Source organism: Papaver somniferum, unplaced genomic scaffold (genome assembly GCF_003573695.1).
Source record: "Papaver somniferum cultivar HN1 unplaced genomic scaffold, ASM357369v1 unplaced-scaffold_118, whole genome shotgun sequence".
NCBI classification, from domain to species: domain Eukaryota; kingdom Viridiplantae; phylum Streptophyta; class Magnoliopsida; order Ranunculales; family Papaveraceae; genus Papaver; species Papaver somniferum.
The window spans coordinates 7,886,471-8,030,649 of NW_020620825.1; the positions used below are offsets into that span (position 1 = coordinate 7,886,471).

A 144,179-nucleotide genomic window follows, 5' to 3' on the forward strand; every position below is an offset into this window, starting at 1 on the left:
TCATAGTTCATTAATATTAAAGAACTAATAGATGTCACCTGGACAACTAGAAATTTCTTAAAACATCTAATAATAAACTAAAACTGGTTAATTTAAGAAGATGGTTCAAAAGAATACACAAAAGTATAAGTAGTTGCTTAATTTTGTAGTAGGCTAATTATCAATAACTCATAGTTCTTTAAGATTAAAGAATTAATTGATGTCACTTGGACCGCCAGAAACTGTTTAAAACATCTAATAATATAAAAAAACTGGTAAATTTTAGAGGATGGTTCAAAAGAATACACAAAAGTATAGGTAGCTGCTTAATTTCGTAGTAGGCTTATTATCAATAACTCATAGTTCGTTAAGATTAAAGAATTAACAGATGTCACCTGGACTGCTAGAAACTGTTTAAAACATCTAATAATAAACTAAAACTGGTAAATTTAATAGGATGGTTCAAAAGAATACACAAACGTATAGGTAATTGTTTAGTTTCGTGGTAGGCTTATTATCAATAACTCATAGTTCTTTAAGATTAAAGAATTAATTGATGTCACCTGGACCGCCAGAAACTGTTTAAAACATCTAATAATATACAAAAACTGGTAAATTTTATAGGATGGTTAAAAAGAATACACAAAAGTATAGGTAGCTGCTTAATTTCGTAGTAGGCTTATTATCAATAACTCATAGTTCGTTAAGATTAAAGAATTAACAGATGTCACCTGGACTGCTAGAAACTGTTTAAAACATCTAATAATAAACTAAAACTGGTAAATTTAAGAGGATGGTTCAAAAGAATACACAAACGTATAGGTAATTGTTTAGTTTCGTGGTAGGCTTATTATCAATAACTCATAGTTCTTCAAGATTAAAGATTTAATAGATGTCAACTGGACCGCTAGAAACTGTTTAAAACATCTAATAAAATATTATAACTGGTAAATTTAAGAGGATGGTTCAAAAGAATACAAAAAATTGTAGGTGGCGGCTTAGTTTCGTAGTAGGCTTATTATCAGTAACTCATAGTTCATTAATATTAAAGAACTAATAGATGTCACCTGGACAATTATAATTTCTTAAAACATCTAATAATAAACTAAAACTGGTTAATTTAAGAGGATGGTTCAAAAGAATACACAAAAGTATAAGTAGTTGCTTAATTTTGTAGTAGGCTAATTATCAATAACTCATAGTTCTTTAAGATTAAAGAATTAATTGATATCACCTAGACCGCCAGAAACTGTTTAAAACATCTAATAATATACAAAAACTGGTAAATTTTAGAGGATGGTTCAAAAGAATACACAAAAGTATAGGTAGCTGCTTAATTTCGTAGTAGGCTTATTATCAATAACTCATAGTTCGTTAAGATTAAAGAATTAACAGATGTCACTTGGACTGCTAGAAACTGTTTAAAACATCTAATAATAAACTAAAACTGGTAAATTTAAGAGGATGGTTCAAAAGAATACACAAACGTATAGGTAATTGTTTAGTTCCGTGGTAGGCTTATTATCAATAACTCATAGTTCTTCAAGAGGTAGCTGCTTAATTTCGTAGTAGGCTTATTATCAATAACTCATAGTTCGTCAAGATTAAAGAATTAACAGATGTCACCTGGACTGCTAGAAACTGTTTAAAACATCTAATAATAAACTAAAACTGGTAAATTTAAGAGTATGGTTCAAAACAATACACAGACGTATAGGTAATTGTTTAGTTTCGTGGTAGGCTTATTATCAATAACTCATAGTTCTTTAAGATTAAAGAATTAATTGATATCACCTAGACCGCCAGAAACTGTTTAAAACATCTAATAATATACAAAAACTGGTAAATTTTAGAGGATGGTTCAAAAGAATACCCAAAAGTATAGGTAGCTGCTTAATTTCGTAGTAGGCTTATTATCAATAACTCATAGTTCGTTAAGATTAAAGAATTAACAGATGTCACTTGGACTGCTAGAAACTGTTTAAAACATCTAATAATAAACTAAAACTGGTAAATTTAAGAGGATGGTTCAAAAGAATACACAAACGTATAGGTAATTGTTTAGTTTCGTGGTAGGCTTATTATCAATAACTCATAGTTCTTCAAGATTAAAGATTTAATAGATGTCAACTGGACCGCTAGAAACTGTTTAAAACTTCTAATAAAATATTATAACTGGTAAATTTAAGAGGATGGTTCAAAAGAATACAAAAAATTGTAGGTGGCGGCTTAGTTTCGTAGTAGGCTTATTATCAATAACTCATAGTTCATTAATATTAAGTAACTAATAGATGTCACCTGGACAACTAGAAATTGCTTAAAACATCTAATAATAAACTAAAACTGGTTAATTTAAGAGGATGGTTGAAAAGAATACACAAAAGTATAAGTAGTTGCTTAATTTTGTAGTAGGCTAATTATCAATAACTCATAGTTCTTTAAAATTAAAGAATTAATTGATGTCACCTGGACCGCCAGAAACTGTTTAAAACATCTAATAATATACAAAAACTGGTAAATTTTAGAGGATGGTTCAAAAGAATACACAAAAGTATAGGTAGCTGCTTAATTTCGTAGTAGGCTTATTATCAATAACACATAGTTCTTTAAGATTAAAGAATTAATAGATGTCACTTGGACAGCTAGAAACTGTTTAAAACATCTAATAATAAACTAAAACTGGTAAATTTAAGACGATGTTTCAAAAGAATACACAAACGTATAGGTAATTGCTTAGTTTCGTGGTAGGCATATTTATCAATAACTCATAGTTCTTTAAGATTAAAGAATTAATACATGTCAACTGGACCGTTAGAAACTGTTTAAAACATCTAATAAATTATTAAAACTGGTAAATTTAGGAGGACGGTTCAAAAGAATACACAAAAGTGTAGGTAACGGCTTAGTTTCGTAGTAGGCTTATTATCAATAACTCATAGTTCATTAAGATTAAAGAACTAATAGATGTCACCTGGACAACTAGAAACTGCTTAAAACATATAATAATAAACTAAAACTGGTAAATTTAAAAGGATGGTTCAAAAAAATATACAAAATTATAGGTGGCTGCTTAATTTCGTAATAGGATTATTATCAATAACTCATAGTTCTTTAAGATTAAAGAATTAATAGATGTCACATGGACCGCTAGAAACTGTTTAAAACATCTAATAATATACAAAAACTGGTAAACTTTAAAGGATAGTTCAAAAGAATACACAAAAGTATAGGTAGCGGCTTAATTTCGTAGTAGGCTTATTATCAATAACTCACAGTTCTTTAAGATTAAAGAATTAATATATATCACTTGGACAACTAGAAACTGTTTAAAACATCTAATAATAAACTAAAACTGATAAATTTAAGAGGATGGTTCAAAAGAATACACAAACGTATAGGTAATTGCTTAGTTTCGTGGTAGGCATATTACCAATAACTCATAGTTCTTTAAGATTAAAGAATTAATACATGTCAACTGGACCGCTAGAAACTGTTTAAAGCATCTAATAAATTACTAAAACTGGTAAATTTAAGAGGATGGTTCAAAAGAATACACAAAAGTGTAGGTAACGGCTTAGTTTTGTAGTAGGCTTATTATCAATAACTCATAGTTCATTAAGATAAAAGAACTAATAGATGTCAACTGGACGCTAGAAACTGTTTAAAACATCTAATAATAAACTAAAACTGGTAAATTTAAAAGGATGGTTCAAAAGAATACACAAAATTATAGGTGGCTGCTTAATTTCGTAATCGGCTTATTATCAATAACTCATAGTTCTTTAAGATTAAAGAATTAATCGATGTCACCTGCACCGCTAGAAACTGTTTAAAACATCTAATAATATACAAAAACTGGTATATTTTAGAGGATGGTTCAAAAGAATACACAAAAGTATAGGTAGCTGCTTAATTTCGTAGTAGGCTTATTATCAATAACTCATAGTTCGTTAAGATTAAAGAATTAACAGATGTCACCTGGACTGCTAGAAACTGTTTAAAACATCTAATAATAAACTAAAACTGGTAAATTTAAGAGGATGGTTCAAAAGAATACACAAACGTATAGGTAATTGTTTAGTTTCGTGGTAGGCTTATTATCAATAACTCATAGTTCTTAAAGATTAAAGATTTAATAGATGTCAACTGGACCGCTAGAAACTGTTTAAAACATCTAATAAAATATTATAACTGGTAAATTTAAGAGGATGGTTCAAAAGAATACAAAAAATTGTAGGTGGCGGCTTAGTTTCGTAGTAGGCTTATTATCAATAACTCATAGTTCATTAATATTAAGTAACTAATAGATGTCACCTGGACAACTAGAAATTGCTTAAAACATCTAATGATAAACTAAAACTGGTTAATTTAAGAGGATGGTTCAAAAGAATACACAAAAGTATAAGTAGTTGCTTAATTTTGTAGTAGGCTAATTATCAATAACTCATAGTTCTTTAAGATTAAAGAATTAATTGATGTCACTTGGACCGCCAGAAACTGTTTAAAACATCTAATAATATACAAAAACTGGTAAATTTTAGAGGATGGTTCAAAAGAATACACAAAAGTATAGGTAGCTGCTTAATTTCGTAGTAGGCTTATTATCAATAACACATAGTTCTTTAAGATTAAAGAATTAATAGATGTCACTTGGACAGCTAGAAACTGTTTAAAACATCTAATAATAAACTAAAACTGGTAAATTTAAGACGATGTTTCAAAAGAATACACAAACGTATAGGTAATTGCTTAGTTTCGTGGTAGGCATATTATCAATAACTCATAGTTCTTTAAGATTAAAGAATTAATACATGTCAACTGGACCGTTAGAAACTGTTTAAAACATCTAACAAATTATTAAAACTGGTAAATTTAAGAGGACGGTTCAAAAGAATACACAAAAGTGTAGGTAACGGCTTAGTTTCGTAGTAGGCTTATTATCAATAACTCATAGTTCATTAAGATTAAAGAACTAATAGATGTCACCTGGACAACTAGAAACTGCTTAAAACATATAATAATAAACTAAAACTGGTAAATTTAAAAGGATGGTTCAAAAAAATATACAAAATTATAGGTGGCTGCTTAATTTCGTAGTAGGATTATTATGAATAACTCATAGTTCTTTAAGATTAAAGAATTAATAGATGTCACATGGACCGCTAGAAACTGTTTAAAACATCTAATAATATACAAAAACTGGTAAACTTTAAAGGATAGTTCAAAAGAATACACAAAAGTATAGGTAGCGGCTTAATTTCGTAGTAGGCTTATTATCAATAACTCACAGTTCTTTAAGATTAAAGAATTAATATATATCACTTGGACAACTAGAAACTGTTTAAAACATCTAATGATAAACTAAAACTGATAAATTTAAGAGGATGGTTCAAAAGAATACACAAACGTATAGGTAATTGCTTAGTTTCGTGGTAGGCATATTACCAATAACTCATAGTTCTTTAAGATTAAAGAAATAATACATGTCAACTGGACCGCTAGAAACTGTTTAAAGCATCTAATAAATTACTAAAACTGGTAAATTTAAGAGGATGGTTCAAAAGAATACACAAAAGTGTAGGTAACGGCTTAGTTTTGTAGTAGGCTTATTATCAATAACTCATAGTTCATTAAGATAAAAGAACTAATAGATGTCAACTGGACGCTAGAAACTGTTTAAAACATCTAATAATAAACTAAAACTGGTAAATTTAAAAGGATGGTTCAAAAGAATACACAAAATTATAGGTGGCTGCTTAATTTCGTAATAGGCTTATTATCAATAACTCATAGTTCTTTAAGATTAAAGAATTAATCGATGTCACCTGCACCGCTAGAAACTGTTTAAAACATCTAATAAAATATTATAACTGGTAAATTTAAGAGGATGGTTCAAAAGAATACAAAAAATTGTAGGTGGCGGCTTAGTTTCGTAGTAGGCTTATTATCAATAACTCATAGTTCATTAATATTAAAGAACTAATAGATGTCACCTGGACAACTAGAAATTGCTTAAAACATCTAATAATAAACTAAAACTGATTAATTTAAGAGGATGGTTCAAAAGAATACACAAAAGTATAAGTAGTTGCTTAATTTTGTAGTAGGCTAATTATCAATAACTCATAGTTCTTTAAGATTAAAGAATTAATTGATGTCACCTGGACCGCCAGAAACTGTTTAAAACATCTAATAATATACAAAAACTGGTAAATTTTATAGGATGGTTCAAAAGAATACACAAAAGTATAGGTAACTGCTTAATTTCGTAGTAGGCTTATTATCAATAACTCATAGTTCTTTAAGATTAAAGAATTAATAGATGTCACTTGGACAGCTAGAAACTGTTTAAAACATCTAATAATAAACTAAAACTGGTAAATTTAAGACGATGTTTCAAAAGAATACACAAACGTATAGGTAATTGCTTAGTTTCGTGGTAGGCATATTATCAATAACTCATAGTTCTTTAAGATTAAAGAATTAATACATGTCAACTGGACCGCTAGAAACTTTTTAAAACATCTAATAAATTACTAAAACTAGTAAATTTAAGAGGACGGGTCAAAAGAATACACAAAAGTGTAGGTAACGGCTTAGTTTCGTAATAGGCTTATTATCAATAACTCATAGTTCATTAAGATTAAAGAACTAATAGATGTCACCTGGACACTAGAAACTGTTTAAAATATCTAATAATAAACTAAAACTGGTAAATTTAAAAGGATGGTTCAAAAAAATATACAAAATTATAGGTGGTTGCTTAATTTCGTTGTAGGCTTATTATCAATAACTCATAGTTTTTTAAGATTAAAGAATTAATCGATGTCACCTGGACCGCTAGAAACAGTTTAAAACATTTAATAATAAACCAAAACTGGTAAATTTAAGAGGATGGTCAAAAAAAAGGATAGTTCAAAAGAATACACAAAAGTGTAGGTAACAGCTTAGTATCGTAGTAGGCTTATTATCAACAACTCATAGTTCATTAAGATTAAAAAATTAATAGATGTCACCTGGACAACTAAAAACTGCTTAAAACATCTAATAATAAACTAAAAATGGTTAATTTAAGAGGATGGTTCAAAAGAATACACAAAAGTATAGGTAGTTGCTTAATTTCGTAGTAGGCTTATTATCAATAACTCATAGTTCTTTAAGATTAAAGAATTAATAGATGTCACCTGGACCGCTAGAAACTGTTTAAAACATATAATAATATAAAAAACTGGTAAACTTTATAGGATAGTTCAAAATAATACACAAATGTATGGGTAGCTGCTTAATTTCGTAGTAGGCTTATTATCAATAACTCATAGTTCTTTAAGATTAAAGAATTAATATATATAACTTGGACAACTAGAAACTGTTTAAAACATCTAATAATAAACTAAAACTGATAAATTTAAGAGGATGGTTCAAAAGAATACACAAACGTATAGGTAATTGCTTAGTTTCGTGGTAGGCTTATTATCAATAACTCATAGTTCTTTAAGATTAAAGAATTAATTGATGTCACCTGGACCGCCAGAAACTGTTTAAAACATCTAATAATATACAAAAACTGGTAAATTTTAGAGGATGGTTCAAAAGAATACACAAAAGTATAGGTAGCTGCTTAATTTCGTACTAGGCTTATTATCAATAACTCATAGTTCGTTAAGATTAAAGAATTAACAGATGTCACCTAGACCGCCATAAACTGTTTAAAACATCTAATAATATACAAAAACTGGTAAATTTTAGAGGATGGTTCAAAAGAATACACAAAAGTATAGGTAGCTGCTTAATTTCGTAGTAGGCTTATTATCAATAACTCATAGTTCGTTAAGATTAAAGAATTAACAGATGTCACTTGGACAGCTAGAAACTGTTTAAAACATATAATAATATAAAAAACTGGTAAACTTTATAGGATAGTTCAAAATAATACACAAAAGTATGGGTAGCTGCTTAATTTCGTAGTAGGCTTATTATCAATAACTCATAGTTCTTTAAGATTAAAGAATTAATATATATAACTTGGACAACTAGAAACTGTTTAAAACATCTAATAATAAACTAAAACTGATAAATTTAAGAGGATGGTTCAAAAGAATACACAAACGTATAGGTAATTGCTTAGTTTCGTGGTAGGCATATTACCAATAACTCATAGTTCTTTAAGATTAAAGAATTAATACATGTCAACTGGACCGCTAGAAACTGTTTAAAGCATCTAATAAATTACTAAAACTGGTAAATTTAAGAGGATGGTTCAAAAGAATACACAAAAGTGTAGGTAACGGCTTAGTTTTGTAGTAGGATTATTATCAATAACTCATAGTTCATTAAGATAAAAGAACTAATAGATGTCAACTGGACGCTAGAAACTGTTTAAAACATCTAATAATAAACTAAAACTGGTAAATTTAAAAGGATGGTTCAAAAGAATACACAAAATTATAGGTGGCTGCTTAATTTCGTAATAGGCTTATTATCAATAACTCATAGTTCTTTAAGATTAAAGAATTAATCGATGTCACCTGCACAGCTAGAAACTTTTTAAAACATATAATAAAGTATTATAACTGGTAAATTTAAGAGGATGGTTCAAAAGAATACAAAAAATTGTAGGTGGAGGCTTAGTTTCGTAGTAGGCTTATTATCAATAACTCATAGTTCATTAATATTAAAGAACTAATAGATGTCACCTGGACAACTAGAAATTTCTTAAAACATCTAATAATAAACTAAAACTGGTTAATTTAAGAAGATGGTTCAAAAGAATACACAAAAGTATAAGTAGTTGCTTAATTTTGTAGTAGGCTAATTATCAATAACTCATAGTTCTTTAAGATTAAAGAATTAATTGATGTCACTTGGACCGCCAGAAACTGTTTAAAACATCTAATAATATACAAAAACTGGTAAATTTTAGAGGATGGTTCAAAAGAATACACAAAAGTATAGGTAGCTGCTTAATTTCGTAGTAGGCTTATTATCAATAACTCATAGTTCGTTAAGATTAAAGAATTAACAGATGTCACCTGGACTGCTAGAAACTGTTTAAAACATCTAATAATAAACTAAAACTGGTAAATTTAAGAGTATGGTTCAAAACAATACACAAACGTATAGGTAATTGTTTAGTTTCGTGGTAGGCTTATTATCAATAACTCATAGTTCTTTAAGATTAAAGAATTAATTGATGTCACCTGGACCGCCAGAAACTGTTTAAAACATCTAATAATATACAAAAACTGGTAAATTTTAGAGGATGGTTCAAAAGAATACACAAAAGTATAGGTAGCTGCTTAATTTCGTAGTAGGCTTATTATCAATAACTCATAGTTCGTTAAGATTAAAGAATTAACAGATGTCACCTGGACAGCTAGAAACTGTTTAAAATATCTAATAACAAACTAAAACTGGTAAATTTAAGAGGATGGTTCAAAAGAATACACAAACGTATAGGTAATTGTTTAGTTTCGTGGTAGGCTTATTATCAATAACTCATAGTTCTTCAAGATTAAAGATTTAATAGATATGAACTGGACCGCTAGCAACTGTTTAAAACATCTAATAAAATATTATAACTGGTAAATTTAAGAGGATGGTTCAAAAGAATACAAAAAATTGTAGGTGGAGGCTTAGTTTCGTAGTAGGCTTATTATCAATAACTCATAGTTCATTAATATTAAAGAACTAATAGATGTCACCTGGACAACTAGAAATTTCTTAAAACATCTAATAATAAACTAAAACTGGTTAATTTAAGAAGATGGTTCAAAAGAATACACAAAAGTATAAGTAGTTGCTTAATTTTGTAGTAGGCTAATTATCAATAACTCATAGTTCTTTAAGATTAAAGAATTAATTGATGTCACTTGGACCGCCAGAAACTGTTTAAAACATCTAATAATATAAAAAAACTGGTAAATTTTAGAGGATGGTTCAAAAGAATACACAAAAGTATAGGTAGCTGCTTAATTTCGTAGTAGGCTTATTATCAATAACTCATAGTTCGTTAAGATTAAAGAATTAACAGATGTCACCTGGACTGCTAGAAACTGTTTAAAACATCTAATAATAAACTAAAACTGGTAAATTTAATAGGATGGTTCAAAAGAATACACAAACGTATAGGTAATTGTTTAGTTTCGTGGTAGGCTTATTATCAATAACTCATAGTTCTTTAAGATTAAAGAATTAATTGATGTCACCTGGACCGCCAGAAACTGTTTAAAACATCTAATAATATACAAAAACTGGTAAATTTTATAGGATGGTTAAAAAGAATACACAAAAGTATAGGTAGCTGCTTAATTTCGTAGTAGGCTTATTATCAATAACTCATAGTTCGTTAAGATTAAAGAATTAACAGATGTCACCTGGACTGCTAGAAACTGTTTAAAACATCTAATAATAAACTAAAACTGGTAAATTTAAGAGGATGGTTCAAAAGAATACACAAACGTATAGGTAATTGTTTAGTTTCGTGGTAGGCTTATTATCAATAACTCATAGTTCTTTAAGATTAAAGAATTAATTGATGTCACCTGGACCGCCAGAAACTGTTTAAAACATCTAATAATATACAAAAACTGGTAAATTTTATAGGATGGTTCAAAAGAATACACAAAAGTATAGGTAGCTGCTTAATTTCGTAGTAGGCTTATTATCAATAACGCATAGTTCGTTAAGATTAAAGAATTAACAGATGTCACCTGGACTGCTAGAAACTGTTTAAAACATCTAATAATAAACTAAAACTGGTAAATTTAAGAGGATGGTTCAAAAGAATACACAAACGTATAGGTAATTGTTTAGTTTCGTGGTAGGCTTATTATCAATAACTCATAGTTCTTTAAGATTAAAGAATTAATTGATGTCACCTGGACCGCCAGAAACTGTTTAAAACATCTAATAATATACAAAAACTGGTAAATTTTAGAGGATGGTTCAAAAGAATACACAAAAGTATAGGTAGCTGCTTAATTTCGTAGTAGGCTTATTATCAATAACTCATAGTTCGTTAAGATTAAAGAATTAACAGATGTCACCTGGACAGCTAGAAACTGTTTAAAATATCTAATAACAAACTAAAACTGGTAAATTTAAGAGGATGGTTCAAAAGAATACACAAACGTATAGGTAATTGTTTAGTTTCGTGGTAGGCTTATTATCAATAACTCATAGTTCTTCAAGATTAAAGATTTAATAGATGTGAACTGGACCGCTAGCAACTGTTTAAAACATCTAATAAAATATTATAACTGGTAAATTTAAGAGGATGGTTCAAAAGAATACAAAAAATTGTAGGTGGAGGCTTAGTTTCGTAGTAGGCTTATTATCAATAACTCATAGTTCATTAATATTAAAGAACTAATAGATGTCACCTGGACAACTAGAAATTGCTTAAAACATCTAATAATAAACTAAAACTGGTTATTTTAAGAGGATGGTTCAAAAGAATACACAAAAGTATAAGTAGTTGCTTAATTTTGTAGTAGGCTAATTATCAATAACTCATAGTTCTTTAAGATTAATGAATTAATTGATATCACCTGGACCGCCAGAAACTGTTTAAAACATCTAATAATATACAAAAACTGGTAAATTTTAGAGGATGGTTCAAAAGAATACACAAACGTATAGGTAATTGCTTAGTTTCGTGATAGGCATATTACCAATAACTCATAGTTCTTTAAGATTAAAGAATTAATACATGTCAACTGGACCGCTAGAAACTGTTTAAAGCATCTAATAAATTACTAAAACTGGTAAATTTAAGAGGATGGTTCAGAAGAATACACAAAAGTGTAGGTAACGGCTTAGTTTTGTAGTAGGCTTATTATCAATAACTCATAGTTCATTAAGATAAAAGAACTAATAGATGTCAACTGGACGCTAGAAACTGTTTAAAACATCTAATAATAAACTAAAACTGGTAAATTTAAAAGGATGGTTCAAAAGAATACACAAAATTATAGGTGGCTGCTTAATTTCGTAATAGGCTTATTATCAATAACTCATAGTTCTTTAAGATTAAAGAATTAATCGATGTCACCTGCACAGCTAGAAACTTTTTAAAACATATAATAAAGTATTATAACTGGTAAATTTAAGAGGATGGTTCAAAAGAATACAAAAAATTGTAGGTGGAGGCTTAGTTTCGTAGTAGGCTTATTATCAATAACTCATAGTTCATTAATATTAAAGAACTAATAGATGTCACCTGGACAACTAGAAATTTCTTAAAACATCTAATAATAAACTAAAACTGGTTAATTTAAGAAGATGGTTCAAAAGAATACACAAAAGTATAAGTAGTTGCTTAATTTTGTAGTAGGCTAATTATCAATAACTCATAGTTCTTTAAGATTAAAGAATTAATTGATGTCACTTGGACCGCCAGAAACTGTTTAAAACATCTAATAATATACAAAAACTGGTAAATTTTAGAGGATGGTTCAAAAGAATACACAAAAGTTTAGGTAGCTGCTTAATTTCGTAGTAGGCTTATTATCAATAACTCATAGTTCGTTAAGATTAAAGAATTAACAGATGTCACCTGGACTGCTAGAAACTGTTTAAAACATCTAATAATAAACTAAAACTGGTAAATTTAATAGGATGGTTCAAAAGAATACACAAACGTATAGGTAATTGTTTAGTTTCGTGGTAGGCTTATTATCAATAACTCATAGTTCTTTAAGATTAAAGAATTAATTGATGTCACCTGGACCGCCAGAAACTGTTTAAAACATCTAATAATATACAAAAACTGGTAAATTTTATAGGATGGTTCAAAAGAATACACAAAAGTATAGGTAGCTGCTTAATTTCGTAGTAGGCTTATTATCAATAACTCATAGTTCGTTAAGATTAAAGAATTAACAGATGTCACCTGGACTGCTAGAAACTGTTTAAAACATCTAATAATAAACTAAAACTGGTAAATTTAAGAGGATGGTTCAAAAGAATACACAAACGTATAGGTAATTGTTTAGTTTCGTGGTAGGCTTATTATCAATAACTCATAGTTCTTTAAGATTAAAGAATTAATTGATGTCACCTGGACCGCCAGAAACTGTTTAAAACATCTAATAATATACAAAAACTGGTAAATTTTAGAGGATGGTTCAAAAGAATACACAAAAGTATAGGTAGCTGCTTAATTTCGTAGTAGGCTTATTATCAATAACTCATAGTTCGTTAAGATTAAAGAATTAACAGATGTCACCTGGACAGCTAGAAACTGTTTAAAATATCTAATAACAAACTAAAACTGGTAAATTTAAGAGGATGGTTCAAAAGAATACACAAACGTATAGGTAATTGTTTAGTTTCGTGGTAGGCTTATTATCAATAACTCATAGTTCTTCAAGATTAAAGATTTAATAGATGTGAACTGGACCGCTAGCAACTGTTTAAAACATCTAATAAAATATTATAACTGGTAAATTTAAGAGGATGGTTCAAAAGAATACAAAAAATTGTAGGTGGAGGCTTAGTTTCGTAGTAGGCTTATTATCAATAACTCATAGTTCATTAATATTAAAGAACTAATAGATGTCACCTGGACAACTAGAAATTGCTTAAAACATCTAATAATAAACTAAAACTGGTTATTTTAAGAGGATGGTTCAAAAGAATACACAAAAGTATAAGTAGTTGCTTAATTTTGTAGTAGGCTAATTATCAATAACTCATAGTTATTTAAGATTAATGAATTAATTGATATCACATGGACCGCCAGAAACTGTTTAAAACATCTAATAATATACAAAAACTGGTAAATTTTAGAGGATGGTTCAAAAGAATACACAAACGTATAGGTAATTGCTTAGTTTCGTGGTACGCATATTACCAATAACTCATAGTTCTTTAAGATTAAAGAATTAATACATGTCAACTGGACCGCTAGAAACTGTTTAAAGCATCTAATAAATTACTAAAACTTGTAAATTTAAGAGGATGGTTCAGAAGAATACACAAAAGTGTAGGTAACGACTTAGTTTTGTAGTAGGCTTATTATCAATAACTCATAGTTCATTAAGATAAAAGAACTAATAGATGTCAACTGGACGCTAGAAACTGTTTAAAACATCTAATAATAAACTAAAACTGGTAAATTTAAAAGGATGGTTCAAAAGAATACACAAAATTATAGGTGGCTGCTTAATTTCGTAATAGGCTTATTATCAATAACTCATAGTTCTTTAAGATTAAAGAATTAATCGATGTCACCTGGACCGCTAGAAACTGTTTAAAACATCTAATAAAATATTATAACTGGTAAATTTAAGAGGATGGTTCAAAAGAATACAAAAAATTTTAGGTGGCGGCTTAGTTTCGTAGTAGGCTTATTATCAATAACTCATAGTTCATTAAGATTAAAGAACTAATAGATATCAACTGGACGCTAGAAACTGTTTAAAACATCTAATAATAAACTAAAACTGGTAAATTTAAAAGGATGGTTCAAAAGAATACACAAAATTATAGGTGGCTGCTTAATTTCGTAATAGGCTTATTATCAATAACTCATAGTTCTTTAAGATTAAATAATTAATCGATGTCACCTGCACAGCTAGAAACTTTTTAAAACATATAATAAAATATTATAATTGGTAAATTTAAGAGGATGGTTCAAAAGAATACAAAAAATTGTAGGTGGAGGCTTAGTTTCGTAGTAGGCTTATTATCAATAACTCATAGTTCATTAATATTAAAGAACTAATAGATGTCACCTGGACAACTAGAAATTTCTTAAAACATCTAATAATAAACTAAAACTGGTTAATTTAAGAAGATGGTTCAAAAGAATACACAAAAGTATAAGTAGTTGCTTAATTTTGTAGTAGGCTAATTATCAATAACTCATAGTTCTTTAAGATTAAAGAATTAATTGATGTCACTTGGACCGCCAGAAACTGTTTAAAACATCTAATAATATAAAAAAACTGGTAAATTTTAGAGGATGGTTCAAAAGAATACACAAAAGTATAGGTAGCTGCTTAATTTCGTAGTAGGCTTATTATCAATAACTCATAGTTCGTTAAGATTAAAGAATTAACAGATGTCACCTGGACTGCTAGAAACTGTTTAAAACATCTAATAATAAACTAAAACTGGTAAATTTAATAGGATGGTTCAAAAGAATACACAAACGTATAGGTAATTGTTTAGTTTCGTGGTAGGCTTATTATCAATAACTCATAGTTCTTTAAGATTAAAGAATTAATTGATGTCACCTGGACCGCCAGAAACTGTTTAAAACATCTAATAATATACAAAAACTGGTAAATTTTATAGGATGGTTAAAAAGAATACACAAAAGTATAGGTAGCTGCTTAATTTCGTAGTAGGCTTATTATCAATAACTCATAGTTCGTTAAGATTAAAGAATTAACAGATGTCACCTGGACTGCTAGAAACTGTTTAAAACATCTAATAATAAACTAAAACTGGTAAATTTAAGAGGATGGTTCAAAAGAATACACAAACGTATAGGTAATTGTTTAGTTTCGTGGTAGGCTTATTATCAATAACTCATAGTTCTTTAAGATTAAAGAATTAATTGATGTCACCTGGACCGCCAGAAACTGTTTAAAACATCTAATAATATACAAAAACTGGTAAATTTTATAGGATGGTTCAAAAGAATACACAAAAGTATAGGTAGCTGCTTAATTTCGTAGTAGGCTTATTATCAATAACGCATAGTTCGTTAAGATTAAAGAATTAACAGATGTCACCTGGACTGCTAGAAACTGTTTAAAACATCTAATAATAAACTAAAACTGGTAAATTTAAGAGGATGGTTCAAAAGAATACACAAACGTATAGGTAATTGTTTAGTTTCGTGGTAGGCTTATTATCAATAACTCATAGTTCTTTAAGATTAAAGAATTAATTGATGTCACCTGGACCGCCAGAAACTGTTTAAAACATCTAATAATATACAAAAACTGGTAAATTTTAGAGGATGGTTCAAAAGAATACACAAAAGTATAGGTAGCTGCTTAATTTCGTAGTAGGCTTATTATCAATAACTCATAGTTCGTTAAGATTAAAGAATTAACAGATGTCACCTGGACTGCTAGAAACTGTTTAAAACATCTAATAATAAACTAAAACTAGTAAATTTAAGAGGATGGTTCAAAAGAATACACAAACGTATAGGTAATTGTTTAGTTTCGTGGTAGGCTTATTATCAATAACTCATAGTTCTTCAAGATTAAAGATTTAATAGATGTGAACTCGACCGCTAGCAACTGTTCAAAACATCTAATAAAATATTATAACTGGTAAATTTAAGAGGATGGTTCAAAAGAATACAAAAAATTGTAGGTGGAGGCTTAGTTTCGTAGTAGGCTTATTATCAATAACTCATAGTTCATTAATATTAAAGAACTAATAGAAGTCACCTGGACAACTAGAAATTGCTTAAAACATCTAATAATAAACTAAAACTGGTTATTTTAAGAGGATGGTTCAAAAGAATACACAAAAGTATAAGTAGTTGCTTAATTTTGTAGTAGGCTAATTATCAATAACTCATAGTTCTTTAAGATTAATGAATTAATTGATATCACCTGGACCGCCAGAAACTGTTTAAAACATCTAATAATATACAAAAACTGGTAAATTTTAGAGGATGGTTCAAAAGAATACACAAACGTATAGGTAATTGCTTAGTTTCGTGATAGGCATATTACCAATAACTCATAGTTCTTTAAGATTAAAGAATTAATACATGTCAACTGGACCGCTAGAAACTGTTTAAAGCATCTAATAAATTACTAAAACTGGTAAATTTAAGAGGATGGTTCAGAAGAATACACAAAAGTGTAGGTAACGGCTTAGTTTTGTAGTAGGCTTATTATCAATAACTCATAGTTCATTAAGATAAAAGAACTAATAGATGTCAACTGGACGCTAGAAACTGTTTAAAACATCTAATAATAAACTAAAACTGGTAAATTTAAAAGGATGGTTCAAAAGAATACACAAAATTATAGGTGGCTGCTTAATTTCGTAATAGGCTTATTCTCAATAACTCATAGTTCTTTAAGATTAAAGAATTAATCGATGTCACCTGGACCGCTAGAAACTGTTTAAAACATCTAATAAAATATTATAACTGGTAAATTTAAGAGGATGGTTCAAAATAATACAAAAAATTTTAGGTGGCGGCTTAGTTTCGTAGTAGGCTTATTATCAATAACTCATAGTTCATTAAGATTAAAGAACTAATAGATATCAACTGGACGCTAGAAACTGTTTAAAACATCTAATAATAAACTAAAACTGGTAAATTTAAAAGGATGGTTCAAAAGAATACACAAAATTATAGGTGGCTGCTTAATTTCGTAATAGGCTTATTATCAATAACTCATAGTTCTTTAAGATTAAAGAATTAATCGATGTCACCTGCACATCTAGAAACTTTTTAAAACATATAATAAAATATTATAATTGGTAAATTTAAGAGGATGGTTCAAAAGAATACAAAAAATTGTAGGTGGAGGCTTAGTTTCGTAGTAGGCTTATTATCAATAACTCATAGTTCATTAATATTAAAGAACTAATAGATGTCACCTGGACAACTAGAAATTTCTTAAAACATCTAATAATAAACTAAAACTGGTTAATTTAAGAAGATGGTTCAAAAGAATACACAAAAGTATAAGTAGTTGCTTAATTTTGTAGTAGGCTAATTATCAATAACTCATAGTTCTTTAAGATTAAAGAATTAATTGATGTCACTTGGACCGCCAGAAACTGTTTAAAACATCTAATAATATACAAAAACTGGTAAATTTTAGAGGATGGTTCAAAAGAATACACAAAAGTATAGGTAGCTGCTTAATTTCGTAGTAGGCTTATTATCAATAACTCATAGTTCGTTAAGATTAAAGAATTAACAGATGTCACCTGGACTGCTAGAAACTGTTTAAAACATCTAATAATAAACTAAAACTGGTAAATTTAATAGGATGGTTCAAAAGAATACACAAACGTATAGGTAATTGTTTAGTTTCGTGGTAGGCTTATTATCAATAACTCATAGTTCTTTAAGATTAAAGAATTAATTGATGTCACCTGGACCGCCAGAAACTGTTTAAAACATCTAATAATATACAAAAACTGGTAAATTTTATAGGATGGTTAAAAAGAATACACAAAAGTATAGGTAGCTGCTTAATTTCGTAGTAGGCTTATTATCAATAACTCATAGTTCGTTAAGATTAAAGAATTAACAGATGTCACCTGGACTGCTAGAAACTGTTTAAAACATCTAATAATAAACTAAAACTGGTAAATTTAAGAGGATGGTTCAAAAGAATACACAAACGTATAGGTAATTGTTTAGTTTCGTGGTAGGCTTATTATCAATAACTCATAGTTCTTTAAGATTAAAGAATTAATTGATGTCACCTGGACCGCCAGAAACTGTTTAAAACATCTAATAATATACAAAAACTGGTAAATTTTAGAGGATGGTTCAAAAGAATACACAAAAGTATAGGTAGCTGCTTAATTTCGTAGTAGGCTTATTATCAATAACTCATAGTTCGTTAAGATTAAAGAATTAACAGATGTCACCTGGACTGCTAGAAACTGTTTAAAATATCTAATAATAATCTAAAACTGGTAAATTTAAGAGGATGGTTCAAAAGAATACACAAACGTATAGGTAATTGTTTAGTTTCGTGGTAGGCTTATTATCAATAACTCATAGTTCTTCAAGATTAAAGATTTAATAGATGTGAACTGGACCGCTAGCAACTGTTTAAAACATCTAATAAAATATTATAACTGGTAAATTTAAGAGGATGGTTCAAAAGAATACAAAAAATTGTAGGTGGAGGCTTAGTTTCGTAGTAGGCTTATTATCAATAACTCATAGTTCATTAATATTAAAGAACTAATAGATGTCACCTGGACAACTAGAAATTGCTTAAAACATCTAATAATAAACTAAAACTGGTTATTTTAAGAGGATGGTTCAAAAGAATACACAAAAGTATAAGTAGTTGCTTAATTTTGTAGTAGGCTAATTATCAATAACTCATAGTTCTTTAAGATTAAAGAATTAATTGATATCACCTGGACCGCCAGAAACTGTTTAAAACATCTAATAATATACAAAAACTGGTAAATTTTAGAGGATGGTTCAAAAGAATACACAAAAGGATAGGTAGTTGCTTAATTTCGTAGTAGGCTTATTATCAATAACTCATAGTTCGTTAAGATTAAATAATTAACAGATGTCACTTGGACTGCTAGAAACTGTTTAAAACATCTATTAATAAACTAAAACTGGTAAATTTAAGAGGATGGTTCAAAAGAATACACAAACGTATAGGTAATTGTTTAGTTTCGTAGTAGGCTTTTTATCAACAACTCATAGTTCATTAAGATTAAAAAATTAATAGATGTCACCTGGACAACTAGAAACTGCTTAAAACATCTAATAATAAACAAAAAATGGTTAATTTAAGAGGATGGTTCAAAAGAATACACAAAAGTATAGGTAGTTGCTTAATTTCGTAGTAGGCTTATTATCAATAACTCATAGTTCTTTAAGATTAAAGAATTAATAGATGTCACCTGAACCGCTAGAAACTGTTTAAAACATCTAATAATATACAAAAACTGGTAAACTTTATAGGATAGTTCAAAATAATACACAAAAGTATAGGTAGCTGCTTAATTTCGTAGTAGGCTTATTATCAATAACTCATAGTTCTTTAAGATTAAAGAATTAATATATATCACTTGGACAACTAGAAACTGTTTAAAACATCTAATAATAAACTAAAACTGATAAATTTAAGAGGATGGTTCAAAAGAATACACAAACGTATAGGTAATTGCTTAGTTTCGTGGTAGGCATATTACCAATAACTCATAGTTCTTTAAGATTAAAGAATTAATACATGTCAACTGGACCGCTAGAAACTTTTTACAACATCTAATAAATTACTAAAACTGGTAAATTTAAGAGGATGGTTCAAAAGAATACACAAAAGTGTAGGTAACGGCTTAGTTTTGTAGTAGGCTTATTATCAATAACTCATAGTTCATTAAGATTAAAGAATTAATCGATGTCACCTGGACCGCTAGAAACTGTTTAAAACATCTAATAATATACTAAAACTAGTAAATTTAAGAGGTTGGTTCAAAAGAATACACAAAAGTGTAGGCAACTTTTAAATTTCGTAGTAGGCGTGATATCAATAACTTATAGTTCTTTAACATTAAAGAATTAATAGATGTCAACTAGACCGCTAGAAACTGTTTAAAACATCTAATAATAAACTAAAACTGGTAAATTTAAGAGGATGGTTCAAAAGAATACACAAATGTATAGGTAATTGCTTATTTTCGTGGTAGGCTTATTATCAATAACTCATAGTTCTTCAAGATTAAAGATTTAATAGATGTCAACTAGACCGTTAGAAACTGTTTAAAACATCTAACAAAATACTAAAACTGGTAAATTTAAGAGGATGGTTATAAAGAATTCACAAAATTATAGGTAACTGCTTAATTTCGTAGTAGGCTTATTATCAATAACTCATAGTTCTTTAAGATTAAAGAATTAATTCATGTCAACTGGACCACTAGAAACTGTTTAAAACATCTAAAAAATTACTAAAACTGGTAAATCTAAGAGGATGGTTCAAAATAATACACAAAAATGTAGGTAACGGCTTAGTTTCGTAGTAGGCTTATTATCAATAACTCATAGTTTTTTAAGATTAAAGAACTAATAGATGTCACCTAGACCGCTATAAACTGTTTAAAACATCTAATAATATACTAAAATTAGAAAATTTAAGAGGATGGTTCAAAAGAATACACAAAAGTATAGGTAACGGCTTAGTTTGGTTTTAGGCTTATTATCAATAACTCATAGTTCCTTAAAATTAAAGAATTAACAGATGTGACCTGAACTGTTAGAAACTGTTTTAAACATCTAATAATATACTAAAACTGGTAAATTTAAGAGGATGGTTCAAACGAATACACAAAAATATAGGTAATTGCTTAGTTTCGTAGTATGCGTATTATCAATAACTCATAGTTCATTAAGATTAAAGAAGTAATAGATGTCATCTAGACCGCTAGAAACTGTTTAAAACATCTAGTAATAAACTAAAACTGGTAAATTTAAGAGGATGGTTCAAAAGAATACACAAAAGTATAGGTAGCTGCTTAATTTCATAATAGGCTTATTATCAATAACTCATAGTTCGTTAAGATTAAAGAATTAACATATGTCACCTGGACTGCTAGAAACTGTTTAAAACATCTAATAATAAACTAAAACTGGTAAATTTAAGACGATGTTTCAAAAGAATACACAAATGTATAGGTAATTGCTTAGTTTCGTGGTAGGCTTATTATCAATAACTCATAGTTTTTCAAGATTAAAGATTTAATAGATGTCAACTGGACCGCTAGAAACTGTTTAAAATATCTAACAATACACTAAAACTGGTAAATTTAAGAGGATGGTTATAAAGAATACACAAAATTATAGGTAACTGCTTAATTTTGTAGTAGGCTTATTATCAATAACTCATAGTTCTTTAAGATTAAAGAATTAATACATGTCAACTGGACCACTAGAAACTGTTTAAAACATATAAAAAATTACTAAAACTGTTAAATCTAAGAGGATGGTTCAAAATAATGCACAAAAATGTAGGTAACGGCTTAGTTTCGTAGTAGGCTTATTATCAATAACTCATAGTTTTTTAAGATTAAAGAACTAATAGATGTCACCTAGACTGCTATAAACTGTTTAAAACATCTAATAATATACTAAAATTAGAAAATTTAAGAGGATGGTTCAAAAGAATACACAAAAGCATAGGTAACGGCTTAGTTTGGTTTTAGGCTTATTATCAATAACTCATAGTTCCTTAAAATTAAAGAATTAACAGATGTGACCTGAACTGCTAGAAACTGTTTTAAACATCTAATAATATACTAAAACTGGTAAATTGAAGAGGATGGTTCAAACGAATACACAAAAATATAGGTAATTGCTTAGTTTCGTAGTAGGCGTATTATCAATAACTCGTAGTTCATTAAGATTAAAGAAGTAATAGATGTCACCTAGACCGCTAGAAACTGTTTAAAACATCTAGTAATAAACTAAAACTGGTAAATTTAAGAGGATGGTTCAAAAGAATACACAAACGTATAGGTAATTTCTTAGTTTCGTACTAGGCTTATTATCAATAACTCATAGTTCTTTAAGATTAAAGAATTAATTCATGTCAACTGGACCACTAGAAACTGTTTAAAACATCTAAAAAATTACTAAAACTGGTAAATCTAAGAGGATGGTTCAAAATAATACACAAAAATGTAGGTAACGGCTTAGTTTCGTAGTAGGCTTATTATCAATAACTCATAGTTTTTTAAGATTAAAGAACTAATAGATGTCACCTAGACCGCTATAAACTGTTTAATACATCTAATAATATACTAAAATTAGAAAATTTAAGAGGATGGTTCAAAAGAATACACAAAAGTATAGGTAACGGCTTAGTTTGGTTTTAGGCTTATTATCAATAACTCATAGTTCCTTAAAATTAAAGAATTAACAGATGTGACCTGAACTGTTAGAAACTGTTTTAAACATCTAATAATATACTAAAACTGGTAAATTTAAGAGGATGGTTCAAACGAATACACAAAAATATAGGTAATTGCTTAGTTTCGTAGTATGCGTATTATCAATAACTCATAGTTCATTAAGATTAAAGAAGTAATAGATGTCACCTAGACCGCTAGAAACTGTTTAAAACATCTAGTAATAAACTAAAACTGGTAAATTTAAGAGGATGGTTCAAAAGAATACACAAACGTATAGGTAATTTCTTAGTTTCGTACTAGGCTTATTATCAATAACTCATATTTCTTTAAGATTAAATAATTAATAGATGTCAACTGGACCGCTAGAAACTGTTTAAAACATCTAATAAAATACTAAAACTGGTAAATTTAAGAGGTTGGTTCAAAAGAATACACAAAAATGTAGGTAACGGCTTAGTTTCGTAGTAGGCTTATTATCAATAACTCATAGTTCATTAAGATTAAAGAACTAATAGATGTTACCTAGACCGCTAGAAACTGTTTAAAACATCTAATAATAAACTAACTCTTGTAAATTTAAGAGGATGGTTCAAAAGAATACACAAACGTATAGGTAATTGCTTAGTTTCGTGGTAGGCTTATTATCAATAACTCATAGTTCTTTAAGATTAAAGAATTAATAGATATCAACTGGACCGCTAGAAACTGTTTAAAACATCTAATAAAATACAAAAACTAGTAAATTTTAAATGATGGATCAAAAGAATACACAAAAGTGTAGGTAGGGGCTTAGTTCCGTAGTAGGCTTATTATCAATAACTTATAGTTCATTAAGATTAAAGAACTAATAGATGTCACCTGGACCGCTAGAAACAGTTTAAAACATCTAATATTTAACTAAAACTGGTAAATTTAAGAGGATGGTTCAAAAGAATACACAAAAGTATAGGTAGCTGCTTAATTTCATAATAGGCTTATTATCAATAACTCATAGTTCATTAAGATTAAAGAATTAACATATGTCACCTGGACTGCTAGAAACTGTTTAAAACATCTAATAATAAACTAAAACTGGTAAATTTAAGACGATGTTTCAAAAGAATACACAAATGTATAGGTAATTGCTTAGTTTCGTGGTAGGCTTATTATCAATAACTCATAGTTTCTCAAGATTAAAGATTTAATAGATGTCAACTGGACCGCTAGAAACTGTTTAAAATATCTAACAATACACTAAAACTGGTAAATTTAAGAGGATGGTTATAAAGAATACACAAAATTATAGGTAACTGCTTAATTTTGTAGTAGGCTTATTATCAATAACTCATAGTTCTTTAAGATTAAAGAATTAATACATGTCAACTGGACCACTAGAAACTGTTTAAAACATCTAATAAATTACTAAAACTGGTAATTTTATGAGGATGGTTCAAAAGAATACACAAAATTATAGGTAACTGCTTAATTTTGTAGTAGGCTTATTATCAATAACTCATAGTTCTTTAAGATTAAAGAATTAATACATGTCAACTGGACCACTAGAAACTGTTTAAAACATATAAAAAATTACTAAAACTGGTAAATATAAGAGGATGGTTCAAAATAATGCACAAAAATGTAGGTAACGGCTTAGTTTCGTAGTAGGCTTATTATCAATAACTCATAGTTTTTTAAGATTAAAGAACTAATAGATGTCACCTAGACTGCTATAAACTGTTTAAAACATCTAATAATATACTAAAATTAGAAAATTTAAGAGGATGGTTCAAAAGAATACACAAAAGCATAGGTAACGGCTTAGTTTGGTTTTAGGCTTATTATCAATAACTCATAGTTCCTTAAAATTAAAGAATTAACAGATGTGACCTGAACTGCTAGAAACTGTTTTAAACATCTAATAATATACTAAAACTGGTAAATTTAAGAGGATGGTTCAAACGAATACACAAAAATATAGGTAATTGCTTAGTTTCGTAGTAGGCGTATTATCAATAACTCATAGTTCATTAAGATTAAAGAAGTAATAGATGTCACCTAGACCGCTAGAAACTGTTTAAAACATCTAGTAATAAACTAAAACTGGTAAATTTAAGAGGATGGTTCAAAAGAATACACAAACGTATAGGTAATTTCTTAGTTTCGTACTAGGCTTATTATCAATAACTCATATTTCTTTAAGATTAAATAATTAATAGATGTCAACTGGACCGCTAGAAACTGTTTAAAACATCTAATAAAATACTAAAACTGGTAAATTTAAGAGGTTGGTTCAAAAGAATACACAAAAATGTAGGTAACGGCTTAGTTTCGTAGTAGGCTTATTATCAATAACTCATAGTTCATTAAGATTAAAGAACTAATAGATGTAACCTGGACCGCTAGAAACTGTTTAAAACATCTAATAATAAACTAACTCTTGTAAATTTAATAGGATGGTTCAAAAGAATACACAAACGTATAGGTAATTGCTTAGTTTCGTGGTAGGCTTATTATCAATAACTCATAGTTCTTTAAGATTAAAGAATTAATAGATATCAACTGGACCGCTAGAAACTGTTTAAAACATCTAATAAAATACAAAAACTAGTAAATTTTAAATGATGGATCAAAAGAATACACAAAAGTGTAGGTAGGGGCTTAGTTCCGTAGTAGGCTTATTATCAATAACTTATAGTTCATCAAGATTAAAGAACTAATAGATGTCACCTAGACCGCTAGAAACAGTTTAAAACATCTAATAATTAACTAAAACTGGTAAATTTAAGAGGATGGTTCAAAAGAATACACAAAAGTATAGGTAGCTGCTTAATTTCATAGTAGGCTTATTATCAATAACTCATAGTTCGTTAAGATTAAAGAATTAACATATGTCACCTGGACTGCTAGAAACTGTTTAAAACATCTAATAATAAACTAAAACTGGTAAATTTAAGACGATGTTTCAAAAGAATACACAAATGTATAGGTAATTGCTTAGTTTCGTGGTAGGCTTATTATCAATAACTCATAGTTTTTCAAGATTAAAGATTTAATAGATGTCAACTGGACCGCTAGAAACTGTTTAAAACATCTAACAATATACTAAAAATGGTAAATTTAAGAGGATGGTTATAAAGAATACACAAAATCATAGGTAACTGCTTAATTTCGTAGTAGGCTTATTATCAATAACTCATAGTTCTTTAAGATTAAAGAATTAATACATGTCAACTGGACCACTAGAAACTTTTTAAAACATCTAATAAATTACTAAAACTGGTAATTTTATGAGGATGGTTCAAAAGAATACACAAAAATGTAGGTAACGGCTTAGTTTCGTAGTAGGATTATTATCAATAACTCATAGTTCATTAAGATTAAAGAACTAATAGATGTCACCTGGACCGCTGTAAACTGTTTAAAACATCTAATAATATACTAAAATTAGAAAATTTAAGAGGATGGTTCAAAAGAATACACAAAAGTATAGGTAACGGCTTAGTTTGGTTGTAGGCTTATTATCAATAACTCATAGTTCATTAAGATTAAAGAACTAATAGATGTCACCTAGACCGCTATAAACTGTTTAAAACATCTAATAATATACTAAAATTAGAAAATTTAAGAGGATGGTTCAAAAGAATACACAAAAGTATAGGTAACGGCTTAGTTTGGTTTTAGGCTTATTATCAATAACTCATAGTTCCTTATAATTAAAGAATTAACAGATGTGACCTGAACTGCTAGAAATTGTTTTAAACATTTAATAATATACTAAAACTGGTAAATTTAAGAGGATGGTTCAAACGAATACACAAAAATATAGGTAATTGCTTAGTTTCGTAGTAGGCTTATTATCAATAACTCATAGTTCATTAAGATTAAAGAAGTAATAGATGTCACCTAGACCGCTAGAAACTGTCTAAGACATCTAGAAATAAACTAAAACTGGTAAATTTAAGAGGATGGTTCAAAAGAATACACAAACGTACAGGTAATTGCTTAGTTTCGTACTAGGCTTATTATCAATAACTCATATTTCTTTAAGATTAAATAATTAATAGATGTCAACTGGACCGCTAGAAACAATTTAAAACATCTAATAAAATACTAAAACTGGTAAATTTAAGAGGTTGGTTCAAAAGAATACACAAAAATATAGGTAACGGCTTAGTTTCGTAGTAGGCTTATTATCAATAACTCATAGTTCATTAAGATTAAAGAACTAATATATGTCACCTGGACCGCTAGAAACTGTTTAAAACATCTAATAATAAACTAACTCTTGTAAATTTAAGAGGATGGTTCAAAAGAATACACAAACGTATAGGTAATTGCTTAGTTTCGTGGTAGGCTTATTATCAATAACTCATAGTTCTTTAAGATTAAAGAATTAATAGATATCAACTGGACCGCTAGAAACTGTTTAAAACATCTAATAAAATACAAAAAATGGTAAATTTTAAATGATGGTTCAAAAGAATACACAAAAGTGTAGGTAGCGGCTTAGTTCCGTAGTAGGTTTATTATCAACAACTCATAGTTCATTAACATTAAAGAACTAATAGATGTCACCTGGACCGCTAGAAACCGTTTAAAACATCTAATAATTAACTAAAACTGGTAAATTTAAGAGGATGGTTCAAAAGAATACACAAAAGTATAGGTAGCTGCTTAATTTCATAGTAGGCTTATTATCAATAACTCATAGTTCGTTAAGATGAAAGAATTAACATATGTCACCTGGACTGCTAGAAATTGTTTAAAACATCTAATAATAAACTAAAACTGGTAAATTTAAGACGATGTTTCAAAAGAATACACAAATGTATAGGTAATTGCTTAGTTTCGTGGTAGGCTTATTATCAATAACTCATAGTTTTTCAAGATTAAAGATTTAATAGATGTCAACTGGACCGCTAGAAACTGTTTAAAACATCTAACAATATACTAAAACTGGTAAATTTAAGAGGATGGTTATAAAGAATACACAAAATCATAGGTAACTGCTTAATTTCGTAGTAGGCTTATTATCAATAACTCATAGTTCTTTAAGATTAAAGAACTAATACATGTCAACTGGACCACTAGAAACTGTTTAAAACATCTAATAAATTACTAAAACTGGTAATTTTATGAGGATGGTTCAAAAGAATACACAAAAATGTAGGTAACGGCTTAGTTTCGTAGTAGGATTATTATCAATAACTCATAGTTCATTAAGATTAAAGAACTAATAGATGTCACCTGGACCGCTGTAAACTGTTTAAAACATCTAATAATATACTAAAATTAGAAAATTTAAGAGGATGGTTCAAAAGAATACACAAAAGTATAGGTAACGGCTTAGTTTGGTTGTAGGCTTATTATCAATAACTCATAGTTCATTAAGATTAAAGAACTAATAGATGTCACCTAGACCGCTATAAACTGTTTAAAACATCTAATAATATACAAAAATTAGAAAATTTAAGAGGATGGTTCAAAAAAATACACAAAAGTATAGGTAACGGCTTAGTTTGGTTTTAGGCTTATTATCAATAACTCATAGTTCCTTAAAATTAAAGAATTAACAGATGTGGCCTGAACTGCTAAAAATTGTTTTAAACATCTAATAATATACTAAAACTGGTAAATTTAAGAGGATGGTTCAAACGAATACACAAAAATATAGGTAATTGCTTAGTTTCGTAGTAGGCTTATTATCAATAACTCATAGTTCATTAAGATTAAAGAACTAATAGATGTCACCTGGACCGCTAGAAACTGTCTAAAAAATCTGATAATAAACTAACTCTTGTAAATTTAAGAGGATGGTTCAAAAGAATACACAAACGTAGGTAATTGCTTAGTTTCGTGGTAGGCTTATTATCAATAACTCAAAGTTCTTTAAGATTAAAGAATTAATAGATATCAACTGGACAGCTAGAAACTGTTTAAAACATCTAATAAAATACAAAAACTGGTAAATTTTAAATGATGGTTCAAAAGAATACACAAAAGTGTAGGTAGCGGCTTAGTTCCGTAGTAGGCTTATTATCAACAACTCATAGTTCGTTGACATTAAAGAACTAATAGATGTCACCTGGACCGCTATAAACAGTTTAATACATCTAATAATTAACTAAAACTGGTAAATTTAAGAGGATGGTTGAAAAGAATACACAAAAGTATAGGTAGCTGCTTAATTTCATAGTAGGCTTATTATCAATAACTCATAGTTCGTTAAGATTAAAGAATTAACATATGTCACCTGGACTGCTAGAAACTGTTTAAAACATCTAATAATAAACTAAAACTGGTAAATTTAAGACGATGTTTCAAAAGAATACAAACATGTATAGGTAATTGCTTAGTTTCGTGGTAGGCTTATTATCAATAACTCATAGTTTTTCAAGATTAAAGATTTAATAGATGTCAACTGGACCGCTAGAAACTGTTTAAAACATCTAAAAAAATACTAAAACTGGTAAATTTAAGAGGATGGTTATAAAGAATACACAAATTTATAGGTAACTGCTAAATTTCGTAGTAGGCTTATTATCAATAAATCATAGTTCTTTTAGATTAAAGAATTAATACATGTCAACTGGACCACTAGAAACTGTTTAAAACATCTAATAAATTACTAAAACTGGTAAATTTAATAGGATGGTTCAAAAGAATACACAAAAATGTAGGTAACGGCTTAGTTTCGTAGTAGGCTTATTATCAATAACTCATAGTTCATTAAGATTAAAGAACTAATAGATGTCACCTGGACCGCTATAAACTGTTTAAAACATCTAATAATATACTAAAATTAGAAAATTTAAGAGGATGGTTCAAAAGAATACACAAAAGTATAGGTAACGGCTTAGTTTGGTTTTAGGCTTATTATCAATAACTCATAGTTCCTTAAAATTAAAGAATTAACAGATGTGACCTGAACTGCTAGAAACTGTTTTAAACATCTAATAATATACTAAAACTGGTAAATTTAAGAGGATGGTTCAAACGAATACACAAAAATATAGGTAATTGCTTAGTTTCGTAGTAGGCTTATTATCAATAACTCATAGTTCATTAAGATTAAAGAAGTAATAGATGTCACCTAGACCGCTATAAACTGTTTAAAACATCTAGTAATAAACTAAAACTGGTAAATTTAAGAGGATGGTTCAAAAGAATACACAAACGTACAGGTAATTGCTTAGTTTCGTACTAGGCTTATTATCAATAACTCATATTTCTTTAAGATTAAATAATTAATAGATGTCAACTGGACCGCTAGAAACTGTTTAAAACATCTAATAAAATACTAAAACTGGTAAACTTAAGAGGTTGGTTCAAAAGAATACACAAAAATGTAGGTAACGGCTTAGTTTCGTAGTAGGCTTATTATCAATAACTCATAGTTCATTAAGATTAAAGAACTAATAAATGTCACCTAGACCACTAGAAACTGTTTAAAACATCTAATAAATTACTAAAACTGGTAAATTTAATAGGATGGTTCAAAAGAATACACAAAAATGTAGGTAACGGCTTAGTTTCGTAGTAGGCTTATTATCAATAACTCATAGTTCTCTGAGATTAAAGAATTAATAGATGTCACCTGGACCGCTATAAACTGTTTAAAACATCTAATAATATACTAAAATTAGAAAATTTAAGAGGATGGTTCAAAAGAATACACAAAAGTATAGGTAACGGCTTAGTTTGGTTTTAGGCTTATTATCAATAACTCATAGTTCCTTAAAATTAAAGAATTAACAGATGTGACCTGAACTGCTAGAAACTGTTTTAAACATCTAATAATATACTAAAACTGGTAAATTTAAGAGGATGGTTCAAACGAATACACAAAAATATAGGTAATTGCTTAGTTTCGTAGTAGGCTTATTATCAATAACTCATAGTTCATTAAGATTAAAGAAGTAATAGATGTCACCTAGACCGCTATAAACTGTTTAAAACATCTAGTAATAATCTAAAACTGGTAAATTTAAGAGGATGGTTCAAAAGAATACACAAACGTACAGGTAATTGCTTAGTTTCGTACTAGGCTTATTATCAATAACTCATATTTCTTTAAGATTAAATAATTAATAGATGTCAACTGGACCGCTAGAAACTGTTTAAAACATCTAATAAAATAATAAAACTGGTAAATTTAAGAGGTTGGTTCAAAAGAATACACAAAAATGTAGGTAACGGCTTAGTTTCGTAGTAGGCTTATTATCAATAACTCATAGTTCATTAAGATTAAAGAACTAATAGATGTCACCTGGACCGCTAGAAACTGTTTAAAACATCTAATAATAAACTAACTCTTGTAAATTTAAGAGTATGGTTCAAAAGAATACACAAACGTATAGGTAATTGCTTAGTTTCGTGGTAGGCTTATTATCAATAACTCATAGTTCGTTAAGATTAAAGAATTAATAGATATCACCTGGACCGCTATAAACTGTTTAAAACATCTAATAATATACTAAAATTAGAAAATTTAAGAGGATGGTTCAAAAGAATACACAAAAGTATAGGTAACGGCTTAGTTTGGTTTTAGGCTTATTATCAATAACTCATAGTTCCTTAAAATTAAAGAATTAACAGATGTGACCTGAACTGCTAGAAACTGTTTTAAACATCTAATAATATACTAAAACTGGTAAAGTTAAGAGGATGGTTCAAACGATTACACAAAAATATAGGTAATTGCTTAGTTTCGTAGTAGGCTTATTATCAATAACTCATAGTTCATTAAGATTAAAGAAGTAATAGATGTCACCTAGACCGCTATAAACTGTTTAAAACATCTAGTAATAAACTAAAACTGGTAAATTTAAGAGGACGGTTCAAAAGAATACACAAACGTACAGGTAATTGCTTAGTTTTGTACTAGGCTTATTATCAATAACTCATATTTCTTTAAGATTAAATAATTAATAGATGTCAACTGGACCGCTAGAAACTGTTTAAAACATCTAATAAAATACTAAAACTGGTAAATTTTAAATGATGGTTCAAAAGAATACACAAAAGTGTAGGTAGCGGCTTAGTTCCGTAGTAGGCTTATTATCAATAACTCATAGTTCATTAACATTAAAGAACTAATAGATGTCACCTGGACCGCTAGAAACAGTTTAACACATCTAATAATTAACTAAAACTGGTAAATTTAAGAGGATGGTTCAAAAGAATACACAAAAGTATAGGTAGCTGCTTAATTTCATAGTAGGCTTATTATCAATAACTCATAGTCGTTAAGATTAAAGAATTAACATACGTCACCTGACTGCTAGAAACTGTTTAAAACATCTAATAATAAACTAAAATCTGGTAAATTTAAGACGACGTTTCAAAAGAATACACAAATGTATAGGTAATTGCTTAGTTTCGTGGTAGGCTTATTGTCAAGATAAAAGATTTAATAGATGTCAATTGGACCGCTAGAAACAATTTAAAACATCTAACAAAATACTAAAACTGGTAAATTTAAGAGGATGGTTATAAAGAATACACAAAATTATAGGTAACTGATTAATTTCGTAGTAGGCTTATTATCAATAACTTATAGTTCTTTAAGATTAAAGAATTAATACATGTCCACTGGACCACTAGAAACTGTTTAAAACATTTAATAAATTACTAAAACTGGTAAATTTAAGAGGACGGTTCAAAAGAATACACAAAAGTGTAGGTAACGGCTTAGTTCGTAGTAGGCTTATTATCAATAACTCATAGTTCATTAAGATTAAAGAACTAATAGATGTCACCTGGACACTAGAAATTGTTTAAAATATCTAATAATAAACTAAAACTGGTAAATTTAAAAGGATGGTTCAAAAAAATATACAAAATTATAGGTGGCTGCTTAATTTCGTAATAGGCTTATTATCAATAACTCATAGTTCTTTAAGATTAAATAATTAATCGATGTCGCCTGGACCGCTAGAAACTGTTTAAAACATCTAATAAAAAATTATAACTGGTAAATTTAAGAGGATGGTTCAAAAGAATACACAAAAATGTAGGTAACGGCTTAGTTTCGTAGTAGGCTTATTATCAATAACTCATAGTTCATTAAGATTAAAGAACTAATAGATGTCACCTAGACCGCTAGAAACTGTTTAAAACATCTAATAATAAACTAACTCTTGTAAATTTAAGAGGATGGTTCAAAAGAATACACAAACGTATAGGTAATTGCTTAGTTTCGTGGTAGGCTTATTATCAATAACTCATAGTTCTTTAAGATTAAAGAATTAATATATATCAACTGGACCGCTAGAAACTGTTTAAAACATCTAATAAAATACAAAAACCGGTAAATTTTAAATGATGGTTCCAAAGAATACACAAAAATGTAGGTAACGACTTAGTTTCGTAGTAGGCTTATTATCAATAACTCATAGTTCATTAAGATTAAAGAAATAATAGATGTCACCTGGACCGCTATAAACTGTTTAAAATATCTAATAATATACTAAAATTAGAAAATTTAAGAGGATGGGTCAAAAGAATACACAAAAGTATAGGTAACGGCTTAGTTTGGTTGTAGGCTTATTATAAATAACTCACAGTTCATTAAGATTAAAGACCTAATAGATGTCACGTAGACCGCTATAAACTGTTTACAACATCTAATAATATACTAAAATTAGAAAATATAAGAGGATGGATCAAAAGAATACACAAAAGTATAGGTAACGGCTTAGTTTGGTTTTAGGCTTATTATCAATAACTCATAGTTCCTTAAATTTGAAGAATTAACAGATGTGACCTAAACTGCTAGAAACTGTTTTAAACATCAAATAATATACTAAAACTTGTAAATTTAAGAGGATGGTTCAAACGAATACACAAAAATATAGGTAATTGCTTAGTTTCGTAGTAGGCTTATTATCAATAACTCATAGTTCATTAAGATTAAAGAAGTAATAGATGTCACCTAGACCGCTATAAACTGTTTAAAACATCTAGTAATAAACTAAAACTGGTAAATTTAAGAGGATGGTTCAAAAGAATACACAAACGTACAGGTAATTGCTTAGTTTCGTACTAGGCTTATTATCAATAACTCATATTTCTTTAAGATTAAATAATTAATAGATGTCAACTGGACCGCTAGAAACTGTTTAAAACATCTAATAAAATACTAAAACTGGTAAATTTAAGAGGTTGGTTCAAAAGAATACACAAAAATGTAGGTAACGTCTTAGTTTCGTAGTAGGCTTATTATAAATAACTCATAGTTCATTAAGATTAAAGAACTAATAGATGTCACCTGGACCGCTAGAAACTGTTTAAAACATCTAATAATAAACTAACTCGTGTAAATTTAAGAGGATGGTTCAAAAGAATACACAAACGTATAGGTAATTGCTTAGTTTCGTGGTAGGCTTATTATCAATAACTCATAGTTCTTTAAGATTAAAGAATTAATAGATATCAACTTGGCCGCTAGAAACTGTTTAAAACATCTAATAAAATACTAAAACTAGTAAATTTTAAATGATGGTTCAAAATAATACACAAAAGTGTAGGTAGCGGCTTAGTTCCGTAGTAGGCTTATTATCAATAACTCATAGTTCATTAACATTAAAGAACTAATTGATGTCACCTGGACCGCTAGAAACAGTTTAAAACATCTAATAATTAACTAAAACTGGTAAATTTAAGAGGATGGTTCAAAAGAATACACAAAAGTATAGGTAGCTGCTTATTTCATAGTAGGCTTATTATCAATAACTCATAGTTCGTTAAGATTAAAGAATTAACATACGTCACCTGGACTGCTAGATACTGTTTAAAACATCTAATAATAAACTAAAAACTGGTAAATTTAAGACGATGTTTCAAAAGAATACACAAATGTATAGGTAATTGCTTAGTTTCGTGGTAGGCTTATTATCAATAACTCATAGTTTTTCAAGATTAATATTTAATAGATGTCAATTGGACCGCTAGAAACAGTTTAAAACATCTAACAAAATACTAAAACTGGTAAATTTAAGAGGATGGTTATAAAGAATACACAAAATTATAGGTAACTGCTTAATTTCGTAGTAGGCTTATTATCAATAACTCATAGTTCTTTAAGATTAACGAATTAATACATGTCCACTGGACCACTAGAAACTGTTTTAAACATCTAATAATAGACTAGAACTGGTAAATTTAAGACGATGTTCCAAAAGAATACACAAACGTATAGGTAATTGCTTAGTTTCGTGGTAGGCATATTATCAATAACTCATAGTTCTTTAAGATTAAAGAATTAATACATGTCAACTGGACCGCTAGAAACTGTTTAAAACATCTAATAAATTACTAAAACTGGTAAATTTAAGAGGACGGTTCAAAAGAATACACAAAAGTGTAGGTAACGGCTTAGTTTCGTAGTAGGCTTATTATCAATAACTCATAGTTCATTAAGATTAAAGAACTAATAGATGTCACCTGGACACTAGAAATTGTTTAAAATATCTAATAATAAACTAAAACTGGTAAATTTAAAAGGATGGTTCAAAAAAATATACAAAATTATAGGTGGCTGCTTAATTTCGTAATAGGCTTATTATCAATAACTCATAGTTCTTTAAGATTAAAGAATTAATCGAAGTCACCTGGACCGCTAGAAACTGTTTAAAACATCTAATAAAATATTATAACTGGTAAATTTAAGACGATGTTCCAAAAGAATACACAAACGTATAGGTAATTGCTTAGTTTCGTGGTAGGCATATTATCAATAACTCATAGTTCATTAAGATTAAAGAACTAATAGATGTCACCTGGACCGCTAGAAACTGTTTAAAACATCTAATAATAAACTAACTCTTGTAAATTTAAGAGGATGGTTCAAAAGAATACACAAACGTATAGGTAATTGCTTAGTTTCGTGGTAGGCTTATTATCTATAACTCATAGTTCTTTAAGATTAAAGAATTAATGGATATCAACTGGACCGCTAGAAACTGTTTAAAACATCTAATAAAATACAAAAACTGGTAAATTTTAAATGATGGTTCAAAAGAATACACAAAAATGTAGGTAACGGCTTAGTTTCGTAGTAGGCTTATTATCAATAACTCATAGTTCATTAAGATTAAAGAACTAATAGATGTCACCTGGACCGCTATAAACTGTTTAAAACATCTAATAATATACTAAAATTAGAAAATTTAGGAGGATGGTTCAAAAGAATACACAGAAGTATAGGTAACGGCTTAGTTTGGTTGTAGGCTTATTATCAATAACTCATAGTTCATTAAGATTAAAGAACTAATAGATGTCACCTAGACCGCTATAAAATGTTTAAAACATCTAATAATATACTAAAAGTAGAAAATATAAGAGGATGGATCAAAAGAATACACAAAAGTATAGGTGACGGCTTAGTTTGGTTTTAGGCTTATTATCAATAACTCATAGTTCCTTAAAATTAAAGAATTAACAGATGTGACCTGAACTGCTAGAAACTGTTTTAAACATCTAATAATATACTAAAACTGGTAAATTTAAGAGGATGGTTCAAACGAATACAAAAAAATATAGGTAATTGCTTAGTTTCGTAGTAGGCTTATTATCAATAACTCATAGTTCATTAAGATTAAAGAAGTAATAGATGTCACCTAGACCGCTATAAACTGTTTAAAACATTTAGTAATAAACTAAAACTGTTAAATTTAATAGGATGGTTCAAAAGAATACACAAACGTACAGGTAATTGCTTAGTTTTGTACTAGGCTTATTATCAATAACTCATATTTCTTTAAGATTAAATAATTAATAGATGTCAACTGGACTGCTAGAAACTGTTTAAAACATCTAATAAAATACTAACACTGGTAAATTTAAGAGGTTGGTTCAAAAGAATACACAAAAATGTAGGTAATGGCTTAGTTTCGTAGTAGGCTTACTATCAATAACTCATAGTTCATTAAGATCAAAGAACTAATATATGTCACCTGGACCGCTAGAAACTGTTTAAATCATCTAATAATAAACTAACTCGTGTAAATTTAAGAGGATGGTTCAAAAGAATACACAAAAGTATAGGTAATTGCTTAGTTTCGTGGTAGGCTTATTATCAATAACTCATAGTTCTTTAATATTAAAGAATTAATAGATATCAACTGGACCGCTAGAAACTGTTTAAAACATCAAATAAAATACTAAAACTGGTAAAATTTTAAATGATGGTTCAAAAGAATACACAAAACTGTAGGTAACGGCTTAGTTCGGTAGTAGGCTTATTATCAATAACTCATAGTTCATTAACATTAAAGAACTAATAGATGTCACCTGGACCGCTAGAAACAGTTTAAAACATCTAATAATTAACTAAAACTAGTAAATTTAAGAGGATGGTTCAAAAGAATACACAAAAGTATAGGTAGCTGCTTAATTTCATAGTAGGCTTATTATCAATAACTCATAGTTCGTTAAGATTAAAAAATTAACATATGTCACCTGGACTGCTAGAAACTGTTTAAAACATCTAATAACAAACTAAAACTGGTAAATTTAAGACGATGTTTCAAAAGAATACACAAATGTATAGGTAATTGCTTAGTTTCGTGGTAGGCTTATTATCAATAACTCATAGTTCTTTAAGATTAAAGATTTAATAGATGTCAATTGGACCGCTAGAAATAGTTTAAAACATCCAACCAAATACTAAAACTGGTAAATTTAAGAGGATGGTTATAAAGAATACACAAAATTATAGGTAACTGCTTAATTTCGTAGTAGGCTTATTATCAATAACTCATAGTTCTTTAAGATTAAAGAATTAATACATGTCCACTGGACCACTAGAAACTGTTTAAAACATCTAATAAATTACTAAAACTGGTAAATTTAAGAGGATGGTTCAAAAGAATACACAAAAAATGTAGGTAACGGCTTAGTTTCGTAGTAGGCTTATTATCAATAACTCATAGTTCATTAAGATTAAAGAACTAATCGATGTCACCTGGACCGCTATAAACTGTTTAAAACATCTAATAATATACTAAAATTAGAAAATTTAAGAGTATGGTTCAAAAGAATACACAAAAGTATAGGTAACGGCTTAGTTTGGTTGTAGGCTTATTATCAATAACTCATAGTTCCTTAAGATTAAAGAATTAACAGATGTGACCTGAACTGCTAGAAACTGTTTTAAACATCTAATAATAGACTAAAACTGGTAAATTTAAGACGATGTTCCAAAAGAATACACAAACGTATAGGTAATTGCTTAGTTTCGTGGTAGGCATATTATCAATAACTCATAGTTTTTTAAGATTAAAGAATTAATACATGTCAACTGGACCGCTAGAAACTGTTTAAAACATCTAATAAATTACTAAAACTGGTAAATTTAAGAGGACGGTTCAAAAGAATACACAAAAGTGTAGGTAACGGCTTAGTTTCGTAGTAGGCTTATTATCAATAACTCATAGTTCATTAAGATTAAGGAACTAATAGATGTAACCTGGACACTAGAAATTGTTTAAAATATCTAATAATAAACTAAAACTGGTAAATTTAAAAATATGGTTCAAAAAAATATACAAAATTATAGGTGGTTGCTTAATTTCGTAATAGGCTTATTATCAATAACTCATAGTTCTTTAAGATTAAAGAATTAATCGATGTCACCTGGACCGCTAGAAACTGTTTAAAACATCTAATAAAATATTATAACTGGTAAATTTAATAGGATGGTTCAAAAGAATACACAAAAATGTAGGTAACGGCTTAGTTTCGTAGTAGGCTTATTATCAATAACTCATAGTTCATTAAGATTAAAGAACTAATAGATGTCACCTAAACCGCTAGAAACTGTTTAAAACATCTAATAATAAACTAACTCTTGTAAATTTAAGAGGATGGTTCAAAAGAATACACAAACGTATAGGTAATTGCTTAGTTTCGTGGTAGGCTTATTATCAATAACTCATAGTTTTTCAAGATTAAAGATTTAATAGATGTCAATTGGACCGCTAGAAATAGTTTAAAACATCTAACAAAATACTAAAACTGGTAAATTTAAGAGGATGGTTATAAAGAATACACAAAATTATAGGTAACTGCTTAATTTCGTAGTAGGCTTATTATCAATAACTCATAGTTCTTTAAGATTAAAGAATTAATACATGTCCACTAGACCACTAGAAATTGTTTAAAACATCTAATAAATTACTAAAACTGGTAAATTTAAGAGGATGGTTCAAAAGAATACACAAAAATGTAGGTAACGGCTTAGTTTCGTAGTAGGCTTATTATCAATAACTCATAGTTCATTAAGATTAAAGAACTAATATATGTCACCTGGACCGCTATAAACTGTTTAAAACATCTAATAATATACTAAAATTAGAAAATTTAAGAGGATTGTTCAAAAGAATACACAAAAGTATAGGTAACGGCTTAGTTTGGTTGTAGGCTTATTATCAATAACTCATAGTTCCTTAAGATTAAAGAATTAACAGATGTGACCTGAACTGCTAGAAACTGTTTTAATCATCTAATAATAGACTAAAACTGGTAAATTTAAGACGATGTTCCAAAAGAATACACAAACGTATAGGTAATTGCTTAGTTTCATGGTAGGCATATTATCAATAACTCATAGTTCTTTAAGATTAAAGAATTAATACATGTCAACTGGACCGCTAGAAACTGTTTTAAACATCTAATAAATTACTAAAACTGGTAAATTTAAGAGAACGGTTCAAAAGAATACACAAAAGTGTAGGTAACGGCTTAGTTTCGTAGTAGGCTTATTATCAATAACTCATAGTTCATTAAGATTAAAGAACTAATAGATGTCACCTGGACACTAGAAATTGTTTAAAATATATAATAATAAACTAAAACTGGTAAATTTAAAAGGATGGTTCAAAAAAATATACAAAATTATTGGTGGCTTCTTAATTTCGTAATAGGCTTATTATCAATAACTCATAGTTCTTTAAGATTAAAGAATTAATCGATGTCACCTAGACCGCTAGAAACTGTTTAAAACATCTAATAAAATATTATAACTGGTAAATTTAAGAGGATGGTTCAAAAGAATACACAAAAATGTAGGTAACAGCTTAGTTTCGTGGTAGGCTTATTATCAATAACTCATAGTTCATTAAGATTAAAGAACTAATAGATGTCACCTGGATCGTTAGAAACTGTTTAAAACATCTAATAATAAACTAAGTCTTGTAACTTTAAGAGTATGGTTCAAAAGAATACACAAACGTATAGGTAATTGCTTAGTTTCGTGGTAGGCTTATTATCAATAACTCATAGTTTTTCAAGATTAAAGATTTAATAGATGTCAATTGGACCGCTAGAAATAGTTTAAAACATCTAACAAAATACTAAAACTGGTAAATTTAAGAGGATGGTTATAAAGAATACACAAAATTATAGGTAACTGCTTAATTTCGTAGTAGGATTATTATCAATAACTCATAGTTCTTTAAGATTACAGAATTAATACATGTCCACTGGACCACTAGAAACTTTTTAAAACATCTAATAAATTACTGAAACTGGTAAATTTAAGAGGATGGTTCAAAAGAATACACAAAAATGTAGGTAACGGCTTAGTTTCGTAGTAGGCTTATTATCAATAACTCATAGTTCATTAAGATTAAACAACTAATAGATGTCACTTGGACCGCTATAAACTGTTTAAAACATCTAATAATATACTAAAATTAGAAAATTTAAGAGGATTGTTCAAAAGAATACATAAAAGTATAGGTAACGGCTTAGTTTGGTTGTAGGCTTATTATCAATAACTCATAGTTCCTTAAGATTAAAGAATTAACAGATGTGACCTGAACTGCTAGAAACTGTTTTAAACATATAACAATAGACTAAAACTAGTAAATTTAAGACGATGTTCTAAAATAATACACAAACGTATAGGTAATTGCTTAGTTTCGTGGTAGGCATATTATCAATAACTCATAGTTCTTTAAGATTAAAGAATTAATACATGTCAACTGGACCGCTAGAAACTGTTTAAAACATCTAATAAATTACTAAAACTGGTAAATTTAAGAGAACGGTTCAAAAGAATACACAAAAGTGTAGGTAACGGCTTAGTTTCATAGTAGGCTTATTATCAATAACTCATAGTTCATTAAGATTAAAGAACTAATAGATGTCACCTGGACACTAGAAATTGTTTAAAATATCTAATAATAAACTAAAACTGGTAAATTTAAAAGGATGGTTCAAAAAATATACAAAATTATTGGTGGCTGCTTAATTTCGTAATAGGCTTATTAACAATAACTCATAGTTCTTTAAGATTAAAGAATTAATCGATGTCACCTAGTCCGCTAGAAACTGTTTAAAACATCTAATAAAATATTATAACTGGTAAATTTAAGAGGATGGTTCAAAAGAATACACAAAAATGTAGGTAACGGCTTAGTTTCGTGGTAGGCTTATTATCAATAACTCATAGTTCATTAAGATTAAAGAACTATAAAACATCTAATAATAAACTAACTCTTGTAAATTTAAGAGGATGGTTCAAAAGAATACACAAACGTATAGGTAATTTCTTAGTTTCGTGGTAGGCTTATTATCAATAACTAATAGTTCTTTAAGATTAAAGAATTAATAGATATCAACTGGACCGCTAGAAACTGTTTAAACCATCTAATAAAATACAAAAACTGGTAGATTTTAAATGATGGTTCAAAAGAATACACAAAAGTGTAGGTAGCGGCTTAGTTCCGTAGTAGGCTTATTATCAATAACTCATAGTTCATTAACATTAAAGAACTAATAGATGTCACTTGGACCGCTAGAAACAGTTTAAAACATCTAATAATAAACTAAAACTGGTAAATTTAAGACGATGTTTCAAAAGGATATACAAATGTATAGGTAATTGCTTAGTTTCGTGGTAGGCTTATTATCAATAACTCATAGTTTTTCAAGATTAAAGATTTAATAGATGTCAATTAGACCGCTAGAAACTGTTTAAAACATCTAATAAATTACTAAAACTGATAAATTTAAGAGGATGGTTCAAAAGAATACACAAAAATGTAGGTAACGGCTTAGTTTCGTAGTAGGCTTATTATCAATAACTCATAGTTCATTAAGATTAAAGAACTAATAGATGTCACCTGGACCGCTATAAACTGTTTAAAACATCTAATAATATACTAAAATTAGAAAATTTAAGAGGATGGTTCAAAAGAATATACAAAAGTATAGGTAACGGCTTTGTTTGGTTGTAGGCTTATTATCGATAACTCATAGTTCCTTAAGATTAAAGAATTAACAGATGTGACTTGAACTGCTAGAAACTGTTTTAAACATCTAATAATAGACTAAAACTGGTAAATTTAAGACGATGTTCAAAAAGAATACACAAACGTATAGGTAATTGCTTAGTTTCTTGGTAGGCATATTATCAATAACTCATAGTTCTTTAAGATTAAAGAATTAATAGATGTCACCTGGACCGCTAGAAATTGTTTAAAACATCTAATAATATACAAAAACTGGTAAACTTTAGAGGATAGTTCAAAAGAGTACACAAAAGTATAGGTAGCTGCTTAATTTCGTAGTAGGCTTATTATGAATAACTCTTAGTTCTTTAAGATTAAAGAATTAATATATGTCAATTGGACAACTAGAAACTGTTTAAAGCATCTAATAATAAACTAAAACTGATAAATTTAAGAGGATGGTTCAAAAGAATACACAAACGTATAGGTAATTGCTTAGTTTCGTGGTAGGCATATTACCAATAACTCATAGTTCTTTAAGATTGAAGAATTAATACATGTCAACAGGACCGCTAGAAACTGTTTAAGGCATCTAATAAATTACTAAAACTGGTAAATTTAAGAGGATGGTTCAAAATAATAAACAAAAGTGTAGGTAACGGCTTAGTTTTGTAGTAGGCTTATTATCAATAACTCATAGTTCTTTAAGATTAAAGAACTAATAGATGTCAACTGGACGCTAGAAACTGTTTAAAACATCTAATAATAAACAAAAACTGGTAAATTTAAAGGGATGGTTCAAAAGAATACACAAAATTATAGGTGGCTGCTTAATTTCGTAATAGGCTTATTATCAATAACTCATAGTTCTTTAAGATTAAAGAATTAATCGATGTCACCCGGGCCGCTAGAAAATGTTTAAAACATCTAATAATATACTAAAACTGGTAAATTTAAGAGGTTGGTTCAAAATAATACACAAAAGTCTAGGTAACTGCTAAGTTTCGTAGTAGGCGTGATATTAATAACTTATAGTTCTTTAAGATTAAAGAATTAATAGATGTCAACTAGACCGCTAGAAACTGTTTAAAACATCTAATAATAAACTAAAACTGGTAAATTTAAGATGATGGTTCAAAAGAATACACAAATGTATAGGTAATTGCTTAGTTTCGTGGTAGGCTTATTATCAATAACTCATAGTTCTTCAAGATTAAAGATTTAATAGATGTCAACTGGACCGCTAGAAACTGTTTAAAACATCTAACAAAATACTAAAACTGGTAAATTTAAGAGGATGGTTATAAAGAATACACAAAATTATAGGTAACTGCTTAATTTCGTAGTAGGCTAATTATCAATAACTCATAGTTCTTTAAGATTAAAGAATTAATACATGTCCACTGGACCGCTAGAAACTGTTTAAAACATCTAGTTAAATACTAAAACTGGTAAATTTAAGAGGTTGGTTCAAAAGAACACACAAAAATGTAGGTAACGGCTTAGTTTCGTAGTAGGCTTATTATCAATAACTTATAGTTCTTCAAGATTAAAGATTTAATAGATGTCAACTGGACCGCTAGAAACTGTTTAAAACATTTAATAGAATACTAAAACTGGTAAATTTAAGTGTATGGTTTAAAAAAAGAGGATGGTTCAAAAGAATACACAAAAGTATAGGTAGCTGCTTAATTTCGTAGTAGGCTTATTATCAATAAATCATAGTTCGTTAAGATTAAAGAATTAACAGATGTCACCTGGACTGCTAGAAACTGTTTAAAACATCTAATAATAAACTAAAACTGGTAAATTTAAGAGGATGGTTCACAAGAATACACAAACGTATAGGTAATTGCTTAGTTTCGTGGTAGGCTTATTATCAATAACTCATAGTTCTTCAAGATTAAAGAATTAATAGATGTCAACTAGACCGCTAGAAACTGTTTAAAACATCTAATAAAATACTAAAACTGGTAAATTTAAGAGGATGGTTCAAAAGAATATACAAACGTACAGGTAATTGCTTAGTTTTGTACTAGGCTTATTATCAATAACTCATATTTCTTTAAGATTAAATAATTAATAGATGTCAACTGGACCGCTAGAAACTATTTAAAACATCTAATAAAATACTAACACTGGTAAATTTAAGAGGTTGGTTCAAAAGAATACACAAAAATGTAGGTAATGGCTTAGTTTCGTAGTAGGCTTACTATCAATAACTCATAGTTCATTAAGATCAAAGAACTAATAGATGTCACCTGGACCGCTAGAAACTGTTGAAAACATCTAATAATAAACTAACTCGTGTAAATTTAAGAGGATGGTTCAAAAGAATATACAAAAGTGTAGGTAACGACTTAGCTTCGTAGTGGGCTTATTATCAATAACTCCTAGTTCATTAAGATTTAAGAAATAATAGATGTCACCTGGACCGCTAGAAACAGTTTAATCTAATAATAAACTAAAACCGGTAAATTTAAGTAGATGGTTCAAAAGAATACACAAAAGTATAGGTAGCTGCTTAATTTCGTAGTAGGCTTATTATCAATAACTCATAGTTCGTTAAGATTAAAGAATTAATATATGTCACTGGATCGCTAGAAACTGTTTAAAACATCTAATAATATAAAAAAACAGGTAAAATTTAAAGGACGGTTCAAATGAATACACAAAAGTATAGGTAGCTGCTTAATTTTGTAGTAGGCTTATTATCAATAACACATAGTTCTTTCAGATTAAAGAATTAAAAATTGTCAACTGGACCGCTAGAAACTGTTTAAAACATCTAATAATATACTAAAACTGGTAAATTTAAGACGATGGTTCAAAAGAATACACAAAAGTATAGGTAACGGCTTAGTTTGGTTTTAGGCTTATTATCAATAACTCATAGTTCCTTAAAATTAAAGAATTAACAGATGTGACCTGAACTGCTAGAAACTGTTTTAAACATCTAATAATATACTAAAACTGGTAAATTTAATAGGATGGTTCAAACGAATACACAAAAATATAGGTAATTGCTTAGTTTCGTAATAGGCTTATTATCAATAACTCATAGTTCTTTAAGATTAAAGAAGTAATAGATGTCACCTAGACCGCTAGAAACTGTTTAAAACATTTAGTAATAAACTAAAACTGGTAAATTGAAGAGGATAGTTCAAAAGAATACACAAACGTATAGGTAATTGTTTAGTTTCGTACTAGGCTTATTATCAATTACTCATATTTCTTTAAGATTAAATAATTAATAGATGTCAACTGGACCCCTAGAAACTGTTTAAAACATCTAATAAAATACTAAAACTGGTAAATTTAAGAGGTTGGTTCAAAAGAATACACAAAAATGTAGGTAACGGCTTAGTTTCGTAGTAGGCTTATTATCAATAACTCATAGTTCATTAAGATTAAAGAACTAATATATGTCACCTGGACCGCTAGAAACTGTTTAAAACATCTAACAAAATACAAAAACTGGTAAATTTTAAAGGATGGTTCAAAAGAATACACAAAAGTGTAGGTAGCGGCTTAGTTCCGTAGTAGGCTTATTATCAATTACTCATAGTTCATTAAGATTAAAGAACTAATAGATGTCACATGGACCGCTAGAAACAGTTTAAAACATTTAATAATTAACTAAAACTGGTAATTTTAAGAGGATGGTTCAAAAGAATACACAAAAATATAGGTAATTGCTTAGTTTCGTAGTAGGCTTATTATCAATAACTCATAGTTCATTAAGATTAAAGAAGTAATAGATGTCACCTAGACCGCTAGAAACTGTTTAAAACATTTAGTAATAAACTAAAACTGGTAAATTTAAGAGGATAGTTCAAAAGAATACACAAACGTATAGGTAATTGCTTAGTTTCGTACTAGGCTTATTATCAATAACTCATATTTCTCTAAGATTAAATAATTAATAGATGTCAACTGGACCGTTAGAAACTGTTTAAAACATCTAATAAAATACTAAAACTGGTAAATTTAAGAGGTTGGTTCAAAAGAATACACAAAAATGTAGGTAACGACTTAGTTTGGTAGTAGGCTTATTATCAAAAACTCATACTTCGTTAAGATTAAAGTATTAACAGATGTCACATGAACTTCCAGAAATTGTTTTAAACATCTAATAATATACTAAAACTGGTAAATTTACGAGGGTGGTTCAAAAGAATACACAAAAATATATGTAATTGCTTAGTTTCGCATTAGGCTTATTATCAATAACTCATAGTTCATTAAGATTAAAGAACTAATAGATGTCACCTGGACCGCTATAAACTGTTTAAAACATATAATAATATTCTAAAACTGGTAAATTTAAGAGAATGGTTCAAAAGAATACACAAAAGTCTAGGGAACGGCTTAGTTTCGTAGTAGGCTTATTATCAGTAACTCATAGTTCATTAAGATTACAAAACTAATAGATGTCACCTGGACAGCTAGAAACAGATGAAAACATCTAATAATAAACTAAAAGTGGTTAATTTAAGAGGATGGTCCAAAAGAATACACAAAAGTATAGGTGGCTGCTTAATTTCGTAGTAGGCTTATTATCAATAACTCATAGTTCGTTAAGATTAAAGAATTAAGAGATGTCACCTGGACTGCTAGAAACTATTTAAAACATCTAATAATAAACTTAAACTGGTAAATTTAAGAGGATGGTTCAAAAGAATACACAAACGTATAGGTAATTGCTTAGATTCGTGGTAGGCTTATTATCAATAACTCAAAGTTCTTTAAGATTAAAGATTTAATAGATGTCAACTGGACCGCTAGAAACTGTTTAAAACATCTAATAAAATACTAAAACTGGTAAATTTAAGAGGATGGTTCAAAAGAATACATAAAAGTGTAGGTAACGGCTTAGTTTCGTAGTAGGCTTATTATCAATAACTCATAGTTCATTAAGATTAAAGAACTAATAGATGTCACCTGGACCGCTATAAACTGTTTAAAACATCTAATAATATACTAAAATTAGAAAATTTAAGAGGATGGTTCAAAAGAATATACAAAAGTATAGGTAACGGCTTTGTTTGGTTGTAGGCTTATTATCGATAACTCATAGTTCCTTAAGATTAAAGAATTAACAGATGTGACTTGAACTGCTAGAAACTGTTTTAAACATCTAATAATAGACTAAAACTGGTAAATTTAAGACGATGTTCCAAAAGAATACACAAACGTATAGGTAATTGCTTAGTTTCTTGGTAGGCATATTATCAATAACTCATAGTTCTTTAAGATTAAAGAATTAATAGATGTCACTTGGACCGCTAGAAATTGTTTAAAACATCTAATAATATACAAAAACTGGTAAACTTTAGAGGATAGTTCAAAAGAGTACACAAAAGTATAGGTAGCTGCTTAATTTCGTAGTAGGCTTATTATGAATAACTCTTAGTTCTTTAAGATTAAAGAATTAATATATGTCAATTGGACAACTAGAAACTGTTTAAAGCATCTAATAATAAACTAAAACTGATAAATTTAAGAGGATGGTTCAAAAGAATACACAAACGTATAGGTAATTGCTTGGTTTCGTGGTAGGCATATTACCAATAACTCATAGTTCTTTAAGATTGAAGAATTAATACATGTCAACAGGACCGCTAGAAACTGTTTAAAGCATCTAATAAATTACTAAAACTGGTAAATTTAAGAGGATGGTTCAAAATAATAAACAAAAGTGTAGGTAACGGCTTAGTTTTGTAGTAGGCTTATTATCAATAACTCATAGTTCTTTAAGATTAAAGAACTAATAGATGTCAACTGGACGCTAGAAAATGTTTAAAACATCTAATAATAAACAAAAACTGGTAAATTTAAAAGGATGGTTCAAAAGAATACACAAAATTATAGGTGGCTGCTTAATTTCGTAATAGGCTTATTATCAATAACTCATAGTTCTTTAAGATTAAAGAATTAATCGATGTCACCCGGACCGCTAGAAAATGTTTAAAGCATCTAATAATATACTAAAACTGGTAAATTTAAGAGGTTGGTTCAAAATAATACACAAAAGTCTAGGTAACTGCTAAGTTTCGTAGTAGGCGTGATATTAATAACTTATAGTTCTTTAAGATTAAAGAATTAATAGATGTCAACTAGACCGCTAGAAACTGTTTCAAACATCTAATAATAAACTAAAACTGGTAAATTTAAGATGATGGTTCAAAAGAATACACAAATGTATAGGTAATTGCTTAGTTTCGTGGTAGGCTTATTATCAATAACTCATAGTTCTTCAAGATTAAAGATTTAATAGATGTCAACTGGACCGCTAGAAACTGTTTAAAACATCTAACAAAATACTAAAACTGGTAAATTTAAGAGGATGGTTATAAAGAATACACAAAATTATAGGTAACTGCTTAATTTCGTAGTAGGCTAATTATCAATAACTCATAGTTCTTTAAGATTAAAGAATTAATACATGTCCACTGGACCGCTAGAAACTGTTTAAAACATCTAGTTAAATACTAAAACTGGTAAATTTAAGAGGTTGGTTCAAAAGAACACACAAAAATGTAGGTAACGGCTTAGTTTCGTAGTAGGCTTATTATCAATAACTTATAGTTCTTCAAGATTAAAGATTTAATAGATGTCAACTGGACCGCTAGAAACTGTTTAAAACATTTAATAGAATACTAAAACTGGTAAATTTAAGTGTATGGTTTAAAAAAAGAGGATGGTTCAAAAGAATACACAAAAGTATAGGTAGCTGCTTAATTTCGTAGTAGGCTTATTATCAATAAATCATAGTTCGTTAAGATTAAAGAATTAACAGATGTCACCTGGACTGCTAGAAACTGTTTAAAACATCTAATAATAAACTAAAACTGGTAAATTTAAGAGGATGGTTCACAAGAATACACAAACGTATAGGTAATTGCTTAGTTTCGTGGTAGGCTTATTATCAATAACTCATAGTTCTTCAAGATTAAAGAATTAATAGATGTCAACTAGACCGCTAGAAACTGTTTAAAACATCTAATAAAATACTAAAACTGGTAAATTTAAGAGGATGGTTCAAAAGAATATACAAACGTACAGGTAATTGCTTAGTTTTGTACTAGGCTTATTATCAATAACTCATATTTCTTTAAGATTAAATAATTAATAGATGTCAACTGGACCGCTAGAAACTATTTAAAACATCTAATAAAATACTAACACTGGTAAATTTAAGAGGTTGGTTCAAAAGAATACACAAAAATGTAGGTAATGGCTTAGTTTCGTAGTAGGCTTACTATCAATAACTCATAGTTCATTAAGATCAAAGAACTAATAGATGTCACCTGGACCGCTAGAAACTGTTGAAAACATCTAATAATAAACTAACTCGTGTAAATTTAAGAGGATGGTTCAAAAGAATATACAAAAGTGTAGGTAACGACTTAGCTTCGTAGTGGGCTTATTATCAATAACTCCTAGTTCATTAAGATTTAAGAAATAATAGATGTCACCTGGACCGCTAGAAACAGTTTAATCTAATAATAAACTAAAACCGGTAAATTTAAGTAGATGGTTCAAAAGAATACACAAAAGTATAGGTAGCTGCTTAATTTCGTAGTAGGCTTATTATCAATAACTCATAGTTCGTTAAGATTAAAGAATTAATATATGTCACTGGATCGCTAGAAACTGTTTAAAACATCTAATAATATAAAAAAACAGGTAAAATTTAAAGGACGGTTCAAATGAATACACAAAAGTATAGGTAGCTGCTTAATTTTGTAGTAGGCTTATTATCAATAACACATAGTTCTTTCAGATTAAAGAATTAAAAATTGTCAACTGGACCGCTAGAAACTGTTTAAAACATCTAATAATATACTAAAACTGGTAAATTTAAGACGATGGTTCAAAAGAATACACAAAAGTATAGGTAACGGCTTAGTTTGGTTTTAGGCTTATTATCAATAACTCATAGTTCCTTAAAATTAAAGAATTAACAGATGTGACCTGAACTGCTAGAAACTGTTTTAAACATCTAATAATATACTAAAACTGGTAAATTTAATAGGATGGTTCAAACGAATACACAAAAATATAGGTAATTGCTTAGTTTCGTAATAGGCTTATTATCAATAACTCATAGTTCTTTAAGATTAAAGAAGTAATAGATGTCACCTAGACCGCTAGAAACTGTTTAAAACATTTAGTAATAAACTAAAACTGGTAAATTGAAGAGGATAGTTCAAAAGAATACACAAACGTATAGGTAATTGTTTAGTTTCGTACTAGGCTTATTATCAATAACTCATAGTTTTTCAAGATTAAAGATTTAATAGATGTCAATTGGACCGCTAGAAATAGTTTAAAACATCTAACAAAATACTAAAACTGGTAAATTTAAGAGGATGGTTATAAAGAATACACAAAATTATAGGTAACTGCTTAATTTCGTAGTAGGCTTATTATCAATAACTCATAGTTCTTTAAGATTAAAGAATTAATACATGTCCACTGGACCACTAGAAATTGTTTAAAACATCTAATAAATTACTAAAACTGGTAAATTTAAGAGGATGGTTCAAAAGAATACACAAAAATGTAGGTAACGGCTTAGTTTCGTAGTAGGCTTATTATCAATAACTCATAGTTCATTAAGATTAAAGAACTAATATATGTCACCTGGACCGCTATAAACTGTTTAAAACATCTAATAATATACTAAAATTAGAAAATTTAAGAGGATTGTTCAAAAGAATACACAAAAGTATAGGTAACGGCTTAGTTTGGTTGTAGGCTTATTATCAATAACTCATAGTTCCTTAAGATTAAAGAATTAACAGATGTGACCTGAACTGCTAGAAACTGTTTTAAACATCTAATAATAGACTAAAACTGGTAAATTTAAGACGATGTTCCAAAAGAATACACAAACGTATAGGTAATTGCTTAGTTTCGTGGTAGACATATTATCAATAACTCATAGTTCTTTAAGATTAAAGAATTAATACATGTCAACTGGACCGCTAGAAACTGTTTAAAACATCTAATAAATTACTAAAACTGGTAAATTTAAGAGAACGGTTCAAAAGAATACACAAAAGTGTAGGTAACGGCTTAGTTTCGTAGTAGGCTTATTATCAATAACTCATAGTTCATTAAGATTAAAGAACTAATAGATGTCACCTGGACACTAGAAATTGTTTAAAATATATAATAATAAACTAAAACTGGTAAATTTAAAAGGATGGTTCAAAAAAATATACAAAATTATTGGTGGCTTCTTAATTTCGTAATAGGCTTATTATCAATAACTCATAGTTCTTTAAGATTAAAGAATTAATCGATGTCACCTAGACCGCTAGAAACTGTTTAAAACATCTAATAAAATATTATAACTGGTAAATTTAAGAGGATGGTTCAAAAGAATACACAAAAATGTAGGTAACGGCTTAGTTTCGTGGTAGGCTTATTATCAATAACTCATAGTTCATTAAGATTAAAGAACTAATAGATGTCACCTGGATCGTTAGAAACTGTTTAAAACATCTAATAATAAACTAAGTCTTGTAACTTTAAGAGTATGGTTCAAAAGAATACACAAACGTATAGGTAATTGCTTAGTTTCGTGGTAGGCTTATTATCAATAACTCATAGTTTTTCAAGATTAAAGATTTAATAGATGTCAATTGGACCGCTAGAAATAGTTTAAAACATCTAACAAAATACTAAAACTGGTAAATTTAAGAGGATGGTTATAAAGAATACACAAAATTATAGGTAACTGCTTAATTTCGTAGTAGGATTATTATCAATAACTCATAGTTCTTTAAGATTACAGAATTAATACATGTCCACTGGACCACTAGAAACTTTTTAAAACATCTAATAAATTACTGAAACTGGTAAATTTAAGAGGATGGTTCAAAAGAATACACAAAAATGTAGGTAACGGCTTAGTTTCGTAGTAGGCTTATTATCAATAACTCATAGTTCATTAAGATTAAACAACTAATAGATGTCACTTGGACCGCTATAAACTGTTTAAAACATCTAATAATATACTAAAATTAGAAAATTTAAGAGGATTGTTCAAAAGAATACATAAAAGTATAGGTAACGGCTTAGTTTGGTTGTAGGCTTATTATCAATAACTCATAGTTCCTTAAGATTAAAGAATTAACAGATGTGACCTGAACTGCTAGAAACTGTTTTAAACATATAATAATAGACTAAAACTAGTAAATTTAAGACGATGTTCTAAAATAATACACAAACGTATAGGTAATTGCTTAGTTTCGTGGTAGGCATATTATCAATAACTCATAGTTCTTTAAGATTAAAGAATTAATACATGTCAACTGGACCGCTAGAAACTGTTTAAAACATCTAATAAATTACTAAAACTGGTAAATTTAAGAGAACGGTTCAAAAGAATACACAAAAGTGTAGGTAACGGCTTAGTTTCGTAGTAGGCTTATTATCAATAACTCATAGTTCATTAAGATTAAAGAACTAATAGATGTCACCTGGACACTAGAAATTGTTTAAAATATCTAATAATAAACTAAAACTGGTAAATTTAAAAGGATGGTTCAAAAAATATACAAAATTATTGGTGGCTGCTTAATTTCGTAATAGGCTTATTAACAATAACTCATAGTTCTTTAAGATTAAAGAATTAATCGATGTCACCTAGTCCGCTAGAAACTGTTTAAAACATCTAATAAAATATTATAACTGGTAAATTTAAGAGGATGGTTCAAAAGAATACACAAAAATGTAGGTAACGGCTTAGTTTCGTGGTAGGCTTATTATCAATAACTCATAGTTCATTAAGATTAAAGAACTATAAAACATCTAATAATAAACTAACTCTTGTAAATTTAAGAGGATGGTTCAAAAGAATACACAAACGTATAGGTAATTTCTTAGTTTCGTGGTAGGCTTATTATCAATAACTAATAGTTCTTTAAGATTAAAGAATTAATAGATATCAACTGGACCGCTAGAAACTGTTTAAAACATCTAATAAAATACAAAAACTGGTAGATTTTAAATGATGGTTCAAAAGAATACACAAAAGTGTAGGTAGCGGCTTAGTTCCGTAGTAGGCTTATTATCAATAACTCATAGTTCATTAACATTAAAGAACTAATAGATGTCACCTGGACCGCTAGAAACAGTTTAAAACATCTAATAATAAACTAAAACTGGTAAATTTAAGACGATGTTTCAAAAGAATATACAAATGTATAGGTAATTGCTTAGTTTCGTGGTAGGCTTATTATCAATAACTCATAGTTTTTCAAGATTAAAGATTTAATAGATGTCAATTGGACCGCTAGAAACTGTTTAAAACATCTAATAAATTACTAAAACTGATAAATTTAAGAGGATGGTTCAAAAGAATACACAAAAATGTAGGTAACGGCTTAGTTTCGTAGTAGGCTTATTATCAATAACTCATAGTTCATTAAGATTAAAGAACTAATAGATGTCACCTGGACCGCTATAAACTGTTTAAAACATCTAATAATATACTAAAATTAGAAAATTTAAGAGGATGGTTCAAAAGAATATACAAAAGTATAGGTAACGGCTTTGTTTGGTTGTAGGCTTATTATCGATAACTCATAGTTCCTTAAGATTAAAGAATTAACAGATGTGACTTGAACTGCTAGAAACTGTTTTAAACATCTAATAATAGACTAAAACTGGTAAATTTAAGACGATGTTCAAAAAGAATACACAAACGTATAGGTAATTGCTTAGTTTCTTGGTAGGCATATTATCAATAACTCATAGTTCTTTAAGATTAAAGAATTAATAGATGTCACCTGGACCGCTAGAAATTGTTTAAAACATCTAATAATATACAAAAACTGGTAAACTTTAGAGGATAGTTCAAAAGAGTACACAAAAGTATAGGTAGCTGCTTAATTTCGTAGTAGGCTTATTATGAATAACTCTTAGTTCTTTAAGATTAAAGAATTAATATATGTCAATTGGACAACTAGAAACTGTTTAAAGCATCTAATAATAAACTAAAACTGATAAATTTAAGAGGATGGTTCAAAAGAATACACAAACGTATAGGTAATTGCTTAGTTTCGTGGTAGGCATATTACCAATAACTCATAGTTCTTTAAGATTGAAGAATTAATACATGTCAACAGGACCGCTAGAAACTGTTTAAAGCATCTAATAAATTACTAAAACTGGTAAATTTAAGAGGATGGTTCAAAATAATAAACAAAAGTGTAGGTAACGGCTTAGTTTTGTAGTAGGCTTATTATCAATAACTCAAAGTTCTTTAAGATTAAAGAACTAATAGATGTCAACTGGACGCTAGAAACTGTTTAAAACATCTAATAATAAACAAAAACTGGTAAATTTAAAAGGATGGTTCAAAAGAATACACAAAATTATAGGTGGCTGCTTAATTTCGTAATAGGCTTATTATCAATAACTCATAGTTCTTTAAGATTAAAGAATTAATCGATGTCACCCGGACCGCTAGAAAATGTTTAAAACATCTAATAATATACTAAAACTGGTAAATTTAAGAGGTTGGTTCAAAATAATACACAAAAGTCTAGGTAACTGCTAAGTTTCGTAGTAGGCGTGATATTAATAACTTATAGTTCTTTAAGATTAAAGATTTAATAGATGTCAACTAGACCGCTAGAAACTGTTTAAAACATCTAATAATAAACTAAAACTGGTAAATTTAAGATGATGGTTCAAAAGAATACACAAATGTATAGGTAATTGCTTAGTTTCGTGGTAGGCTTATTATCAATAACTCATAGTTCTTCAAGATTAAAGATTTAATAGATGTCAACTGGACCGCTAGAAACTGTTTAAAACATTTAACAAAATACTAAAACTGGTAAATTTAAGAGGATGGTTATAAAGAATACACAAAATTATAGGTAACTGCTTAATTTCGTAGTAGGCTAATTATCAATAACTCATAGTTCTTTAAGATTAAAGAATTAATACATGTCCACTGGACCGCTAGAAACTGTTTAAAACATCTAGTTAAATACTAAAACTGGTATATTTAAGAGGTTGGTTCAAAAGAACACACAAAAATGTAGGTAACGGCTTAGTTTCGTAGTAGGCTTATTATCAATAACTTATAGTTCTTCAAGATTAAAGATTTAATAGATGTCAACTGGACCGCTAGAAACTGTTTAAAACATTTAATAGAATACTAAAACTGGTAAATTTAAGTGTATGGTTTAAAAAAAGAGGATGGTTCAAAAGAATACACAAAAGTATAGGTAGCTGCTTAATTTCGTAGTAGGCTTATTATCAATAAATCATAGTTTGTTAAGATTAAAGAATTAACGGATGTCACCTGGACTGCTAGAAACTGTTTAAAACATCTAATAATAAACTAAAACTGGTAAATTTAAGAGGATGGTTCACAAGAATACACAAACGTATAGGTAATTGCTTAGTTTCGTGGTAGGCTTATTATCAATAACTCATAGTTCTTCAAGATTAAAGAATTAATAGATGTCAACTAGACCGCTAGAAACTGTTTAAAACATCTAATAAAATACTAAAACTGGTAAATTTAAGAGGATGGTTCAAAAGAATACACAAACGTACAGGTAATTGCTTAGTTTTGTACTAGGCTTATTATCAATAACTCATATTTCTTTAAGACTAAATAATTAATAGATGTCAACTGGACCGCTAGAAACTATTTAAAACATCTAATAAAATACTAACACTGGTAAATTTAAGAGGTTGGTTCAAAAGAATACACAAAAATGTAGGTAATGGCTTAGTTTCGTAGTAGGCTTACTATCAATAACTCATAGTTCATTAAGATCAAAGAACTAATAGATGTCACCTGGACCGCTAGAAACTGTTGAAAACATCTAATAATAAACTAACTCGTGTAAATTTAAGAGGATGGTTCAAAAGAATATACAAAAGTGTAGGTAACGACTTAGCTTCGTAGTGGGCTTATTATCAATAACTCCTAGTTCATTAAGATTTAAGAAATAATAGATGTCACCTGGACCGCTAGAAACAGTTTAATCTAATAATAAACTAAAACCGGTAAATTTAAGTAGATGGTTCAAAAGAATACACAAAAGTATAGGTAGCTGCTTAATTTCGTAGTAGGCTTATTATCAATAACTCATAGTTCGTTAAGATTAAAGAATTAATATATGTCACTGGATCGCTAGAAACTGTTTAAAACATCTAATAATATAAAAAAACAGGTAAAATTTAAAGGACGGTTCAAATGAATACACAAAAGTATAGGTAGCTGCTTAATTTTGTAGTAGGCTTATTATCAATAACACATAGTTCTTTCAGATTAAAGAATTAAAAATTGTCAACTGGACCGCTAGAAACTGTTTAAAACATCTAATAATATACTAAAACTGGTAAATTTAAGACGATGGTTCAAAAGAATACACAAAAGTATAGGTAACGGCTTAGTTTGGTTTTAGGCTTATTATCAATAACTCATAGTTCCTTAAAATTAAAGAATTAACAGATGTGACCTGAACTGCTAGAAACTGTTTTAAACATCTAATAATATACTAAAACTGGTAAATTTAATAGGATGGTTCAAACGAATACACAAAAATATAGGTAATTGCTTAGTTTCGTAGTAGGCTTATTATCAATAACTCATAGTTCTTTAAGATTAAAGAAGTAATAGATGTCACCTAGACCGCTAGAAACTGTTTAAAACATTTAGTAATAAACTAAAACTGGTAAATTGAAGAGGATAGTTCAAAAGAATACACAAACGTATAGGTAATTGTTTAGTTTCGTACTAGGCTTATTATCAATTACTCATATTTCTTTAAGATTAAATAATTAATAGATGTCAACTGGACCCCTAGAAACTGTTTAAAACATCTAATAAAATACTAAAACTGGTAAATTTAAGAGGTTGGTTCAAAAGAATACACAAAAATGTAGGTAACGGCTTAGTTTCGTAGTAGGCTTATTATCAATAACTCATAGTTCATTAAGATTAAAGAACTAATATATGTCACCTGGACCGCTAGAAACTGTTTAAAACATCTAACAAAATACAAAAACTGGTAAATTTTAAAGGATGGTTCAAAAGAATACACAAAAGTGTAGGTAGCGGCTTAGTTCCGTAGTAGGCTTATTATCAATTACTCATAGTTCATTAAGATTAAAGAACTAATAGATGTCACATGGACCGCTAGAAACAGTTTAAAACATTTAATAATTAACTAAAACTGGTAATTTTAAGAGGATGGTTCAAAAGAATACACAAAAATATAGGTAATTGCTTAGTTTCGTAGTAGGCTTATTATCAATAACTCATAGTTCATTAAGATTAAAGAAGTAATAGATGTCACCTAGACCGCTAGAAACTGTTTAAAACATTTAGTAATAAACTAAAACTGGTAAATTTAAGAGGATAGTTCAAAAGAATACACAAACGTATAGGTAATTGCTTAGTTTCGTACTAGGCTTATTATCAATAACTCATATTTCTCTAAGATTAAATAATTAATAGATGTCAACTGGACCGTTAGAAACTGTTTAAAACATCTAATAAAATACTAAAACTGGTAAATTTAAGAGGTTGGTTCAAAAGAATACACAAAAATGTAGGTAACGACTTAGTTTGGTAGTAGGCTTATTATCAAAAACTCATACTTCGTTAAGATTAAAGTATTAACAGATGTCACATGAACTTCCAGAAATTGTTTTAAACATCTAATAATATACTAAAACTGGTAAATTTACGAGGGTGGTTCAAAAGAATACACAAAAATATATGTAATTGCTTAGTTTCGCATTAGGCTTATTATCAATAACTCATAGTTCATTAAGATTAAAGAACTAATAGATGTCACCTGGACCGCTATAAACTGTTTAAAACATATAATAATATTCTAAAACTGGTAAATTTAAGAGAATGGTTCAAAAGAATACACAAAAGTCTAGGGAACGGCTTAGTTTCGTAGTAGGCTTATTATCAGTAACTCATAGTTCATTAAGATTACAAAACTAATAGATGTCACCTGGACAGCTAGAAACAGATGAAAACATCTAATAATAAACTAAAAGTGGTTAATTTAAGAGGATGGTCCAAAAGAATACACAAAAGTATAGGTGGCTGCTTAATTTCGTAGTAGGCTTATTATCAATAACTCATAGTTCGTTAAGATTAAAGAATTAAGAGATGTCACCTGGACTGCTAGAAACTATTTAAAACATCTAATAATAAACTTAAACTGGTAAATTTAAGAGGATGGTTCAAAAGAATACACAAACGTATAGGTAATTGCTTAGATTCGTGGTAGGCTTATTATCAATAACTCAAAGTTCTTTAAGATTAAAGATTTAATAGATGTCAACTGGACCGCTAGAAACTGTTTAAAACATCTAATAAAATACTAAAACTGGTAAATTTAAGAGGATGGTTCAAAAGAATACATAAAAGTGTAGGTAACGGCTTAGTTTCGTAGTAGGCTTATTATCAATAACTCATAGTTCATTAAGATTAAAGAACTAATAGATGTCACCTGGACCGCTATAAACTGTTTAAAACATCTAATAATATACTAAAATTATAAAATTTAAGAGGATGGTTCAAAAGAATACACAAAAGTATAGGTAACGGCTTAGTTTGGTTTTAGGCTTATTATCAATAACTCATAGTTCCTTAAAATTAAAGAATTAACAGATGTGACCTGAACTGCTAGAAACTGTTTTAAACATCTAATAATATACTAAAACTGGTAAATTTAATAGGATGGTTCAAACGAATACACAAAAATATAGGTAATTGCTTAGTTTTGTAGTAGGCTTATTATCAATAACTCATAGTTCTTTAAGATTAAAGAAGTAATAGATGTCACCAAGACCGCTAGAAACTGTTTAAAACATTTAGTAATAAACTAAAACTGGTAAATTGAAGAGGATAGTTCAAAAGAATACACAAACGTATAGGTAATTGTTTAGTTTCGTACTAGGCTTATTATCAATAACTCATATTTCTTTAAGATTAAATAATTAATAGATGTCAACTGGACCCCTAGAAACTGTTTAAAACATCTAATAAAATACTAAAACTGGTAAATTTAAGAGGTTGGTTCAAAAGAATACACAAAAATGTAGGTAACGGCTTAGTTTCGTAGTAGGCTTATTATCAATAACTCATAGTTCATTAAGATTAAAGAACTAATATATGTCACCTGGACCGCTAGAAACTGTTTAAAACATCTAACAAAATACAAAAACTGGTAAATTTTAAAGGATGGTTCAAAAGAATACACAAAAGTGTAGGTAGCGGCTTAGTTCCGTAGTAGGCTTATTATCAATTACTCATAGTTCATTAAGATTAAAGAACTAATAGATGTCACATGGACCGCTAGAAACAGTTTAAAACATTTAATAATTAACTAAAACTGGTAATTTTAAGAGGATGGTTCAAAAGAATACACAAAAATATAGGTAATTGCTTAGTTTCGTAGTAGGCTTATTATCAATAACTCATAGTTCATTAAGATTAAAGAAGTAATAGATGTCACCTAGACCGCTAGAAACTGTTTAAAACATTTAGTAATAAACTAAAACTGGTAAATTTAAGAGGATAGTTCAAAAGAATACACAAACGTATAGGTAATTGCTTAGTTTCGTACTAGGCTTATTATCAATAACTCATATTTCTCTAAGATTAAATAATTAATAGATGTCAACTGGACCGTTAGAAACTGTTTAAAACATCTAATAAAATACTAAAACTGGTAAATTTAAGAGGTTGGTTCAAAAGAATACACAAAAATGTAGGTAACGGCTTAGTTTCGTAGTAGGCTTATTATCAATAACTCATAGTTCATTAAAATTTAAAGAACTAATATATGTCACATGGACCGCTAGAAACTGTTTAAAACATCTAATAAAATACTAAAACTGGTAAATTTAAGAGGATGGTTCAAAAGAATACACAAACGTATAGGTAATTGCTTAGTTTCGTGGTAGGCTTATTATCAATAACTCATAGTTCTTTAAGATTAAAGAATTAATAGATGTCAACTGGACCGCTAGAAACTGTTTAAAACATCTAATAAAATACAAAAACTGGTAAATTTTAAAGGATGGTTCAAAAGAATACACAAAAATGTAGGCAGCGGCTTAGTTCCGTAGTAGGCTTATTATCAATAACTCATAGTTCATTAAGATTAAAGAACTAATAGATGTCACCTGGACCGCTAGAAACAGTTTAAAACATTTAATAATTAACTAAAACTGGTAAATTTAAGAGGATGGTTCAAAAGAATACACAAAAGTATAGGTAGCTGCTTAATTTCATAGTAGGCTTATCATCAATAACTCATAGTTCGTTAAGATTAAAGAATTAACAGATGTCACCTGGACTGCTAGAAACTGTTTAAAAAATCTAATAATAAACTAAAACTGGTAAATTTAAAACGATGTTTCAAAAGAATACACAAATGTATAGGTAATTTCTTAGTTTCGTGGTAGGCTTATTATCAATAACTCATAGTTTTTCAAGATTAAAAATTTAATAGATGTCAATTGGACCGCTAGAAACTGTTTAAAACATCTATCAAAATACTAAAACTGGTAAATTTAAGAGGATGGTTATAAAGAATACACAAAATTATAGGTAACTGCTTAATTTCGTAGTAGGATTATTATCAATAACTCATAGTTCTTTAAGATTAAAGAATTAATACATGTCAACTGGACCACTAGAAACTGTTTAAAACATCTAATAAATTACTAAAACTGGTAATTTTAAGAGGATGGTTCAAAAGAATACACAAAAATGTAGGTAACGGCTTAGTTTCGTAGTAGGCTTATTATCAATAACTCATAGTTCATTAAGATTAAAGAACTAAATGATGTCACCTAGACCGCTATAAACTGTTTAAAACATCTAATAATATACTAAAATTAGAAAATTTAAGAGGATGGTTCAAAAGAATACACAAAAGTATAGGTAACGGCTTAGTTTGGTTGTAGGCTTATTATCAATAACTCATAGTTCCTAAAGATTAAAGAATTAACAGATGTGACCTGAACTGCTAGAAACTGTTTTAAACATCTAATAATAGACTAAAACTGGTAAATTTAAGACGATGTTCCAAAAGAATACACAAACGTATAGGTAATTGCTTAGTTTCGTGGTAGGCATATTATCAATAACTCATAGTTCTTTAAGATTAAAGAATTAATAGATTTCAACTGGACCGCTAGAAACTGTTTAAAACATCTAATAAATTACTAAAACTGGTAAATTTAAGAGGACGGTTCAAAAGAATACAAAAAAGTGTCGGTAACGGCTTAGTTTCGTAGTAGGCTTATTATCAATAACTCATAGTTCATTACGATTAAAGAACTAATAGATGTCACCTGGACACTAGAAACTGTTTAAAATATCTAATAATAAACTAAAACTGGTAAATTTAAAAGGATGGTTCAAAAATATATAAAAAATTATAGGTGGATGCTTAATTTCGTTGTAGGCTTATTATCAATAACTCATAGTTTTTTAAGAATAAAGAATTAATCGATGTCACCTGGACCGCTAGAAACAGTTTAAATCATTTAATAATAAACCAAAACTGGTAAATTTAAGAGGATGCTTCAAAAAAAAAGGATAGTTCAAAAGAATACACAAAAGTGTAGGTAACGGCTTAGTATCGTAGTAGGCTTATTATCAATAACTCATAGTTCTTTAAGATTAAAGAATTAATAGATGTCACCTGGACCGCTAGAAACTGTTTAAAACATCTAATAATATACAAAAACTGGTAAACTTTAGAGGATAGTTCAAAAGAATACACGAAAGTATAGGTAGCTGCTTAATTTCGTAGTAGGCTTATTATGAATAACTCTTAGTTCTTTAAGATTAAAGAATTAATATATGTCAATTGGACAACTAGAAACTATTCAAAACATCTAATAATAAACTAAAACTTATAAATTTAAGAGGATGGTTCAAAAGAATATACAAACGTATAGGTAATTGCTTAGTTTCGTGGTAGGCATATTACCAATAACTCATAGTTCTTTAAGATTGAAGAATTAATACATGTCAACTGGACCGCTAGAAACTGTTTAAACACTCTAATAAATTACTAAAACTGGTAAATTTAAGAGGATGGTTCAAAATAATAAACAAAAGTGTAGGTAACGGCTTAGTTTTGTAGTAGGCTTATTATCAATAACTCATAGTTCATTAAGATTAAAGCACTAATAGATGTCAACTGGACGCTAGAAACTGTTTAAAACATCTAATAATAAACTAAAACTGTTAAATTCAAAAGGATGGTTCAAAAGAATACACAAAATTATAGGTGGCTGCTTAATTTCGTAATAGACTTATTATCAATAACTCATAGTTCTTTAAGATTAAAGAATTAATCGATGTCACCCGGACCGCTAGAAACTGTTTAAAACATCTAATAATATACTAAAACTCGTAAATTTAAGAGGTTGGTTCAAAAGAATACACAAAAGTGTAGGTAACTGCTAAGTTTCGTAGTAGGCGTGATATTAATAACTTATAGTTCTTTAAGATTAAAGAATTAATAAATGTCAACTAGACCGCTAGAAACTGTTTAAAACATCTAATAATAAACTAAAACTGGTAAATTTAAGAGGATGGTTCAAAAGAATACACAAATGTATAGGTAATTGCTTAGTTTCGTAGTAGGCTTATTATCAATAACTCATAGTTTTTTAAGATTAAAGATTTAATAGATGTCAACTGGACCGCTAGAAAATGTTTAAAACATCTAATAAAATAATAAAACTGGTAAATTTAAGAGGTTGGTTCAAAAGAATACACAAAAATGTAGGTAACGGCTTAGTTTCGTAGTAGGATTATTATCAATAAATTATAGTTCTTCAAGATTAAAGATTGAATAGATGTCAACTGGACCTCTAGAAACAGTTTAAAACATTTAATAGAATACTAAAACTGGTAAATTTAAGTGTATGGTTTAAAAAAATAGGATGGTTCAAAAGAATACACAAAAGTATAGGTAGCTGCTTAATTTCGTAGTCGGCTTATTATCAATAACTCATAGTTCGTTAAGATTAAAGAATTAACAGATGTCACCTGGACTGCTAGAAACTGTTTAAAACATCTAATAATAAACTAAAACTGGTAAATTTAAGAGGATGGTTCAAAAGAATACACAAACGTATTGGTAATTGCTTAGTTTCGTGGTAGGCTTATTATCAATAACTCATAGTTCTTCAAGATTAAAGAATTAATAGATGTCAACTAGGCCGCTAGAAACCGTTTAAAACATCTAATAAAATACTAAAACTGGTAAATTTAAGAGGATGGTTCAAAAGAATATACAAAAGTGTAGGTAACGACTTAGCTTCGTAATAGGCTTATTATCAATAACTCATAGTTCATTAAGATTTAAGAAATAATAGATGTCACCTGGACCGCAAGAAACAGTTTAAAACATCTAATAATAACTAAAACTGGTAAATTTAAGAGGATGGTTCAAAATAATACACAAAAATATAGGTAGCTGCTTAATTTCGTGGTAGGCTTATTATCAATAACTCATAGTTCGTTAAGATTAAAGAATTAATAAATGTCACTGGATCGCTAGAAACTGTTTAAAACATCTAATAATATAAAAAAACAGGTAAAATTTAAAGGACGGTTCAAATGAATACACAAAAGTGTAGGTAGCTGCTTAATTTTGTGGTAGGCTTATTATCAATAACACATAGTTCTTTCAGATTAAAGAATTAATAATTGTCAACTGGACCGCTAGAAACTGTTTAAAACATCTAATAATATACTAAAACTGGTAAATTTAAGACGATGGTTCAAAAGAATACACAAAAGTATAGGTAACGACTTAGTTTGGTTGTAGGCTTATTATCAATAACTCATACTTCGTTAAGATTAAAGTATTAACAGATGTCACCTGAACTTCCAGAAATGGTTTTAAACATCTAATAATATACTAAAACTGGTAAATTTAAGAGGGTGGTTCAAAAGAATACACAAAAATATATGTAATTGCTTAGTTTCACAGTAGGCTTATTATCAATAACTCATAGATCTTTAAGATTAAAGATATAATAGATGTCAACTGGACCGCTAGAAACTGTTTAAAACTTCTAATAAAATACTAGAACTGGTAAATTTAAGAGGATGGTTCAAAAGAATACACAAAAGTGTAGGTAACGGCTTAGTTTCGTAGTAAGCTTATTATCAATAACTCATAGTTCATTAAGAATAAACAACTAATAGATGTCACCTAGACTGCTATAAACTGTTTAAAACATCTAATAATATACTAAAATTAGAAAATTTAAGAGGATGGTTCAAAAGAATACACAAAAGTATAGGTAACGGCTTAGTTTGGTTTTAGGCTTATTATCAATAACTCATAGTTCCTTAAAATTAAAGAATTAACAGATGTGACCTGAACTGCTAGAAACTGTTTTAAACATCTAATAATATACTAAAACTACTAAATTTAAGAGAATGGTTCAAACGAATACACAAAAATATAGGTAATTGCTTAGTTTCGTAGTAGGCTTATTATCAATAACTCATAGTTCATTAAGATTAAAGAAGTAATAGATGTCACATAGACCGCTAGAAACTGTTTAAAACATTTAGCAATAAACTAAAACTGGTAAATTTAAGAGGATAGTTCAAAAGAATACACAAACGTATAGGTAATTGCTTAGTTTCGTACTAGGCTTATTATCAATAACTCATATTTCTCTAAGATTAAATAATTAATAGATGTCAACTGGACCGTTAGAAACTGTTTAAAACATCTAATAAAATACTAAAACTGGTAAATTTAAGAGGTTGGTTCAAAAGAATACACAAAAATGTAGGTAACGGCTTAGTTTCGTAGTAGGCTTATTATCAATAACTCATAGTTCATTAAGATTAAAGAACTAATATATGTCACCTGGACCGCTAGAAACTGTTTAAAACATCTAATAATAAACTAACTCTTGTAAATTTAAGAGGATGGTTCAAAAGAATACACAAACGTATAGGTAATTGCTTAGTTTCGTGGTAGGCTTATTATCAATAACTCATAGTTCTTTAAGCTTAAAGAATTAATAGATGTCAACTGGACCGCTAGAAACTGTTTAAAATATCTAATAAAATACAAAAACTGGTAAATTTTAAAGGATGGTTCAAAAGAATACACAAAAGTGTAGGTAGCGGCTTAGTTCCGTAGTAGGCTTATTATCAATAACTCATAGTTCATTAAGATTAAAGAACTAATAGATGTCACCTGGACCGCTAGAAACAGTTTAAAACATTTAATAATTAACAAAAACTGGTAAATTTAAGAGGATGGTTCAAAAGAATACACAAAAGTATAGATAGCTGCTTAATTTCATAGTAGGCTTATCATCAATAACTCATAGTTCGTTAAGATTAAAGAATTAACAGATGTCACCTGGACTTCTAGAAACTGTTTAAAAAATCTAATAATAAACTAAAACTGGTAAATTTAAGACGATGTTTCAAAATAATACACAAAGGTATAGGTAATTTCTTAGTTTCGTGGTAGGCTTATTATCAATAACTCATAGTTTTTCAAGATTAAAGATTTAATAGATGTCAATTGGACCGCTAGAAACTGTTTAAAACATCTATCAAAATACTAAAACTGGTAAATTTAAGAGGATGGTTATAAAGAATACACAAAATTATAGGTAACTGCTTAATTTCGTAGTAGGCTTATTATCAATAACTCATAGTTCTTTAGGATTAAAGAATTAATACATGTCAACTGGACCACTAGAAACTGTTTAAAACATCTAATAAATTACTAAAACTGGTAAACTTAAGAGGATGGTTCAAAAGAATACACAAAAATGTAGGTAACGGCTTAGTATCGTAGTAGGCTTATTATCAATAACTCATAGTCCTTTAAGATTAAAGAATTAATATATGTCAATTGGACAGCTAGAAACTGTTTAAAACATCTAATAATAAACTAAAACTGGTAAATTTAAAACTCATAGTTCAAAATAATACACAAAATTATAGGTGGCTGCTTAATTTCGTAATAGGCTTATTATCAATAACTCATAGTTCTTTAAGGTTAAAGAATTAATAGATGTCAACTAGACCGCTAGAAACTGTTTAAAACATCTAATAATAAACTAAAATTTGTAAATTTAAAAGGATGGTTCAAAAGAATACACAAAGGTATAGGTAATTGCTTAGTTTCGTGGTAGGCTTATTATCATTAACTCATAGTTCTTCAGGATTAAAGATTTAATAGATGTCAACTGGACCGCTAGAAACTGTTTAAAACATCTAAAAAAATACTAAAACTGGTAAATTTAAGAGGATGGTTATAAAGAATACACAAAATTATAGGTAACTGCTTAATTTCGTAGTAGGCTTATTATCAATAACTTATAGTTCTTCAAGATTAAAGATTGAATAGATGTCAACTGGACAGCTAGAAACTATTTAAAACATCTAATAAATTACTAAAACTGGTAAATTTAAGAGGATGGTTCAAAAGAATACACAAAAATGTAGGTAACGGCTTAGTTTCGTAGTAGGCTTATTATCAATAACTCATAGTTTTTTAAGATTAAAGAATTAATAGATGTCAACTGGACCGCTAGAAACTGTTTAAAACATTTAATAGAATACTAAAACTTGTAAATTTAAGAGTATGGTTTAAAAAAAGAGGATGGTTATAAAGAATACACAAAAGTATAGGTAGCTGCTTAATTTCGTAGTAGGCTTATTATCAATAACTCATAGTTCTTTAAGATTGAAGAATTAATACATGTCAACTGGACCGCTAGAAACTGTTTAAAGCATCTAATAAATTACTAAAAATGGTAAATTTAAGAGGATGGTTCAAAATAATAAACAAAATTATAGGTAACTGCTTAATTTCGTAGTAGGCTTATTATCAATAACTCATAGTTCTTTAAGATTAAAGAATTAATACATGTCAACTGGACCACTAGAAACTGTTTAAAACATCTAATAAATTACTAAAACTGGTAAATTTAAGAGGATGGTTCAAAACAATACACAAAAATGTAGGTAACGGCTTAGTTTCGTAGTAGGCTTATTATCAAATACTCATAGTTCTTTAAGATTAAAGAATTAATAGATGTCACCTGGACCGCTAGAAACTGTTAAAACATCTAATAATATACAAAAACTGGTAAACTTTAGAGGATGGTTCAAAAGAATACACAAAAGTATAGGTAGCTGCTTAATTTCGTAGTAGGCTTATTATCAATAACTCATAGTTCTTTAAGATTAAAGAATTAATATATGTCAATTGGACAGCTAGAAACTGTTTAAAACATCTAATAATAAACTAAAACTGATAAATTTAAGAGGATGTTTCAAAAGAATACACAAACGTATAGGTAATTTCTTAGTTTCGTGGTAGGCATATTACCAATAACTCATAGTTCTTTAAGATTAAAGATTTAATAGATGTCAACTGGACCGCTAGAAACTGTTTAAAACATCAAACAAAATACTAAAACTGGTATATTTAAGAGGATGGTTATAAAGAATACACAAAATTATAGGTAACTGCTTAATTTCGTAGTAGGCTTATTATCAATAACTCATAGTTCTTTAAGATTAAAGAATTAATACATGTCAACTGGACCACTAGAAACTGTTTAAAACATCTAATAAATTACTAAAACTGGTAAACTTAAGAGGATGGTTCAAAAGAATACACAAAAATGTAGGTAACGGCTTAGTATCGTAGTAGGCTTATTATCAATAACTCATAGTCCTTTAAGATTAAAGAATTAATATATGTCAATTGGACAGCTAGAAACTGTTTAAAACATCTAATAATAAACTAAAACTGGTAAATTTAAAACTCATAGTTCAAAATAATACACAAAATTATAGGTGGCTGCTTAATTTCGTAATAGGCTTATTATCAATAACTCATAGTTCTTTAAGGTTAAAGAATTAATAGATGTCAACTAGACCGCTAGAAACTGTTTAAAACATCTAATAATAAACTAAAATTTGTAAATTTAAAAGGATGGTTCAAAAGAATACACAAAGGTATAGGTAATTGCTTAGTTTCGTGGTAGGCTTATTATCATTAACTCATAGTTCTTCAGGATTAAAGATTTAATAGATGTCAACTGGACCGCTAGAAACTGTTTAAAACATCTAAAAAAATACTAAAACTGGTAAATTTAAGAGGATGGTTATAAAGAATACACAAAATTATAGGTAACTGCTTAATTTCGTAGTAGGCTTATTATCAATAACTTATAGTTCTTCAAGATTAAAGATTGAATAGATGTCAACTGGACAGCTAGAAACTATTTAAAACATCTAATAAATTACTAAAACTGGTAAATTTAAGAGGATGGTTCAAAAGAATACACAAAAATGTAGGTAACGGCTTAGTTTCGTAGTAGGCTTATTATCAATAACTCATAGTTTTTTAAGATTAAAGAATTAATAGATGTCAACTGGACCGCTAGAAACTGTTTAAAACATTTAATAGAATACTAAAACTTGTAAATTTAAGAGTATGGTTTAAAAAAAGAGGATGGTTATAAAGAATACACAAAAGTATAGGTAGCTGCTTAATTTCGTAGTAGGCTTATTATCAATAACTCATAGTTCTTTAAGATTGAAGAATTAATACATGTCAACTGGACCGCTAGAAACTGTTTAAAGCATCTAATAATATACAAAAACTGGTAAACTTTAGAGGATAGTTCAAAAGAATACACGAAAGTATAGGTAGCTGCTTAATTTCGTAGTAGGCTTATTATGAATAACTCTTAGTTCTTTAAGATTAAAGAATTAATATATGTCAATTGGACAACTAGAAACTGTTCAAAACATCTAATAATAAACTAAAACTTATAAATTTAAGAGGATGGTTCAAAAGAATATACAAACGTATAGGTAATTGCTTAGTTTCGTGGTAGGCATATTACCAATAACTCATAGTTCTTTAAGATTGAAGAATTAATACATGTCAACTGGACCGCTAGAAACTGTTTAAACACTCTAATAAATTACTAAAACTGGTAAATTTAAGAGGATGGTTCAAAATAATAAACAAAAGTGTAGGTAACGGCTTAGTTTTGTAGTAGGCTTATTATCAATAACTCATAGTTCATTAAGATTAAAGCACTAATAGATGTCAACTGGACGCTAGAAACTGTTTAAAACATCTAATAATAAACTAAAACTGTTAAATTCAAAAGGATGGTTCAAAAGAATACACAAAATTATAGGTGGCTGCTTAATTTCGTAATAGACTTATTATCAATAACTCATAGTTCTTTAAGATTAAAGAATTAATCGATGTCACCCGGACCGCTAGAAACTGTTTAAAACATCTAATAATATACTAAAACTCGTAAATTTAAGAGGTTGGTTCAAAAGAATACACAAAAGTGTAGGTAACTGCTAAGTTTCGTAGTAGGCGTGATATTAATAACTTATAGTTCTTTAAGATTAAAGAATTAATAAATGTCAACTAGACCGCTAGAAACTGTTTAAAACATCTAATAATAAACTAAAACTGGTAAATTTAAGAGGATGGTTCAAAAGAATACACAAATGTATAGGTAATTGCTTAGTTTCGTAGTAGGCTTATTATCAATAACTCATAGTTTTTTAAGATTAAAGATTTAATAGATGTCAACTGGACCGCTAGAAAATGTTTAAAACATCTAATAAAATAATAAAACTGGTAAATTTAAGAGGTTGGTTCAAAAGAATACACAAAAATGTAGGTAACGGCTTAGTTTCGTAGTAGGATTATTATCAATAAATTATAGTTCTTCAAGATTAAAGATTGAATAGATGTCAACTGGACCTCTAGAAACAGTTTAAAACATTTAATAGAATACTAAAACTGGTAAATTTAAGTGTATGGTTTAAAAAAATAGGATGGTTCAAAAGAATACACAAAAGTATAGGTAGCTGCTTAATTTCGTAGTCGGCTTATTATCAATAACTCATAGTTCGTTAAGATTAAAGAATTAACAGATGTCACCTGGACTGCTAGAAACTGTTTAAAACATCTAATAATAAACTAAAACTGGTAAATTTAAGAGGATGGTTCAAAAGAATACACAAACGTATTGGTAATTGCTTAGTTTCGTGGTAGGCTTATTATCAATAACTCATAGTTCTTCAAGATTAAAGAATTAATAGATGTCAACTAGGCCGCTAGAAACCGTTTAAAACATCTAATAAAATACTAAAACTGGTAAATTTAAGAGGATGGTTCAAAAGAATATACAAAAGTGTAGGTAACGACTTAGCTTCGTAATAGGCTTATTATCAATAACTCATAGTTCATTAAGATTTAAGAAATAATAGATGTCACCTGGACCGCAAGAAACAGTTTAAAACATCTAATAATAACTAAAACTGGTAAATTTAAGAGGATGGTTCAAAATAATACACAAAAATATAGGTAGCTGCTTAATTTCGTGGTAGGCTTATTATCAATAACTCATAGTTCGTTAAGATTAAAGAATTAATAAATGTCACTGGATCGCTAGAAACTGTTTAAAACATCTAATAATATAAAAAAACAGGTAAAATTTAAAGGACGGTTCAAATGAATACACAAAAGTGTAGGTAGCTGCTTAATTTTGTGGTAGGCTTATTATCAATAACACATAGTTCTTTCAGATTAAAGAATTAATAATTGTCAACTGGACCGCTAGAAACTGTTTAAAACATCTAATAATATACTAAAACTGGTAAATTTAAGACGATGGTTCAAAAGAATACACAAAAGTATAGGTAACGACTTAGTTTGGTTGTAGGCTTATTATCAATAACTCATACTTCGTTAAGATTAAAGTATTAACAGATGTCACCTGAACTTCCAGAAATGGTTTTAAACATCTAATAATATACTAAAACTGGTAAATTTAAGAGGGTGGTTCAAAAGAATACACAAAAATATATGTAATTGCTTAGTTTCACAGTAGGCTTATTATCAATAACTCATAGATCTTTAAGATTAAAGATATAATAGATGTCAACTGGACCGCTAGAAACTGTTTAAAACTTCTAATAAAATACTAGAACTGGTAAATTTAAGAGGATGGTTCAAAAGAATACACAAAAGTGTAGGTAACGGCTTAGTTTCGTAGTAAGCTTATTATCAATAACTCATAGTTCATTAAGAATAAACAACTAATAGATGTCACCTAGACTGCTATAAACTGTTTAAAACATCTAATAATATACTAAAATTAGAAAATTTAAGAGGATGGTTCAAAAGAATACACAAAAGTATAGGTAACGGCTTAGTTTGGTTTTAGGCTTATTATCAATAACTCATAGTTCCTTAAAATTAAAGAATTAACAGATGTGACCTGAACTGCTAGAAACTGTTTTAAACATCTAATAATATACTAAAACTACTAAATTTAAGAGAATGGTTCAAACGAATACACAAAAATATAGGTAATTGCTTAGTTTCGTAGTAGGCTTATTATCAATAACTCATAGTTCATTAAGATTAAAGAAGTAATAGATGTCACATAGACCGCTAGAAACTGTTTAAAACATTTAGCAATAAACTAAAACTGGTAAATTTAAGAGGATAGTTCAAAAGAATACACAAACGTATAGGTAATTGCTTAGTTTCGTACTAGGCTTATTATCAATAACTCATATTTCTCTAAGATTAAATAATTAATAGATGTCAACTGGACCGTTAGAAACTGTTTAAAACATCTAATAAAATACTAAAACTGGTAAATTTAAGAGGTTGGTTCAAAAGAATACACAAAAATGTAGGTAACGGCTTAGTTTCGTAGTAGGCTTATTATCAATAACTCATAGTTCATTAAGATTAAAGAACTAATATATGTCACCTGGACCGCTAGAAACTGTTTAAAACATCTAATAATAAACTAACTCTTGTAAATTTAAGAGGATGGTTCAAAAGAATACACAAACGTATAGGTAATTGCTTAGTTTCGTGGTAGGCTTATTATCAATAACTCATAGTTCTTTAAGCTTAAGGAATTAATAGATGTCAACTGGACCGCTAGAAACTGTTTAAAATATCTAATAAAATACAAAAACTGGTAAATTTTAAAGGATGGTTCAAAAGAATACACAAAAGTGTAGGTAGCGGCTTAGTTCCGTAGTAGGCTTATTATCAATAACTCATAGTTCATTAAGATTAAAGAACTAATAGATGTCACCTGGACCGCTAGAAACAGTTTAAAACATTTAATAATTAACAAAAACTGGTAAATTTAAGAGGATGGTTCAAAAGAATACACAAAAGTATAGGTAGCTGCTTAATTTCATAGTAGGCTTATCATCAATAACTCATAGTTCGTTAAGATTAAAGAATTAACAGATGTCACCTGGACTTCTAGAAACTGTTTAAAAAATCTAATAATAAACTAAAACTGGTAAATTTAAGACGATGTTTCAAAATAATACACAAAGGTATAGGTAATTTCTTAGTTTCGTGGTAGGCTTATTATCAATAACTCATAGTTTTTCAAGATTAAAGATTTAATAGATGTCAATTGGACCGCTAGAAACTGTTTAAAACATCTATCAAAATACTAAAACTGGTAAATTTAAGAGGATGGTTATAAAGAATACACAAAATTATAGGTAACTGCTTAATTTCGTAGTAGGCTTATTATCAATAACTCATAGTTCTTTAGGATTAAAGAATTAATACATGTCAACTGGACCACTAGAAACTGTTTAAAACATCTAATAAATTACTAAAACTGGTAAACTTAAGAGGATGGTTCAAAAGAATACACAAAAATGTAGGTAACGGCTTAGTATCGTAGTAGGCTTATTATCAATAACTCATAGTCCTTTAAGATTAAAGAATTAATATATGTCAATTGGACAGCTAGAAACTGTTTAAAACATCTAATAATAAACTAAAACTGGTAAATTTAAAACTCATAGTTCAAAATAATACACAAAATTATAGGTGGCTGCTTAATTTCGTAATAGGCTTATTATCAATAACTCATAGTTCTTTAAGGTTAAAGAATTAATAGATGTCAACTAGACCGCTAGAAACTGTTTAAAACATCTAATAATAAACTAAAATTTGTAAATTTAAAAGGATGGTTCAAAAGAATACACAAAGGTATAGGTAATTGCTTAGTTTCGTGGTAGGCTTATTATCATTAACTCATAGTTCTTCAGGATTAAAGATTTAATAGATGTCAACTGGACCGCTAGAAACTGTTTAAAACATCTAAAAAAATACTAAAACTGGTAAATTTAAGAGGATGGTTATAAAGAATACACAAAATTATAGGTAACTGCTTAATTTCGTAGTAGGCTTATTATCAATAACTTATAGTTCTTCAAGATTAAAGATTGAATAGATGTCAACTGGACAGCTAGAAACTATTTAAAACATCTAATAAATTACTAAAACTGGTAAATTTAAGAGGATGGTTCAAAAGAATACACAAAAATGTAGGTAACGGCTTAGTTTCGTAGTAGGCTTATTATCAATAACTCATAGTTTTTTAAGATTAAAGAATTAATAGATGTCAACTGGACCGCTAGAAACTGTTTAAAACATTTAATAGAATACTAAAACTTGTAAATTTAAGAGTATGGTTTAAAAAAAGAGGATGGTTATAAAGAATACACAAAAGTATAGGTAGCTGCTTAATTTCGTAGTAGGCTTATTATCAATAACTCATAGTTCTTTAAGATTGAAGAATTAATACATGTCAACTGGACCGCTAGAAACTGTTTAAAGCATCTAATAAATTACTAAAAATGGTAAATTTAAGAGGATGGTTCAAAATAATAAACAAAATTATAGGTAACTGCTTAATTTCGTAGTAGGCTTATTATCAATAACTCATAGTTCTTTAAGATTAAAGAATTAATACATGTCAACTGGACCACTAGAAACTGTTTAAAACATCTAATAAATTACTAAAACTGGTAAATTTAAGAGGATGGTTCAAAACAATACACAAAAATGTAGGTAACGGCTTAGTTTCGTAGTAGGCTTATTATCAAATACTCATAGTTCTTTAAGATTAAAGAATTAATAGATGTCACCTGGACCGCTAGAAACTGTTTAAAACATCTAATAATATACAAAAACTGGTAAACTTTAGAGGATGGTTCAAAAGAATACACAAAAGTATAGGTAGCTGCTTAATTTCGTAGTAGGCTTATTATCAATAACTCATAGTTCTTTAAGATTAAAGAATTAATATATGTCAATTGGACAGCTAGAAACTGTTTAAAACATCTAATAATAAACTAAAACTGATAAATTTAAGAGGATGGTCCAAAAGAATACACAAACGTATAGGTAATTGCTTAGTTTCGTGGTAGGCATATTACCAATAACTCATAGTTCTTTAAGATTAAAGATTTAATAGATGTCAACTAGACCGCTAGAAACTGTTTAAAACATCTAACAAAATACTAAAACTGGTAAATTTAAGAGGATGGTTATAAAGAATACACAAAATTATAGGTAACTGCTTAATTTCGTAGTAGGCTTATTATCAATAACTCATAGTTCTTTAAGATTAAAGAATTAATACATGTCAACTGGACCACTAGAAATTGTTTAAAACATCTAATAAATTACTAGAACTGGTAAATTTAAGAGGATGGTTCAAAAGAATACACAAAAATGTAGGTAACGGCTTAGTATCGTAGTAGGCTTATTATCAATAACTCATAGTTCTTTAAGATTAAAGAATTAATACATGTCAACTGGACCGCTAGAAACTGTTTAAAGCATCTAATAAATTACTAAAATTTGTAAATTTAAGAGGATGGTTCAAAAGAATACACAAAAGTGTAGGTAACGGCTTAGTTTTGTAGTAGGCTTATTATCATTAACTCATAGTTCATTAAGATTAAAGAACTAATAGATGTCAACTGGACGCTAGAAACTGTTTAAAACGTCTAATCGTAAACTAAAACTGGTAAATTTAAAAGGATGGTTCAAAAGAATACACAAAATTATAGGTGGGTGCTTAATTTCGTAATAGGCTTATTATCAATAACTCATAGTTCTTTAAGATTTTAGAATTAATCGATGTCACCTGGACCGCTAGAAACTGTTTAAAACATCTAATAAAATACTAAAACTGGTAAATTTAAGAGGATGGTTCAAAAGAATATACAAAAGTGTAGGTAACGACTTAGCTTCGTAGTAGGATTATTATTAATAACTCATAGTTCATTAATATTTAAGAAATAATAGATGTCACCTGGACCGCTAGAAACAATTTAAAACATCTAATAATAAACTAAAACCGGTAAATTTAAGAGGATGGTTCAAAAGAATACACAAAAGTATAGGTAGCTGCTTAATTTCGTAGTAGGCTTATTATAAATAACTTATAGTTCGTTAAGATTAAAGAATTAATAGATGTCACTGGACCGTTAGAAACTGTTTAAAACATCTAATAATATAAAAAACAGGTAAATTTTAGAGGATGGTTCAAATGAATACACAAAAGTATAGGTAGCTGCTTAATTTTGTAGTAGGATTATTATCAATAACACATAGGTCTTTCATATTAAAGAATTAATAATTGTCAACTGGACCGCTATAAACTGTTTAAAACATCTAATAATATACTAAAACTGGTAAATTTAAGACGATGGTTCAAAAGAATACACAAAAGTATAGGTAACGACTTAGTTTGGCAATAGGCTTATTATCAATAACTCATACTTCGTTAAGATTAAAGTATTAAAAGATGTCACCTGGACTGCTAGAAACTGTTTAAAACATCTAATAATATACTAAAACTGGTAAATTTAAGAGAATGGTTCAAAAGAATACACAAAAGTCTAGGGAACGGCTTAGTTTCGTAGTAGGCTTATTATCAGTAACTCGTAGTTCATTAAGATTAAAGAACTAATAGATGTCACCTGGACAACTAGAAACAGATGAAAACATCTAATAATAAACTAAAAGTGGTTAATTTAAGAGGATGGTTCAAAAGAATACACAAAAGTATAGGTAACTGCTTAATTTCGAAGTAGGCTTATTATCAATAACTCATAGTTCGTTAAGATTAAAGAATTAAGAGATGTCACCTGGACTGCTAGAAACAATTTAAAACAGCTAATAATAAACTTAAACTGGTAAATTTAAGAGGATGGTTCAAAAGAATACACAAACGTATAAGTAATTGCTTAGGTTCGTGGTAGGCTTATTATCAATAACTCATAGTTCTTTAAGATTAAAGATTTAATAGATGTCAACTGGACCGCTAGAAACTGTTTAAAACATCTAATAAAATACTAAAACTGGTAAGTTTAAGAGAATGGTTCAAAAGAATACACAAAAGTCTAGGGAACGACTTAGTTTCGTAGTAGGATTATTATTAATAACTCATACTTCTTTAAAATTAAAAAAATAATAGATGTCACCTGGACCGCTAGAAACTGTTTAAAACATCTAATAATATACAAAAACTGGTAAAATTTAGAGGACGGTTCAAACGAAAACAGAAAAGTATAGGTAGCTGCTTAATTTCGTAGTAGGCTTATTAACAGTAACTCATGGTTCTTTAAGATTAAAGAATTAATAAATGTCAACTGGTCCGCTAGAAACTGTTTAAAACATCTAATAATATACTAAAACTGGTAAATTTAAGACGATGGTTCAAAAGAATACACAAAAGTATAGGTAACGGCTAAGTTTGGTTGTATGCTTATTAACAATAATTCATAGTTCGTTAAGATTAACGAATTAACAGATGTCACCTGAACTGCTAGAAACTGTTTTAAACATCTAATAATATACTAAAACAGGTAAATTTAAAAGGATGGTTCAAAAGAATACACAAAAATATAGGTAATTGCTTAGTTTCGTAATAGGCTTATTGTCGTTAAATCATAGTTCATTAAGATTAAAGAACTAATAGATGTCACCTGGACCGCTAGAAACTGTTTAAAACATCTAATAATATACTAAAACTGGTAAATTTAAGACTATGGTTTAAAATAATACACAAAAGTATAGGCAACGACTAAGTTTGGTTGTAGGCTTATTAACAATAGTTCAAAGTTCGTTAAGATTAAAGAATTAACAGATGTCACCTGAACTGCTAAAAACTGTTTTATACATCTAATAATATACTAAAACTGGTAAATTTAAGACGATGGTTCAAAAGAATACACAAAATTATAGGTAACGGCTAACTTTGGTTGTAGGCTTATTATCAATAATTCATAGTTCATTAAGATTAAAAAATTAACAGATGTCACCTGAACTGCTAAAAACTGTTTTAAACATCTAATAATATACTAAAACTGGTTTAAGAGGATGGTTAAAAAGAATACACAAAAATATAGGCTAATTATCAATAACTCATAGTTCATTAAGATTAAAGAACTAATAGATGTCACCTGGACCACTAAAACTGTTTAAAACATCTAATAATAAACTAAAAATGGTAAATTTAAGAGGTTTGGTTCAAAAGAATACACAAAAGAGTAGGTAATTGCTTAGTTTCGTGGTAGCCTTGTTATCAATAACTCATAGTTCTTCAGGATTATAGATTTAATAGATGTCAACTGGACCGCTAGAAACTGTTTAAAACATCTAATAAAATACTAAAACTGGTAAATATAAGAGGATGGTTCAAAAGAATACATAAAAGTTTAGGTAACGACTTAGTTTCGTAGTAGGCTTATTATCAATAACTCATGGTCATTAAGATTAAAGAACTAATAGATGTCACCTGGACAGCTAGAAACTGCTTAAAACATCTAATAATAAACTAAAACCGGTTAATTTAAGAGGATGGTTCAAAAGAATACACAAAAGTATAGGTAGATGCTTAATTTCGTAGTAGGCTTATTATAAATAATTCATAGTTCGTTAAGATTAAAGAATTAACAGATGTCACTTGAACTGCTAGAAACGGTTTAAAACATCTAATAATATACAAAAACAGGTAAATTTTAGAAGATGATTCAAAAGATTACACAAAAGTATAGGTAACTGCTCAATTTTTTAGTAGGCTTATTATGAATAACTCATAGTTCTTTAAGATTAAAAAATTAATAAATGTCAACTGGACCGCTAGAAACTGTTTAAAACATCTAATAAAATACTAAAACTGGTAAATTTAAGAGGTTGGTTCAAAAGAATACACAAAAGAGTAGGTAATTACTTAGTTTCGTGGTAGGCTTATTATCAATAACTCATAGTTCTTCAGGATTAAAGGTTTAATAGATGTCAACTGGACCGCTAGAAACTGTTTAAAACATCTAATAAAATACTAAAACTGGTAAATTTAAGAGAATGGTTCAAAAGAATACACAAAAGTCTAGGGAACGGCTTAGTTTCGTAGTAGGATTATTATTAATAACTCATACTTCTTTAAAATTAAAGAAATAATAGATGTCACCTGGACCGCTAGAAACTTTTAAAACATCTAATAATATACAAAAACTGGTAAAATTTAGAGGACGGTTCAAACGAAAACAGAAAAGTATAGGTAGATGCTTAATTTCGTAGTAGGCTTATTAACAGTAACTCATGGTTCTTTAAGATTAAAGAATTAATAAATGTCAACTGGTCCGCTAGAAACTGTTTAAAACATCTAATAATATACTAAAACTGGTAAATTTAATACGATAGTTCAAAAGAATACACAAAAGTATAGGTAACGGCTAAGTTTGGTTGTAGGCTTATTAACAATAATTCATAGTTCGTTAAGATTAACGAATTAACAGATGTCACCTGAACTGCTAGAAACTGTTTTAAACATCTAATAATATACTAAAACAGGTAAATTTAAGAGGATGGTTCAACAGAATACACAAAAATATAGGTAATTGCTTAGTTTCGTAATAGGCTTATTATCGATAACTCATAGTTCATTAAGATTAAAGAACTAATAGATGTCACCTGGACCGCTAGAAACTAATAATATACGAAAACTGGTAAATTTAAGACGATGGTTTAAAAGAATACACAAAAGTATAGGCAACGGCTAAGTTTGGTTGTAGGCTTATTAACAATAATTCATAGTTCGTTAAGATTAAAGAATTAACAGATGTCACCTGAACTGCTAGAAACTGTTTTAAACATCTAATAATATACTAAAACTGGTAAATTTAAGATGATGGTTCAAAAGAATACACAAAATTATAGGTAACGGCTAACTTTGGTTGTAGGCTTATTATCAATAATTCATAGTTCATTAAGATTAAAAAGTTAACAGATGTCACCTGAACTGCTAAAAACTGTTTTAAACATCTAATAATATACTAAAACTGGTAAATTTAAGAGGATGGTTCAAAAGAATACACAAAAATATAGGCTTATTATCAATAACTCATAGTTCATTAAGATTAAAGAACTAATAGATGTCACCTGGACCGCGAAAACTGTTTAAAACATCTAATAATAAACTAAAACTGGTAAATTTAAGAGGATGGTTCAAAAGAATTCACAAACGTATAGGTAATTGCTTAGTTTCGTACCAGGCTTATAATCAATAACTCATAGTTCTTTTATATTAAATAATTAATAGATGTCAACTGGACCGCTAGAAACTGTTTAAAACATCTAATAAAATACTAAAACTGGTAAATTTAAGAGGTTGGTTCAAAAGAATACACAAAAGAGTAGGTAATTGCTTAGTTTCGTTGTAGGCTTATTATCAATAACTCATAGTTCTTCAGGATTATAGATTTAATAGATGTCACCTGGACAACTAGAAACTGCTGAAAACATCTAATAATAAACTAAAAGTGGTTAATTTAAGAGGATGGTTCAAAAGAATACACAAAAGTATAGGTAACGGCTAAGTTTGGTTGTAGGCTTATTGTCAATAATTCATAGTTCCTTAAGATTAAAGAATTAACAGATGTCACCTGAACTGCTAAAAACTGTTTTAAACATCTAATAATATATTAAAACTGGTAAATTTAAGAGGATGGTTCAAAAGAATACACAAAAATATAGGATTATTATCAATAACTCGTAGTTCATAAAGATTAAAGAACTAATAGATGTCACATGGACCGCTAAAACTGTTTAAAACATCTAATAATAAACTAAAATTGGTAAATTTAAGAGGATGGTTTAAAATAATACACAAACGTATAGGTAATTGCTTAGTTTCGTACTAGGCTTATTATCAATAAATCATAGTTCTTTAAGATTAAATAATTAATAGATGTCAACTAGACCGCTAGAAATTGTTTAAAACATCTAATAAAATACTAAAACTGGTAAATTTAAGAGGTTTGGTTCAAAAGAATACACAAAAGAGTAGGTAATTGCTTAGTTTCGTGGTAGGCTTATTATCAATAACTCATAGTTCTTCAGGATTATAGATTTAATAAATGTCAACTGGACCGCTAGAAACTGTTTAAAACATCTAATAAAATACTAAAACTGGTAAATATAAGAGGATGGTTCAAAAGAATACATAAAAGTTTAGGTAACGACTTAGTTTCGTAGTAGGCTTATTATCAATAACTCATAGTTCATTAAGATTAAAGAACTAATAGATGTCACCTGGACAGCTAGAAACTGCTTAAAACATATAATAATAAACTAAAACCGGTTAATTTAAGAGGATGGTTCAAAAGAATACACAAAATTATAGGTAGATGCTTAATTTCGTAGTAAGCTTATTATAAATAATTCATAGTTCGTTAAGATTAAAGAATTAACAGATGTCACTTGAACTGCTAGAAACGGTTTAAAACATCTAATAATATACAAAAACAGGTAAATTTTAGAGGATGGTTCAAAAGATTATACAAAAGTATAGGTAACTGCTCAATTTTTTAGTAGGCTTATTATCAATAACTCATAGTTCTTTAAGATTAAAAAATTAATAAATGTCAACTGGACCGCTAGAAACTGTTTGAAACAGCTAATAAAATACTAAAACTGGTAAATTTAAGAGGTTGGTTCAAAAGAATACACAAAAGAGTAGGTAATTACTTAGTTTCGTGGTAGGCTTATTATCAATAACTCATAGTTCTTCAGGATTAAAGATTTAATAGATGTCAACTGGACCGCTAGAAATTGTTTCATACATCTAATAAAATACTAAAACTGGTAAATATAAGAGGATGGTTCAAAAGAATACATAAAAGTGTAGGTAACGACTTAGTTTCGTAGTAGGCTTATTATCAATAACTCATAGTTCGTTAAGATTAAAGAATTAATAAATGTCAAGTGGACCGCTAGAAACTGTTTAAAACATCTAATAATATACTAAAACTGGTAAATTTAAAACGATGGTTCAAAAGAATACACAAAAGTATAGGTAACGGCTTAGTTTGGTTTTAGGCTTATTATCAATAACTCATAGTTCGTTAAGATTAAATAATTAACATATGTCACCTGAACTGCCAGAAATTGTTTTAAGCATCTAATAATATACTAAAACTGGTAAATTTAAGAGGATGGTTCAAATGAATACACAAAAATATAGGTAATTGCTTAGTTTCGTAGTAGGCTTATTATCTATAACTCATAGTTCATTAAGATTAAAGAACTAATAGATGTCACCTAGACCGCTAGAAACTGTTTAAAACATCTAATAAAAACTAAAACTGGTAAATGTAAGAGGATGGTTCAAAAGAATACACAAACGTATAGGTAATTGCTTAGTTTCGTACTAGGCTTAATATGAATAACTCATAGTTCTTTAAGATTAAAGAATTAATAGATGTCAATTGAACCGCTGGAAACTGTTTAAAACATCTAATAAAATACTAAAACTGGTAAATTTTTAAGAGGATGGTTCAAAAGAATACACAAAAGTGTAGGTAACGGATTAGTTTCGTAGTAGGCTTATTATCAATAACTCATAGTTCATTAAGATTAAAGAACTAATAGATGTCACCTAGACCGCTAGAAACTGCTTAAAACATTTAATAATAAACTGAAACTTGTAAACTTAATTGTGTGGTTCAAAAGAATACACTAACGTATAGGTAATTGCTTAGTTTCGTGGTAGGCTTATTATCAATAACTCATAGTTCTTTAAGATTAAATAATTAATAGATGTCAACTGGACCGCTAGAAAATGTTTAAAACTTCAAATAAAATACTAAAACTGGTAAATTTAAGAGCATGGTTCAAAAGAATACATAAAAGTGTAGATAACGACTTAGTTTCGTAGTAGGCTTATTATCAATAATTCATAGTTCATTAAGATTAAAGAATTAATGGATGTCACCCGGACCTCTAGAAACAGTTTAAAACATCTAATAATTAACTAAAACTGGTAAATTTAAGAGGATGGTTCAAAAGAATACACAAAAGTACAGGTAGTTGGTTAATTTCGTAGTAGGCTTATTATCAATAACTCATAGTTCGTTAAGATTAAAGAATTAACAAATATCACCTGAACTGCTAGAAACTGTTTTAAACATCTAATAATATACTAAAATTGGTAAATTTAAATGGATGGTCAAAAATAATACACCAAAATATAGGTGATTGCTTAGTTTCGTAGTAGGCTTATTATCAATAACTCATAGTTCATTAAGATTAAAGAACTAATAGATGTCACCTGGACAGCTAGAAACTATTTAAAACATCTAATAATAAACCAAAACTAGTAAATTTAAGACGATGGTTCAAAAGAATACACAAAAGTATAGGTAACGGCTAAGTTTGGCTGTACGCTTATTATCAATAATTCATAGTTCGTTAAGAATAAAGAATTAACAGATGTCACTTGAACTGCTAGAAACTGTTTTAAACATATAATAATATACTAAAACTGGTAAATTTAAGAGGATGGTTCAAACTAATACAAAAAAATATATGTAATTGCTTAGTTTCGTAGTAGGATTATTATTAATAACTCATAGTTCATTAAGATTAAAGAACTAATAGATGTCACCTGGACCGCTAGAAACTGTTTAAAACATATAATAATAAACTAAAACTGGTAAATCTAAGAGGATGGTTCAAAGAATACACAAATGTATAGGTAATTTCTTAGTTTCGTACTAGGCTTATTATAAATAACTCATAGTTCTTTAACTTTAAATAATTAATAGATATCAACTGGACCGCTGGAAACTGTTTAAAACATCAAAGAAAATACTAAAACTGGTAAATTTAAGAGGTTGGTTCAAAAGAAAACACAAAAGAGTAGGTAATTGGTTAGTTTCAGGGTAGGCTTATTATCAATAACTCATAGTTCTTCAAGATTAAATATTTAATAGATGTCAACTGGACTTATATAAAATGTTTAAAACATCTAATAAAATACTAAAACTGGTAAATTTAAGAGGATGGTTCAAAAGAATACACAAAAGTGTAGGTAACGACTTAGTTTCGTAGTAGACTTATTATCAATAACTCATAGCTCATTAAGATTAAAGAACTAATAGATGTCACTTGGACAGCTAGAAACTGCTTAAAACATCTAATAATAAACTAAAACCGGTTAATTTCAGAGGATGGTTCTAAAGAATACACAAAAGTATAGGTAGATGCTTAATTTCGTAGTAGGCTTATTATCAATAATTCATAGTTCGTTAAGATTAAAGAATTAACAGATGTCACTTGAACTGCTAGAAACTGTTTAAAACATCTAATAATATACAAAAACAGGTAAATTTTAGAGGATGGTTCAAAATATTACACAAAAGTATAGGTAGCTGCTTAATTTTTTTAGTAGGCTTATTATCAATAACTCATAGTTCTTTAAGATTAAAAAATTAATAAATGTCAACTGGACCGCTAGAAACTGTTTAAAACATCTAATAAAATACTAAAACTGGTAAATTTAAGAGGTTGGTTCAAAAGAATACACAAAAGAGTAGGTAATTGCTTAGTTTCGTGGTAGGCTTATTATCAATAACTCATAGTTCTTCAGGATTAAAGATTTAATAGATGTCAACTGGACTGCTGGAAACTGTTTAAAACATCTAATAAAATACTAAAACTGGTAATAGGATGGTTAAAAAGAATACATAAAAGTGTAGGTAACGGCTTAGTTTCGTAGTAGGCTTATTATCAATAACTCATAGTTCATTAAGATTAAAGAATTAATAAATGTCAAATGGACCGCTAGAAACTGTTTAAAACATCTAATAATATACTAAAACTGGTAAATTTAAAACGATGGTTCAAAAAAATACACAAAAGTATAGGTAACGGCTTAGTTTGGTTGTAGGCTTATTATCAATAACTCATAGTTCGTTAAGATTAAAGAATTAACATATGTCACCTGAACTGCCAGAAATTGTTTTAAGCATCTACTAATATACTAAAACTGGTAAATTTAAGAGGATGGTTCAAACGAATACACAAAAATATAGGTAATTGCTTAGTTTCGTAGTAGGCTTATTATCAATAACTCATAGTTCATTAAGATTAAAGAACTAATAGATGTCACCTAGACCGCTAGAAACTGTTTAAAACATCTAATAAAAACTAAAATTGGTAAATGTAAGAGGATGGTTCAAAAGAATACACAAACGTATAGGTAATTGCTTAGTTTCGTACTAGGCTTAATATGAATAACTCATAGTTCTTTAAGATTAAAGAATTAATAGATATCACCTGGACCGCTAGAAACTGTTTAAAACATCTAATAATATACAAAAACTGGTAAAATTTAGAGGATGATTCAAACGAAAATAGAAAAGTATAGGTAGCTGCTTAATTTCGTAGTAGGCTTATTAACAATAACTCATAGTTCTTTAAGATTAAAGAATTAATAAATGTCAACTAGTCCGCTAGAAACTGTTTAAAACATCTAATAATATACTAAAACTGGTAAGTTTAAGACGATGGTTCAAAAGAATACACAAAAGTATAGGTAACGGATAAGTTTGGTTGTAGGCTTATTAACAATAATTCATAGTTCGTTAAGATTAAAGAATTAACAGATGTCACCTGAACTGCTAGAAACTGTTTTAAACATCTAATAATATACTAAAACAGGTAAATTTAAGAGGATGGTTCAAAAGAATACACAAAAATATAGGTAATTGCTTAGTTTCGTAATAGGCTTAGTATCGATAACTCATAGTTCATTAAGATTAAAGAACTAATAGATGTCACCTGGACCGCTAGAAACTGTTTAAAACATCTAATAATTTACTAAAACTGGTAAATTTAAGACGATGGTTCAAAAGAATACACAAAATTATAGGTAACGGCTAACTTTGGTTGTAGGCTTATTATCAATAATTCATAGTTCATTAAGATTAAAGAATTAACAGATGTCACCTGAACTGCTAAAAACTGTTTTAAACATCTAATAATTTACTAAAATTGGTAAATTTAAAAGGATGGTTAAAAATAATACACAAAAATATAGGTGATTGCGTAGTTTCGTAGTAGGCTTATTGTCAATAACTCATAGTTCATTAAGATTAAAGAACTAATAGATGTCACCTGGACAGCTAGAAACTATTTAAAACATCTAATAATAAACCAAAACTAGTAAATTTAAGACGATGGTTCAAAAGAATACACAAAAGTATAGGTAACGGCTAAGTTTGGTTGTAGGCTTATTATCAATAATTCATAGTTCGTTAAGATTAAAGAATTAACAGATGTCACTTGAACTGCTAGAAACTGTTTTAAACATCTAATAATATACTAAAACTGGTAAATTTAAGAGGATGGTTCAAAATAATACAAAAAAATATAGGTAATTGCTTAGTTTCGTAGTAGGCTTATTATCAATAACTCATAGTTCATTAAGATTAAAGAACTAATAGATGTCACCTGGACCGCTAGAAACTGTTTAAAACATATAATAATAAACTAAAAATGGTAAATCTAAGAGGATGATTCAAAAGAATACACAAATGTATAGGTAATTTCTTAGTTTCGTACTAGGCTTATTATCAATAACTCATAGTTCTTTAAGTTTAAATAATTAATAGATATCAACTGGACTTCTATAAAATGTTTAAAACATCTAATAAAATACTAAAACTGGTAAATTTAAGAGGATGGTTCAAAAGAATACACAAAAGTGTAGGTAACAACTTAGTTTCGTAGTAGACTTATTATCAATAACTCATAGCTCATTAAGATTAAAGAATTGATAGATGTCACCTGGACAGCTAGAAACTGCTTAAAACATCTAATAATAAACTAAAACCGGTTAATTTAAGAGGATGGTCCAAAAGAATACACAAAAGTATAGGTAGCTGCTTAATTTCGTTGTAGGCTTATTATCAATTACTCATAGTTCTTTAAGATTAAAGAATTAATAGATGTCAACTGGACCGCTGGAAACTGTTTAAAACATCTAATAAAATACTAAAACTGGTAAATTTAAGAGGATGGTTCAAAAGAATACACAAACGTATAGGTAATTTCTTAGTTTCGTGGTAGGCTTATTATCAATAACTCATAGTTCATTAAGATTAAAGATTTAATATATGTCCACTGGACCGCTAGAATCTATTTAAAACATCTAATAATAAACTGAAACCGGTTAATTTAAGAGGATGGTTCAAAAAAATACACAAAAGTATAGGTAGCTGCTTAATTTCGTAGTAGGCTTATTATCAATAACTCATAGTTCTTTAAGATTAAAGAATTAGTAGATGTCAACCGGACCGCTAGAAACTTTTTAAAACATCTAATAATATTCAAAAACAAGTAAATTTTAGAGGATGGTTCAAAAGAATACACAAAAGTATAGGTAGCTGCTTAATTTCGTAGTAGGCGTATTATCAATAACTCATAGTTCGTTAAGATTAAAGAATTAACAGATGTCACTTGGACTTTTAGAAAGTGTTTAAAACACCTAATAATATACTAAAACTGGTAAATTTAATAGGATGGTTCAAACGAGTACAAAAAATATAGGTAACTGCTTAGTTTGGTTGTAGGCTTATTATCAATAACTCATAGTTCTTCAAGATTAAAGATTTAACAGATGTCACCGGGACAGCTAGAAACTATTTAAAACATATAATAATAAACTAAAACTAGTAAATTAAGAGGATGGTTCAAAAGAATACACAAACGTATAGCTAATTTCTTAGTTTCGTGGTAGGCTTATTATCAATAACTCATAGTTCTTCAAGATTAAAGATTTAATTGATGTCAACTGGACTGCTAGAAACTGTTTAAAACATCTAATAAAATACTAAAACTGGTAAATTTAAGAGGATGGTTCAAAAGAATACGCAAAAGTATAGGTAGCTGCTTAATTTCGTAGTAGGCTTATTATAAATAACTCATAGTTCTTTAAGATTAAAGAATTAATAGATGTCACCTGGACCACTAGAAACTGTTTAAAACATCTAATAAATACTAAAACTGGTAAATTTAAGAGGATGGTTCAAAAGAATACACAAACGTATAGGTAATTGCTTAGTTTCGGACTAGGCTTATTATCAATAACTCATAGTTCTTTAAGGTTTAAGAATTAATAGATGTCAACTGGACCGCTAGAAACTGTTTAAAACATCTAATAAAATACTAAAACTGGTAAATTTAAGAGGATGGTTCAAAAGATCACACAAACGTATAGGTAATTACTTAGTTTCGGACTAGGCTTATTATCAATAACTCAAAGTTCTTTAAGATTGAAGAATTAATAGATGTCACCCGGACCGCTAGAAACTGTTTAAAACATCTAATAATATTCAAAAAAAAGGTAAATTTTAGAGGATGGTTCAAAAGAATACACAAAAGTATAGGTAGCTGCTTAATTTTGTAGTAGGCTTATTATCAATAACTCATAGTTCTTTAAGATTAAAAAATTAATAAATGTCAAATGGTCCGCTAGAAACTGTTTAAAACATCTAATAATATACTAAAAATGGTAAATTTAATACGATGGTTCAAAAGAATACACAAAAGTATAGGTAACGGCTTAGTTTGGTTGTAGGCTTATTATCAATAACTCATAGTTCTTCAAGATTAAAGAATTAATAGATGTCAACTGGACCGCTAGAAACTGTTTAAAACATCTAATAAAATACTAAAACTGGAAAATTTAAGAGGATGGTTCAAAAGAATACACAAAAGTGTAGGTAACGGCTTCGTTTCGTAGTAGGCTTATTATCAATAACTCATAGTTCATTAAGATTAAAGAACTAATAGATGTCACCTGGACAACTAGAAACTGCTTAAAACATCTAATAATAAACTAAAACCGGTTAATTTAAGAGGATGGTTCGAAAGAATACGCAAAAGTATAGGTAGCTGCTTAATTTCGTAGTAGGCTTATTATCAATAACTCATAGTTCTTTAAGATTAAAGAATTAATAGATGTCACCTGGACCGCTAGAAACTGTTTAAAACATCTAATAATATACAAAAACAGGAAAATTTTAGAGGATGGTTCAAAAGAATACACAAAAGTATAGGTAGCGGCTTAATTTCGTAGTAGGCGTATTATCAATAACTCGTAGTTCATTAAGATTAAAGATTTAACAGATGTCACCTGGACTTCTAGAAAGTGTTTAAAACACCTAATAATATACTAAAACTGGTAAATTTAAGAGGATGGTTCAAACGAGTAATAAAAATATAGGTAACTACTTAGTTTCGTAGTAGGCTTATTATCAATAACTCATAGTTCTTAAAGATTAAAGATTTAACAGATGTCACCAGGACAGCTAGAAACTATTTAAAACATATAATAATAAACTAAAACTAGTAAATTTAGAGGATGGTTCAAAAGAATACACAAACGTATAGGTAATTTCTTAGTTTCGTGGTAGGCTTATTATCAATAACTCATAGTTCTTCAAGATTAAAGATTTAATAGATGTCAACTGGACCACTAGAAACTGTTTAAAACATCTAATAAAAACTAAAACTGGTAAATTTAAGAGGATGGTTCAAAAGAATACACAAACCTATAGGTAATTGCTTAGTTTCGGACTAGGCTTATTATCAATAACTCATAGTTCTTCAAAATTTAAGAATTAATAGATGTCAACTGGACCGCTAGAAACTGTTTAAAACATATAATAAAATACTAAAACTGGTAAATTTAAGAGGATGGTTCAAAAGAATACACAAACGTATAGGTAACGACTTAGTTTCGTGGTAGGCTTATTATCAATAACTCATAGTTCTTCAAGATTAAAGAACTAATAGATGTCAACTGGACCGCTAGAATCTGCTTAAAACATCTAATAAAAAACTAAAACCGGTAAATTTAAGAGGATGGTTCAAAAGAATACACAAAAGTGTAGGTACCTGCTTAGTTTCGTAGTAGGCTTATTATCAATAACTCATAGTTCATTAAGAATAAAGAACTAATAGATGTCACCTGGACAGCTAGAAACTGCTTAAAACATCTAATAATAAACTGAAACCGGTTAATTTAAGAGGATGGTTCAAAAAAATACACAAAAGTATAGGTACCTGCTTAGTTTCGTAGTAGGCTTATTATCAATAACTCATAGTTCTTTAAGAATAAAGAATTAATAGATGTCACCTGGACCGCTAGAAACTGTTTAAAACATCTAATAATGTACAAAAACAGGTAAATTTTAGAGGATGGTTTAAAAGAATACACAAAAGTATAGGTAGCTTCTTAATTTTGTAGTAGGCTTATTATCAATAACTCATAGTTCTTCAAGATTAAAAAATTAATAAATGTCAACTAGACCGCTAGAAACTGTATAAAACATCTAATAATATACAAAAACTGGAAAATTTAAGAGGATGGTTCCAAAGAATACACAAAAGTATAAGTAACAGCTTAGTTTGGTTGTAGGCTTATTATCAATAACTCATAGTTCTTCAAGATTAAAGAACTAATAGATGTCAACTGGACCGCTATAAACTGTTTGAAACATCTAATAAAATACCAAAACTGGAAAATTTAAGAGGATGGTTCAAAAGAATACACAAAAGTATAGGTAACGGCTTAGTTTCGTAGTAGGCTTATTATCAATAACTCATAGTTCATTAAGATTAAAGAACTAATAGATGTACCTGGACAACTAGAAACTGCTTAAAACATCTAATAATAAACTAAAATCGGTTAATTTAAGAGGATGGTTCGAAAGAATACGCAAAAGTATAGGTAGCTGCTTAATTTCGTAGTAGGCTTATTATCAATAACTCATAGTTCTTTAAGATTAAAGAATTAACAGATGTCACCTGGACCGCTAGAAACTGTTTAAAACACCTAATAATATACTAAAATTGGTAAATTTTAGAGGATGGTTCAAACGAGTACAAAAAAAATATAGGTAGCTGCTTAATTTCGTAGTAGGCTTATTATCAATAACTCATAGTTCTTCAAGATTAAAGAATTAACAGATGTCACCTGGACAGTTTCTCTAGAAAGTGTTTAAAACACCTAATAATATACTAAAATTGGTAAATTTAAGAGGATGGTTCAAACGAGTACAAAAAAAATAGGTAATTGCTTAGTTTCGTAGTAGGCTTATTATCAATAACTCATAGTTCTTCAAGATTAAAGATTTAATTGATGTCAAATGGACCGCTAGAAACTGTTTAAAACATCTAATAAAATACTAAAACTGGTAAATTTAAGAGGATGGTTCAAAAGAACACACAAACGTATAGGTAATTTCTTAGTTTCGTGGTAGGCTTATTATCAATAACTCATAGTTCTTCAAGATTAAAGAATTAATTGATGTCACCTGGACCGCCAGAAACTGTTTAAAACATCTAATAATATACAAAAACAGGTAAATTTTAGAGGATGGTTCAAAAGAATACACAAAAGTATAGGTAGCTGCTTAGTTTCGTACTAGCCTTATTATCAATAACTCATAGTTCTTTAAGATTAAAGAATTAATAGATGTCAACTGGACCGCTCGAAACTGTTTAAAACATCTAATAATATACAATAACAGGTAAATTTTAGAGGATGGTTCAAAAGAATACACAAAAGTATAGGTAGCTGCTTAATTTTATAGTAGCCTTATTATCAATAACTCATAGTTCTTTAAGATTAAAAAATTAATAAATGTCAACTGGACCGCTCGAAACTGTTTAAAACATCTAATAATATACTAAAACTGGTAAATTTAAGACGATGGTTCAAAATAATACACAAAAGTATAGGTAACGGCTTAGTTTGGTTTTAGGCTTATTATCAATAACTCATAGTTCGTTAAGATTAAAGAATTAACTGATGTTACCTGAACTGCCAGAATTTGTTTTAAACATCTAATAATATACTAAAACTGGTAAATTTAATAGGGTGGTTCAATCGAATACCCAAAAATATAGGTAAGTGCATAGTTTCTTAGTAGGCTTATTATCAATAACTCATAGTTGATTAAGATTAAAGAACTAATAGATGTCACCTGGACCACTAGAAAATGTTTAAAACATCTATTAAAAACTAAAACTGGTAAATTTAAGAGGATGGTTCAAAAGAATACATAAACGTATAGGTAATTGCTTAGTTTCGGACTAGGCTTATTATCAATAACTCATAGTTCTTTAAGATTTAAGAATTAATAGATGTCAACTGGACCGCTAGAAACTGTTTAAAACATCTATTAAAATACTAAAACTGGTAAATTTAAGAGGATGGTTCAAAAGAATACACAAAAGTGTAGGTAACGGCTAAGTTTCGTAGTAGGCTTATTATCAATAACTTATAGTTCATTAAGATTAAAGATCTAATAGATTTCACCTGGACCGCTAGAAACTGTTTAAAACATCTAATATTAAAGTAAAACTGGTAAATTTAGGAGTTGGTTCAAAAGAATACACAAATGTATACGTAATTTCTTAGTTTCGTGGTAGGCTTATTATCAATAATTCATAGTTCTTTAAGATTGAAGAATTAATAGATGTCAACTGGACTGCTAGAATCTGTTTAAAACATCTAATAAAATACAAAAACTGGTAAATTTAAGAGGATGGTTCAAAATAATACACAAAAGTGTAGGTAACGGCTTATTTTCGTAGTGAATTTTCAGAAGAGTTTCATCTTGACTGAGAATTCTCGATTTTTATTGGAATGAGCATGTATTCTCAATTCTTCAATATTTTGAGAATATTAAAATAAAAGTTTTTTAATATTTAAAATTGTCGTGAGAGGCTATCCAGTCGTGTGACTATGTTGGCTTTTGGTTTTTCGTGATTTGAGCAATATTCGAGAAAATATGGAGAAATCATGAATTTTGCTCAAACCCCAGGAGTTTCATGAATTAAGGAAAATAATAATTATGAAAGATTAGGGATTACAAGGTGTGGGACCGGCCATGTCTAGGGTATGGCCGTCCGGCTAGGTTGCCCGGTCCCGCATACCTTTCCCTATTTTATTATTTTTCATGAATCCTTGAAATTATGGAGAATCCACGAGTTTTTGTTGAAACAGAGGAGTTTCGTGAGATTAGGGAATAATAATTATAAAAATCTAAGGATTGTGAGGTGTGGGACCGGCCACGGCTTAGGCATGGCCGACCGGTTAGGTTCCCCGGTCCCGCACACCTCTCCTTATTTTATAATATTATTTCGTGAATCCACCAAGTTATGGAGAATTCACGAGTTCTGCAAAAACAAGGAAAGTTGCTAAAACCAAAGAGTTTTCGCGAGTTCACGAAATAACAAAAAATAAGGAAAATAATGGGAGAGGCACGGACCGACGATGGATAGGGCACGGCCGGCCGGCCGACTGTTGGGCCCGTCCCTGGGCGTCTCTTATTATTTTATTAATATTTATTGTTTTCTCCTGTTTTGCGAAGGATTCCTCATTATTTCATATTTTTGGACACTCGTTCGTGCATCCGGGTGCTCAGTCGTGCATCATTGTCGAGTACACTCGCACCATTTTTGTGGGGCTTACTCAGTGACGGTCCAGATGCCGGTTGTTGAGTATCTATTACTAATCTATGAATTAAGTGGAGAATAATCCATGAAACTGAGCAATAAAAATGAATAGTTGTTCATTATTAATTTGCAGGATCAGCTATGGATTCGACTACGAATTTAGAATAATAAAACAAGCATTGCAATCCTATGGGATCGTGGATTCAACCATGGAATCAGAGTAATTAAGATTATCTATTACCATTTCATGAGATCAGTGGATTCGATCATGAAATCGGAGTAATGAGATAGCACAGTTGTTTTATTGCCATTCTATGAGATCAAGCCGTGGATTCGACCGTGGAATAGGAGCAATTGTTATTTCCATTCCATGGGATCAGGTCGTGGATTCGACCATGGAATAGGAGCAATAATATATTATTCTGGGAATTCAGTAGTGAATGTTACGGCAGGATTAGTCTATTGCACAAAGGATATTATCCAGTTAAAGCGTCACATCTATTATGAATGGTGTAACGTCAGGGAATCATGATGTTGTTTACGACCTGAAGGCATTAGTGTTCTCAATCTACGGAGATCCACCTGAATCTATCCACAGTTTCTCCACATAATCAGGGAACGGTGAGTATCACCGACGTCCTGAAGGCGTCCGCCGCCCAACTATTCTTCTATGTGGAGGTGGGTCTCTCTCCTGCAGTCAGGGAACAATGAGTATCACCGACGTCCTGAATGCGTTAAGCTCTCAATCTATGGAGAACCGCGCAAATACTTTATTCTGCATAGAGGTCACGACGAAATTCCAGGGATCGAACGCTCAGCTGGTGGAGGCTTTTTGAAAACATATTCATCATGGATTCGTAAAATATGAATCGTTGCATGCCTGAAAGCCGTGTCAAAAACATGCCTCATGATTTTACGGTTTTTTCCCTTTGTTGAAAACCCACCATCTACACAAAGATAGTCAAATGACTTTATCTGAAATACGAAGTTATAAGGGGAAAGGGAATTCATACTTACTCTTCCTATTTCTCTCTCTCATGTGTTTACTAAGAATTGGTCGACCCCTTCTCTCTTGGTGGAGAAGGGTATTTATAGAGTTGATACATGGGGTCCACTGTCAGGGACAGTTACAACCTTATGTTCTCGTTATTTATTCCGATGCCGATGGTGTCTTCGTTCCTAACCGATGCCCCAAGCGGTTATGCTTGATGATGATGAACCACCTCGTTCTCTTCCATAGATCGATTGACACGTACCCTATGCCTAAGGTATTTAATGCGGGTGGTTGGGGTGGTCTGCACGCGTCAGACAGATGTTTGATGCCCCTGTCATGTCTTCGTCAGTGGAACTAATCTTAGTCGTTGGTCTTGGGTCTGCCTTGAGATGAGATAAATCAGATCTTTGGGTGATCTTCAGTACTTAGCGGTGGCTCATTCCTTCATTGCTCCCTGGTTCTCAGCCATTGGATCAGTTCAAGGATGACCACATATAACTGTTAGACGTTCCTTGAATGTTGGTATGTGGCATCGTATCTTGATGCCCTTAGCCGTGTATCCTCCACGTGTATCTCCCTGGACACGTGGAGAGTGATGAATTGTGTGTATACAATTTGCCCCTTTTCTTCTGATTTGGATGTTTAGTCAAAATTGGAAGAAAACCGTCTTCTCCAATTCTTCATCTCTCCGTAATAACTTCCCTAGAAATAAGGGCACGTTTACCACTATCAGCATTAACTCCTTCTTGAGTCATGGGACGGTTTTAACTTTTTGGATGCTATAAGTAGGAGGGAAGGTGTTGGTGAAATAAATTTTATTCCTTCTTCATTCCCTTGTCAGTTCATTCTCTGAACTTTTTTCTCCTTCTTCTTCTCTGTTCTTCAGTCATTAATTCCTACTAGTTTAGTTTACAGACGTCTAGAGTTTTTGGTTGTTACTGTTCGCTTGGTGTTCACGGATCATTTGCGTTTTCGTCGAGACGTTCCTGATTGAGGTATGAGATTGTCTTTACTTTGATTTGATTGATTGTTAATCTTCTGTTGTTGTGTTCTTGGTTTCGTGATGAAGAACAAATATACCAAAGTATATATACTTTCCCCTGTTCTTTATCACGAAGCCTAGGGACTCCCTTTTGGTGATTTTACCTCGTTTTCCATGTCCATAAATAATTCGGGGTTTTTTGTTTTGCGGTTTTTAGAATTTCTGAGTGATATTCCTGATGAGCTTGTAAAAGTTGCCAAAACCTAATATTTTGATATATTTCCTTCTCTGTTTTAACCTTTATTTTGTTTTTGTGCCCCTTCGTAGATATGGCTGATTGTCATCGGGTTCCCTATCAAACTCCGCCGTCAAGCCCCTACAGATCCCCACATAGAAGTCCTGATATATCTCCGCCAAAGGGTGGTCCGCCAAGGTCTTCGCATCCAGATCCGTGAGCCCAGAAAGTTCCATCATCTGCGTGTCCGAAGGTTTTTATTACGAAGAAAGGAAATCCACCGAAGGGGTCTCGGTATGCGGTTAACCGTCCAGTGGCTAACCCCTCTTCTTTGCGTGTTGATCCAAAGGGTGTGCCGCAACCTTCTGCCCAGCGTGTTGATCCAAAGGGTGTTCAACAACCTTCTCCCCAGCGTGTTGATCCTAAGAGTATGCAACAACCTTTTCCTCAGCGTGCTGAGCCATTATATTCGTCCTTTTCAATCCCTGCCGCCTCAGGCGTCGATGCAGTCGAGACCTAGAGCTTCGCAATCCATTCCTCTGGTGAAGAATTTTTTTTCAAAATCTACGATGCCCCCAGCGGACCCTCCAAGGAACCCACCGGTCAAAATAAAAGGCTCTGATCTAAGTCATCCAAAAGCGAAGAAGCCATTGTTGAACGAGCCTGATGACTCTAACGTTGCTCTAATGATAGAAGTATTTCAGTGGGGAAGAAGAAGGTCACTTTTAAGTATGTGGACCTCGAAGTTTTCAAAAAGAAGCATGAACTTGAATTTTTTGATGTCAAGTTCTTTGCGCCAGATGACGATCTTTCCTATGATATGATTGTGAACTATAAGTACGATGAGTTTCACTTGCTGACTACTATAAGAGACTTCGAGGCGGGTCTGATGCTTCCCTTGTATAAGTCGGGTGATTCTTTTTACTATGACGTTCTGGCTGATCGCATGGTTCCACCCACAATACTCATTTTCGTTCAGTGGTGCAGCTAAGTGGGAATTATCTTCGGACCTTGAGGGAGTGTTATCTTCGTAGTCATGGTGAAACGACGATGACCTGTTATACTACCGATCCCGCCGAGAGAGACTTGTATACTCCTGCAAACTTTAATGCCTCATTTGGGGATTATGTCAATAGTAGGAACCGCAAGCCTTGGAGTGTAGGTCTTCGTTCAGTTCCTGCTTCTCGTGGTGAAGTTCGTCTCTTAAGTGAGGTGAGTGATTCAAAGATTCGCTACATTCCTGGTACCGAAGGGACTTCTCAGCAGAAACTCTTTCCTAATCGTCAAAAATTCAAACGTGATCATGACTATGAGTGGTATGCCACCGTTATTGAAGTTGTCGGTCCTTGGGATTACGGCTGGGTACCTGGTCCGCGGGGCTGGCGTCCTACCGCTGATAGTAAACCTCGTGATAGCGCTCCCGCTCGCTATGGTGACTTCTGCCCCTGGAGGTTGAACTTCGATGGCATGATTTTAGAATATGCCATTGACATTGCTGACGAAGATGAAAGCTCCGATGCTGTCCTTCCTCCGAAGGGTAATGCCGCTGCTAAGGTATGGTCCCTTATGTTGCCCCTTTTCTTCTTAGTTTAAGGTAAATAGTCGTCGTTTTGATGTGTTGAGTGTTATATCCTTAGGCAAAGAAGAAAAAGAAGATTGGTGTGGTTCAGTATTCTACTGCCCCTGCGGAGGAGGCAGACTTTCAGGATGAGGTTAACAGCCCCGTGAATGATGAAAATGTTGAGGACGAAGAGGAGGTTACCGATGACGAGGAACGAATAGAGACTTCCCCTCCTAATCATGAGAAGGATGCAAGCAACGACGGTGGTACCCACGAAGAGAAAGTTACGCCTGACATTCCGATAAACGACCCCCCTATTGAAACGGTGCAAAACCATGGGAATGGGGATGTTGAGCCTCAGCCAACAAATCCTGCCCTAAAATTTTCTTTTGGTAAGATTCATTCCGCTGGGGGTCCGATGGATATTAACGCTGCCATGGGACTAGCTGAGGAGTTTTCTTTGCTTTCTCCGAATGATGACTGGGATGCTCTTGGGGACGAAGGTGAGAAAACCGTTGGTGGGGTAGGAACCGAGGCTGGTGGAGAAAAGGCAGCTGGAACCGGTGATGAGAGGCTGCTAGGATCGGTGGCGAAAAAGCAGCTGGTCAAGAGGGAAATTTGGGTGGTGAGGACGATGTGACTCGTGTTAACGAGGAGGACAGGGCCGAGAAGTGTTCCACTGGTCTAGGGGACGCTGCTGATGTTGGAACTTCCGCTGGTCCATCTTCGGAGGGTTTTGATAGAGCCCTGATGCAGGATGGTGATGATGCCACACTGGATTGGCTGATGAAGAAAAATATGATGTTTGTGCCGAACCCTGCCCAGTGATACCCTGTGAGAAAAACTCCGATGCCTTTACCCGCCAAAGGATGCAGCTGTCGTCTCCCGATGACGTTGCCGAAAGATGGGAGAAGTAATTGGGAGCTACTTCTACCAGCTTACTGGTCGATCCCCCTTCTCCTGTTGCTGAAATGATGGTTATCGCTGATGGGTACCAGTATGGTTATCCCCAACAACGTATTCTTGAAGTAAGTTATCGTAGGTTCCTTCTTTTATTGTTGACATACCTTTGTATTAATAGTTATAATTTGTTCATGATTATAGCAGATAATGAGAAGTGAACATTGCAACAACACTCTGTACCAATTATTCAAGGCGAAGGCCCTCAATCTTGAGGCGAAGATTCGTCATAGGGAAAAAGAGTTGAACGCTGCTGAAGTGCTTATTGCTGCTAGGGACAAGGAGATATTGGAGTTGAAGAACCGTCTGAAGGGAAGGAGCAGCTCGGAGCCGAAGAGGAGAAGCTTCGTGTTGATATTGCATCGGTTCTTAGTGAGTTGGAGAAGGCTCAAAAATATGCTTCGTCTTCTAAAGGTTTGTTTTCTTTTCCTACTCTCCTCTTAGTCTCTCCCTTCCGTCTTCTTAGTGTGCTGTCTGAGTCTCCCCGCCCTATCTTCAACGGGTGACACCAGAGAATTGATATGGCTTCCGAATGATAGGACTCGGCAAACTACCCGGATCAGATAATTAGTTGAGAAAATTAAACGTGAAGCCGATAAATGGAACGCTCGGGCCGATGATCATAATACCCTAGTAGCTGAGTGGTGAGAAAGGCGGACCCAAATGGTTGATATGCAGAATAGTTACAATACCGATCATCGTCAGTTTAATGACACTCTGTTGTGGACTCGTGAGAACCTCAGTGTTGCTCGTGAAAATGCTACTAGCTTGGAGGCTAAGGTGACACACTTGGAAGAAGAATTACGTCAAGCTCGTTCGTCCCATAATCCTGAAGTGAAGGATTATATACAACGACTTGTTCGGGAGAGAGACGACGCCAGAGTTGAGGCTCGTGCCCTTAGTAATGCTTTAACCGCTTCTCGGGATAATGTTGCTCGTTTAGTGGGTTCTGAAAAAGATATTGAAGTTAACATGTACAGGCTTACTAAGGGCATAAAGGAGATTAATAACGAAGTCAACCACCTTCGCCATTTGGACTCCATGAAGCAGGTAGAGTTAGATGAGTGTCAGTTCGCTCTTACGAATCTTCGGTTGGATTATAAGAAAATTTCAGACGAGTACGATTTTCTTGATGATGCTCGGGACGATGTAGTTAATGAATATGGGATAGTTTCTGCTAGAGTCAATGGTATACATTTATTTGGCCGCGAACAGTTCTGCGGTTTTTGTTTTCTAACCTATTTTTGTCTTCTTTTTCAGAGCCCGAGAGACAGCTTGACCTCGCAAATGAAAGGCTTGAAAAGGCTCAATCTTCCCTAGTGTAGCAGCAAGGTCAGACCAACTATTACGAAGGGTTGGCTAAGTCTCGGGATGAAGCGGCGAAGGAGGCGGCTAAGGAGGTGACTCGTCTGACATCTGTGCTATCACAATCTGAGCTGAAGACTACCGTGATTACTTATAAAGCCCGCTGCCAGCTTGCCGAGGAGATCAACAAGACTCTGTCTAAAATTGAGCAAGGTATTAAGAAAGATTATGGTATTATCAAGGAGTATCCTCGTCTCCCAATGCCCGAGCCCTTAGCTTATTCTTATGGTCCTTCGTCGGGTGGGAGTGTTCCTTCACCTCAGCAGAAAGATCCCGCTGATAATGCTGGGTCTTATATGAGGAAGTAGGGTCTCATTCGCAGGTCGTTGATCTTCATTGATTACTTGGCTTCGAGCCAATTTTGCTGTATTTTGTGTTTTTTGCTTAACTTCCCGAACTTGTAATCAACTTTCATGGAATAGATCACTGTTTGTTTGAGTATGTATACTTCTGATTTTTCTGCATGGTTAATTCAATTACTTTTTTAGACAGTACACAAATATAGTCAATCAGAATGAATGAATTATGTAGTAGAAAGTGTTTGGCTGCAATAACGAGGATGTGCACCTTCGTTACTGACTTTGGACCTGTCACCCCGTTGACTAATCCTTGGCCAGGGGATTACCAGACGGTGGGGGTTGATGCGGCGTTCCCGGGTATGTAATGCGTTATTAAAATATTTACATGCATTTATTCCGCTGATACGCTGCCTTATAAGTTGGTTGGGTATCTCTTTCTGCTGGAAGCCTTCCCCATGGTCCTACACTCATAGACACTGATAGGGGAGTCCTGAGAGATTGTAAATAGTTACTTTCCCCAATAGAGACTTTGTAAAAAGCTTGTTGGATTGATGCAGCGTTCCCGGGTATGTAATGCGTTATTAATATATTTACAGGCATTCATTCCGCTGATACGCTTCCTTTATTGATTGTAAATAGTTACTTTCCCCAATGGGAATCTTTCAAAAAGTTTGTTCGATTGATGAGTTGAGGTATGCTATTCCTCGTCCAGAGATAAAAATATATCAAGCGGGTACGCCGTCTTCTTCTTCTGGTGCTCTTCACGCAGGTGCAGAACTACGTTGCTTTTTATGGATGGTAAGGCTTGAGATACTTCGCATTCCACGGGTGTCTGAGGAATTCTCCTTTTAAGTTATGCAGGTAATAGGATCAATTCCCTGCAATATCATGTATGACAAAAGGTCCCCCCCCCCACCCATGTTGGTGCCAATTTACCCCATTTCTTCTCTCGCTGGTGTTTGAGGGTGAAAATGGTTTCTGCTGATTTTGGTAATTTCGGGTGTGTGGGTGAGAAACGAATTCAAACCCTAAAAAATGTACTGCAAGGGATTAATTTAGATTCGAGAGATCAATATGTACAAATCCGGCCTAAACCAAGAAATGGTCGTTCCAGACTTGCTTCGGTCACAAACTGAAGGAGAAGGGTTGGTTTTGGGGAAGGAAGCGAAGAAAGTGTTGAGACTAGAATAGTTGATTCTGGAAGAGTAGTTGTTTCACGACTTATATCAGAAAGTGGGAAGCTAACAGATGGAAATCTAGCAAATTTTTTATGAGTGTTGTATCCTCCTGAACTGAACTTGTCGTTCGGTGGAAATAGGTAATGCCTATTTATACAAGTCGAAGTGAAACGTACTCTGGTCTCATTAAGAAATGGAAAAAGGGTGAGTAAATAGGAGGAGGTGGTAACCGGTAACGCTTGGAATTGATGTTCCATAAAAGAAAGCGTTTCACCATTACTCCCTGTATTTACTAACCGCCTCATCCTTATGACACTTTCTTATAACGAGCGTAGTGTACGCCGCACGCTGTAAACCTCCAAACCAATATCCAATGAGCATCCTCCAGTTTGTGACATGTGTTGATGTCTCGAGTGTTTTCGTGGAAAATATGTAGCATGTTGTAGTTGTCTGGCAAGTTGAGCTTGGGAGACTTGCCGGATCGGTGGTGACCTTCAACGGTCGAGATTTGCATCTTAAGAGGAAGGTAGTCGTTGATTATTGCAACCTGTCATTTGGTAGTCAGTGGCATGAAAGTATGATCAGTATGGCTTTAATATGGCCCAGTTTAGGCGCAGCGAAAAGTTAGGGTTTTGGCTTTGTTTAGGCGCGACCAAACTAGGGCCAAAGGTTTCCATGTGTTAGCTGGTAACCTTGGACGACTAAGATCTGCATCTTATATGAAAAAGTGGTCGTTGATTGTTGCAGGCCTTCGTTTTGGTAGCCGCATAGGGAAGGCCGGCATGGTATGGCGCGACAAGGTGGTTGGCATGCCATTGGCACATGTGGCATGGCATTCCTTGGTGCGGTTTGGCGTGGCCAAAACTAGGGTTTTGGGCCAAAGGTTACCATGCGTTGTTTAGCGACCTTGGACGGCTAGATTTGCATCCAGGATGGAAGGGTGGTCGTTGATCATCGCACGCCTTAGTTTTGGTAGCCGCATGGGGAAGGCCGGCATGGTATGGAGCGGCAAGGTGGTTGGCATGCAATTGGCACATGTGGCATGGGATGCCTTGGCGCGGTTTGGCGTGGCCAAAACTAGGGTTTTGGGCCAAAGGTTTGGCGACCTTGGATGACTAGGATTTGCATCCAGAATGGAAGGGTGGCCGTTGATCGTCGCACGCCTTCGTTTTGGTAGACGTATGGGGAAGGTCGGCATGGTATGGCACGACAAGGTGGTTGGCATGCCATTGGCACATGTGGCATGGGATGCCTTGGCGCGGTTTGGCATGGCCAAAACTAGGGTTTTGGGCCAAAGGTTACCATGCATTGTTTGGCGACCTTGGACGGCTAGGATTTGCATCTAGTATGGAAGGGTGGTCGTTGATCATCACACTCCTTCGTTTTGGTAGCCGCATGGGGAAGGCTGGCATGGTATGGCGCGACAAGGTGGTTGGCATGCCATTGGAACATGTGGCATGGCATGCCTTGGCGCGGTTTGGCATGGCCAAAACCAGGGTTTTGGGGAAAAGGTTACCATGCGTTGTTTGGAGACCTTGGACGGATAGGATTTGCATCTTGGATGGAAGGGTGGTCGTTGATCGTCGCACTCCTTCGTTGTGGTAGCCGCATAGGGAAGGACAACATGGTGGGGCCAAGGCCAATGGCGCGGATGGCTTGGCATAGTGTGGCCAAGGGTTTGGTACAGACGACTTGGCATGGTGGGTCCAAGGCAAGGTGCGGTTGGCTTGGTATGGTGGGGTCAAGGGTTTGGCATGCCATTGGCGCATGGTGCGGCTAGCATGGTTGGGGCCAAGACAAGGTGCGGTTGTCTTGGCATGGTGGGGCCAACGGTTTGGCATGCCATTGGCGTATGGTGCAGCTAGCATGGTTGGCATACCTTGGCGCGGTATAGTGGCTGGCATGGTTTGCCATTGGCACAGTGGTACGGCTGGTATGGTTGGCATGCCTTGGCGCGGAGATGTTGCTGGCATGGTTTGCCATTGGCACAGTGGTTCGGCTGGCATGGTTGTCATGCTTTGGCATGGAGATGTGGCTGGCATGGTTTGCCATTGACACAATGGTGCGGCTGGCATGGTTGGCATGCCTTGGCGCGGAGATGTGGGTGGCATGGTTTTCCATTGGCACAGTGGTTGGGATGGCATGGTTGGCATGCCTAGGCGCGGTAGCATGAGAATTAGGGTTTGGCATAGATGATATCGGTCAATGTTAAGGGTTCTGTCGTGGAACATGACACATAAAAAAAATGGTACCCTGGTAATTCTTACGTAGGCATGCTGATCGATTCAATAAATGTGTTAATGGTCATAGTGACATCATGTCAGTTGTACGGTTATACGATTTTAACCCTAAGCTATAAACCACCATCAACATTAAGTCCCATGCTTAGCTCGGAACATGAGCATTGTTGTAAGGTAAGCATAAGATGGTGATGGGAAAGGACAAAAATCGAAACGAAAAGTCGTGGAAAGATGGTCAGGAAAGTCCGACTAACCTTTTCGAGAGGTAAGGAGAGTCCATGATCCTCGTGTTTGGCGGCCTTGCGTATATTCTATTCATGGTGTAGACCGTGAACTGGTGAGATGAAGATTGTCGGCTTAGTATGGCTATGCATCTCCTTGGCTGGGTTAGGGAACATCATGACGCTGACTTGGCGAGTTGTCGGTGTTGGTGCGCCAAGTCATGGCGCGGACGGCTTGGCATGGTGGGGCCAAGGAAATGGCGCAGTTTAGTGAGGCAAAGCATGCGCGGACGACTTGGAATGTGGGTCTAAGGCATGGAGCGGTCCTGGCGAGGCAAGCATGGCAGACGGCTTGGCGTGGTTGGGCCAAGGAAATGGCGCGGACGGTCTTGGCATGGTGATTGGTCTTCGCGGGCCATGTTGCCTCTTTTTCTTACTTGACTCAAATAGGAAGTCCTTTCCTTATTCAAACTCCCAAGTATAACGCCTATAAAAGGAGGGTCGGCCTCTCCTTTTACTTCACACCTATTTATTTTTTTATTCTGGCCGTGTGGTAACAGTAAAGCGGACGAGTGTATGGTTCCCGTGGAGGGGAGCGCCTCCTCGGCCGGGCCCAAATTTCCCGCTGCAGGGTATAGTCTTGGCATGAGGTGGTGATGCAGGGTCTGTCAGTCCCCATTTCTTTGCCTATGCGCATTATGAATTTGAAACAAATTGGCTTGGATCCAGGATGAATCTCCTATGTCTGATAAAATAATTTCCATGCACTTTCCGTAATAATTTCTCTTCGTATTGTTCCATTGTAGTTATTTCAAAGGTGGAAGTAGCGTGAGATAATTTTCGTTAGGATGTCATTTGAGAAAAGTTCTTTCGTACCGAAAGATATTGGCAATTACAAGCCAAACATAGATGATGAGTTCTTTACAACATCCGCCACGATTAGGAGAAATCATCCCAAGTATGTGTCGATTCTTCTGACTGGTCCGGAAAGTGAAGGAGAGGCCCGATCGGTTCTGCCTGGAGGTGTAATAAGGTTTAGTCTTCAGAGAAAAGAGTATCATGCTTCTCCTATTGACTTTAAAATCTCTGTGAGTCCGTTGAGTCCCTTTGATAAATGGATGCGATTCATGATGAGACAAAAATGTGTAAAAGCCAGTTTGACCAAGGCGCGGATCATTGATGATGTCGCGGCTTCCGCAGTGCTTCAAATTAGGAAAGATATTCCAGGCTTGGTTGCTTTTATTTCCAGATGGTGTCCAAACACTCACACGACCATATGCAGTTGGGGTGAAATGACTATCTCCTTAGAGAGCGTGGTCGTGTTGCTGAACCTTCCTGTAATAGGAAACCTCGATGTCAAATTGTCTGCAGATGAAGAAGAAATGCGCGCCGCTCTGGTTGCGAAATCAAAAGGATTCGTTCGGAAAGAAAACGATACGAGGTGCTTCTATGGATGGTGGGTGTCTAAGTGGTTTCCCAATGAGTTAGAGCCGAATCAGAAGAATAATACGCTTCATGTCGCGGCGTTCTTGGATCTTTGGTTATCCAGAGATATTTTCGATGACGGCTCGGGTAAGAAGGAGATAAGACAAGAACTTATCAAGTTTTCCATAAAATTGGCAAAAGGTGTCGTTCTCCCTATTGGCGGCTTGTTTCTTGGTTCTTTGTACACACACTTGGATCAGCTGGTCGCGGACATGTGCGCTTCAAATGGTTACATGAAAGTGGATTCGTGTATTCATGCCGCCTTTCTCCAAGCGTGGCTGTGGGAGGACTTCGAAAGGTATGCTCCAAAACCGTTGGCCGTACTTCCCGAGTCTTGGGGTGGCTCTAGGATACTGCACTGGTCGAATAGGCGCCCAAAGATTGGCTCGAACCTGGTTGGATTCCTTGACAACTCGCACACGGTCAATTTTCGTCCATGGGATCCGGTGCATGCGTCCATAACTCAGATCAGTACCTTTTCTCCTGCTCCGAGCATGTCTTTGTCTTCTGATAAAGAGGATATGAGTGTTGGAGAGATGGTGTTCATGCGAAGCTGCACGCCCGGTTATGTGCCGTCTTTCTTTCGAGGATCTTGCAAAGCAGTCTCTTACAATATCGATATGGTGGCTCGGTATATGGGTTTTGACCAAGGGGTCCCACTTGTTCATCAACCGGTTGTTCCAGAAGTCTTGTTGCCAACTGTTCTCGATGCTACTGTTTTTGTGTCGGGTAAAAGTCTCCCTTTCCTGCTTGCGGAACGAAATCCATCAACAACCTCCAAATATAACATATTTTGGCAGGATAAGTTTCTCGTTTTCCATGGATTCGTGAATGATGTGGTAGAAAACCGTCGCGGTAAGCCTTCACCTGAGGTTTTAGCGGAGCATCCACTGCTGAGGGATCCTTCTTCGCCCAAGCGAAAATCCTTTAGCCCGAATGAAGATAGTCCCCAAGTGAAGGAGCGAAGATCTAAAAGCCGTGTAGATGGTTCCCAGTCAGTTTCGACATCCCTACCGACTTTCAGTTCGTCCAGTATGCTGGTACGTGTGATTTTCCTCTTGACTTTAGTTGGATCGTGTATATCCTTGTTTCTTTCCTGAATATCCGTCTGTGTATCTTTCCTAGGGTCTCAGCACCGTGAACGCCTTTACCAAACTTGCAATTAGTCAGAAAACATCGCTTCTCGAGATGGAGGGTGGCAGTGCTGAGCCTATCTGTGGCGATGGGGAACCCGAGAAGGGTGAAAGCTCAGAGTTCAGTGATGGCGAGATTAGTTCTTCCGACAGCAGTGCTGAATCTTCCTCTAGCCAGTCTGAAAGCGAATCAGTGAGTCTCCCACATGTTCTTTTTTTTTTCTCTTTGGAAAATATCTAATCCGTGATGTCATAGGGGGAAATCGTTTCTGAAGATGGCCTTGAGACGGAGACTGGTGGTGATACAACTTTGTCTCCAATTGTGGCAGCCGCATCGGGCGACCTTGGAATGGATGTTGATCGAGATGAAAACATCGTTGTGACTTAGACAATGGAGAGTACTCCACTGTCCGCAGGTGCAATTGTCGTTAAGAATCCCTTGACGGTTGCTGATGTAGACGCGGGCGCCACTTTCAACCCTCCATACCTGGTTTCTTATCCGGATCATGTGTTGATCGGGGGATTTAGCGTGCCAGCCAAACATGTGTCGCTATACACCAAGATATGGGAAATATACGGAAATATCGCCACGACCAAGAAGGTTACTAGTCGATTTGCGTTGGTTAAGCGTGTGGAGGAAGCTTTGTCTTCGATTGACGACATGTGCAACGTGACCGGTAATACTGTTTCTGAGGATGTAATCTCGATATGGAGGTTCTATCGTGACATATGTGTAAACTTCGAGTTCAATGTTCCATGGTTCGTTGAAGGTTTCTTTGAGGTTGAAAAGTTGCTGGTCGAAACTGTCGAAGGTCCTTCTGCGGATATGGTGAATAAGTAGGAAGCGGAAGTCGAAAAATTGTTCAGGAAGCTGAAGTTGAAGAGGGCGGCTCTCCAAAGCACGAAGGAGGATCTTTCTTAGAAGAGCAAGCCATTGTTGAAAAACTTTCCTTGAATGTATTTCTTTTTTTCTGAACTTCTTATTTTTAGGTTTTTTTTTTCTTGAAAGGCAAATGAAACGCCTTGTTTATGGTTTTGATTTCCTGGATTTTTGGGTTGATAGACAAATGTTACCTTGAGGGTTTTGGATTATTCTTTTGGAATGAATTGCTTTGGAATGGATTGTTTTGGGAATAATGTTGTCTTGATTATGATTGCAAGTGACGCAAACATCCCAGGAAAACCATGGAACCGTGAGCGTTGCGTGTCGGTAGATGACATGGGGTGAAACATAACATGGCTATCGGTTTCATCATTCCCGTGAAAACTTGAAATAGCAAACCATGTATTTTGTCTAGGTAAGACTTACTCGGTTTTTCAGGTCTCCTGATGAAAAGGGAATCTTCCGGGTGTAATACCGAGTTTTACGGGAGGCACCGCCGTGATTGTGGAAAGTCCCCAGTCTCTCATCTGATAGTCGTCAATCCCTGGTTGGATCGTTTTTCTTAACCTCTAGGCAGTCCCCAGTCATCCCTCGTCGTGTCAAGACTGATAATCGGGTCGTCTGGTAACTGAGTCGTCAATCCCTGAGCGGATTACCTGCTTCTACCTCCTTGATGTCTGGATTGAAGCATGAGATCAATGGTCGAAAATTGACATTGTAACCGAAAGATCAATTTCCCACTGTGGTCGCCGATTGTTTGAGGGTGAAAACGGTTTCTGCTGATTTTGGTAATTTCGGGTGTGTGGGTGAGATACGAATTTAAACCCTAAACAATGTACTGCAAGGGAGTACTTTAGATTCGAGACATCAATCTGTACAAATCCGGCCTAAACTAAGAAATGGCCATTCCAGACTTGCTTCAGTCACAAAGTGAAGGAGAAGGGTTAGTTTTGGGGAGGGAAGCGAAGAAAGTGCTGAGACCAGAATAGTTGATTCTGGAAGAGTAGTTGTTTCACGACTTGTATCAGAAAGTGGGAAGCTAACAGATGGAAATCTAGCAAATGTTTTCTGAGTGTTGTATCCTCCTGACCTGAACTTTTCGTTCAGTGGAAATAGGTAATGCCTATTTATACAAGTCGAAGTGAAACTTACTCTGGTCTCATTAAGAAATGGAAAACGGGTGAGTAAATGGGAGGAGGTGGTAACCGGTAACGCTTGGAATTGATGTTCCATAAAAGAAAGCGTTTCACCATTACTCCCTGTATTTACTAACCGCCTCATCCTTATGACACTTTCTTATAACGAGCGTAGTGTACGCTGCACGCTGTAAACCGCCAAACCAATACCCAATGGGCATCCCCCAGTTTGTGACATGTGTTGATGTCTCGAGGGTTTTCGTGGAAAGCATGTAGCATGTTGTTGTTATCTGGAAAGTTGAGCTTGGGAGACTTGCCGGCTTGGTGGTGACCTTCAACGGTCGAGATTTTGCATGTTAAGAGGAAGGTAGCCGTTGATTATTGCAACCTTTCGTTTGGTAGAAAGTGGCATGAAAGTATGATCTTTAATATGGCTCAGTTAAGGCGCGGAAAAAGTTTTGGTTTTGGCTTTGTTTAGGCGCGACCAAACTAGGGACAAAGGTTTCCATGTGTTAGCTGGTAACCTTGGACGGCTAAGATCTGCATCTTAGATGAAAAAATGGTCATTGATTGTTGCGGGCCTTCGTTTTGGTATCCGCATAGGGAAGGCCGGCATGGTATGGCGCGTCAAGGTGGTTGGCATGCCATTGGCACATGTGGCATGGCATTCCTTGGCGCGGTTTGGCATGGCCAAAACTAGGGTTTTGGGCAAAAGGTTACCATGCCTTGTTTGGCGACCTTGGACGGCTAGGATTTGCATCTAGGATGGAAGGGTGGTCGTTGATCGTCGCACGCCTTCGTTTTGGAAGCCGCATGGGAAAAGGCCGGCATGGTATGGCGCGACAAGGTGGTTGGCATGCCATTGGCACATGTGGCATGGCATGCCTTGGCGCGGTTTTGCGTGGCCAAAACTAGGGTTTTGTGCCAAATTTTGGCGACCTTGGACGGCTAGGATTTGCATCCAGGATGGAAGGGTGGTCCTTGATCGTCGCACGCTTTCGTTTTGGTAGCCGCATAGGGAAGGCCCGCATGGTATGGCGCCGAAAGGTGGTTGGCATGCCATTGGCACATGTGGCATGGCATGCCTTGGCGCGGTTTGGCGTGGAAAAAACTAGGGTTTTGTGCCAAAGGTTACCATGAGTTGTTTGGCGACCTTGGACGGCTAGGATTTGCATCTAGGATGGAAGGGTGGCTGTTGATCGGCGCATGCCTTCGTTTTGGTAGCCACATGGGGAAGGCCGGCATGGTATGGCGCGGCAAGGTGGTTGGCATGCTATTGGAGCATGTGGCATGGCATGCCTTGGCGCGTTTTGGCGTGGCCCAAACTAGGATTTTGGGCCAAAGGTTACCTTGCGTTGTTTGGCGACCTTGGACGGCTAGGATTTGCATCTAGGATGAAAGGCTGGTCGTTGATCGTCGCACGCCTTCGTTTTGGTAGCTGCATAGGGAAGGTCGGGATGGTGGGGCTAAGGCCAATGGCGCGGATGGCTTGGCGCAGTGGGGCCAATGGTTTGGTACGGAAGGCTTGGCATGGTGGGGCCAAGGGTTTGGCATGCCATTGGCGCATTGTGCGGCTAGCATGGTTTGGGCCAATGCAAGGTGCGGTTGTCTTGGCATGGTGGAGCCAAGGGTTTGGCATGCCATTGGCATATGGTGCGGCTAGCATGGTTGGCATGCCTTGGCGCGGTAGACGTGGCTGGCATGGTTTGCGATTGGCACAGTGGTGCGGCTGGCATAGTTGGCATGCTTGGCGCGGAGATGTGGCTGGCATGGTTGGCATGCCTTGGAGCGGAGGTGTGGCTGGCATGTTTTTCCATTGGTACATTGGTGCGGCTGGCATGGTTTTCCATTGATACTGTGGTGCGGCTGGCATGGTTGGCATGCCTTGGCGCGGAGATGTGGCTGGCATGGTTGGCATGCCTTGGCGCGGAGATGTTGGTGGCATGGTTTGCCATTGGCACAGTGGTGCGGCTGGCATGGTTGGCTGGCATGTCGGTCAATGTTAAGGGTTCTGCCGTGGAACATGACACATAAAAATAAGGTACCCTGGTAATTCTTACGTAGGCATGCTGATCGATTCAATAAATGTGTTAACGGTCATAGTGACATCATGTCAGTTGTACGGTTTTACGATTTTAACCCTAAGCTAAAAACCACCATCAACAGCTGGTATTGGGGTATGGTTCTCAACACATATTGTCCTTATACAAAGTTTCTAAGCTTAACCCTTTTATTTTACTCCCTCTCCAGTCTTCGTTGGTAATTATCCATCTTTTGTAGCGTTGTTTCCCTTCTTTCTTCGAGAGCATCGAGCCTTTCCAGCATCATATCCGCTGTGAGGTTCTTCTCCCATGCTTCGGTTCTTCGTGATTGGCATGATGATCTCTGTTGGGATTACTGCTTCGGCTCCGTAGGTGAGAAGGAACGGTGATTCTCCTGTAGCCGACCTTCGGGTTGTTCGGTATGCCCATAAAACATTGTGTAATTGCTCACACCATCGTCCCTTGAGTATGAGGGAAAGGGTCTTATTCGTGGGTTCCGCTTGGCCATTGCTTTGAGGATATATGGGGGTCGATTTGTTCTTTTTGATCTTGAAGGTATAAAAGAGCATGTCGGTGTTCTTTCCTTGCAGCTACTTGCGGTTGTCGGAGACAATCTCCGCTGGGATGCCGAACCTGCAAATAATGTTTTGGAAGATGAACGTGAAAACATCTGAGTCGCATATTCTTGCTAGCGCCTTGGCTTCTACCCATTTACTAAATAATCTGTGGATACTATCAAGAATCTTCTTTTCCCCGATCCTTCGATCAGAGGTTCCACGATATCTATGCCCCACTTTGAGAAACGCCATGGACTATCCACCGAATTCAGCTTTGTTGCAGGTGCATGGATTTTTTTGGCAAAGCGCTGGAATTCCTCACATCTCCTTGACATTCTCGTAGCATATCGCATCATTGTTGGCCAGTAATACCCCGACATTTTTGCCTTATCTGCTAACGATCTCATTCCGCTGTGGTTTCCCGCATCTCCGTAGTGTATGTCTTTCAACACCCGATGTCCTTCTTTTCTTGACAGGCAGCGTAACAATGGTCCAAGGAAATACTTTTTATATAAGATTCCATCCCGCAGGTCATACCTTCCGGCCTTCTACTGCACCTTCCTAGCTTGTTTGAAGTCCGCAGGCATCGTCCCTTCTTTGAGGAAAAGGTGAACTTAGGTTCTCCAATCTTCTTCGTTCTTGAAATCTTCGTCTTCATTGGATCTTGTGATGATATCATCTTTGTGAAAGTCATCAGATATGTCTTGTCCTACGTTATCGTCAGCAATATCCTCTCCTACGTCGTCTTTACGATTTGCAGTGAAGGCTTCCCGAGGGATGACTGAGGGTTCCTATACTGTAGTTATCTTTATTTCCTTGATACATTCTTCTCTCAGCATGTATGATATATAAGCTAAGGCGTCAGCGTGCCTGAGTTCCTTTCTGCTTAAGTGCCGGAATTTGATAGTTGGTATTTGGGATGCTAGAGTCTGGACCAGAGACATATATGTTGAAAGGGTCTCATCGTAGACATTGTATTCTAACCCTATTTGTCGTATGAACAGTTGCGAATCGCTTGTCAGTCGCACATAAGTTATTCCCATTTCTATTATCAAACGAAGAGCGTGTACCAAAGCTTCGTATTCGACGATGTTATTGGTATGCCCTTTGAATTCCAACCTCAACGCATACACGATCCTTTCTCCAGTTGGGGTGGTGATTACGATGTCTATGCCCGCACCTTCCCTATTCTTCGATCCTTCAATGAAAACCTCTCATCGTCTTTGATTTTAGGGATCGAGAATATCGACTGGGTATTTGCCTTCATCTAATTCTGGTATGCCCCTCACTTCTTCGTCGTTGTCCAGGGGTAGATCTGCTAGGAAGTCCGCCAAGACTTGCGATTTTTGGGAGTGTTGGATTTCATGGATAATGTTGAACTGATCAAGGTGGGTGGTCCACTTTTCTATCCTTCCTACTTTCCCAGCGCTTTTGAGAACTTCCTCCAATGGTGCTTTGCATGGAACACGGATATAGTGAGTCAAAAAGTAAGTCCTTAGATTTTGGGTAGCCCATATTAGCGCCAAGATGAGTTTCTCGATCTTCGTATAGTTTATTTCTGCCGCGTTGAGGGTTTTGCTGACGTAGTAAATAGGTTTCTCTATCTTTGTATTTGTTTTAACCAATACTTGATGAGTCCTAAAAAGTGCATATTTCTATATATTTTTCTTGGCATTTAACTCATCTTTTGTGCATTAATTCTACATTTTATCCCATATTCTGTATTTTCTTTGTTTTTAAGAATAAATATTTTTATTAATTAATTTTGCATTTTTAGGTAATAAATAAAGTTTGGATGAATAGCGGAGCAAAAAGAGCAGAAAAGTGGTGGAAGCCAAGAGGAATCACACAAGGAAGCCGCGAAGAATGTTGTGCGCAAGACCAAAAGGCTAGAACTGGGCTTGAAGAGGAAGAATTGTTCTTAAATAAGATATGGGCTTGGCATACCCAAGGCCCAAAACCCTCACCCAAACCCATTTCCAATATCCATACCCGCCTTCATATTCAGCCGTCGGATTGGATCATCTCAGCATCGTACGGTCGCTTCATCATAGTGCATCAAAATCTGAAGATCCTGAAAAACACTATAGCACCTAACTCCATCTTGAGACGTCAGTTTCGTTGCACTTCCGCATCCAACGGTCGCTCCTCGCTTCCTTCCATCTCGTCGTTAGATCGATCCATCATCTCCACATCCCACGGCTCATCCTCGCTGTTCATCCAATTTGCTACAACCGCTCAACACCCGAGTACCCAATACATATACCCTAACCCAAACACACCCTAACCCTAAAACTATCGACTTCACCTCCCTCACCTCCTTCTGCAACAGCCCCACCTTCTCCTGCTCCGCCACCAACTCCTTCTCAACCACCACAACCACCACCATCTCTTCTCAAATCATCATACACACTCGACCCATCACCTATATCACGTTCTAATCTCTCTCAAACAACTAATTTCGCCTATTCTCTCACCTCTGAACCCTAGGAGTGAGTTGGTGAAATTAGTTGATGATATAGATCAATTGGAGGTGTGGGAAGCATCAGAAGACAGTAAGGAAGCATGGGTGAGAGCTATCAAGAGTTTGCAGTGATTAGGTAAACCTAATTTCTATTTCTTATAAACCCTAATTTCATAATTTGGGGATAATTGGGGGAACATGATTGTACGTCTAATTGAAGCATGGGTTGGTTGATTGGGTTGTTATCAGTAGGTTAGGTGAACCAATTTTGGGTTTAATTGTATTTTTTTACAAACCCTAATTTTGTTGTTAATTGGGATTTTTTTGGGATTTCCATTGTATGTATAAATAGGGGTCTTTGGGTGTTGTAATGGGTTATGCCTGGATTAGCCAGAGCATCAGTAGAATAGTTTAGTTTTGTTATTTCCATGAACTGTAGCTTTGAGGGTTATCAATCTTTTCAATTCCATGATTCTCAATTCAAATGCATTGTTAATTTTAGCTGTTCTGAACTCCAACATGTATTGAATTTGAGTGTGTGATTGTTACAATTTATATCAAGCTCCTGTTCATGTTTATGTTATGTTTTGTTCTTATGATTTGTTCTTAGGATAGTTTCATTAGCCCTAGCATTGTTATGTATCTTTTTTCTGAATGTTGAGTGAGTTTTCATTGCAACTTCATGCTGAATTCACATGCCTTTGACTAGTTGTACCTTAAAAAGACAACTAGTACTTTGGAAAGAACTATAGTTGTGTTTAACATTTCAATAAGAGAATGCATAGCATGAACTAGGGTGAAATCAAACCCCTTATTTCACTGATCTTCTTAATCCACAACTTCTTTCATCTTCATTTAGTTTGCTGTTTCATGTCCTGTTAGTGTCTTGTTTAATTTTGTTAGTTGAATTCACTGTTAGTTTTCATATTCTTGTTTACTGTCACTGTTTAGTATAATCTTAGCTTAAGAATCTTCAACTTTACACACCCTAGTCCCTGTGGAAATGACCCGTTCTTGCACAAGCTACAATCGACACCGTGCACTTGCGGTTAACAAGTAGGCTTCCTCTTACTCTTATTTCTTACATCCTTAAAAGCCTATCAAGTTTTTGGCGCCGTTGTCGGGGACTTGGCGCTGTGTGTTGATTTGTTCTTTGCTGTTTTGTTGCATTCACTTTCATCTTCATATTTGCATCATAGTTCATTGCATTTGCATCTTTCCCTGCATTGCATACTCATTTGCATATTATTCACTTACATTCCTGCATCATAGCTTGCATCTTTACTCACTTTCTGCTTTGAGCCAGCAGGTACCTGCCTATCCTGCTGCTTTTGCTATGGTATTGCTGCTGTTGCTGCTTCCTGTTGCTGCTGCCAGCCTCTGCTGATGTGCTGCTGCTGGTGCTGAGCCTCTGGTGCTCTTGCTGTTGTTGCTGCAGCTGTGCTGCTACTTTCTTCTTCTCCCTGCTGCTGCTGCTACTTCTTCCTGCTGCTGCTGGTGCTTGGGCCATTGCTACAGCCAGCCTCTGGTGCTGCTATTGTTGAGTTGCTGGTCTGAGCTTGTTGCTGAGAGCCAAAGCCCAACTGGGCCTCTCCAACAAAATTTTAGGAAGATCCAAAGCCCAACTGGGCTTGTGCAACTTAAGAAAAGGGATAAAAGCCCAACTGGGCTTCCCTCCAAAAAGGTAAGCCTAAACCCAAAACCAAATTTATTGGGCTTGTAATTTTTTGTGGGTTTATATTAGGGGTGAGCATAAAAACCGGAACCGCGGATTTGACCCGTATCCGTCCGCAAAATTGCGGATTTCACCCAAACCGCAAGACGTATGGGCCGAACACGGATGGGATTCTCAAATCCGCACGTTTTAGCGGTTTGGGTGCGGTTGAATATTGAAAACCGCGGATTCAACCGCACCGCATCTGACTCTTCTCCATTAGTTATAAGCCACTAAGCCCAGCTAATTGAATGTGATGGTCACTAAGCCAGCTAATTGCAATAGCTTATTCAGGACCTGTTTTTGATGTCAAGCAAGCCCAGCTAATTGTTTGCTTATTCAGGACCTTTCCAACAACTTACTTGCGAGTCAGAGAGAGTTGGGCCTCATGCCAAAGACATGCCCAAATATATTTTTTTTTTATCCCTAATCCGCGGTTAATCCGCAACCGGACCGCACAATCCGCGGATCCGCGGATGTAAAATCCGCGGGTGATTGGGCCGGTCACGGTTTGATTTTTCAAATCCGCAGTTTTGACGGTTTGGTTGCGGGTGACCCCTAATCCGCAACCGTCCGTCCGTTGCACACCCCTAGTTTATATTGTTATTCTCTTTTGGGCTTGTAATTTTAATTATCTTTTTGGGCATGTAATAATTATTTTAATTTTAATTTTATTTCTTTCTTTATTTGGGATTGTAATAATTTTAGTTTTATTTTTTTTGTGGGTTTGTAATAATTAGTTTTATTTTTATTTCTTTCTTTATTTGGGCTTGTAATTTAGTTGTTTGTTAGGCTTGTAGTTTCTTAATAGTGGGCTTGCTCTAAACTTAACTTTTTGGAGTTTGGGCTTGCCTCTTTTGTGAACCAAACTTAACTAAATTTTGGGCCAAAAAATAAAAAAAAAAAAAAAAAAAAAAAAAAAAAAAAAAAAAAGTTTGAAAAACAGTTTTAAGCCCAACTGGGCTTCTGAACCCAGTTTGTGGGCTTGATTAATTGTTTTTGAGTTTGTTTAAAACTGTTTTGAGCTTGTTTGAATTTACTGTGGGCTTGTATTTAAGCTGAACTGTGGGCTTATCTTGTTTCTGAACTCTGGGTTTCACCCAAATTTAAAATTTGAAAAACAAACTCCAAGCCCAAGTTGGCCTCGTACTTTGAATTTCTGAGAGTCCAACAGTTAAATACCCAACTGGGCCCCTGAACCCAGTTTGTGGGCTTGTTTAAATTTTCTTTGGGCTTGATTCTGGGCCAAGTTTAACTGAATTCTGGGCCTCAAACAAACTAAAATCCAAAGATCTCTAAGCCCATTAGCTGGGCTTTTTCCCTAAAAACCAAAAAGTTTTTTTCCCATTAAAACCAAATGTTGTTCATTCCCTTAAAAACCAATTTTTTTCCCAAAAAGTCCAATCCCATTAAAAACCAAATTTTCTTGTATAGAGTCTAGTAGATAGTTTCTTAGTTAAATCTTTTGTTTCTTTTGTACATATTTTGCTAATCCAATGTGACTCTTAACTGAAATATGTTGGATTTTTGCCTTGAACAGCGGAGTTCTAATATTGCTTTCGCCGAAATCGGGTATTCTCTTTCCTTTTTCTCTACTCAACATGATCCTCTTCATATGTTGTATTATAATTTTGTTCATTTTTTGAAACATTGAGGACAATGTTTAGTTTAGGTTTGGGGGTGAAAAGTAGATACTTTGATAATATGTCATAATTGAAAACAAGAACTCCTTCTTTTTGAAAAAAATGAAAAAAAAAATAAAAAAAATCAAGTATTTATTCCATGTTTTGTCATGTTAAAGACAATAGTTCTCTCTTGTTCCAAAAATAAAAGAGAGTAATCAATGTAAATAAGAGTCATGTAAAGAGTCATCTTTTTGTTGTAAATAGTCTTGTAATAAGCAAGGAGGGTGCAGCCATCTATGTATAACGCGGGTAAACTGAAATATCACCAACTCATTGGGTGAACATTCACAATTCTCGTAAAGCCGGACAGCTAGCTTGGCTTACAATTCGGTTCTTAGCCTAAAAACTATCTCTTGGTGATTAGTAGTCATAACTTCAGGTCATTCTAGAAACATGTGTAGATACACTTTACACTCTTATCACATGTCTTTATTTGTTATCAGTGCTAGGATTGTGCCTTTGATAGCTAGATTGACATCTCCATTTTGCTGTGAGCTTAAACTGACTTGCACATGTCACATTTGATGGAATCTGAGCTTATTTTTTGACCTAGAACTTTGTAGGTACGTTCTAAGCAAACCTTCACGAGACTTCACTCGTCCACTAGGGACACTTAGTGGTTTAAAAGGCTTAGTGCATACGCTAAATGCATTCGAGAGACCAGCGACAGTGGTATAGGTAGGATTTCCTTAGTTTTGCTTTACTTGAGGACAAGTAAAATTCAGGTTTGGGGGTATTTGATGAGTCCTAAAAAGTGCATATTTCTATATATTTTTCTTGGCATTTAACTCATCTTTTGTGCATTAATTCTACATTTTATCCCATATTCTGTATTTTCTTTGTTTTCAAGAATAAATATTTTTATTAATTAATTTTGCATTTTTAGGTAATAAATAAAGTTTGGATGAATAGCGGAGCAAAAAGAGCAGAAAAGTGGTGGAAGCCAAGAGGAATCACACAAGGAAGCCGCGAAGAATGTTGTGCGCAAGACCAAAAGGCTAGAACTGGGCTTGAAGAGGAAGAATTGTTCTTAAAGAAGATATGGGCTTGGCATACCCAAGGCCCAAAACCCTCACCCAAACCCATTTCCAATATCCATACCCGCCTTCATATTCAGCCGTCGGATTGGATCATCTCAGCATCGTACGGTCGCTTCATCATAGTGCATCAAAATCTGAAGATCCTGAAAAACACTATAGCACCTAACTCCATCTTGAGACGTCAGTTTCGTTGCACTTCCGCATCCAACGGTCGCTCCTCGCTTCCTTCCATCTCGTCGTTAGATCGATCCATCATCTCCACATCCCACGTCTCATCCTCGTTGTTCATCCAATTTGCTACAACCGCTCAACACCCGAGTACCCAATACCTATACCCTAACCCAAACACACCCTAACCCTAAAACTATCGACTTCACCTCCCTCACCTCCTTCTGCAACAGCCCCACCTTCTCCTGCTCCGCCACCAACTCCTTCTCAACCACCACAACCACCACCATCTCTTCTCAAATCATCATACACACTCGACCCATCACCTATATCACGTTCTAATCTCTCTCAAACAACTAATTTCGCCTATTCTCTCACCTCTGAACCCTAGGAGTGAGTTGGTGAAATTAGTTGATGATATAGATCAATTGGAGGTGTGGGAAGCATCAGAAGACAGTAAGGAAGCATGGGTGAGAGCTATCAAGAGTTTGCAGTGATTAGGTAAACCTAATTTCTATTTCTTATAAACCCTAATTTCATAATTTGGGGATAATTGGGGGAACATGATTGTACGTCTAATTGAAGCATGGGTTGGTTGATTGGGTTGTTATCAGTAGGTTAGGTGAACCAATTTTGGGTTTAATTGTATTTTTTTACAAACCCTAATTTTGCTGTTAATTGGGATTTGTTTGGGATTTCCATTGTATGTATAAATAGGGGTCTTTGGGTGTTGTAATGGGTTATGCCTGGATTAGCCAGAGCATCAGTAGAATAGTTTAGTTTTGTTATTTCCATGAACTGTAGCTTTGAGGGTTATCAATCTTTTCAATTCCATGATTCTCAATTCAAATGCATTGTTAATTTTAGCTGTTCTGAACTCCAACATGTATTGAATTTGAGTGTGTGATTGTTACAATTTATATCAAGCTCCTGTTCATGTTATGTTTTGTTCTTATGATTTGTTCTTAGGATAGTTTCATTAGCCCTAGCATTGTTATGTATCTTTTTTCTGAATGTTGAGTGAGTTTTCATTGCAACTTCATGCTGAATTCACATGCCTTTGACTAGTTGTACCTTAAAAAGACAACTAGTACTTTGGAAAGAACTATAGTTGTGTTTAACATTTCAATAAGAGAATGCATAGCATGAACTAGGGTGAAATCAAACCCCTTATTTCACTGATCTTCTTAATCCACAACTTCTTTCATCTTCATTTAGTTTGCTGTTTCATGTCCTATTAGTGTCTTGTTTAATTTTGTTAGTTCAATTCACTGTTAGTTTTCACATTCTTGTTTACTGTCACTGTTTAGTATAATCTTAGCTTAGGAATCTTCAACTTTACACACCCTAGTCCCTGTGGAAATGACCCGTTCTTGCACAAGCTACAATCGACACCGTGCACTTGCGGTTAACAAGTAGGATTCCTCTTACTCTTATTTCTTACATCCTTAAAAGCCTATCAATACTACGCTGACTGCATCTTATGTTGCTGTTATGTATAGGGTCAGTACCTCGTCGGGATCGGGCTTTTGTAGGATTGGGATCGTGTCCAGGTATTCCTTGATCTTTTGAAAAGCTTCTTCGCACTCAGCGGTCCATTCAAAATTGCTCCCTTTTTTGAGGATGTTGAAAAAATGTTTGCATTTATCCGATGACCTGGCGATAAATCTACCCAGAGCTGCTAAGAATCCGTTGATATTTTAGACTTTTTTTAGGTTCTTCGGGGACGGCATTTCTACGATGGACTGGATCTTCGCGGTATCTACTTAGATGCCCCTCTTCATTACTAGATACCCAAGAAATTTCCCTGAGGTGACACCGAATGTGCATTTTTCTGGGTTTACTTTCATATGGTGTTTCCTCATTGCTTCAAATATATCCCTCAGATCTTGATGGTGATCCTTGCGCAGCTTGCTTTTGACGAGCATATCATCGACATAGACTTCTAATGTGTTACCGATCCATGGCTTGAAGATAGCATCAACCATCCTCTGGTATGTTTCCCCTGCATTTCGAAGTCCGAAGGGCGTCCTCGTGTAGCAATAGAAGTCGTGCGGGGTGTAGAATGTTGTGTGTTGTTGATCTTCTTCTACCAGCGCCACTTGGTTGTAACCAGAATATCCATCCATGAATGATAATTCTTTGTATCCTTCGAAAGCTTCAACCAGTTGATCGATGCTTGGGAGTAGATAACTATCCTTCGGACATGCTTTATTGAGGTTAGTGAAATCGATGCATATCCTTACTCCTCCATTATTTTTTGGCACGATGATCATGTTCGAGATCCATGTCGGATATTTGACTTCCTTGATGAACCCTTCTTCTAAAAGCTTGCGGAGTTCCTTCTCTATTGCTTTATGATACTCTCCTGCTACTTTACGTACTTTCTTCCTGAAAGGTGGTGTGCCTGGCTTTATACGGAGTTCGTGTTGGATTATCTTTGGATCAATCCCCGGCATATCCCCCAGTTTCCATGCAAAGATATCTGCGTACTCCACGAGTAGCGTGATTAGGGACGCCTCCCTTTCCTTGTCCATTACGTTCCCTATCTTGATCATCTTCGGATTCTCTTTGGTCCCTATGTTGATCTCCTTCACAGGTTCTACAGGTGTGAACGTGGGTTTTGGTTCCCCTAGGAGAGGGACATTCTTTAATTGCTATTTGGTTGGTTCTTCAATTTCTTTAGATGTTGAAGTACTTGCTTCCGTGTTTAGAACGACGCTTCCCTTCGTCAGACTTTTTCCGGAAATCTCTTCGAGATAAAAGTCAATTGCTTTTTCTTTCGCAGCTTCTTTGTTTCGGGCCCTTCGGGATTTCCGCTGCTCATCTTGTTCGTTGTTGAGATGATTTTGTAGAGCCTGGAATTCCCGAGCGGTGACTTGATCTCCTTTTATTTCCATTACCCCTTAGGGTGTTAGAAATCTGAGGTATTGGTGATAAGTCACTCCTTTGAGCTTGTGCACCCATCTTCAGCCAATAATGGCATTATAATGGGAAGGAGCATCTACCACGCTGAATTGTGTGTCCACTTTCATGGGGCATGCGTTTACTTGCAAGACGATGTCTCCTAATGGCTTCGTAGGTGCCCAGTTAAACCCGTAGATGGTGTAGTACGAAGACATTAGATGTTCGTAGTTAAGCTCCATTCATTTGAGTGTGTCATAAAACAGAACATTAACTGAGCTCCCTCCGTCGATGAGGATCTTCTTGATATTTCATCCTGCTACTGGTAACGAGAGGACCAAAGGGATCATTGTGATCTTCCATATCCTCTTCGATGTCTTCAACGTCGAAATTCATAGGTGCGTCCATCCAGTGTTCGTGTTCGTCTACCTCCACTCCATCGATTTTGTACAGTTCACAGTAGTCTTCAAATTGCTTCCTTAACCTTTTCCCTATTTGCGCTGTTAGCGAATGCCCTGCGGCTTCGGATCATGAGATGGTGTTAAGGGTTCGGTTTCCTCAGGCAATTGAACCTGCTTGCTTCTTTTGGTCCTATCTTCGGTATCCACTTTCTGTATGTACTTCTTGATATCTCCTGCGTCGATCACCTTTTGGATTTATCTTGAGGTTTTTGCATTTCTCGGTCTGGTGGTCATTGAAGTAATGGTATTCGCAGTATTCTTTATATTTCTCGGACCTTGGAGGCTGTTTCCCTTTGGACCATAGCCACTCAAGATTTTCCCGTCCTTTGATATCCCTTAGGATGCGAGAGTATCTGGCGTTTAGATTCGTGTATACCTGGTCTTCGAATTTCCGATCCTCACGTCGATGATCATCTCTTCGTTCTTTCCTATCCTCGCTAGGTCGTTCGCCAGAACCGCCCCTTTTGGATCTGCTGGCTTGCTCCATCGAGTTGGTTCAATGAGGTCTTTGATTCTGGGCTCTGGGATTTTCACACTGAATCTCCTCCATCCTGGCATGTTTTCTATGATTACTTAAAGATATCCTTCGATAGTGGGGATGGTACCATGAATCTCGACGAATAACGGGATACCCTGTCTAGCCCCCATTTGTAGCAATTGGTACTGACCACTGGATCGATGTTCCCTATGGCCTGACAGATTTTGTGCCATATGTCAATATATTCCTTGGTCGTATCCTTATATCGGATTGCCAGCGAGAAGAGCTTGTCCATTACGGTGTTGACGATCTTGTTGTACATGTAGGTCGCCAAGAACTTCTCAGTGACCTGGTCATAGGAATCAATGGAGTCCGGTGGCAGGTTATCGAACCAGGACATCACAGATCCTTTTAGACTTGAAGGAAAATATATGCAAAGTATTGCATCGTCATAATCCCACCGGGCCATGATTCGATTATAATAACGAAGATGGGCAGCGGGATCACTGTATCCGTCGTAACACTCGAAGGCTGGGACAAAGCATTTATGGGGGATGATAGCTTTGGCTAAACGTTGGGTTAGCGAGGTAGTGTTGGCTTCCTTCATCACTTGCTCCAGTCTTCCGCCCCCCCTGCTTGGCTTTCAACTGCTTGATTTCCGCCATCATTTCCGCACGAAGATTCTCCATTGCTTGCTGGTGCTCCTGGTGAATGGTGGATCATCCTGGTCTCGGGATCTCTCTATCGAAGTAGTCTGAGTCCTCTTGATTGTAATTTGGGTCGGATCTTCGATTTTCTCTGGCATCTCTTTGGTTTAGCGGCTGTGGGTTGTTCATATTGACCACTACCATCCTTCGGTCCTGATTTAGTAGAGATGCCATGGAGTTAGCCTCGTTCGTGTGAATTTTCCACCTATGCGCTATGGGCGATCCTCTCCTTGAGTTGTTGGTTTTCCTGCGCCAGTAGAGATACCGCGTCTGCGTATACCCTCTGGTTCTTCCTTAATTCTTCCAACTCTTCCATCATCTGGACAAAATGATTTTATCCTTGGTTCGGTGTCCCCCCTGCATTTTTCCACCGGCCACTACGGTGTTATCTTCGCCAATAATTTGTATCAATGGGACCGGAGGGTCAATCTGCGGGGCTTGTTGTGCGGGTTGATTTGTTATCAGAAGAGGTTGATTAACTTGAAGTGGCATATTCTGTTCGTCGGTGAGCGACATCCCGCAGAGTGGTTGTTGTATTACTGTCTCTGCCATCCCTTCACGCTGTTCATTTGGCCGGGCGGCTGCTGTCACTTTGGAGGCTCCTGCTCTGGATGCTACTGCTTTAGAGGCTCCCTCTTTGGCAGCAGCGGCCTTCAATGCTTTCGCTGCTATTGTGCTGGCATCCAAAGGAATCATGCTCTCAGATCCATCTTGTCTCTTGTCTGCTGCCTTTAGCTTTTCGCCTTTTTGTTTGTTGTGCTTCATTATCGGGGTTGTCCTTGACGCGTCTTTTGATGATGCTTTGGATTTTCCTACATCCTTCGTTTTTTCCATCTTCGATTCTCTCTCTTTTTCTTCACAAGAAAATTATCATCGAAGAAATGATATCCGCGCGTGTTGGGTTGGATATGTTAGTCTAAACCGAGCTCCCTTGGGAATCCTGTAACGAAGATACAGAGATCTTAAATTTAATGAAATGTGATCCGTTGTTTTAAAACATATAGGTTTATTGATAGTTATGAAAATATAGTTTTTAAGGGTCTTATATTAAACATAGATTTTGGCGAAGTTAGCATTATAATAATAGCATAAGCCTGCTAACGGGTTCTCGTGTTTTAAAGATGATGGTTGGAAAACGCAGATCTCGCTAATGAACTGCCCATAAGTTTGATTTTTAAAGATAAAAACTTGGGCTTATCTTAAAAACGTAGATCCTTTAAAAAGGAAAGTAGATCTGCCCATAAATCTGATTTTCAAAGACAACTTGAAATTATCTTAAAAAACGTGGATCTTGTAAAAATGAAAGTAAATCCACCTATAGATTTGCTTTTTAAAGTCAAAAATTTGAAATCTTCTTAAAAAACGTAGAGCTTGTAAAGATGAAAGTAGATCTGCCCATAGATTTGTTTGTTGGAAAGATAATGCTTGCTAAGGAAGCTTCAAGCGCTGTTATTTTCACAGAACAATGCTTGGAAAAAAATAATTCGAAAAGTCATAGGATAAGATAAATCTTTTACCGGGACAGAGTCCTTGTTTCTAGCGCCAGATTGTGAACACATAAATCACGATGGCATCCACGTGTTCACAAACAATGTTCACATACAATCATTCATTCTAGAACTGAAACTATTATGCGTAAAGTTACAAAGGAACGATGACTCATCGACTCAGAGCCATCGGGCTCGTCCTTGTCTAGTCATATGGTAATGAAATAGATAATCGCATGGTAGGATAAATAATAATTCGAAGCATAAACATAAAGACATAATATAAAGTACTGAATGTAAATGAGACGGTGATTTACGTGGTTCAGCATTAAGGCCTACATCCACGGGGGTTGTTGTTTCACTATGTAGTTGGGAGTTACAAAGATAGTCAAATGACTTTATCTGAAATACAAAGTTATAAGGGCAAAAGAAATTCATACTTACTCTTTCTATTTCTCTCTCTCCTATGTTTACTAAGAATTGGTCGACCCATTCTCTCTTGGTGGAGAAGGGTATTTATAGAGTTGATACATGGGGTCCACTGTCAGGGACAATTACAACCTTATCTTCTCGTTCTTTGTTCCGATGCCGCTGGTGTCTTCGTCCTAACCGATGCCCCCAGCTGTTATGCTTGATGACGATGAACCACCTCGTTCTCTTCCATAGATCGATTGACACATACCCTATGCCTAAGGTATTTAATGCGGGTGGTTGGGGTGGTCTGCACGCGTCAGACAGATGTCTGATGCCCCTGTCATGTCTTCGTCAGTGGAACTAATCTTAGTCGTTGGTCTTGGGTCTGCCTTGAGATGAGATAAAGAAGATCTTTGGGTGCTCTTCAGTACTTCGCGGTGGCTCGTTCCTTCAGTGCTCCCTGGTTCTCAGTCATTGGATCAGTTTAAGGATGACCACATACAACTGTTAGACATTCCTTGGATGTTGGTATGTGGCATCGTATCTTGATGTCCTTAGCCGTGTATCCTCCACGTGTATCTCCTTGGACACGTAGCGAGTGATGAATTATGTGTATACATTAACAATTCTTCTCGAGATATGACTCACACTCGAAGAAGGAACAAATTATTGATGAGGTTATAATTAATAAACAATCAAAGAATTAGTGAGGAATTGCAGTCTTTTAGACCTCTTAAAGTTGCCTAACTTAAGACCAACTCCCACGGCCACCCTGCAATTCATGACCTGCCATAGTTGCATGTACAAATCCTCTACAAGCAGCAACAAGAGGAGTACTCAAGTAATCTCTTATAGGAGCGCCTACCTCCAGACTCATTCTTCTTAAAACTATTAATGATCATAACCTCATCCTCACCAGGAAATAACCAGCTACAAGTCATTACCTTCTTAATTTTGCAAACACAATCAATTCCCCATTGAGAAAGCTTCTAATATGCAGCTTATCCACATCAAAGAGTTGGGCAGCAACACATTTTAATCCGGCGTCATTAACAATAAGATGACTAACTCATCACCTCTTAAACTCTTAGTAGAAAAAACTATCACACTTCTCTATATTTTACCGTAAACAGAACTATTTAGAAGGGTTTCTTCACATTGCACCACGAAAAAACCACGATAGACTAAAGAAGGGAAAGGCCGTCACTTTGTGTGTATCAGTACACGGAGTTGGACTTATGGTGAGTTTACGTGTTGATCTGGACTGGCAGTTGATCTGGCATGTTGTATTCTACCAGTACACGGGATGCAAATACACGCTATAGTTCGTGCTGCGTAATTGACTAATTATATTCTCCAATGCTAATTCTAAAGTACCAGTTGCAAGTACTTCATCCAGTGGTCAAATTATAAAAAGAATACTACAAAATGCAAATGGCATGGGTTCTGTTAACTCGATTTAACTAGTTTTTACATGATTTTACACTCTCAATCCCAATTTGAAACTCACGATGTAAATACCATCAAAATTTAAAAAATTTGTTTTTTAAACAAACAGATAGACACGCGGCGGAAGTAGTAGTGCAGATTATTCTGATACGGCTGTGGGTCTGTGTTAGTATGTGTGTATCTCCGGCACATTTAAATTCCCATAGACATAGTCTGTAATACATGGCACACATGTCGTATACAGTGTTTATAATTTTGTGAACACAGAGATCAATGTCATCTGAGTATTCACAAATAATGCGCGCAGACTCATGACAATACAATAAATAAGCTGCGTTTGAGGGGATGGATTGGTTATGTCGAATCCTTGACTCAGAGTTCTAATACTCTTCCTCGTCTCATCAACTACAATCATTGTTCTTAGCTCATACAATAAGATAAATAGTGGATGAAGTATAAAATGTACGAACATGATATACCATAAGTGCCGAATTGAACATAAAAAGCATAAATGCATGAACACAGATGAAACGATTAACTTATATGATTCTCTGTCTGCGGGTTTGGGTTTTTCATTATATGTATGAAGGTTACAGAAATAGTCGAATGACTTTGAGATCATCCTAAGCCTGCGTAACAGGAGGAACTTCACTTACACTTTCTCTATCTCTCTGTCTCTCTGTCTCTCTCCTATCCTCCTCTCAATGTTTTTCTCCCCCTCTTCACTTGGGAGAGAGGGGTATTTATAGGGTGGTTACGTGGGGTCCACTTCTGAAGCCCGTTATAACCTTATCCTCTTGTGTCTTGTGCCGCTCACGCAGAGGTCTTCGTGTTCTCGGTTCTCTCTGCGTGTTCCATTTGAATATTCAGTGCTATCTGCGCTTCCTCCACAGGCTGACTGACACGTATGCTGTTTGAGGGTATTTAATGCGGGTAGTTGAGATGTATGTCCGCGGTAGACTGTTGTCCTCTGCCCCTGTCTTGTCTACGTCAGTCTGACTATCCCCAGCCGTAGATCTTAGATCTTTCTGGGGATAGGATAAAGTGACTCTTAGGTTATCCTCCAGTGCTTCGCGGTGTTCTAGTGTTTCTGTCTCCTCGATCCTCTACCATTGGATCTGGTGGGTGGCGACGCTATCTTGACAAGTCGCGTCTCTTGGATGTCCACGTGTGATATCATATCTTGATGCTCTCAGCCGCATGTCCTCCACGTGTGTCTTTGTGGACACGTGGCGGAAGATGAAATGTGTACCTACAATTTGCCCCTTTTCATCCTACTGGGCGGTTAGTCGAAGTGGGAATAAAAAACGTGTTACTCTCTTCATCTTCTCTTTATTATTTTCCTAGATTTTAGGGCACGTTCCCCACTATTTGCAATAACTTCTTCTTGGGTAGTGGGGCGGTTTTATTTCTCTTTGTATATATATATGAGAAGGAATATGAAAATTCTCTAGTCATAAATTTCATTCCTTCTCTTTCCTCAGAACTTTTTTTTTTGTTCTCTGCTTTTGTTTCCTTGTTATTAATTGTTGTTGCTGCTGTTGTCGTTCCTCGAAGCTTTTCTGTTGTTGTTGTTGTTGTTGTTCCTCGAAGCTTTCTGCTACTGCTGTTGTTCGTCGAGGCTTTTTTCACGACCCTGATTTTTCCTTTATAGGTAAGTGGTTCTACTGTGTTTGAAAAAATATATTCGTTTTCTGTTGTTGCTATATGTGTTTGTGATGAAGAACATATATATAGATGTGTGTATGATTGCCCTTGTTCGTCATTACAAACAGTAATGATATCTTCCTTCGTGCATGCTTGCCCCTATTTTTTATTTCCCCTTTTTATTTAGGTTTTGTTCTTATTTTCCATCTGGTTCATGATTATGAAGAACTGGATGAAATTGGTTTTTTGATTTTCGTTTTGTCTCCGCGGAAATCTGAAACTTGTTTGTGTACGACGCAGACATGGCTGACCATCCGCGGGTTTCTTATCAAACTCCACCGCCTAGTCCGCGTAGATCTCCTCCGCGTAGGGATCCTGATGTTTCTCCGCCTGGTGGAGGTTCGACTAAATCTTCCCAAGGTGATGCCCGCGTTCATAGGGTTTCGTCTTCTTCTGGTCAGAGGCGCTTAACTTCTAAGAGGGGTGAGTCGCATAGAGGGAATACGCAGAAGGGGGACCGGCCGAAAGAGGCTCCTGGCTCCCGGTATGCTGTTTCTCGTCCCTTAGTTAATCCGCGTGATGATCCTAAGAGAACGCGGGATGTCCTACCTCTTCGGTCAGTGGCGCCTCCTTCCGTGTCTCATCAATATCCTGTACCTCCCCCTCCAGTGTCTCAACCCAAGGGGAGGTCTTCGAAAGAAGTGGTTTCGAAGACTGATGCATCTAAGGTTCATCCTAAGAGAAAAGATTCCGATAGAAACCCTTCAAAGGATTCTGCGCCTGATCCCGTGGAGGAGGAGGATATTTCTCAGGAGATACACAGCGTCGCTGTTGGGGAGAAGAAAGTGACCTTCAAACATATTGATCTGGAGGTTTTCAAGGAAAAACATGGTCTTCAGCTATTCGATGTTCGTTTTTACGCTGCTGATGATGATATTACTTATGAGATGATATCGACGTATAAGTTTGATGAATTTCATCTGCTGACCACGGTGGGGGCCTTTGAAGCGGGTCTTATGTTGCCTTTGTACAAGTATGGGGATTCTTTTTATTATGATGTGATGGCTGGTCGAGAGGGTTCTTCGAAGAACACACACTGTCGCTCTATTTCCCAACTTCATGGGAATTATCTTCGTGCACTGAGGGGGTGTTATCTTCGGAGCAAAGGAGAGATAATGATGACTCTTTATGTTCCAAATCCTGAGGAAAGGGAGTGGTATACGCCTGAGAATTTTAACAAGTCTTTCGGTGACTATGTTAACAGTAGGAATCGTAAACCGTGGAGTGTGAGTCTTCGGAATATTGCCGCTCCTCGTGGTGAGATCCGCCTTCTGAGTGAATTAAGTGGTGCTAAGGTGAAGTACATCCCGGGTACAGAAAATTCAACTAACAAACTGGTGTTTGCTACTCGTGAGAGGATCAAGCGTGATCATGACTATGAATGGCACGCAACTGTTATTGAGGTTGTTGGTCCCTGGGCTTGGGTATGGGTTCCAGGTCCGCAAGGATGGCGTCCTACCGCAGATAGCCAGATACGTGGGGATCCTCCTGCTCGTTATGGGAATTTCCGTCCTTGGAATTTGAATTTTGAGGGCATGAATTTCCAATATGCCCTCTATGTTGTTGATGGAGATGACGATGAGAGTTCCGATGCTGATCTTCAGGCGTAGAATGCTGCGGTTGTCAAGGTAAGATTTCCATATGCCTTGTCCTTTAGTTGAGGCAGTTTTAATTCTTTTCAAAGTCAGGGATTTTTATTCTTGTGCCTTGTCTTTTTAGGCGACGAAGAAGAGGAGGATAAATCCCAAGCAGTCCACCACCGTAACAATCGAGGAGGCGGAGGTTTATGAAGAAGTTAACAGTCTTGTGACTGAGCTTGGAGAGGATGAATATGTGTCTGATATAGAAGAGCGTACTGATACATCCCCTCCCGGTCATGATGATGATGAATTTGTTGAAGGGAATACTACCGCTGGTGGCAGCGGTATTGGTGGTGAATTAATCCCGCAGGGTGTCATGATGCTGGTGCCGAAGCTAATCCTGCGGGTTGCAGTGATGCTGGTGATGATAGCACTGGCCTTGGTGATGAGGGTGTGGTGGTGAAATTCCTGCTATGTCTCAGGAGTTTTCCTTTGGTCGGATTTATTCTGCGGAGGATGGTTTTGACATAAACGCTGCCCTGGGCCTGGCTTCTGAGTTCAACCTGCTTTCCCCAACGATGATTGGGATGTGCTTGGTAATTCTAACAAGGTGGACGGAAGGGTAAGGGAGTCGTGGATGCTAGTGATGTTCCAGAGGGGAGCGGTGCTAGAGACCTTCCGATTTGGAGCGGGTAGCCTCGAACTCTTCGGGTGCTAAATTCACGGACATGGGTAAGGCCTCGGTTGGGTCTTCTGGAGATGATTTTCCTCAGTCACTGATCCTGGGGTGATGATGCCATCTTAGCTTGGTTTAAGAAAAGAACTTGATGTTCGTACCCAATCCAGCTCCTGTGGTGGAGGGTGAGAAGAAATCTGATGCCTATACCCGTAAGATGATGCAATTGTCTCCCGAGGACCAGGTTGCAGTAGCGTGGGATAAGAATCTTCGGGCCTCGGAGGCTGCTCTAGTAGTCGACGCTCCCTCGACTGTTGCTGATATGATGGCGTTGGCTGATGGGTATCAGTATGGATTTCCCCAACAACGGATGTTAGAGGTGAGTTCTCTTATCATTTTGCCTGGTATCAGTTTTTAGCAATTTTTAGAGTCAGGGTGTTCTAATCTTCTGATTCGCAGATGATGAGGAGTGAGCATTGCAATCACATGTTGTACCAGTTTTTTAAGGCCAAATCCCTTAAGTTGGAGGCTAAGCTTCGTCTTCGGGAAGAGGAGCTTACTGCGGCTGAGACTGTCATCTGATAGGGATAGGGAGATATGTGAGTTGAAGAGTCTCCTCAAGGCTAAGGAGCAACAAGGCAAGGAGGAGAAGCTTCGTATGGATCTTGCTATGGTTCGTAGTGAGTTGGAGGAGGCCAAGAAGAATTCTTCGGCTGTTACAGGTTTGATTATTGTTCTCTTCCTTGTGTTGTCCTTTACCGTAATTAGTGTTCTGTCTGAGTCTCCCTCCCCCACCCTATCTTCAGTGGGTGGAGTTCCTGAGTTAGTATGGCTTCGGAAAGAGCGGCAGCGTCAGAAATCTCGCATCGCAGAGTTGGTAGAGAAGATAAAGCGAGGCTGATAAGTGGAATGCTCGTGCCGATGAACATAATGCTCTGGCAGAGAAGTGGCGGGTCAGACGAGTCCAAATGATTGATTTGCAGAACCAATATAACAATGATCGTCGTTTGTTTGATGGAACGTTGTTGTGGACGCGTGATAATCTTCGTGAATCCCGAGAACAGTCTCATCATTGGAAGCTAAAATCAATCTCTTGGAAGAAGAATTGCGTCAAGCTCGTTCTTCTCAGTCTTCTGATGTTAAAGATTACCTTCAGCGTCTTGCTAGGGAGAGAGATGACGCTAGGGCTGAGGCTGGTGCTCTTAGCAAAGCTTTAGCTGCGTCTAGGGCTGATGTGGTACGCCAAGCTGAGGCTGAGAGGAATCTTGAAGTAAATATGTATCGGCTCAACAAGGGTCTGGAGGGTTTAAACAATGAGGTCAATCATCTTCGTCACTTGGATTCAATGAAACAGGTAGAATTAGATGCGAGTCAGTACGCCCTTTCAACCCTTCAAGCGGATTATAAGAAGTTGTCAGATGAGTATGATTTTCTTGGTGAAGCCCGTGATGCTGCTGTTAACGAATATGAAATAGCTTCGGCGAGAGTCGAAGGTATATGCTTATATTATCGAGTGTGATTCTGCAATTTCCTGGACCTAACCATCTGCGTTTTTCTTTTCCTTGCAGAGCTCCAGGGACAGCTTCGTACTGCAAATGAAGAGCTTGCGGAGGCTCAATCTCAATTAGTGCATCAGGAAAGTCAGATTAATTATCATAAAGGTTTAGCTACAGCAAGGGACGAGGCTTCCCAAGCCGCTTCGAAGGAAGTGAGTCGCCTTTCCTCGTTGTTGTCAAAGGCTGAGATGATGAATACTGTTATTGCGTACAAGGCTCGGTGTCAACTAGTGGAAGAGACCAACAAAATTCTGGATAGCATTGAGTATGATCTGAAGACCGAGCATGGCCTTATCAGAGCTATCCGCGCCGTGAGAAACCCCTCCCCTACATCTGGTTCTTCAGGCCCTTCCTCGGGTGGGAGCGTACCTTCAACGCAGAAGGGGAAGATTGCTAAACCTGCTGGTGGGGTTGAACATCCAAGTAGATTTTTGTAGAGAGTTGATCTTTGTTGATTATGAGGCTTCGTGAGATTCCTTTTGTATTTTCTTGTTTCCGCGTACCATTGCCAAGCCTGTAATCAACTTTTAATGAATTGATAATTGTTATGGTTAATTTGGAATATAACTGACTGTAATCAGGGATAGTGAAGTGTTTGGGTGCGAACCCGAAGATGTGTATCTTCGTGAACGTCTTGAGACCTGTCACCCCCTGGCTAATCCTGGGCAGAGGATTCCCAGACGGTGGGGGTCGGGGCAGCGTTCTAGGATATGAGTTGTTTGGAATGTACGTTCATTCCGTCGACCCGCTGCCATAAGTGTGAAGTGTTTGAGTGCGAACCCGAAGATATGTGTATCTTCGTGAACGTCTTGAGACCTGTCACCCCGCTGGCTAATCCTGGGCCAGAGGATTCCCAGACGGTGGGGGTCGGGGCAGCGTTCTAGGATATGAGTTGTTTGGAATGTACGTTCATTCCGTCAACCCGCTGCCATAAGATTGGTTGGGTATCTCTTTCTGCTGGATGCCTTCCCCATGGTCCTACACTTATAGACGCTGATAGGGGAGTCCCGAGAGATTGTAGGTGACTACTTTCCCCAAGTAAAATAGAACAACATTAACACAGTGTTTACGTGGTTCGACAGCAGAGTGTCTACGTCCACGGGTGAAAGAGGGTTAAAGTGTCTATTCAGTTGTTGAGTTACATTTAAAGAATTCCATTGATGGAACCTCTGAGGTAGTAAATAGTAAAAAACAGGAGGATGAAGTATTGACGCGGAGGCTGTATTTACAGGTGTAGGGTTCTCGTGAGGTGTTATATTTACACGCAGTCGTCTTGTTACTATGTTGCTCCATGTATTGACTATTTTTTGCCAAAAGTTTGCTTGATTGATAGGTTGAGGTTTGCTATTCCTCTCTCAGAGATAGAAACATGTCGATCGCAAGCGTCGTTTTCTTCTTCTGGCGCTCTTCACGTAGATGCAGGTCTGCGTTGCCCTCTACGGGTAGTATGGCTTGAGATATTTTGCATTCCATGGGTGTTTGAGGATCTCCCCTTTTAGGTTGCGCAGATAATAAGACCCATTTCCTGCAACATCATGTATGACGAAGGGTCCCCCCCATGTTGGTGCTAATTTGCCCCACTTCTTTTCTCGTTGGTATTGGGGAATGGTCCTCAGCACATACTGCCCTTCTACGAAATTTCTAAGCTTAACCCTCTTATTATACTCCCTTGCTAGTTTCCTTTGATAGTTTTCCATTTTTTGTAGTGCTGCCTCCCTCCTCTCTTCTAGATCATCCAACCTTTCCAACATCATGTCCGCTGTGAGGTTCTTTTCCCATGCTTCAGTCTTCGTAGTTGGCATGATTATTTCTGTTGGGATAATAGCTTCGGCTCCATAGGTGAGTAAGAATGGGGATTCTCCCGTGGCTGATCTTCGAGTTGTCCTATAAGCCCACAAAACGTTGTGTAGTTGCTCACACCAACGCTTCTTGTATTCGTCCAACTGCTTTTTGAGGATGAGTGCGAGGGTTTTGTTTGTGGCTTCTGCCTGACCATTGCTTTGAGGGTAAATTGGTGTTGACTTGTTCTTTCGAATTTTGAAAGTATCGAAGAGTAAGTCGATGTTTTTTCCCTGGAATTGCTTGCCATTGTCAGATACAATCTCAGCTGGTATGCCAAACCTGCAAATGATGTTTTGAAAAATGAATGTGAAGACATCTGCGTCTCGAATCCTTGCCAGGGCTTTAGCCTCTACCCATTTGCTGAAATAGTCCGTGGCCACTATCAAGAATCTTCTCTTCCCTGATCCTTCGATTAGGGGACCCACGATGTCTATGCCCCATTTTGAGAATGGCCAAGGGCTGTCTACTGGGTTTAACATTGTTGCGGTGCGTGGATTTTTTTGGCGAAACGCTGGCATTCTTCGCATCTTCGTGACATTCTTGCAGCGTCTCGTATCATTGTTGGCCAGTAATATCCTTGAGTTTTCGCCTTATCTGCTAGGGATCTCATTCCGCTGTGATTGCCTGCGTCGCCGCGGTGTATGTCTTTCAAAATCAAATGTCCTTCGGATCTGGATAGGCAACGTAATAATGGTCCGAGAAAAGATTTTTTGTACAAAATTTCTTTTCTCAGATCATATCTTCCTGCCTTTGACTGTATTTTTTGGCTTGCTTTAGATCTGAGGGTAGAATTCTTTCTTTTAGGAAAAGATGAATCTCAGATCTCCAATCTTCTTCTTTGCTGAAGTCTTCATCTTGATCTGCCTTAGCCATGATGTCGTCTTCTTGGAAATCATCCGCGATGAATTCTCCCACGTCATCATCTGCAATATCTTCTTCTGCGTGGTTCCTCTGTGCAGCGCAGAGTTCTTGAATATCAATTGAAGGCTCGTAAATCCTGGTTACTTTGATTGCTTTGACGTCCTCGTTTCTGAGCATCGATGATATGTAGGCCAGGGCATCCGCGTGCCTGAGTTCCTTCCTTGCCAGGTGTCGGAATTTGATGTTTGGGATTTGTGATGCCAGTGTTTGCACCAATTCCATGTATGCTGACAATGTTCTGTCATAAACATTATATTGCAACCCTATTTGTCGGATGACCAGCTGTGAATCGCTTGTCAGACGCACGTCAGTTATGCCCATTTCTATTATCAACTGAAGGGCATGCACCACTGCTTCATATTCAACTATGTTGTTGGTATGCCCCTTGAATTCTAACCTGAAAGCATGTATGATCCTGTCTCCTGTTGGGGTGGTGATTACGATGCCTATCCCCGCCCCTTCTTTATTTTTCGACCCATCTACGAAGACTTCCCATTGCCTAGGATTTTTTGGTTCCAAGATGTCTATAGGGTCTTTACCTTCGTCCATTCTGGTAGTCCTGCTGCCTTTCGTCCTTCGATGATGACTTCTTCGCAGTTATCCAATGGTAAGTCTGCTAGGAAATCTGCTAATACTTGTGACTTCTGAGAGTGTGTAGTTCATGGATGATATTGAATTGATCTAGGTGAGTATTCCATTTTGCAATTCTGCCTACTTTTCCTGCGTTTTTAAGGACTGCTTCTAGCGGAGCTTTGCATGGGACGCGGACGTAGTGAGTCAAAAAGTAAGTTCTGAGTTTCAGGGTTGCCCATACTAACGCCAAGATGAGCTGCTCGATCTTCGTGTAGTTTCTTTCTGCTGCGTTCAGAGTCTTGCTGATGTAATAGATGGGCTGCTCTATCTTCGTGTTGGTTTTAACCAATACTGCGCTGACTGCATCTTCTGTTGCTGCTATGTATAGTGCCAACACTTCATCAGGGTCTGGTTTTTGTAATATAGGGATCTCAGCCAGGTATTCTTTGATATTTCGAAAAGCTTCCTCGCACTCTGCCGTCCATTCGAATTTGCTTCCTTTTTTGAGAATGTTAAAAAAGTGCTTACATCTGTCCGAGGACCTGGATATGAACCTCCCCAGCGCAGCCAGCGAACCATTGAGTTTCTGAACCTCTTTTAAATCTTTGGGGATGGCATTCTTACGATGGCTTCAATTTTAGCGGGATCGACTTCAATGCCCCTCTTCGTCACCAAATATCCGAGGAACTTTCCGGAAGTGACACCAAAAGTGCACTTCTCTGGGTTTACCTTCATGTTGTGCACTGTCATTGCTTGGAAAATATCTTTTAGGTCTTGGTGATGATCTTTGCGCAGCTTGCTTTTAACGAGCATATCATCCACATATACTTCCAGCGTACTTCCAATCCATGGTTTGAAAATTGCATCCACCATTCTTTGGTAGGTTGCCCCTGCGTTTCGCAATCCAAAGGGCATTCTTACGTAGCAATAGAGGCGTGTGGTGTATAGAATGTTGTATGTTGTTGATCTTCTTCTGCTAGGAATAATTGATTGTATCCAGAGTATCCATCCATGAATGACATTTCTTCGTATCCTTCAACTGCCTCAACAAGTTGGTCAATGCTTGGCAGTGGATAGCTATCTTTAGGGCAAGCCTTATTGAGGTTGGTGAAGTCGATGCATATCCTTACTCCGCCATTTTTCTTCGGTACGATGACCATGTTAGAGATCCATGTTGGGTACTTAACTTCTTTGATGAATCCTGCGTCCAGTAGTTTGCGGAGTTCCACTTCAACTGCTCGATGGTATTCTGGAGCTACTTTGCGCACCTTCTGCCTAAAAGGGGGGGTACCTGGTTTTATTCGAAGTTCGTGATGAACTAACTTTGGGTCAATTCCCGGCATGTCCCCTAATTTCCAAGCAAAGATGTCCGCGTATTCCTTTAGAAGTTTGATTAGCGCGGCTTCTCTTTCTTCATCCATCAAGGTGCCTATTCTGATAATCTTCGGATTTCCCTCAGTACCTATGTTGATTTCTTTAGCTGCTTCGACAGGTAAACGTGGGTTTTGGTTCCCCCAAGAGAGGAACATTCTTTGATTGCTATTTGGTGGCTCTCCGTCTTCTTTTGTCGCGGAGGTGCTGGCTTCTGCGCTGCCAGTGGTGCTCACGTTCAGAAGGCTTTTTCCGGAGATTTCTTCCAGATATGTATCTATGGTTATTTCCTTATTTTTGGCTCTTCGGGACTGGTGGTTTTCTTCCCGCTCGTTATTGATCTGATTCTGTAAGGTCTGACATTCCCCGCAGTTACTTGGTCTCCTTTAATTTCCATGACTCCCTGGGGTGTGGGAATCTGAGATATTGATGGTAAGTTGCCGCTACTCCTTTGAGCTTGTGAACCCATCTTCTTCCGATGATGGCGTTGTAAGGTGAAGGTGCATCTACGACGCTGAATCGAGTGTCCACTTTCATGGGCCCTGCGTCTACTTGTAAGACAATGTCCCCTAGGGGCTTTGTAGCTGCGCGTTGAATCCGTAGATGGTGTAGTAAGATGACAGCAGTTGCTCGTCGTTGAGTTCCATACGTTTGAACGTGTCATAGAACAGGACGTTGACTGAGCTTCCTCCATCGATGAGAATTTTCTTGACATTGCACCCTGCTATTGGGAGTGTGAGGACTAGAGGATCATTATGGTCTTCCATGTCTTCTTCCACATCGTCTGCGTCGAAGGTCATGGGCGCGTCCATCCATTGTTCGTGCTCGTTTACCTCTTTCCCATCGATCTTATAAAGCTCACAATAATCTTCGAATTGTTTTCTCAATCTCTTCCCAATCTGGGCGGTTAGGGATGGTCCTTGAATCTCTGAACATGAAATCGTGTTGAGGGTGCGGTTGCCTTCTGGTAATTGAACCTGCTTGCCTCTCTTGGTTCTATCTTCGTTATCAATCTTCCGTATATATTGCTTCAGGTCTCCTGCGTCGATTAGTTTTTGAATCATATCTTGAGATTTTTGCACTTTTCTGTTTGATGACCGTTGAAACAGTGGTATTCACAGTATTCCTTGGATTTTTCTGATCTAGGAGGCTGCTTTCCCTTGGACCATGGCCAATCGAAGTTCTCCCTCCCTTTGATCTCTCAGGATGCGCGAATAACTGGTATTCAGCTTGGTATAGACTTGATCTTCAAATTTTCGATCATCTCTTCGTCTATCATCCCTTCGTTCTTTCCTTTCTCGTTGGGATGCTCTTCTGTGATTCCTCTTTTGGACCCGCTGGCTTGATCCACGGAATTTGTGCGTGTGGGACGTTGAGTATGAGCTCTGGGATTTTCACGCTGAATTTCTTCTAACCTTGCATGCTTTTCTATGATTATCCGGAGATCTCCTTCGGTGGTAGGGATGGTCCCGTGGATCTCCACAAACAAAGGACTCATCCTGTCCATCCCCCATTTGTAGCAGTTGATACTAACCACGGATCTACGTTGCCAATAGCTTGGAAATCTTGTGCCATCTATCAGTATATTCTCTGATGGTCTCTTTGTATTTCATCTCCAGCGAGAATAGCTTGTCCATGCCGGTATTGACAACCTTGTTGTACATGTATGTTGCTAGAAATTTTTCTGTGAGTTGGTCGTAGGAATCGATGGAGTTTGAGGCAGGTTATCGAACCATGATAACGCGGACCCTTTTACTTGATGGGAAGTATCTGCACAGTATGGAGTCTTCATTATCCCAACGGGCCATCATTCGATTATAATATCGAAGATGAGCCGCGGGATCAGTTGATCCGTCATAATAATCGAAAGAAGGAACCGAACATTTCTGCGGTATGGAAGCCCTGGCCAAGTGTGGCGTCAGCGGGGTAGTGTTTGTTTCCTTCATCACTTGCTCTAGTCTTCCGCCTCCCTGCCTAGTCTTTAGATCCTCGATTTCTGCCAGCATCTCAGCACGCAGATTTTCCATTGCGATCTGGTGCTCTTCACGAATGGTAGATTTTGCTCTTAGGAGGGTGGTACCGTCGTAGTAGTCCGAGTTCTCGGGATTGTAATCAGGGTCTGATCTTTGGATGCTCCTTGCTCCTATTTGGTTCAATGGAAGCAGGTTGTTTGCGATCACCATTCTTCTATCTTGATTAGGTGCTACAGCCTTGGAGTTAGCTTCGTCGCGTTGGTTTTCTACCTCTGCGCTATGAATGATTCTTTCCTTGAGTGTTTGGTTCTCTTGTGCTAATATCGCCACAGCATCTGCGTATGCCTTCTGGTTCTTCCTTAATTCTGTCAGCTCGGCCATCATCTGAGCGGAATGATTTGACCCTTGATTTGGTGTTCCTGCCCGCAATTGCTCATCAGCGGCTATGGTTTGTTCCTCATCCACGATCTGTATTACTGGTTCTGGTGGATCTAACCGTGCACCTTGGGACCCCGACGGTTGTTGTGAGGGTTGACCTGCTATTAGAAGCGGTTGCTTGGCCGGAAAAGGTATGTTCTGTTTGTTGGTTAAGGGCATCCCATAGAGGGGTTGTTGTATTCCTGACTCTGCTACGACTTCCTGATGTTCCTGTAGTTGAGCATTGGTTACTCTGGGAGCTCCAACTTTGGATCCGCCAGCTCTTGAAGCTTCTGTTTTGGCTGCCGCGGAATTTACTTCGTTTGCTGCGATGATGTTGGCATTGATGGGGGCCGTGCTTTCCGCATTATCCTGCGCCCTATCTGCTGCCTTCAGCTTTTCACCTCTCTGCTTACTCCTAGTTGCCACTGGGGTTGTCCTTGGCATTACTTTTGACGAAGCTTTTTCCTTCCCGACATCTTTGCTTTTCTCCATCTTTTAATATTTTCCTGAAAGAGAGAGAAAAAATCACGAAGATAATGGGACCCACGTGATATCTATTAGCGTTTTTAGTTCTCAAAGGTGTAAAATATTGAAGATATGAAAGGCGCCCATCTATGTAGATGACCGCAGATCTGTTCGAAGTTTTGATTTTCAAAGACGTGAAAACTTAGAAAATGCATGAAAAATCAGATCTACTTAGATAAACGCGGATCTGTTCATAATTTTAGTCTTCAAAGGTGTGAAAACTTAGAAAATGCATGAAGAATCAGATCTACTTAGATAAACGCGGATCTGTTCATAATTTTGGTTTTTCAAGGATGTGAAAACTTAGAAAATGCATGAGAATCAGATCTACTTAGATAAACGCGGATCTGTTCATAATTTTGGTTTTTGAAATCATGAACGGAAAAAAAAACCGTAGTGTTCCATACATCGTTATTTTCAGAAAACGAAGCCTGAAACAAGTCACAGGAGAAGAGAAATCTTTTACCGGGATGAAAATCCCTGTTTCTAGCGCCAGATTGTGAACACAGAGATCAATGTCATCTGAGTATTCACAAATAATGCGCGCAGACTCATGACAATACAGTAAATAAGCTGCGCCTGAGGGGAATGAATTAGTTATGTCGAATCCTTGACTCAGAGTTATAATACTCTTCCTCGTCTCATCAACTACAATCATTGTCCTTACCTCATACAATAAGATAAATAGTGGATGAAGTATAAAATGTACGAACATGATATACCATAAGTATCGAATTGAATATAAAAAGTATAAATGCATGAACATAGATGAAACGATTAACTTATATGATTCTCTGTCTGCGGGTTTGGGTTTTTCATTATATGTATGAAGGTTACAGAAATAGTCGAATGACTTTGAGATCATCCTAAGCCTGCGTAGCAGGAGGAACTTCACTTACACTTTCTCTATCTCTCTGTCTCTCTGTCTCTCTCATATCCTCCTCTCAATTTTTTTCGCCCCCTCTTCACTTGGGAGAGAGGGGTATTTATAGGGTGGTTACGTGGGGTCCACTTCTGAAGCCTGTTATAACCTTATCCTCTTGTGTCTTGTTCCGCTCACGCAGAGGTCTTCGTGTTCTCGGTTCTCTCTGCGTGTTCCGTTTGAATATTCAGTGTTATCTGCGCTTCCTCCACAGGCTGATTGACACGTATGATGTTTGAGGGTATTTAATGCGGGTAGTTGAGATGTTTGTCCGCGGTAGACAGCTGTCCTCTGCCCCTGTCTTGTCTGCGTCAGTCTGGCTATCCCCATCCGTAGATCTTAGATCTTTCTGGGGATAGGATAAAGTGACTCTTAGGTTATCCTCCAGTGCTTCGCGGTGTTCTACTGTTTCTGTCTCCTCGATCCTCTACCGTTGGATCTGGTGGGTGGCGACGCTATCTTGACAAGGCGCGTCTCTTGGCTGTCCACGTGTGATATCATATTTTGATGCTCTCAGCCGCATGTCCTCCACGTGTGTCTTTGTGGACACGTGGCGGAAGATGAAATGTGTACCTACAAATTTGTTTCCTTCATTTTGTTTTCGTAGATCATCATCGTGACATAAACCGCCACCAAATGCAAAAGGCAAGAGAATGATCTAGGAATCGCTTGCTTATGAGTGATTGTATGGTCTTTAATATAGCTCAGGATACCCCATTAGTTTGTTGTGTACTAATTACAGTCGCGCTAGGGGCATCGCTCTTTCCCCGCTACTTGCTCGCGGGCTTAGCTGGTTAGTTGACGTGTTTGAAAGAAAAAGTTGAAGTGGTTACACGTTGATTCCGAAGAGAGAAACCGAAACAAAATTTTACTTTTTCAAGGAACAAAAAAAATAAAACAAAATCAAGATGGTTCTTTCCTTTAAATCTTCGAATCTTTGTTGAAGAAAAGATGATGGTGGTGACGACGATAGGCCTTTTTTGATCTTGAACTTACAGTACCTGATGAAGAAGATAATAGTGGCAGAGAAGAAGAGAAAGATGATGACGATGGTGTATAGACGATGAAGATGAAAATGGGTTTGATTTTACAGAATAAAGTGTTGGATATCCAATTGATTATTTTTCACCAAACAGCTCCTCCACCTTTTCAATCTTCATCAACTTCTTTTACAATTTCAATTTTTTTTTTAATCAAAACAGGTATGAAATTCAGAGACTTCAATAGTTAGGGTTTTAGAGTAACAATAATATACCCAAATCAAAAGAAAGCAAAATCAAGATGTTTCCTTTAAATAGGTGAAAAATTGAGTGTTGGGGTTATCTAGAGTTGAAATTATAATTAGTAATCAGAGAATTAAGAGGATGAATGGTCACTTGACTCCCTTCTATGAACTAAATTATTACTGCTACTGCAAGAGAAAACTAAGAGTCTGAATTACTCCCAAATTAACTTTCAGTCCATAAAAGCATAATCCTAAATGTGGATCTTGTTCGTGTTTTTTTTTTCTTCAAAATTTCTTGTGATTTTTTAAAGAAACCCAATGATAACAACACTGAAACAGGAACCATCACCATCACCTTCTTAAACAGAAAACTAATTAATCCATGAACTTCGAGCAATTTGATTTTCTTAGATGGTTTGGAGGAATTTGAGTCCATCAATTTAATTCGTCATTTATAACCATTTAATTTCATATGAGAATTCTGATCAAAAATCAAAATCATCTGAGAAACAGAGAAAGTGAAGAAGAAGACTAAAAGAGAGAGAATGTTAGATAGAATAAGTAAAAAGATGTTCAGGTTTAAGTTTCTGTAAATTTTTCTCTCAGATCACCGACGTGTAATGTCAGAATCCACGTCTTCTTGCCACGTTTTTGTGCCAGGTCGGAACGCGTGAAAGTCGCATGAAAAGAGCGTGTTTTCTAGCATTTCCCTACTAATTAAGGCGACTGCAATCAAAATTAGCAGATACCTACGTACGATTTGCAAAACTTATCCCTATTTATGTCAAATAAATTTATCTCGAGTGGAAATATCATGGAGAGAGTTGCTCCTTCAAGTTCAAAGTGGGGGAGTAACGCATCAATTGTCCCGAAGCACTCCAACTTTCTCTTGTAATTTGTCCGGCTATTGTAAATAATAGTCTTAAGATTTTTATTTTGTTGATATTTTTTTTAATCTACTTGGTGTTTCCCATTAAAGTTGCTGGAAGAATAATTTGTAAAAAGGGTAGTACTCTCTCGTCAAACCAACAAATCAAAGAATAATAAATATCCATTACATGTGATTCCCTGTAATATCTGAAGACAGTCCATGACATCTTCAAAAATATCTGTAAAAAGCTAACTATTTCAAAAAGTGGAAAAAGAATATCCGAAATATCTACAAATCTTAATGATTTTGAAGATCTCTATTCCGCAATTGCCCCTAATTTAGAGGTAAAATCACGCCCTTTTCCACCACTTTTTTTTCTTCTATGCTCTGTTACTAATCCACTACCATTGTTATCTTTTGCAGCTCTAATGGATGCTGATTTTCTCTCGCTGATTGTTGTGTACGTAACTGGTTTAATCTGTTTCCTGGTATAAGAATAACCACTGCTTTTCATTAGAGCAGAACTAGCTTTAACAGCTAACGAAGCCATTTCTTCAGATGTCAATGGGTATTTAAGTTTACTCAATGGTAAAGCAAAATAGATTTGACCCAATTGAAGTTCTTCATCTTCATGCATGGCTGATACTTGATTATCGAATTCCATTTCATCTGAATTGCATATGAAACAGTTTTGATGCTTTTGCAACACATATGATACTTTCACTTGGTAGGAGTACTCTTCTAGTTTCCCATCTTGACTTATCAATTTCGCTGTTGCAATTTGAGTGGATTCCATTGAACTGCAGATACCCATTTTGATACTTGGCTTCTGTTTTTGTTGATTTCACTTGTTTGAGAAGCGTGAGAGATGAGCTTTGGGTTGTGTTTTGTAGAGAGGAAATGTAGAAATGAGATGATGAAAGGAGAGGTGGATGGTTGGGTGTATTTATATGATTGTTTGTGTGTTTTGAATAGTGTGTAGAGATTTCCAACCTGTCGAACAATTCATTTAACAGGCTGTATAATTGCTCTCGCTTTTCAAAACAACCCCTGTATGTATTCATAAATTACGAAAACAGGGACTTGCTTTATTTATGAGAGAGGTGCTGCTGATTCTGATTTTTACTCTGATCAGTGGTTTTGGATTAAGCTAGCGTCTCTTCGATTTTGTCATTTTGTGAGTGTTAAAGAAGGTCTGGGCACGTGGTAATTTTGTGTTTTTGTGCACCACTCACTCTAGCTAGTGCAGTCAGTCTGTGCAATGCCGCAGTGAGTTGATTACAAACACGAACACCACCACCGTCTTTGATAAGTGGCAGCGGATACGTGGGAGAAATCTCTATCGATCTTATTAGGTTGCCGTCAAGTTAAAGTCCGATCAAACTTCTTCCAGTTCTCTCAATGCATGTCATTGCGCATTAGAAATCACCTACACGTCAATTGCAATAATAACTTACGCCGACTGTTGGACAAAAATTCTTTACCGACCTCAAAATCAAAACCGGAGGTACAACAAACTTTCTTTACTGTCTTTTGAATTGTTGTGGGATAACATGTTAAGTGACATACATCCTCAAATTAGGTCATACGATGCTGTTTTACCATTATTATTTTTGTCGATAAAATTTTGGGTTAAAGAATTTCGAATGCAGATTGATAGTTAATTAACATCATCATCCAATAATTTTATCATTAATATTAGTTTTTGTTTTAACTTAGATATTTTTTATGTGCGTGAAAAACTTAACTAGTATTTTTATGATCCACTAAATGAATCAAATACCTTTTTCGGATAACATTGATTTAATGTAGTGTTCTATGCGAATCAAGCTGGACCTTAACTTAAGAATAAGTAATTTTCAATTTGACTTCACACTATTATTATGCGTCAAAAAAACGTATTAACTAAGTCTCATTTGTCTTAAAAAAAATTAACATTGTACATAAGGGGAAAATTGTGAAACTATAAACAATCATAGGTTTCACAACCAAATAAATCGTAAATAATAGGTATGTTTTATACATTTTTTTATTATTTATATTTATTTTTTACTAGACAAATAAAGAAAATAAAGTTAAATAAGAGAAGAAGAAACCTCCTGAAAAGAGAAAAAAGTAACTAAACATCTTTTCTGACGAATTTAATAGAATAATCTTGAAACTGGACGAGAACATCAACAATATCACCTATAATATCTCTAACTCTCCAGAAAATTTTCGTAGTTTCATTGTGAAAATGCAAACCATTCGTTGGGAGTCATGTTCAATGATGCTTCAAAACAACAAATTATTTTACTAGAATTGTAACAACCAAAGGTAACTTTTCATGCATACACAATAAAACTGCACTAATATAATATCGAAATATCTATGATGTTTTGAGCATCACACTTATAAGCCCTTTTCTTTCTTTTTTTTCACCCACAAACAAATCCTCAATGAGGGCAACCACTATAGAGACGAGGAACTTTTTTTTTTTGAAAGAAAAAGCAAAGATTGTCATTGATCAAGGCAGGCGGCAAAGTTAAGAGTTACATGACAATCTTTCAGACTCTAATTTAGAACAAACACACACAGAGGAAGCTCAGCATACCATTTCATATTGCAGCTATTAAACCTAACATACCTTGCTAGAAGCTCGGCTACTTGATTACACTTTCTATATTTAAAATATACAACAACATTTCCTAGACATTGAACTAAATGTTGACATTCCTTAATAATAAACTCATTTTCCCATGGAGATATGTTATGAGACCATTTTATTCTCTCCACCACCTTCTTGTTGTCCGCTTCCACAATAACATGATGCGCTTGCAGTTGCATAATCCATTGAAGAGCTTTAAGAGTAGCTACTGCTTCAGCTTGGGTGATGTCTCTCACTCTTTCTACCATTGTCCAGGCTTCCATCAATTTACCTGAAAAATCTCTAATGATTAACGCAATACCAGCAATATTGTTACCAGGAATTATAGAGGCATCTATATTAATTTTCAGAGTTGCTCTTGGAGGAGGACTCCAACTATAAATGTCAGTTTTGTTATCCCCAGTTCTATTTCTATTAGAACAAGCCACCTGCAAATGATTCAAATATTTATTAGTATGATTTTTATTTTCTGTGCAGAATGAGAGAATCATGTTTTTCATGTTGTTGATGGAGCATCTTTTATTCCCAAAGACCAGCTCAAATCTAA

At 33.8% G+C, this 144,179-nt stretch overlaps 1 protein-coding gene across 1 annotated transcript; it reads right to left on the minus strand.

The window, feature by feature from the left end:
• Positions 1-141,134: 141,134 nt before the first annotated feature.
• LOC113330719 lies at positions 141,135-141,915 on the minus strand. Its single transcript, XM_026577549.1, has one exon. The coding sequence runs from the start codon at positions 141,797-141,799 to the stop codon at positions 141,302-141,304; it is 498 nt and encodes a 165-aa protein (XP_026433334.1). The 5' UTR covers positions 141,800-141,915; the 3' UTR covers positions 141,135-141,301.
• Between the last annotated feature and the right edge of the window lie 2,264 nt (positions 141,916-144,179).

Bases quoted from the DNA above. Each gene is read 5' to 3' on its own strand.
- LOC113330719 (XM_026577549.1), bottom strand. From the start codon at position 141,799: ATGGGTATCTGCAGTTCAATGGAATCCACTCAAATTGCAACAGCGAAA.